Consider the following 143,383-nt stretch of genomic DNA (forward strand, 5'->3'; position numbering starts at 1 on the left):
GCTTGACAAATTCACTTCAGTGTCCCTTTAAATGCGCTTGTGCGCAAGGCGGCACATTTCAACGAAATGAACACTGAGACAAAGCCTGGGCAACGTTGGCCGGCTGACTGAGGCATAACGAGGTTTGCGTCCTCCGAAAAAGCACAAGACGAACAAAAGTTACAGTGCATACATTTACCTGTTCCTGGCTCCGTTTGTTTCAGGAAAGCATGCGTGCCCTACTGCTTCCACGCCGCTTCGCATTCTGGTACCGCGGTATGCTTTACCAGGGCCCTGGTACCATATTGGTAATAAAGAACGCATCATGTGCATTCTGCCTCTATCGTGAACTAAAGCGGAGCTCCTATGCTGTCGGCAATTAAGCGTGCTGTTCCTATAGATACCGAAGAAAAAAATCTAATGCGCCTTTCTGGAAGAAACATGGTTGAAACGTGAAACATTCTCCGGTAAAAATGCAAAGTCCGCAATACTATCAACCAAAGTGCAAATGCAATGCAAAAGTGCAAATGAAAAAGTGCAAATGCAAAGTGCAACAACGTTGAGCTAAGCGAATGTGATGTTGCGAATGTGCTGATTTGGTTAGCTCAGAGCTCAGCGTTGTCGTTTATTTGGATTTTGGTTTATTGGATTGTGAACTTTGCATTTGTACTGGAGACAGCTTCGAGTTTCATCATCATCATCATCATCATCCCATTGCGTAAAGTTGACTTTCCCACTTCACGTTTTATCGTTATCACCACGTGGCCTCCAATTGTGTGCAGTTGGCTTTCCTGTTTATAATTTCACAATCATCATAATCATCATCATGTTCCCACATTGTGTAAAGAGTGTCATCCCGCAGTGCGTTTGGACGCAACACCATCAGCGAGACATAGAAAGTTTCGCTTTAAAAAGATGCCAAACATTCCGTGGCGCGCACATTAGTAATGCCTGTGCTACACGGTACCTTTCGATTGGCAGTTGAATCCTCAGTTACAAGTTCGCCCTACGTATTTCCAATGGGGCACTCGATAGACAATTGGTTCAACGGCCTTCGGAAGGCCTTTGAAACGGTCGTGTAGCAAAGGCATAAGACATTCAGCGCACTAATTATAAGGATCGTACCGCAATCGCAACTCCCGTTTACACATGTGGATTCAATAGAAGAGGGCAACTTAAAGGCCACGCACCCACATATGGGGTTGCACTTAGAAATCATTTATTTAACTAGATAGCACGTTGTAACAACAGGCAGCGTCAGCTAGTAAATGTCTGGATGAAAATCATTAAATACGAAACCGCCCACGGATGACACGCAAAGCATCGCTACTGTTGACGCCCTCCAATCCCAAAGTCAAGCGTAACCGTTCATCGCGGACCCACGGCGACACGAAAATGCCTTGGAAAAGGGTTCGAAATGTTTCGCAGCAGTGAGACACTGTTCAGATACCTTCGTCATCAAAGGACCGATATAGCAACTAACATGGCAGAAGGTGAAGAAAAACACTTGCTCAGGGCTATAGCTCTCCATCCCTTCGAGTGGCAGGTCAGATGACACATTTCTAAACCGGACGTAAGTTTCGTAAGCAACGACGAGAGCAGGCAACTGCGGGCACAGCCAGTCCTTGTAACCAACGACGGTACACCACGAACCGTTCCAAAATGCTTCGGTCTCCGACGCATCAAACGGCTCCGTCACGGCACCACCGTGAAAAAGATCGGTCATTGATTCGAGCGCATCGAATATCGCTTTCGCGTACGCATAACCCAGTCCGCCGTACGTCATGGCACTTGTGCCTTTACTGTAGAAATACGGGGGTGCCAACGCGGCAACTGCTACCGACATGACGTTCAGAGCAGGGTTGTATGAAAACAGCTGACTCGGGTGCAGTTCATATATCTGAGCGACATAAACCTGGCGATCTTCATGGACAAGGGTGTGTTGCAACTGCAGCCGGCTCGAATGCCACTGGCCGAAGAAATCGCCAGTTCCATTGTAAGGTGGGCCATAGTAGCGCTCGAAGCCACCGGGGCTACCAAAGTCGTCTTCAGGCCAAACGACAGTCTTCATTTCTTCAACTAAATCGGCCAACTCATTAATAAGCGGGCTGTTAAGCTTGGAATACGAGCGCAGCTTCTCCGAGGCGACCGTGCGGACATTTTCCAGGAGTGCTAAGATGGAAATCTGCTCTTGCCTCGTGTATTGCGCCTTGTTAATTGAGGCGAGAAGAACGTTGTACGTCATTTCCACCTGTTCGAAGCAAGTGAACCGGATGAAGATCTTGCCCGCTTCGTAGCCCTGCAACGCAGATGACAGATGGCTGCTCACCAGGCCTCCGAGAGCCTGCACGAACGCCCATATTGTGTGGAAGTAGAGCTGCTCAGGTGTGTAGCAGTCAGTAAGGGCGTCCAAGGCCGTTAGAAGATCTGCGTTCGTTGCCAGCAGTATATCCTGCGCCGTGATGGGCGAAGCCGCTGCGTAGATTGACTGGAGAGGGTTTACCCAATCCTCAACAGCTAGCTTTCGCACCAGGGCAGGTAAGCTTCGAAGTTCCGCAAGCCTCGGTTGAATGCGCAAAGCGTTGGCGTGTGAGCTGAAGTTCCCGAATACGTCCTTCTGTACGGTGGTGCTTCCTTCAAGGAACGACTTGTAACGCGTGGAGGGGCGCCGGTATTTGAAAAAGCTTGAGTATAATTCCAGGTAAGATGAGTACGCGTCATCGTATTGCGTAATATGTGCGTGTAGTTCATTCCAGACGACCGGTATAGCGGATGGGCTAATGACGACGGCGCGGTTCCGACGCGCGCTCCTGTTCACCGGTAGCAGCTTGACGCGGAACCAGAGGGGCAGAGCCCAGAGGACGGCCAGCTCGAGGATCACCCTCAGTGGCCGGGAATAGTTGAGCATCCCCAGCTCGGCTTCGCCTTCGGCGGGCCACGCGAAGTCTGTGCTGTTCACAAAATCGACGAGGCTTTCGACGGCGTCGTCTTCACCCCCGCTCCTGTTGAGGCACGCCCGCATCATGCTGAGGGGTCTGTTGAGAAGGACTCCTTCGTCGTGGCCTCTCAGTGAGCTCATCTTCGCCAGGTCCCCGATCCAGTTCATCAGGGACTCTCCCGCAATGGTCGGGACCACGCGGGAGTTCTTGCCCTCCCACACTGAGCAGACAAAGAGGCTGAGGTCCTCGCAGGCCGACGGACGGTGGCTACTGTTGATGTTGAGGATTCGGACGTGGCCGATGCAGTCGGCTGTCCTGCACACGTTCTCGTCCCCGTGGTCGTCGTTGGTTGGCAAGATAAGAAAGACGATCAGCAGCAGCGCAGCCAGCAGCAGGCCCGCAGCCGCCCTCGCCTCCCAGCCGAGGAGCGAAGCCGGTCTCTTTGCAGGCCTACGTAGAGGCGACGGGGTCAGGAGCCGTTGAAGGCGAGCCTGGGAAAAGTCATAATGGCAGGCCTTAGCTTGTGCTTTCGGTGTGTCGTGGCAGCGCAACAAACAAACGCAATGTGAACGGGAGTGTTTTTTGGTATCGGTGCCTAGTGCAACTACGTTGCCAAATTCTGATGTGTCGATATCGAGCGATGTGCACTCACTTTTGGAGTGTTTCGTACCACTTTTGCCTCACAGAAATGTGGTTGGCCGTTGACGCGAACTAAAACTTCTTCGTCCTGAGGCGAGTGTGCAGTCTGACGGGTGTAGTCGACCTTGAGAGTTGTTTGCACTAAGCGCCTCCTGACAAGATGACCTACCGAACAAGTGTCATGGTTCAGGGGGAAATCCCCGAAGGGGTTTGTGATAATGAGGTGTGCAGAAACGGAGGGCGATGAAGAAGAGGAAGAAATATTAATTCGGCGCTAAGCAGCAGGCCACGATCCTTTCAGATTCTAAAAATAACGATGATAAATTCTTTTATTAGGAAGGGGAGGACCGATTGTCGCTGGAGGGGGAATAGGGGGAATAGGGAGGGATAAAGCAGCGCTTTATAAGTGCATGGCAAGTAATCGGGCGGGTGGCCCCAAGCAGTTAGTACATTCATCCGAGTCTTGACTACGGTTGAGGACGCCCAGTTTCTTGAGCGCTCCGCTAAAAGACTGGCGGTTCGCTTTTCTTTTCGTTGTAGCAAACAGCTCTTTTAAAGGCGTATTTATCGAATTATGTACCCTGCGTCTTCCGCGACTTGTGCAGATGCTTCTGAAAATTTCGGGAAACCTGGGATTGTTTGCTTTGCTTAGGATTTTGCGTTAGGTGTTTGGTTTTTGTTTAGTTGAAGTGTGGTTTGCTTTGGAAGTTTCTTTGTGTGTGATAAATGTACGTTTTCTTCAATCCACCAATCTCTCACTTGCATCTTGAGTAAATAGAGGCATCGCTGCGCAATGAGTTTTTACTTTAGATTAGCCGACATGTGACTATTAGGTGCGTGACGAGCTGGCCTGCACGTGAAACAAACTGAGTTACGGAAGCATGCCCTCCGCGCAAGTGTTCTGTAAAAACAAAAACAAAAACAAGAAAACAAATAGAACGTTTTCACTTCCTGCGAATTAAATGTGACTAGTGAAAGCTTACTGGACGTGATCCGGGTAAGTTACGATCAAACGGATAATTTGATGGTTGGTGTAGGAGCGGTAGTACGTCTCAATAGCGGTATTCTTAGCAAAATTTTCTGCGGCAGCCCGGCTACGAAGCATAGTTCTACTGCCTACGACGTTGCTGATATTGACGCTCCTTTAAAGGATATCTAAAGCGCCTACGAAGAAAATATGCTCGCAGAGCTATGCGTATTGGGAATCACGACTCGCAAAGCACGATGCGTGACACGCAGTGGTTATATTTCGCGCTCGGAAGGGCCCTATACTACAAGTTACAGCTTCGCTTTAACACGCCAGATCTAATGTAGGTTTCCGGACTCGGTTGTATTCGACGAGCAGCTATGACGTATACAAAATTTTTCCGCCGGGAAACGTACGGAGAGCTCTGGCAGGTGATAATGATGATGATGACGATGATGACTGCTAGTCGTTTCTTCTTTGTAACCGGGTGATGACGTATCATCTTACCAAAATAAGACTAATATCATCATCATAACCATCAGCCTATCTACGCCCACTGCAGGGCACAGGCCTCTCCCATTATTCTCAAATTACCTCGGTACTGTGCCAACTGTGACCAATTTATCCCCGCAAACTTCTTAATCTCATCTGCCCATCTAACTTTCTGCCGCCCCCTGAAACGCTTGCCTTCTCTATGGATCCAATATACTTTGAAAGACTAATATACCCTTCGTTTAATACCAGCGCTGCTCTTACAGGGCAGGCACAAAATACTCCTTTTTTTTTCCGTTGCAGGTGGTCTGTCCTAGGTAATATTCCCCTCTCTGCTTTTCGTCCACCACCATTCTAATGTTATTTTCGTCGCAGGGGTGAGCTCCCATTGCGCCCCCTGGAGAACGAATGACCCGGGCAGCCGAACACGCGTTGCATGGCGAGTACTTGATGGAATTGACGGGAAAATTAGATGGACGCGTACTGCATATTCCGTGGTAAAGCAACAAGAATACACCGTTCATAATAGCAGCGCGGTGAATTCGTACGCATAGTCAAGCGCCTCCCGTGCAGTTACGATATAATCCGTCGTGTTCACGAAGGGACCAAACCGTCAGTACTTCGCGTGCTTATGGGTGTAACGCTTGTGGATAGCAGGCGTGCGTCAAGCACTGATACGAAAATTTTGTTACACCTTTATTGCTTTTATCGATGCTTAATGGCCTGGCTGACTTGAAACAGCACTCCAAATACTTCAACGCGCGATCGTTAATTACGTTGAACGGCCTGAAAATCATTTGTTTCAAATTCCCGCGCTTTCATCCCGAACGGCGCATATGACAGGACTCCCTGCCTGACCTCACCGCTTTGTGCGGACGTCACCGGCGCCCGCTTGAGAGGGTGTTGCGCCCGCTCGCCGCTCGTGGGGCCGCGCGCATGAAGTGACGTCACGAGTTTTCGACAAGCGCTGCCGCGTCACTTCTTTTGGCTCTCCCTGGATGATGTCACGCTGATGTCCATTTGCTGAGTGCCGCTCCGCGCGCTGCTCCGTCGGCGCGATAAATGAGATACAATTGGACTATGTTCTTCGCGTCGCAGGCCGCTCATATTTCACCCAGGGTATTCTGTTGAGTGAAGGAAGCGAACTGTGCAATAATATTAACGCCGAAAATTGGTGTCAGTGCTCCTTTAAACTCGCGTATAAGACATTTTAGTTCAAATTAGTAGATATACATGCGGTCCAAAGGAGCCAGGATAAGTTGAGTAACAGTAACGCCGAGGGACGGGGGAACGAGGTTGGCAGCCAAAAAGGTGGATTAAGCAGCTAAGCTCGGGGCCACAAATGGCTTCCAATGGCAAGAGATGGAGCGATATGATGTGTCTCCCGCAGAGAAATGTGGATCTTTCATGAGAGGCACCGGACACCTGAGTTTCAACCAAGTGATGCGCCCTCTGCCATGACAGGCCTGCAGTAGGTACACAGCCCCCTATCTGAAAATGTAGATGTGCGGGGCAATGGTCTAATTAGTGTCGCATGATGGCGGCGATGGGAGCAGTCCCAGTTAATTTTACACAACCGGCCGAACCGCTTCCGCTCACTGACTAGCCAGAGTCACTGGTAATTATTGCTGTGCGGCTGCATGAAATATATCCCTGACACTTGGGGCCCTAATCCCGACTGCACAAAATCACAGTGAACTGTAAATCTGCCGGAAGTCTTTTCTGATTGGCTTTAAATTTTGGTCTCGTGCTTCCGGTTGACAAAGCTGTTGCGTATGCTTTCGTCATTCTGACGTTGCATGACGTTTACCGACACCAGCTCTAAAGTTTGCCTTATTTCTCTTTACTAAAGGCGCATAATTCTTGGCCGGCAATGAAAAACTAGACTAAATGCAGCGGACACGACAACGTACGCCTGTCTTTGCTATTCAGCAACAATACTGCTCGTATGTCACGTACTCTCTCTGATTGGCTGAGAAGGCGTGACGTAATTTAAACAACTGGCCGAAACGATAACGTCAAACATCGGCAACTCCAGCTTGCATAAGAGTGACGTAATGTTACGTAACAGATTGAAAATGGCGGCTGCTGTCGCCGTAAATAGGGCAAAAAAATTCACCGATTGTTTGTGGTCTTTTGTAGTGGACACCTTGTTAGCGTTACCAGTACCTCTGCCGTTAAGAACAGCTGAGGCGACAACGCGGGCGTGGCCTCTACTGCGGTATGTGCCTCGGGGTGGTTAAAGTCGTGGGTTGGTATTCGTCACGAATACCAACCCCCGAATACCATTACCATGGTAATGGTATTCGTGGCGGCACACTGTGATGGCTTCTTCCACAAATTTAAGTACACCCGCCGAATTTTGAAATAATATCGCGGAATCGTCGATGGGCGGGTGGGTCAGCGCCTATTGTCACGGGAGAAAGCGGCGAAACGGGCGAAAGTAGATCCCACAGTTCGCATGGGCGCAACCGCCGTCTGCTAGGGTGTTCCCGCTTGTGCGGGAACACCCTAGTGCGGGAACACCTTGGTGCGGGAACCCCCCTTCCCGCTGGTAATCAGCCGCCTATAACCATGGCCGTGAACGGAGCGCAGGAGAAATCGCTGTCACCACCCGGCAATGAAGATGGACGGCTGATTAGCGGCGAGGAGGGGTGTTCCCGCACTAGGGTGTTCCCGCACTAGCGGGAACACCCTGACGGCGGTTGCGCTAGCGGGACCGTTTTGCTCATGCGAACTGCGGGATCTACTTTCGCTCGTTTCGCCACTTTCTACCGAGACAATAGGCGCTGACACACCCGCCGCTCGACGCTTCTGCGATATTTTTCAAAAATTCGGTGGCTCTACCTTCTCAGGCAAGACGAAATCCAAGTTCGATCGGTACCGCGTCGTTGGTTACCTGGAATCGTTGCAGCAGGCGAGTCCTACACAGGCCCTATCTTTCCTCCACGGCGAGTTATCAGCCAGAAACAAATTTACTAACCTTTAGCTCCGAGGGAGTGGTTGGGCCAAACCGCTTGCTAAATGTCGAGGTGGCGGTTGGTGGCAAAACACGGTCCTCCTCACTGGTCGTGAAGGGCCGGGAGCGTTGGTGACTGCGGGAGCGACTCCTCTCCATCACTGCACGCACGCGAAGATCGAAAAATGCGATGCAGAACACAAACTCTTGTCACAGTATCCACTAGACACTTATAGTGCTTTTACTAACTGCCATAGTAAAAAGCTACGCGCGACAATATGGATCTGCTAAGCGCGCAACACAACAGGGAGACACATTCAAAACGCACATATCACACTTGGACAAGAAATTGAGCAAGTAAGCCAACGAAATGCACGATGAGAGCAAGTATAAGTTACCTCAGAAAGGCATCTGCTCTTCTTGCTTTTATACCCAGCAGCGGAAAGTCCTCTGATAGAGTCGGCGAGCTTGTCGCAAAAATAAGATATTTTGGCGATAATCTTAGAATTATGCATTTTAATGTGACCATATGCAAGTCGACATGTGGATTTGGAAGAACTTTTTAATCACTATTTGGAGTGGGAAAAGTGCTGCGGTTATTATGTTCAATAGTTAATATAATTCTGTTTCTCTCAAGGAATGTTAGTATCAGACAAGTAGTTACTAAGTGCACTGTCCAGACTATTAACGATAGCATTTAGGTTTCATACTTAGTGGGAGGACCTACGTACCGTACTGGGGGTAGTAAAGTTCGTAAGGAGTTCGCAAATGCAACCCGTTACTACCTTTTTACTATAGAATTTTTAAAGAGTGATGGCCTGCAACAGCGGGAGTGCAAGGTGGATTTTCACTGAGAAAATGATAGTAAAACCTTCCTACGAAGTCTGCACGAAGGTCCAAAGCGTGCACGTTGCCTCAGCTACGCGGATCAGCCTGCCTTGATCCAAACGATGCCGGTGTGTGGGAACGGCTGGCAACATTGTTTCCTCTGAGGAAGAGGGACTCCTCTATAGTGTCCAGACGGAATGCCTATTCGGTCAACGTCCAGGATGCCTTGGCTCCTGGCGGCGTCTCCGCTTTTCTGGACGGCCCTGTGCTGGACCTCAGGGCCCTCGCTATGCAGCACGGTCTGCACTGCTTTTTGCTGGTGATAATAAATTTTGCTTTCGGATTGCTGAAGTCTGTTCCTTGCACAGTAGGGCCTTTCCAGAGAATGTGTGCCAAACTCGAGCTGAACAACACCACAGGAATTCAGTGCTTAACGTCTGAAGCGCGACCCCGGGTACCTTTATTCGCTTCACCCTTATCGGACATGAGTGGAAATGTCGTATGGCCACTGTTACGCTTCAGCGCGCCGCTACCCTGTGCGCGCGTGCTGCAAGTTTGGTGTCGTGCGGGGAAGCTTCCTGTGTTTGGCGGTAAAGCCGGCCTCCTGACACGCAGGAGCGCGTCCGTCGCGCGGGCACTTGCTGGGAACGGTTCATGCGTGCGGCAGTTGCGAAATCCGGAACAAACTGGTTCTGTCAGGGACGTGTTAAAACGTGACTGTGGGAGCGAACGCGGCCTACGGAGATCTCTCCTGTCCCCATTCGCTCAAACTCAACGTGCGCCGGCTATCACGGGACCGGGAAAGGGTGTTCTTGTGCGTCTGTACATAGCTCGGGCCGTGTGCAAAGCCCTGGAAGCAGCGGAACCGTTTCCGCTTCTCTGTATAAATTCCACCGTCTTGGGTTCGTATCCGTCGACTTTGGGGACTGAACTAAGAGCGCCGCTCTGCCCGTCGACTTCGTCACTGTGCATCCATGCGGTAAACCAGTTAAGTTTGCTCTTGGCTCTTTGTCGTGAACACCAAGGCAGCACTTTGATCGCCGCTCATCCACCATGCTACCACTACATGACGGAGGCAACAAAGCTCGGTACGGTTAGGCCTTCAACAATGTAACACCACTAACCTGGCACATTTTCGGCGACAGGGCCTGTTGAGGAGGATTCCGGCCCAGCCTCTGCAGTCGGCTTCTTAGGGGAAGGGCTGACCCTGGTGGTAGCCGGGTTGAGCACGCCTTCGGCTGGAATCTCCTGACTGACTGCCGCTTCCTGCAGATGAGCAGACCCGACAGCCTGCCGCCCCGAAGCCTTTCTACCGCTACGTACGGTAGCCGTAGAAGGCACCGCCGAGCCAGAAGCCGTTGCCGGTGTATAATGGGCACTGGTTGCGGCCAGCGATGACAATTCGGGATCATACCCGGCGGGGGAGACCCTCGGAGCCCCCTTGGTCGGCGCGCGAAGCAGCTTACCCTGAGGTCGCGACGTCTGGTATGCGTCGTCGACGGGTGCGTCGGTCGTAGCGGTGGCTTCCGGCGATTTGTCGTTGGCCTTCGACGAAGATCTCGACTTTGACGAGGAGCAGCTTGAGGAGACCTCGCTTCCGCGGCGTAGACGACGCGTTTTGGTCATTTCAGATGGGGCTTCAGCGTCGTTCGTTCCGGAACCGACTGCAGTTTTATCGGCGGGAGGGGCGATGTTTTCTCCTGTCTTCACCGTATCGGCTGTTGCCCGCCTAGATGTTGAGCGTCCAGAGCTGGTAGCCTTGATAGGCTTCCGTCCAGGGGTTGCACCGGACATGGCGTTGGTGGATTACTAGTAGAAGGCGCGCTGAGAATGCTTCTTCGCGGTGCACCGTGGCTCGTCCCACGCGACAGTACCGCTCGTGGTTGGTGACGGTGATGATGACGACGACGATCCCAACGCCGGGCAATCCTTTCTACCCTTTCCTTATTCATTAGTGTTGATTTTATAATCGGCGTGTCCTCTCTGATGCCGTACCTCATTTTCTGGCAGTCTACTTATTACATTTTTTTATTGCCGTTTATATACACTTCTTTTTCCCTAAACGAGTACTTCAAGTGCATTCATTATATTTCTTCTAATCTTAGCCCATTATTTTTTCTCTCAGTTAGCACCCCATTTCCTGGCCAATCACTCTGAGTGGGTATGAGCCTTCTGTTGGCGCCAACCAAACAACCAACCTTCACGAACCCTACCCTTTAAAATTCGAGATTCATCATCATCATCATAATCATCATCATGAGCCTGTTTGTGTCTACTACAGGACGAAAGCCTCTCCCAAAGATTTCCAGCCACCTCTATGGAGTGCTAGATGAGTCCACGTTTTTCCCCCAAATTTTCGTAGCTCATCATCGCCAACAAGTTCTCGCGACCAACCCCTATAGTGCGTTTGCGGTCTATCGGCAGCCAGTCTGTCAAACGGATGGTCCACCTGTTGTTCCTCATTCGCATTACGTGACCAGCCATGCCCATTTCCTTCGCTTCATTTCGAGATTGTCGTCCACCAAACACAAAACACCAAAACAAACACACAAAACGCCAAAAACAATGAACACACAGCATTCGAGATTAGTGAGTCACAAATCGTGGAACGTAGGAGGAGGAGAAACTTTATCGTGAGCTTGGTGATGTGGGAGTGGCTCCTCGAGTCGCAGACGGGGGGGAAAGGGACGAACTCCCGAGTACCTTTCGCGCACCGCTCACGCCGACGCCGGCGGGGCCTAGTCCCGAAGACGTCGTGAACGTGGGTGGGATGTGGAGGCTCTGCGCATCCCGACCTCCCACTCCCTGCTGGCCATAAATAAAGTCTTTCTCTCTCTCTCTCTCTCTGGGAGTGGCTCCTCAGTCCACGAGACTGTGGGGCGACCGTGCTGTCTCAGCCCTGGACACCAGGAGTTGCTGCGCATCCAGCCGGCCCTGGTCGTCAGGTACTCCCGCAGCTCAGGGAGGGGAAGGGAAGTGGGTAAAGGTGGGAGGGCTGGGTTGTGTGCGCACCCCAATATCATGTGTATGAGGGTGCATGGGTTAGGGCAGAATTTACATGTGGCAGGGTACTGGGTGGGGTACATCCGATGTGGTCAAGCTGGGTGAGGAAAGGTGTTTGTTTGAAGCCTCCGGAGCATTACTTCTTCTGTTTTAGTAAGCTGCGGGTGAAAGGGGGGAAATGTCTTGATGTGCGGTATAATGTTGGGTGATGTCTTGAAATGTGAGCAGGGGAATGAGACGGTGTTTCCTCAGAGGCAGGGAGGAGGGTTCGCAGGCTTGTCTATGGGCAAAATTATTGGCCGTTATTGAGGAGTGTCCCGGGGTCCACACAATGTCGATCTTCCTGTTGGGGGCATGTTGAGCTAGGAGGTTCCACGTAGTTGAGGCCACGTAACCTGATAAAAAGCTACGGCAGACGGCTTGACAGTCCGTAATTAGAATCGTTGCGGGTGTTTGAGTGATGGCGAGGGCCACAGCAAATTCTTCCGCGGCCCAGATAGATGTGGTCTTGATTGGGGCGCAAGTGATGATCTTGTATTTAGTGGTTGCTATAGCTAAGTCATGGGACAGATTGGGGTAAGGGCTGGCATCTGTGCACAAAACATTAGGATTGTTTCCGTAGATTTGTTCTTGGGCTTGGCTACGGGCGTGTCGACGACTGGAGTGCAAAGTGAGATGCATATTTTAAAAATGATAGTCTTTCTTAGGCTACTTAAACCCAGAAATTTTGGTATATCTGTCTGTCTGTCTGTCTGTGACTCGATTCAGCCACCCGGCCAAAGTAAAACAACGCATGCGCAATAGTCTTATATAGTCACACCTAAATTACCCGTCTAAGTCCGATGAAATGTTTATACTTGTCAACATTGTTGAAGAAGAACGAGACATTACGCAAATATAAGACGACAAATCAATACAGAAGTGATATTTGCAGCGTTTCTTTATAAAAAAATCATGCATGCTTGATTTTTGCGAAATTAAATACTTCATCAACTGCAGAAAAAAAATTCATTCCGCCGTCGCCTGCTTTCGCCCGCACCACTATAGCTTCTGGCGCCATTTTCAGAAATCAACCGGCAACAGTTACGAAAGGTTCCACTATACGTTCCACGTTCTGCTTGGAACGCACGTGAATTAGGGTAACGCCGTTCTATAAACGCTGAAGTAGGGCGTCTCGATTCACGCGCGTCTCCGCCGTACGGCAGCGTTTGTATCGAGAAACCCGGGCTTGAGCAGTGGAACGCGGTAAATTTAAAAGGATTTAAGCAAACCTTTGGCGTCTTTACCTTGGGAGCAGCGCGACGCAAGAGGAACAACATTGAGATGTGAGCGGGAAAGCTAAGGGAGGTATTTATTTGGCAAAAGTCGATAAAGACGATCGTCTTTTGTCGACATTTGCAACGAGAGGAGCAGATACGCGGCCAATTTTTCGGGAAGAGGGCGGACACGAATGGATTGACGCCAATTATGGGGAAGAGGTTTTCTGTCCGTGGTCTGAGGAGTTGACATTTTGAGGTCCTGTAAAAGTACCAGTCCGGTTGGTGTTTAAGTTTAAGGCGATGGTGGTGTTTAAGGCGAAGGAAATGGATGAAAAGGGCGATACTTGCTTCCACATTTTTGGCATTTTAATGATTAATTAAACGATTGCTAGGTGAGAGAAGGGTGTTGATTCTCGGCACCGTAATCCAACTTGTTCTCACCCTTTAGTGTCACTTTAAAGGGTGCTCGCCATGGGTCAAGACACTTGCGCCCTTGGGTGTCTGCACTGAGAGTACTTTTCGGCGAAAACACTTCAAAGGGACAGAGAACCAATTCTTGTTGAGTTTATTGTCCTGTGCAGTGCATATGCAGAGTATATTGTACAGTGCATTGTCCTGTATAGATGGGAAAGCCCGTCTGCTTTCCCTCTCCTCCCTTCCCCACACCAGCAGTGGTTCCGGTGTCCACACTTAGGTGAGGCAAACTACGCCTGCCGGTGGACTGGCCCTTCTATGGTATACAACAATAAATTCATTCGTTAATTCAGCCATACGTGTCCCACCAAAAGGAATGATGGCAACCACATCAGTAAGCCGTGCTGCAACACACTTTTAACCATGGAAGGAAAAAAGTTTAGAGACGCCGCCACTGGAGATGCGTGAAGCCCAGTCATAAAAAGTGTAATCGAAGTCATCCCTAGGTGTCAATGTGCAGCCACGTAACCCCGCCGTGTGATAGCGCACGGGCTCCAACCGAACCATCGCCCGCATTAAGGTACAAGAAAAAAATGGCCGCGTATCTTCTCCTTTCGTTGCAAATGTCGTCAAAAGACGATAGTCTTTGTAGACATTTGCCAAGGAAATGCCCCTCTTTGCTTTCCCGCTCACCTCTCATGCTCTTCATGTACAGTCGCGCTCATCCCAAGGTAAACACGCTAAAGGTTTGCTCAAGGTGATTTTAATTTACCGCGTTCCACTGCTACAGGCCGGGTTCCTCGGTGCCAGCGCTGCAGTACGGCGGAGACGCGCGTGAATTGAGGCGGCCCACTTCAAGGTTTATAGAACCGCGTTGCCATGCTCCACGCGGCGTTCGAAGCAGAACGTGAAACCTAGCTAGTGGAACCTTTCTTTGCTGTTGCCGCGTGATTTCTTATATGCCGCCAGGAGGTGGCGGTTTTCTGCAGTAGATGTAGAATATCTTTTGCTATAGAAAAACCAAGCATCCGGGAATTTTTTAATAAAGGATCACTGTAAATATCCCTTGTGTACTAATTTCCTGTCTTATATTTGCGTGATGTCTTGTTCTTGTTCAACAAAGTTGACAAGTATGAACATATAAACCGGGCTTAGACGTTTACATGTGGCTGTGAGTATATAAGACTATAGCACAATATCTATTTTACTTTGGACGGGTGGCTGAATCGAGTCACAGACAGACAGACAGACAGACCAAAATTTCTGGGTTTAAGTAGCCCAAGAAAGACTATCGTCTTTAAAAAAATCATCATGGGATCACGTGCTAGGGCTGACTCCGGCGGCTTGGGAAATGGAAACAGCGAGGGAGCGGCGTCAACGGGCGGGTTAGAGAAGGGTGGCCGTATTACGTCATTTCCTGTCGTTTTCCTTTATGCTTTTAGTTAACCCCACGTGAGATTAAACGAGGTATTTAAAAAATTGTCTCAGACCAAAACAACCGTAATGTGCCACCTTTCCTATTTCTTTTTTCGGTTTTTTGAATCACGCGTTGAAACCGGCGTGGTTGTGTGGACACGTACGGTAGTGTCACGTTTAAACACTACATGGTGCCGCCTTTCAGAGCTCAGAAATTTTAGTGCAACATTAAAATTATTTCCGCCTGTTTATTTAGAAAGTCCTTGCTGTTACCGCAGTGTATAAAATGCTGGCTTTCATTTGAGCTAAAGGGCATGTACTCCACAAAAATCGGTTGTCGGTCCCTTTAAGGCCAAAGATTCAGATCTGTACGTTTTAAAGGAGTATTGACACGAAATTTTTGTGTTCCGTTTTTTTCGTGGCTGAAGGTGCCTACGAGCCCACTAACCAAAGAATAACACACTAGATTGTCGAACGCAGCAGAAATCATTACTTACGGCTCCGTTTATTAGGCAACCTCTTTGTTGAGCTTCGTTAGGTCCACGCATATTCGGTATCCGCCCGCTGCCTTCGGTACTGCGACAAGTCCGGAACACCATTGTGTCGGCTTCGTAATGCGCCTTATGACGCCTTGCTTTTCTACCTGGTCCAGCTCCTGCTTTACCGTGTTGTACAGAGGGATGGGAATTCTGCGAGGTACACTGAGAGCGAATGGTTTTGGATTTGGCTTGAGTCGAATCGTGTACTCCTCCCCTACTGTACCTAGCCCTTCAAAGATATCCTGGCCCGGGGCTGAGTCACTTGCATAGCAAGTGTTACGAATCGGCCAGCGCCGCCGTACTTTCCCGCAGCACTCCACGGCTGTGTGGCGAAGCCACCTCGTGCGCCTTTCTGCCGTCAGGCGTCACCATGTCGGTGACAAGTTGCGACAAGCCGCGTCAGACGCTTCGTTTTCGGCGCATTTCAAAACTTCGGCGGTTGCCGGCGAGGCTCGTCTCCACGCTCTTCAGGGACACAGAGGCCCCGCGAACTCAGTGGAGTCCTCCTCTCTCCCCTCTCCCGGTAACGTGCGCCGAGGCTATGAACGGCTTACGAACTCTGGAAAGAGCGTTGTGTGTGTCTGTGACGTTCGCGGCGTGTTGCCGCTTGTTGCGTTTTGGCCGTTACCGCTTTTGGGTATAAATAGACCCCCGCAAGCGTTGTAAACCATTCCTGTTTGAGCAGCGAATCGATGCTGTCGCTCTGCTCGAGTCCTGTATGGTAACCTCGCCCGTCGGGGCATTGTTCTTTGGCTTCGGCTCACCTCTCGCTATGAAGTAAACAGTTACGTTAGCCTACGGCTTCTGGACTTCTTCACTGCTGCAACAGCGGCGGGCCGCTCGCATCATACACGCTACCACTCGTATGTCGGAGGCCACGGCGCTCGGATCGGGTGCCCCCGCCCGGTCGCAACACAAGCTTGTTTTTCACCTCGCTTGGCGGCATCGACGAAATTAACGACACCCAATGCGAGGATAGCAGGGTAGCCCAGAAGAGTAGTAGTCTGTGAAGACATGACGTACACTGGCTGCAAGCAGCTGCGGCCCTTCCACTCCAATGTAGCTGTGAATTGGCCCGCTACCTCTTGTCCTCTGGGTACAGCCTTGGTAGCGGAAGGGATGGGCGCCTTGGTGGGTGCGGAGGATGTTGCGGATTTGTAATTTACCGCCAACACGGTGATATGAGGATAGAGGCGCCGAGAAAGAAGTGGCACGTTGGCAGGCACGGCCAATAAACACGCAGTAGAACGGAAAGCTGAGCTAGTTGGATCCGATTCCTGTTTAAAGCGCGGACAGACGATACACAAGAAAAAGAGAATAAACATGCACGCACGTTGACACGGCGCCAATAAACACTGAAGAACGGCTTTCCCGGGTTTCGGCACCAGTAATACGAAAACGGAAAGACTTCCTTCAGCGTTTATTGCCGCCGTGAAGAGAGCGACGTTAAGCCATTTACGGTAATGCAGCGTTCGAACAGATGCCCGCGTGCCTCCCGCAGTCCCAGTGCGTGCCAACGTGCCACTTATTTCTCGGCGCCTCTATCCTCATCACCATGTTAAAATCCGCAACAATTGGTGTTCTTGGTGGTAAACACTTTGTTTATAGAAAACTGTAGAAAGAGGCGCCGGTTGGGAGCACCAGCACACTGCAGTCCCCTAGTCGACGGCCAGGAGGTCGTGGGCCCTAGCGGCGAGTTCGGCCAGCCGGATCCCACACGCTTGCACTTGTGGGTTGGAGCTGAGCAGCGTAGCCTCCTTCCATTGCTCTAGCAATTGGGTCAGGGACAGAGTAGCCTATTGGCAGGGCGAGCGCCCACTATGTGATGGAGGGAATTAGTAGGGAGTAATTTGGCTCGCCGCTTGTGGGAGCGGGAGATTTCTGGCCGACAGCTGCGGGTGAAGAGGGTGTATTCAGGCACGCCGCCAATAGCAGCACCGACGGCGAATACAAGCTTCGCTTGGAAAACAATTCCCGCCCATGGGAGGAACGGTGGCCATATTTGAAAACTGACCATTTTGGAACAGCGGCGCCACCTGGAATATTACAAATAAAGCAAGCGGTGCGGTTGGTAGGCAATATTTCGCTCGTTAGTATCCCCCCCCCCCCCCCCCCAAAGTTACGGTGTGTGATCATTTTAAACGAGGAACGAGTTGGAAAGTGTAATTTATCGTCTCATTTGGCTGCGACCGTGAACTGGCGTCGTGCGTTCCATTTTGTATACGGTTATTCCTTGATATAACGAATTCCTAGATTTAGCGAAGTTTTAAGTGCGAATGCACTTTATAAGCGACCCCGAACCTTCCGCCGTCCGCATAGCAACAGCTGCGGGTGCGCGCGCTTTTCGTCTTCCTTAGCAACGGGGGGAGATGGGCGCGCGCTGCCTGGCCGCTGACATGGCACATAACCACGTGGGAGATTGGCCAGGAATAAGTGCGAATGCACTTCTTAAGCGAGCCTGAATCGTCCGCCGGGGAGGTGGGGGCAAGTGCGAATGCACTTTATAAGCGACCCCGAACCTTCCGCCGTCCGCATTGCTCCTCCTCCTCTCCCCTAGCAACGGCGCGAGGAGCGGAGAGGAGCGGACTGCGGATCCCGAACTCCGCTCGGGAGGCCGAAGGGAGACGTAAGCGGCGCATCGCCTGCGGTGATGAAGGCCGGCAGCGAGACGCCGAACGAAAGCGTGCGAAGCGAGCCGAGGACCCCGAAGGCGTTCTGGCCCGGGAGCGCGCGGCGCGTGAGCGTGTGCGGGCCCTCGAATTCGATCGGCCGGACGCGCGCTTCAAGCGAGACTTCCTGGACCGCAGCTTCGGCAACAGCTGCGCCGTGTGCGACCGGCTGTGGTTCGATAACAACCTAAGCTGCATTTCCGGCGTGAGGAACGAGACCAACAGGTTGAACGCGTTGCGGGTTCTCAAGGCGATGGTACAATTACTACGCCGTGTACTCTCGGCGCAAGAAATGCATTCGCACTTCCTCACGATTCCCTTCGGGGAGGTGGGGGCAATTTTTTTCGATTTTCCTTTGCCAGCCCCACTGAAACCCATGAGTTCGTGCCCTCTATGTAACGAAGGCGTTGCGACGGCTAACCTTGATATAACGAATTTGCTGCGCTGTTGAGCCATTGATTTTTTCACTTCTCCCGAAAAAATCGGAGGGAGAAAGGCACTAATTTAACAAATTTAGCCTTCCCCGCGGACTACCACGTGTTCCCACATTCTAGGCCTGTGCGCACGTGCTAGGCCTGCCTTTCGGCGCGTAGTCGCGCATCTCAACTGTTATTTGTGGTGTCGGTTCATCGGTGACAATTTTCTGCTGCCAGAAAAAGAGAAGTTTTTTTTTTCTTTCCAAGACAAGTTCCCAATTTTAAATGCCACCTCCGCCGGCAAGAAAGAAGAACGGCACCGCCCGCTGCAGTATCCCAGCTATACTCGGTGACAACTTAAGAACGGCACCGGAAGTTGCCGCTGTGCCTTATCACCGTAGCCGGATGTTTCTCCGCGCGGCGCAAGTAGGGCGTTACTGGGAATATTCTGAACATGGCGTGAGCCGTTCCCGTGATTTTTTGGACTTAATATGCTTATAAACGACTCCAGGGACGACAAACAAACTGCGTGAGACAAGGCAGACGATATCACGCATTCATAGCAAACCCCTTTCAAAACGCTCGCGCACTGGCGTCACGGGTCCGGCGCTTTGGCGGAGTGATACACTACATGAGGTGGTGCCGTTCTTGAGTTGCACCCGAGTATAGTACCCTTTCACCAATTTTCAGTTCGCAAACGAGCATCAAGTTCGGGAAAAGCCGTCCTTTCAGCACAAGTTTGGTCCTTGAAACGCGATAAGGCCCCTAAAAGTGTCGAAAGCGAAAATGATACTTAAGTTACGTTTGTGAATACGGTGGTAAGGGACCTCGCTTAATTCTTTGGAGTGGCTTGTAGTGACTAAGCTCATGGGAAAGCAGCAGACATAAATCACGCAGTTTGTCAATGTGAAATGAATACTAGAAAGGTGAGTTGCCCGTCTCCGATATCTAGCATTTTAATTTCGTTTCTGGTTCATTCACGCGATCCTTTGCTCGAAACCTGCATCTAACGAAAACCTGGATGTAACAAAAAATTGCGAATTTTCGTCAACTTCGTCATATCCACGTTTATCTGCCCCACAGGTGGCACGGACCGACATTCTAGGGTTCCCTCTTTAATCCTTCGATAAATGTTAATTCCATCAATCGATGTCGTTTTTCGCGTACGGCCGCCAATTCTTCCATGACCAAAAAGCGTTTTAATTCGATTTACAGATAAGCAATTAGGCGCCGTCGCCGTGCTTGGTGTTAAGCAGAACATTCCACTAAGTGCGATCTACCTGGAAAGCTTGAGCACAAACAAAGGAGTAATTTTCTAGGAAAAGTTTTAAAGACTCATTAATTGTTGCAACACCTTTCATAAAAATAGTTATATTTCCTTTCTTGTGCATCAACCAAAGCAGCTGACAAATACAGTTGAACCTCGTTATAACGAACACTGATATAGCGAATTATCGGCTATAGGGAACTAAATACAAACGTTGGTTGGCCTCGCTTTATTTCAGTGACACTTGTTCTGTTTACAACAAAAACGAACCCGCGAGAGGCGTGCCCTATCGCCTAAAACGAAGAAATATTTAAGGAACGCTGATAGACTACTCGGAAAACCCCCCTGATGTCCAAAAATGCTGAAGTAGAAAAGGCCCTTTTGTGCTTGGACTATGTGGAAAACTTCATACTACCCAAGCAACAACAGACATCCGTGGGACATCCGAAAAACATCCGAATGTCCAATGACAAGTCTGGATGGCCACTGTATGTCCGCGTTTGGATGTACATTTGTGTACGTACAGTGGACATCCAGCAACGGATACATTTTCGTATGTAAGTACAGTGGACATCCACAATGTATGTACAAAGGACATACATTTTTGTATGTCCGGAGAACATCCGCCTGTGGACGTGCAAGGGGAAAAGCTACTCAGCTTTTAAATTAAAAAGATATTGTACATCAACATCCTGACTTGTATTTAAGTTTTGTGTGTGTTAATAAAATTTAGCCTAATTCTTAAACTATTTTGAAGCACCTCACCATCTCCAATAATGATTTGTGTGTGTTAATAAAATTAAGCCTAATTCTTAAACTATTTTGAAGCACCTCACCATCTCCAATGATGACCTTTTTTGAGAAGAGTATATAATTGAGAACCGCTACCATTATGTGTGAAGCAAGTTTGCCGTGTTCCTGTATAGTTATCTGCCCAGTAGTGCATTGGTGTTGCACAGTGTAGCATTCATTGCAAGAACATATAATTCTGAATTTGTGATACGGTAAGTTTTTACTGATCGTCCGAAATACATCCAATTCGGGATGCCCACATGGAGGTGCAGAAGTTTTAAATTCGGATGTCCCATGAACGTACATGCCATGTACATCGGCTCTGAAACAGACATCCAGCGGACGTCCACTACAGCCGGAATGGACGTACGGTGGACGGCTGATGGACGTCTGGTGGTTGCCTGGGCATCACATGCCAGCCAGTGCACTCGTCCCGGCCCACACAACAGCCATCACCAAAAGTTTTCTCGTTGACCTTTTCACTTCCTTGACAATGCAGTAGTAGCCTAATTGTTCTTGCACTGACACGACCCGAGACTGAACCCTGTTGTAATAAAATAGCGTTCTGAAAATTTCCGTGGGCGCTACGCACCTACAGCTGCTGTGCTGAGCTGTCGCGCCCACTCACCAACCAGAAACGACAACAGTGGCAGCCAGAAGTGACTGCCCTGAGGCTCGAATCGGGTGCAGCAACAACTGGAGTGTGCATGGGAGGAGGCATGCCGGTAGGTTTGCTGACGATATTACACTGAATAAAGAAAATATAACTTCAGCCAGTGCATTGCCTGCTCAGTAGAGCTCGTTTTCTGCCAAATTACTGCTTGGCTTGCATGGTGTCTTGGAGACACGGTCATAACATTGGAGTGCTCTTCAATTGGAACTGATGTTTTGTTGCCAACATTGTGCCATTACCTATCTACAAAAATGTGGATAGAATGTATGCTATAGTGTCAAAAACCAAATTAAGGGCTACATTACGAACCGAAACTAAAATGCGCTTAACCGGAAATCATATCCAGCAAACAGAGTTTAATTACAAGAATTTGAAAACTAGTTTTTGAATCTCCCATGGCCCTATCGTTGCTGCAAGCTCTGTCAGCCCAGCCCACTCACAGAATATACATTTTGAAACCCTGAAACTGTCAACTTCTCGTGCAAACTCAGAAACAGTACGCAGCCATGCGGTCGTAGCTGCATGTCAAGCCACACAAGCATTAAAGACGTTTTTTTTTTTTTTTTTCATTTTCTTCATATGACAGATTCTCTCATTTGAAAATGGCATTATATCGTTCTTTTGTGAAAAATTCCGGTAAGAGCATGCAACCAAAATGTGCCAAGCTTAGTCTGATAGAAAAGTGACACAAAGCTTATCTCGACAACAAAACACACACAGAGACAAGCAGCCGCAATGCTTTGTAACATGGTTTAATGAGCGGTGTTCTTTCCCTGAAAACCAGCAGGTGTTGTTTTCTCAATAAGCATTTGTTTTCTCAACAGAAACAATTTTGACAAACTCTCTCAAGTACTTCCAAAAATCTCTCACTGCGTAATCAGTAGACAACTAAACAAACGTCACGAGTAGCCTACGTTTTCAAGCTTGACAAGCGTGCTCGGGTGGGCGTGGCAAAAGCAAGACAACGAAAAAAAAAAAAAAAATCTCATTAGCCTGTACACAGAGGGAAAGCCACACCAGGGCTGCTAATATTTTGACGGTGGTGTGCGTTGCGTTCTACATCTAGCTTCGTGTTCTTTCTGCAAAAGGCCTGTTAAAGAGCTAAATAAAAACCACCGAGACTTTGAAGAACCCTGCGCCGCCCGGCAAGCGATCCGTTGTAGTGAAGCGAGCGCCTCCTGTGAAAGACAAAGCGAAAAGTGGGAGTTAGTCTGCAGAAATGATAGACGTTTACTTCTTTACTCTGTAGCACGCATTGAAGTCCCACACTGCGTGCCTCTAAAGACAACAGAAATACAATAGAAAAAAAGAGACAAATTTTCTTAGGCTTTGGAAGGCATTGGACTTGGCTAGTTGGCACATGTTTGAATGGATGAAAAACCAGCGGTAAACTCCCTCTCTCTTGTCCTGTTGTTTTCTTCTGTGTCCTGTGTTTACCGCTGGTCTTTCATCCACTCAACCATGCTGCCGCTGCAAAAAGTGGCCAACTCTCTCTCTCTCTCTTGTCCCGTCGTTTTCTTCTAGCTGTGTCCTGTGTTTACCGCTGATCTTTCATCCACTCGGCCATTTTTATTTCTGCCGTTGCAAAAAGCGGCCAGCCACACCAATACTGTAGATAAAGCAAGGGAGAAGAAAAGATGTGGCCAAGTGGACGAACAGCCAGGCAGCAAAATCCACCACCATAGTCGTCAAATCTCCCAATACATAGCGGCATGAATGAGTGAGCAGTAGCACAACACATGCGAGATAGATCGATGCCATGAGGAAGCATAAGACGAAAGCGAATCACAAGGTAAATCACATCAAGTGGCAAGAGGACAAAGGCCTTTGAAAATGTGGGGTGGAGTCAAAGCATCTCCGGCATTCCATTGGACATTAACCCTTTGATGCCCAAAACTTCAATGTCTTTGCTTAAGATTGTGAAGACATTTTTATGATCTACAAGGACTTCGGACATCACAGATATGAAGTCAGAAAAAAATTTGGTTCATTAGGACGGACACTAGGACACTCTGGGCACTGGCTGCCCATATATCACTTGAACAAGAGCGCTACCTTGATCACCAAGATTTATGGTTCAAGTAAAGACAATAATGTAAAGTTCTTATTCCTATCATTTGTAATAACAAAACTGCACAATTTCGTTTACCTATCACCAGCACGTTGAGCCACCCGGGCTCGATGTGAGTTGACGCGCATAAAAAAAGACTTTCTTTTTAGCACACAGAAGTACGTGCTGCCCTCTCTTTATTTAATTTTTGAAGGTCCGGGAACCTTTGTCTGTCAACAGATGACTTGAGAAATGCTTAGTTGTCTTTGGACTTTCTTAAAACCAGATTAATTAGCATAGAACTGAGACTACCACTAAGAAGCAGTGCAAACATGCCACCACTCCCCAAAACTACCAGAGCCTGCCGCTTACAACTCGCAATTGTTGCTGCCACCAAAAAGCCACCAAGAGGAGTGCGGTTTCTTCACTCACTCGGTGGATCAAACGCAGAGTGCGCCCCTCCCACTGGGTGGGCCCCTGTGTGGTTGCTAGACGTCGAGCATGAGCACGGCGGGGTCCTCGACGGCGGCCTTGACCTTCTTGAGGAACGTCACCGCTTCCCTGCCGTCGATCAGCCGGTGGTCGTATGTCAGGCAGATGTACATCATCGGCCGGATCTCCACCTGCACCAACGGGCAAAGGAGTGGGGGGGAAGGGCAGGTATGCAAGCTATCCACGTATGGCATCATTCACACAGCCGTTTGTCACCCCGTGATGTCACCGTCTTCCAACACGGGCGACGATTTCTCAGGTGACTTTTTGCCACAAACAGTGCGACGGTAACGGGAAGGTGGGTTCTACGTTTTCGTTCCGCCGACGTGACGGGACCACGTGCCACGGTAAACCAGCCAATCAAAAAATCTCAATTTTTACGGCTAAATTTAGCGAAAAGTGGGCCCATGTAAAAATCTAAGTCACTATTTATTTTCGCATTGCAGCAATTATAGCCGCTTTGTATTGTATACATCACGACACTTTCTTTAAGATTAATAAGCACGCTCAATTCCAGGCTCAACTGATCACTAGGCAAACGACCCTGTACTCTGACGAACACTACTCCATTACGTCTTTGTCGCGGTTTTTCGCCGTGACGGTGCCGTAACGGAGATGGTGACGGCTGTGTGAATGAGGCCTATTTCCGTACACAGTCACACACGTGGGCATTCTCCTCCGACAGAAAGAACATCCTTTAGTACAGTGGAGAGATAACCAAAGCTGGCTACTTAGACAAGGCAGGGTTAAGCCTTGGTGACCATTGCACATGGAGTAAAAACAAAAAGATAGGGGAGAAACGTCACTTCCTAGAGTGGCCAGATGTTGCCGTGAGCGCTTGGACTAGGTTAAGCTAGCGGCACCTCTCGTGAGAGGAGAAATCGCGCAGCAGCTGCGATCAGCATTTCATTGCGCAACTGCTATTGCCTCCTTCGCCATCGTCAGCCACGTAGCTTTGTAGTCCGCATTAATTTTCATTGTGACATCATCTGCCTCCGATACAGTCAAAGCTCGATGTAACGAAGTCGGCAAAATCCGTAATTTACTTTGTTACATTGAAATTCGCGGTTAATATTATGGGTTCACAGCGTGAAGCAGATTCTGCAAGCGAAAACGTGGCGCACGTACACGACTGGTGCACTGGCGTCACTACGGATACCACCCTCGCGATGCAGCAGTCGTGAAGGGAAGCAGGAAGCTCAAACTACTTACTAATTGCCAGAATAAAACTCCTTGCTAAAAAAAAAAAAAAAAAAAAAAAAAAAACACCGTTACCATAGTTAAATTGTTTATGCTGGCATCAGTGTAAACTGCATGGGGCGTTTTCTGCATGCGAGGATGCGCTGAAACGCAACACAAGGGCCAAACAAAGTTGCTTATGTGGAAAAGAAGCTAATACGAGGGCGAAAACTGCCCTGTAAAACGTCATAAGCGCCGCTCAGGAAAAGCACCCATCAAAAGTCCGCTGCGGTGGCAAGCCAGCGCAGCCAGCCAACTGCCCCGAGCGCTTTGAAACTCCCGCCTTAGGACATGCACCTCCCCACTGGCAGAAGTCGTCAGACAACAGGAAGTTGCCACCGTACGTGATATTTAAGAGGAAAACTTTGCGGAAGACGAACTTCCCAGCTGGCATGCATGTACGAGCACAAGAAAAAGCCTGCATGTCAGCCAACCTAACGGCTGACTAAGCCAGCACTGTCTGGGGACGGCGACCCAGCGCTGTGCTTTTTCAGCCTCTCCTCGTGCTAGACAATTTTCGTAGCCACCTGGGAGGGAACGCACGCCGGGAACTGAAGGAGCTGTGCACCAAGACCGCCACCATTTCGGGTGGACTCGCTTTGGTGCTGCAGCCACTTGATGTTTGTCTGAACAAGCCGTTCAAAGACAGCGTGTCCCAACTGTACACTGACTGGATGGCTCAGGGAGGGTATGCCTTGACACTGACCGTGAAAATTGCAGCGAGGGCGACCACTTGTGGGAGCGCAATTCGGAAGCGGCCAGCAACCTGGACGACAGCTCTAGTGACTCGGACTAAGAGCGAAGCATCGACAAACGAAGACAAGTGTTGTGCGATCAGAACACTGCTTGATTGCCAATTGTGTACGCGCATATTTACTGCAAAAGGTAGGTTATCTAATGCATTTATTTTTTCGTTGCAGCCTTCTTTCATCATTCTATAAAAGTTTTCGAAAAATTACCCCACATAATAAACGCACCCCCAAACTTTGCTCTGGTTTTACAGGGAGAAAAAAAGGTGCATTAATTACGCAAGTAAATACGGTACGTGGTGTGCATACACTTCAACTTAAAAAATGCAACTTTTTTCTTGACCTGGACAGATGTTTGTTTATTCATTTATTTATTTACTTATTTATTTGTTTCAGGTGTCCACAACTGTATCAAAATTTGTAATAACGATAGCATTTCTTGGTTTACTTTGGTCTGTCTGTCTGACCCTCGAATGAACCACCCTACCAACCAAAATATGTAGAATTCCTATATGAAAAACTTATGTAAGCACTACCTTTCCAAAACGTTAATTATGATGCCATGGTTAAGGTTATTCAACATTCCGGGCTGTCTCCACTAACATGAAACCTGGGGAAGGGGCAAAGTATGCAGTGTATAAGTGTATTCCTGGTGCGTTGGCGTTTTTGCCAACAGAGATGAAACCATTGGGGGTAGAGGTACACAGATTGGCTGCAAAAGTCTCTTGTCTTTGAAGCACGAAGACCTCTAGCGCAAGGCGTAAACGAGTGTCCCAGTGTTTTTTTAGTATCCATTACGAAGCACTCCAGAGCAAGGCGCAAAGGAGTGTCCCAGTGTTTTAGTACCGTGGCTACATGAGACGACGATTATGACGACGACAGGAGACGCCAACAGCCGCAGCCCCTAAGAGGCTTTGCCCCTAAAACAATTACTTGGTTTGCTGCGAGGGGCTTTTGTTACATTGAAGTTCATTACATCGAGGTTTCACTGTACACATTCAGGCTCCATGTCCTTGCACGAGAAGGAGGCAGAGTTTCTAGATCGAATGAGGCCCTGCGGTACATCTTGCAGGTGCTAAAAACGTCGTCGCAATGCGCCCAAACGAGCGCGCGCAGTACCTTGCCGTTGATGGCCACGGGCCGCTCGAAGATGGCGTGCATGCCAAGGATGGCGGACTGTGGCGGGTTGATGATGGGCGTGCCGAACATGGAGCCGAAGACGCCGCCGTTGCTGATGGTGAACGTGCCCCCGTCCATGTCCTCGATGGCCAGGCTTCCCGTGCGCGCCTTCTCGCCCAGCTCAAAGATGGCCTTCTCGATGTCGGCGTAGTTCATGCGCTCGCAGTTGCGCACCACCGGAACCACCAGGCCCTGGGTTTTGACAAGGGCGGGAAATTTGAAAGGAGAAAAGCTTCGGGGTTTTTCGTCTGCAAGCATGCATACGCAGGGGATAACATCCGAAGGGCCTAGAAGACAAAATACAACCGTGTTTATTTGGTAGAACTAGTTTTCGGTAAATAACTCTACTCCATTCCAGCACCGAAACAAGTCTTTGAACCGAAAAAAGGTAGAAAATTCTGAAACGCTACGAAATTTTGTGCTATTCGATGCCACCAGTGAAGCATGGTGCAACAGTAATACAGTCGAACCCCACAATGGCGAAACTTCCGGGGAAGGCCAAAAAAATTCGCTTTTGCGAGACTTTCGCAGCTGCAAAGATGGAACAGAAATGACAGGAAAATTGCTCGCAAATCGAATATTTATTTCCAAAAGCCGCTTATATTACTTTCAGAGCTTTACCTTGCAGCAACTTCCCAGCAAAGCTCTCACACTACAAGAAGTGGTTCATGGTTAGTCATCGGCAAGCGCGCTTAAGAACTACCGAATCGTGTCAAACGTGTGTTTGCCCTCTCTGATCGTTATTCTCCTTGGTCTTGGCACTGAGCATGCCCAAGCCGGCAAGCAAAGGCAAACTTTTTCTGCTGACAAATTTCACCAGACAGTGGCACCTCGTTGTTCCAATGCCATTCACAAAACTAAGTGAGCACCACTTTGTCGAAGTCCAAAAAAGGCAGCAGCCGTTGCTGCTTTGTTTTGCGCACGTGCATTAGAGTGGCGGCCTTGCTTTTCAAAATGGCAGAGCGGGCTGCACGCGGTTAGTTCCCTGTAACGCGGTTCCAAACTCATCGGCGCTCTCTTCCCCTCCTTTACTTGGGCCGCTGACTTAAGCAATGATAGCTGCCTAATCTTGTAGAGACAAAAACTCCCACTTTTGGGCTCGCAGAGGCATCTTATCAAGACCAGACGTGCCGATCGCCACCCAAACAATGAAAGCACACGTGCTGCTCAGCAGTAGGGCGTTAGCCGGTAAGCCTAGCCCAAACCAAAGCTGCGCCATGGGACACCATATGTCGCCCCCTAGTGGTGTCACTGCAAGGCTGCCTTTACGGTCACCTGCTGCATGGTCTTTTCTGTGAACAAATATGGCAGCGGCCATGCAAGCGCACTGTGGCAGAAGTTTATGCACTTTGTGTCCGAATAAAATGCATTTGAGCACTTTTTGGACACTGTTAGTCTCAAATTGGTAGACGAAATGCTGACCGCACTTGCAGTGAATTTTGTTATTGCGGGATTGCTGTACAAGAACATTTCATTCTCAAGAGATATGAAATACATTGGCTTCTATGGACGTTCGGAGGGGATCCAAAATATTTCGTTGGCGCAGGAATTTCGTTATCGCGGGGTTTGACTGTAATATTGGTACAAAAAAAGCCTTAACTTCATGTTAGCATTTAAGTTTTGCTTTGGTATCTTTATTATTTGTTCGAGGTTTACTGGAACTTGGGGGTTTTCGGAGTGAGACAAACTTGTATTTTGTCTGCATGGCACCCTAAAAGGGAAGGAAACATACAACTTTAGACTGTCTTTGTAATCTGCTCAAACCAAAATAAATAAATAAATAAAGAAATAAATAAATAAAAAAGCTACTTTTCATGAAAAACATCCCTTTCAAAGGTGCAGACATTGGATGTTCACTATATCAAGTACTCAGTTTTGAGATGCGCTGGGACATTCAGTGATCAAATGCATGCCTGAAATGCAGAGTCTAGATGAGAAGGAAATAGAATATAGAAAAAAAAAAAAAAGATAGACAAAAAGAAGCACGACGAAGATGCGCACCTTTGGTGTAGAGACCGCCACGCTGATGTCGATGTAGTCCCGGTAGACAATTTCTTGCTCGTCAATGACTGCAAGAGAAGAACAGACTGCACTGTTACAATATGAGTCGGCAAACGTGCCCACAAAATTTATGGCCAAGCTACAATGGTAACTGCATTTTGCACGCAGTTGGGCTTTTAAAAATATGCACCGATCTGTACGCACTACAGCTAACATATAAGTTGAAGTTTCTGGCATATCCACTCCACTGTACTACAATGTACTAGAATAGTGAGAAACATGCAGCCTGCCACCCAAAAACGCGCTGTTGCAGTGATAAAATTTTCCATTTTGTTGTAAGCTGTGATTGCACATTGAAAGTGTCTCACACATGAAATCAATTTTTTTTAGCCATCGAAAGCAGCAACCTATGGAAGCTGAAGGAATTAGGTGCCTTTAGAAGATGTAAACGAATTCACACCGAGTCTCCAGAGTGAGCCACCAAATCACTAGCAAACAAGTAGAAGAAAAAAGATAATCACCCTTTGTTCACCCAACCACTCGGTAGCCAAAATGGTTGTGCATGCTTTGCGGCAAGACCAACTTGCTCTGGCCAGGTTATCAAATGCTGGGCAGTACTTTGGGCACTGAACGGCAGTCAACTGGGAATCACCTTTGATCCAAACAGTTTTTGCTTCTGAATGCCAAGGTGGGTTCGTGATCTCTTCAGCCACAAACTCAATTCAAATACGTGACCTGCTGCACTGGCTCAGTGGCTATGGCGTTAAGATGCTGAGCCTAAGGTCACGGGATCGATTCGCGGCCGCGACGGCCACTTTTCCAATAAAGGCGAAAAGTGAAAACGCCCGTATGTTCGAGATTTCGGCGCACGTTAAAGATCGCCAGGTGGTCAAAATTAATCTGGAGCACTCCACTAAGGTGTGCCACACTGCCTGTGTAGCGTCGGCACGTTAAAACTCACAATCAATCAATTCAGATGTGCTTTCAGTTTCAGCACAACTGTGGATAAGGCCTCCATTTAATTTGCCTAAGATTGTTAAAAAAAAAAATTTCAATACACCAAACTAACACCTGGTCTAGAAAACATGCTACGGCACACTAGCACAATTCGAATACAGTAGCCGGCCCATTTTTTGGACCTGGAGGTTTGGAACGAAAAATAGTCCGAATAATGGAGCAGTCCGAAAAATCCACGAGTCATTACTCTTATGGGACAACTGGCGGTTCCTCGAGAAAGTCCGGAATATCCAGCAAGACCGAATTTTTGCAGTCCAAAAAAAAAAAAAGAAAAGAGGTCAGCTACTGTAAATGCCAAACGCCGCAAAGCCTCAAAGCTTTTGTATTTTTTCCCACTCTGGCTAGCATGGAGTGCCCCTCAATTGGCAAAACTAAGTATTCAGTCAAAAATCCTTCTAATTAGCCAAACAGATAGATGTCTAAAACCACGACTACACGTCTACGGCTACGGCTGCAAGTCGATGGCTACAGCTGGATGACTGCATCCACGGCTACATGTCTACGGCTGTGGCTAGACGTCCACGGCTAGTGCTACGTGTCTACGGCTGCAAGTCGATGGGTACAGCTGGATGACTGCATCCACGGCTACATGTCTACGGCTGTGGCTAGACATCCACGGCTAGGGCTACATGTCTACGGCTGCAAGTCGATGGCTACAGCTGGATGACTGCATCCACGGCTACATGTCTATGGCTGTGGCTATGGCTACAGCCCTCAGCGTAACTCAGCGTGGCGCTCACCGGCATTGACCACAGGCTGGTCCTGGAGTGCGAACGCGGCAGCCTTGACAAAGGGGGACATGAAGCCCAGCTTGACCCCGTGCTTCTTGGCAAAGGCGTCCTTGTACTTGTTCCGCATCTGGATCACACTCCTGCAATCAGGGGGGGGGGTGACGGGAACGAGGCTTTGCGTCTCAGTGACCCAAGGTCTAAAAGAATGTGTATATGGGTATGACATGACTAAGAAATTCAGCAGGCGTCTTATCTATTTATTAACGTGTTTACGACCCTCCAAATCCTCCACTGTGTGTGTGTGTATTAGGTTAAACTATTGTATTATAATTAATTGCAAGGCTTCAAGTTTCGTTCCTTCGTAGACGACAGACAAGAAAGTTTCTGGCTGAAGTACTGCTAACAGCTTCACTGCAAAATCTACAGGGTCACTAAACATGTCTGCTGACAAGGCTGGGAGGAAAAGTCACCAGTGACAGAGGTACATGCAAAAAGGATAGCAAACTTCCAAATCTAATTAGATGTCCACAGCAGGGCACAGGCCGGTCGGTGCTGCACCAAAAGTTTGAACATGCTAAAACATGACAAAAGTGTTTGAACTTACAAAACAAAATTAAACAGTAAAGGACTACCGCCACCACAGGCTCACAGGTCTGCTTAGTGTGGCAGGACCACTTGAAATGTTCAACGCTCTGAAGCAGATGGTGACCTACAATCCCAGCACTCAAACCATCGTAGTGCCGCAATTACAGTTTCAGTTTACACAGCTTTCTCGGAAACCTTAGCAGCTTAAAAAAAAAAAAAAAAGCGATTTAAGATTTTTCTAATTTTTCTTTGCAAATCCTCAACAAGAACGATTTTTTTTATCTGAGCGCCGAAGTTTTCGAGAAAGGTGCATAGCTTTCTTTTGTAGCCATACAGCTGCTTTGCAGGTCAATGCAATTTTTAGTAGCAGCCACATTTAGAGCCCAAAAAGGTTTACAGCTTGAGCAAAGTGTGTGAGGTGCACGCACTCCAGCTGAGAAAACAAGAAACATGTCACAACAGGCTATGAACACTTTAAACCTATGTACCCCCTCCAAACAAGAACTGATGAGACAAACAACAACAACAACTGGGACTCACGTCATGTCCACCTCGTTGAAGGTCGTCAGCATGGCGTACGTGTTCTGTGCATCCTTCAGCCTCTGTGCGATCCTCTGTCGCATGCGGTTCATCTTCACCTGTAATGAAGAAGAAGAAAAAAAAAAAAAAATGGGACAGGAGTATAGCTGAGAATGGCCTGATGCTTGTGGAAGCCCTTAACCTTTGTGTGTAGCTGAAATGAAAGCAGACTACACAAAGGAATGACAAACTTTCCCTCACTCGGTGTTTTGCAAGCAACAACATAAAATCGGATCAACTGACCATGCAACTTCCACTCCGTCATGCTCACATATGCAACCACTCAAAGCTCAAAGCTACACAGACATACACGACCAACTCCATCAATGACTTGCTCCAACTCCAGACTCTAACATCAGCAGCCTCTAAGTTCATTTCTCGGTTGTTGATGATGTTTATTGTAGGGTTTAATACGCTGACGCAACGCAGGCGATGAGGTGTGCCGTAGTGGAGGGCTCCGGATTAATTTTGACCACCTGGGGATCTTTAACGTGCGCCGAAATCTCGTACACACGGGCGTTTTTGCTTTTCGCCTCCATCAGAAAAGCGGCTGCCGCGGCCGGGAATTGAACCCGCGACCTCGTGCTCAGCAGCGCAACGCCTTAGCCACTGAGCCACCGCGGCGGGTGTTCATTTCTCAGTACAGAAATGTATTTCAGAGATCTAACATTCCCTGTATCGTAACCTGGAAATAACAGCCTCATAAAATCAACAGGCAAAAAAGCCCACAGCCTTTGGCATGCATGAAAGCCCTGAGGAAATGTTCCCCATTTTAGGCCCACTGAGCTGCTAAAGAGTTCAGAAACGTAGACATGAACGTCACAAACTTTAAAAAAATAACAGATATACATCCAGCAGTTACATAGCAGGCCTGCCAATAAAACAAATGAACAGGACAGTGGCAACAAAAACACTGAAAGAAAAAATAAGAATGCTCCAACGCTAAGGCAAGAACAATGTTTTTGGTTATGAATGTGCTGCGGCAAGGTCTGCCTTTTATTGCTCCAAAGATCCACACTAGAACAGAAAGTGCTACAGCCCTAAATTTCTCTCTGTGGGTCAAACAGGGGTGTTTATTCAAACCACACAGCTAATTCAGTTATGCAGCAAGCTTAATCAGTGTGGCATTCTGTATGTTTAACTTTGCATTCAAAATGTGAACAGCTCGCTTATAACAATCAGATCCTGGGCATTTTTGGCTTCTCAAGTGCACCAAATATATGGCCTATGTGTCTAAAAAAAGGCACAAAAGCCTTTGACAGAGAACTACACCCCCGCTTTCATTGAAAGCCAGTTTATGCATAAGCAGGGTGCAAGCACTCACTCCCGATTCAAAGTGGTAGGCTGGACAAAGGGAAGGCTTAACGTAAAAGGGTCAGCCCGGAGACTATGTCGTCAACTGATAACCTACAGAGATGACTTTGAGACAAGCTTTTCATTAAGCGCTTCCAAGGGCACTAAACCCAGTGCTTTGCCCTGCCAACCATTGGAAGTGTTAGTGGTGCTTGAGAAAGAAGATGCAAAATTAGGCGTCCACATCAGCGAATGTGTTGTTCCACCGAGTTGACAAGAACCAGAAATGCCCTGTACACGCGACACGCACAGTCAAGAGCAAAAGCTTATGAACAACGAAAATGGCAAATCTAGGCTACCGTATTGTCATGCGTATAACCCGCACCCGGACGCCTGCAAGCTGTGGACAGGGGACAGACCCCCTCCCCCCTACCCTTCCCCTCCGACCAGTCTCCCACTCACCCTCTGCTCTGTCCTCGCACCAACAACGGGGGCGGCCTGAGCGGCGGCAGCGGCCGCCTGGGCAGCGGGTCCGGGCAGCTGGATGCTGGACACTGGTATGGACGCCATGGGTCCTGCACGCACACACACAGAGCCACAAAAAACAGTCGGTTGATCTCTTGTGATCCATTTACGAGCCGTTCTTCTCAGGTCCTTTCACCAAGGGGGGCCAAACTCAACCATCAACCATCGCTGCACGAACGCCAACCAGTGCAGGTGAGTCTTAAGAACACCGTGTAGCAAATCACAGCAGCATGTTTCCAAGTACACGCCCTTACATGTTACCCGCACATAATGACCACCACACCAACCAACCCCTTCTGCAAAGCTGACGCGTGCAGGTAGCTTTGTTGCGAGTAGCATTTGCATGTGACTGCAGGCTCTGCATACCCCTTTTGTGTGGGCTGCTTCACAAAAATGGTTGAGCACCAATGGCCATCTCTTAATTAAGGGTCAGATGGGTCTGTGGGGCTGAAATACGGTCAAAAAATTGTTTTCTGAAAAATGGCACTTTGTGCATCCAGAGCCATTTTTCTATCAGTCTGCGAATTTCCTCATCAAAAAGCACCATATTTTATTGTAAATAACATTTTCAAGTGCACTCTACAGCTCAGTTCGCGCAGAATTTGATGGTGAAACGGCACTTTTCTTGAAATGTAAAGCTAGCATTTCACCCTCGAACATCTCGGCCCCCAGAGCAGGTACAACTGCAATTTTCTTTGCTTCAGATACGCAAAATGTGTAGAGAATACAATGTTGGAAACGAATTTTTCAAATGGAGGCTTTGGAAAATTATTATTGTGTTTAATTGGCCCCCCTGTGAGCCCTGGCACAGCGCAGCAGCAGTGCAGTTACGTGTGTTGTAAAATGACCAAAAATAGCTAAATCCAGACCCCATTCACAGAGGCCGCCAGCCCCATTGATGTGCCAACAACACCGCAATCTGCCAGGTCTGTTTCTCTACGCAGAAAGTGCACAACAGTGTTTTACCTTTCGCGAGATCCAATTTACCACCCCTAGTGATGATGATGTTTAGAGTTTTTTGGCGCAAGGCCAGCTAGGGCAAAGAGCGCCAAACAAAAGTATCTAAAATAAAATAGTGGCTACTAAAGCCAAAACAACAATAAAATCAATTAACGGCAATGGTGATGGCTGGTGTATAGGGCCAGATTTGATTATGCGTGATAGGAAATGAGGTTTAAAAAATTCACATCTGACAAATACTCACACACACGTTTAACGGAAAACATGGCATCGTCACCCAGAAACTGAGAGGGATGTAGGGGAATATGTTGTCTGTAGAGTTCTCTGAAGTGTTTGTGTCGTGTTGTGTGAAGTGCCTTGCATGTTATTAGTATGTGCACTACGGATAGGGCCTCTCCGCACCTGCCGCACTGGGGTCTAGGAGATCCCGTCAGCAGATACGAGTGCGTCGCATGGGTGTGCCCTATCCGTAGCCTTGCCAAGGCGACTTCTGTGTGTCTGTTGTGTGAGTCAGTTGTGTACCGTCCCAAGTGTGGCTTTATTACATGTAGTTTGTTGTCTGTCTGTTCGTCCCAGTGTGTTTGCCATGTTCTGCGCAGGTGCTGTTTTATGTGAGGCTTGAGGTCTGTATATGGTACGCTTGTTATGTCGACAGTGTTCCTGAGTGCAGCACCACCGGCCCTCTCGTCCGCCAACTCGTTCCCAGCGATCCCAGCGTGTCCTGGGACCCAGCAGAGGAGCAGCCGATGCTTCTCCGCATACACCGACATGATAGTGTTGAATACAAGATTAATTATGTGGTTTTTGGGGGGTTTATGCGATGATAATGCGCGAACAACACTCAAAGAATCTGTGTAGATGATAGAATTGGGAATTTGATTTTCAAGGATATGTCGTACAATCAGTAAAATTCCGTACGCCTCTGCTGAAAAAATTGTTGTGTGCACGCTCATGGTTCTGGCTGCATTGAAATTTGGACCATGAGCAGCGCACGACACCATAGTGGAGGTTTTAGAAGCGTCACTGTAGAATTCAGCACGTGGATATTTGAACTGCAAAGAAAGAAAGTGCTGAAGTATTGCAGCTCGCGGTACCCGATTTTTGTCAAGCTTTATAAAAGAAAGGTCACAGGACACAGGGCGAACTTGCCAAGGCGGTAAAATGTTTAAAGAGGATGACCTGTACACGTCTAAAAACGAAGCACTCAGATCCGAGGCTCGCTCTCTCGCTCGAAGTGAAAAAGGCGGAGTAATGGACGGGCGATTTACAAACAGCACAGATGTGGATGTATCGTTAAGGACAGGATAAAAAGGGTGGTTATTCTGAGATGAAATTTTAAAAGCATAAAGCAAGTCCATGTACGTTCGCTGGTTCTCAAGGCTCCACTTATTACATTCAACATATAGACTCTCGACAGGGCTAGTGCGAAAAGCACCCGACGCAAGCCGTAGCCCCAAGTGTAGTACTGGGTCAAGCATTCGCAATGCTGTTTTACTCGCCGACCCATATACCACACTGCCATAGTCCAAACGAGACCCAACCAAAGCAGTATACAAGCGCAGCAGGAGTTCTTTATCGGAACCATAGGATTGGTGTGAGAGAACCTTAAGGATATTCATTGTTTTAAGACATTTTTGTTTTAGTTGTTTCAGATGAGAAATAAAGGAAAGTTTTTCATCAAGAATTATACCGAGGAACTTGTGTTCTTTTTTGACCGGAATCGAGACACCATTCAGTTTGATGTCTGGATCTGGCCTGATCCCACGCCTTTTGGAAAACACAACACAAGTGCTCTTGACTGGGTTCAGCTTAAAACCGTTCTGATCTGCCCAGCCTGCTAGTTTGTTGACACCAAGCTGGACTTGGCGTTCGCAGATTGACATATTGCATGATTTAAAAGAAATTTGCACATCATCTACATATATTGTACAGGAAATGGTTCGTGGCAACGCCTTTCGAAGTGAGTTCATCTTGACAATGAACAATGTGCAGCTCAAAACGCCGCCTTGAGGCACGCCGTTTTCCTGCAGGAAAACATTTGAAAGGGCAGTGCCAACTCTCACACGAAAGGTTCGCTCCGCCAGGTAGCTACGAAGTGTATTAAACATATTTCCCGAGACACCGAAGGCTTTTAGGTCGTAAAGTATCCCGTATCGCCAAGCGGTATCGTAGGCTTTCTCGAGATCAAAAAAGACCGTAGCACAAAACTGTTTGTGGACAAAGGCATCCTTTATATACGACTCAAGGGCGACGAGTTGGTCGTTTGTGGATCGCCCCACCCTGAAGCCGGCCTGGCAGCTCTCGAGAAGACCATTATATTCTAAGAAGTACACGAGTCTCCTGTTAATCATCTTCTCGAGAAGCTTGCACAGGCAGCTTGTGAGGGCGATGGGTCGGTAACTGGCGGGAGAAGACGGGTCCTTACCCTCCTTCAAGAACGCCACTACAATAGCCTCCCTCCAAGATTTCGGAATGTGCCCCGAAAGCCATATGTTGTTGTATAAGTGTAGGAGTGTTTCAAGAGTATCTGGGTGTAGGTGTTGTATCATTGTGTATGTAATCTGATCTGCGCCTGGAGCTGAAGGTTTACATGTGCTCAGGGCAGCCTTCAGCTCATAAAGAGTAAATTCAGAGTTGTAACCAGATTTTGACCTGTTATTATCATGTAAGGACTTCTTTTCACAAGTGGTTTTATGTCTCAGGAAAGTGTTTGTGTAGTGTGCAGAGCTGGAAACGTGTTGAAAGTGTTGTGCAAGTGTGTTAGCCTGGTCTTCCAGTGTGTCCCCTGTTGTACTAACCAGGGGCAGGCTGTGTGTCTGTTGTCCTTTTAGTTTTCGTATTCGTGTCCAGACTTTGTGTGTGTCTGTGTACGAGTTAATAGATGTAAGGAAGGTGCGCCAACTCTCTCGTTTTGCCTCACGGCGCACACGTTTTCCTAACGCCTTGGCCCGTTTGAACAAAATAAGGTTGCCCGACGTGGGGTACCGTCGAAGGATACCCCACGCCTTGTTCTGGGCCTCTCGCGCCCGCCTACAGTCCTCATTCCACCACGGCCTCCTCTGATTGCGCGGAGCACCAGAGGCGTGGGGAATGGACTTCTCAGCGGCGTCGAGGATGTGCGCCGTGAGGAGTTGGGTAGCTTCTTCAACGTGTAGGTGTTCAATGGATGTGTGGTGTAGTTTAGATGTTTCTGTAAATGTACTCCAGTTCGCTCTATCTTCATTGAACCTGTAATGGGAAGATGGACTGCTCGGGCCTTTACCTAAGTATGTTAATGTGGTTGGGAAGTGGTCACTGCCATATGGGTTAGTGCCAACGTCCCATTCTAGAGATGGAAAGAGTACTGCAGAGCCAATCGCCAAATCGAGGTGTGAATAACTATTGTGTCCTATATTATGGTATGTAGGCTTGTTTGTATTGAATAGACATGCTCCCGAAGATGTTAGATATTTTTCGATAAGGCGACCTCGGGCATCTGTGCGAGCAGAGCCCCAAAGAGAGTTATGTGCGTTGAGGTCGCCTAAAAGAATGAAAGGTGTGGGTAGCTGATCCATAAGGCCCTCGAAATCCGAGCTCGAGAGCTGGAAATCAGGAGGGATGTAAACTGAGCATAGAGTTATTAGCCTATTGAAAATTATGGTACGAATGGCAACAGCCTCAAGGACGGTCTGTAACAGGATAGAATGACACGCCAAGGACTTTCGGGCAATGATGGCCACACCCCCGGAAGATGTACCACCACCAACCCTGTCCTTCCTAAATACCTGGTAACTATTCAAAAAGTTTGTATGTCTGGAATTTAAGTGTGTTTCTTGTACACACATGACACTTGGCTGATTGGAATGCAGTAACTCATAAACATCATCAAGATTTTTAAGAAGGCCTCTGCAGTTCCATTGTATGATATTTTCTCTTCCCATTATTGAAGTTTAGATCTACTGGAGTATGTGTGTGTTTACGTGTCGGCTTTCGGGGCTTGTACTCTTGGAAGGGGCTTTTTCATTTTGTCTACTGACCTGGACGCCGGAGCCCGTTCCTTCCGCTGTGGTGCATGCCGGAACGGCTCGACGTCTAGGTCGTCATCTGAGGGCAAGGGGGTGCCCAGCGGACTGGGCCCCCTAGACTTGGACTGGGCACCCTTTGCGGTGCCCTTCGTTTTGGCCGCGACCGCCGAGGGCGTCAGGAGCGCCCCGGGTGGCAGAGGCGGTGCGGCGGAGGTGGGAACTGCTGCGGTTTCCTCCAGCTCCATCTCCTCCGGGCCCTCGCAGGCGCTTCGGGCCGGTGGAGAGGAGGAAACAGTGGGTGCAGCAGCATCCCCACGAGACGTGGTTGCCACCACAGCCGCTGCTGGCTCAGCGAGCGGTGCGGAGGCGGGTTGGGCTGCCTGAGGCAACCCAGAGGGGGGCGGGGGCGGGACCAAGTCCGACTCGCGGTACTGGGTCCCCGCCGAAACAAGACGCCGCTCCGCCCCCCGGCGAGCTGCGTCGGCGTACCTCCCCAGGGGGAAAGAGGCGAACCTCTTTCGCGCCTCGGGGAAGGAGATGTTCTCGGTTACTTTTACGTGAATTATCTTCTTCTCCTGGTGAAACTTCTCACAGCTGCGGGACCATGCCGCGTGCGGCCCCTGACAGTTTGCGCAGGTGAAGGTGGTGGAGTCACAATTTTCAGTGGGGTGGTCGTGTGCGGCGCATTTTGCGCAGGTCTGTTTGCCGCGGCAAGAAGTCGTAGCGTGCCCGAACCGCTGGCACTTGTAGCAGCGGCGCGGGTTAGGTATGTACGGACGTACACCACACCTAATGAAACCAGCATTGATGTGCTCAGGAAGTTTTGAACTGCTGAATGTTAAGACTACGTGCTTTGTTGGTATTTCTACATTGTCGCGACGGATGGTGATTCTCCTGACAGCTGTTACGCCCTGATCCTTCAGGCCTTCCAGAAGGTCGGCCTCTGTTTCACTTAGCAGATCTGGCTGAGATATCACCCCCTGCGAGCTGTTGAGGCTGCGGTGGGGTGTGACAGTGATGTCCAGATCTGCCATGCGGGTTTGGGTCAGGAGATTTGTGGCTTGCTGCTGCGTCTTGACTTCAACCAACACTTCGCCTGTTCGTAGTTTTTTCGCTTCGAAAGATTTGCCAATGATTCCTTCAAGGAACTTGGAGACGAGGAATACAGATTGGGAGGAGACGGGTTTGGATTTGTCTATTGATTCGAGGACCAAAAAACGGGGATAGTTGTCATGTTTTGGAACGTTGATAGTTGGTAGGGGTGGAAAGGAAACTTCGGTGCGGCCCCTTTTCGGGGGCCGATCACGTCTGGGGGGGGGTTTCGAAAATGCCATATGATACATTGAAAAGCAGGGAGACTGGGGTACTTTCTTCTTTGACCTTACCCTGGTAGCCAAAGAGGTCCCGGAGCTCCCTGCCTGGTAGACAGACAGGGAGCCCATCCGCCGGAGCTTGACCTGGGCTCCGACGGCCACCGTTCGTGGTTTCTAACCCTCCACCTATAAACACATTGCCACGGTTGGATCCAGCGTATGTTTGGGGGCTCGGGGTCCGCGGTATCGCCAGTACCGTCACCAAGATTACTCAAGGTGCCCCGTGCGGGGTTACCACCCCTAGTCAGCACAGTAACCATCTATTTACTACTGAAGCAAAACATGAATCCAACCTGTACAGCTAAGCCACCAGTACCGTGAGCTACAGATTTCAGTAACCAAATCAGAACACAGGTCATAGCAATCATCCGAGTGTTACTTTTTCTGTCTCCCAGTTGTGTGTTTGTATAATGTGTCGATATACAGACAGTCCTGCCCTGTACCTTGAAAAAGTGCAAAAAATGCGGACCCTGTTCCTCAACAAAGGTTCGTATTTTTGCGACTTTTTAAGATGGGAGTAAACCAACACACTCAGCGCTCTATTTTGATAAATCCATTTCCTTGTTCAGACACTGATACTACAACAATGTATTGCAGTGACGCTGTTGGACAACAAAGCCCTTGCTGCCGCACGCTTCTTAAAACTGAAGAAGACACAGCACCAAAGCCATCCACAGACAGCATTTTTACGTAAAGCATCCCCCACCTGGGCGATGACTGACAGCATTACCCTCTCACCTGTGGGCACTGCTGGCGTGGGAGGCGGCGTGGTTGGTATTGGTCCCGACGATGCAGACGGCGGGGGTGGGGCTGCCACAGGAGTGGGTGCAGGTGCGGCCGGCCGGCTGGCAGCAGCTGGAGCAGCGCCACCTGCCAGTGCCCGCGGTAAACACCAAGGCAAGAGTTATCCACAAGCACCACGTAAATGACCTGCTTGGCGACAGGTTACTCAGAGATGTAGAGAAGACTGGGCAAGAAGATGAATTTCTGATATGAACATCTAAGAAGAAATGTTCAAGGAACAAAATGCGGACATTAGTAAAAAGAATCGGTCACACTGCCCATCCGTCGGACACACAGGAAGCTTTTCCTTCCCTCAAAACGAAAGGTTACCAAATGCTTGTGTTCCAGGAATTGATGCAGCTAATAATCACAGTCTGCCGGTGCAAATTCCAGCCCCCCTGCAAGTATACCTGGGCACAATAAGGGGTGTGCCTGTTCTACTTGCGTGCCTGCCACATTTACCTGTCACGCGATATGGTATTAAGTCCACACACTTCCAGGCTAACTCTTATTTCGTTGCTAACAACATGCTCACATACCTGGTGGTAACATGCACTCAGCTCCTACTCTAAAACCCAGGGGTGGTATTCTCGTGTTTTGTCCGTTTTGATGTGTCCGTTTCAAAAGTGTCTGTTTTGAGCAAGCCCTGATTGCCTGAAAGCGAACACCCGGATTGGACGCCATGAGGTGCGGCTTCTCGGAGCAGACGAATTTTCGTCGCCTTCTTGTTGGTTCACTGCCGGAACAGTAAACACATAAAAGGCAGTTTAAAATAGGGTTAAATTGTTTAAAATGTGTTTACAAGAACAGCTGTGCAAAAGTCAACCCAAAGCCCGCCTGCAATTGGAAGTATGTCACAATAAAATGCACGCAAAACGGATGTTTCCAAAACGGACAAACACGAGAATACCGCCCCAGGTTTGATTGCCGTATGAACTCCAATGTGCCCAACCTCCTTTTCAAACCAACTGATTAGAAAGTAACATGCACTTTGGCACAAAATCCCAACACCTTTGCAAGTGTTTTTTTAAGCCACTCTTTAGAGCGGCGGCCATTTCCTGACAGCAACGCTGCTTTCGCACAATGGGGCACTTAAAGCTTTCCCCTTAAGAGCAAGCAGGTAACCAGCCACGGTTGACCTCTGACCTCACCTGCTCCTCCTCCGACCTGGATCCGCAACAGGTCCTTCCCAGGCTGCACAGTCGTCCCGTCAGCCGCAAGGATCTCCAGGATGACCCCGCCCACCGGGGCGTGGATGGGCACTGACGTCTGCAAGAGTTTGTTGACTGTGGTTCAACGCTGGCACGAGTTTAACCAGCTCCTTGCATTATTGGTTCCACAATACAAGAAAGGCACTACTTGGAAACTTCAGATGAGGTGTTCCTGAAGAGGTACGGGGTTGGTTAGTGATGGTTATTAGAGAGACAAGGACTTAAGGCTTGTGCCAAAGCAAACGTAAGAAATGTGATTTCAATCTCTCTCCAGTATAACTTTGGTATTAAGAAGGGTGCACACAACTCTCTAGCAGAAAACCGCAAAATGAAGCCACAGTGTCATTGGCAGATCCAAAGGAGGGGTCCAGATGTCCTGACCCCCGACACCCCCATCCTCCTGTTAATTTTTTATTAATATCCCCAAAAAGATGACCCCTCAGGTCGCGGGAAAAGTCCAGTTGATTTTTTTCTATTTCTTGTATTTTTAGTTTTACGAAATTTTAGTGAATAAAAAAAGGCGACTATCCTCATCCTCTTCATTATCCCCAGCATTATCATCATCACCATTCCCACAGAATGATAACAACTGCGAGGGGTATAGCACCACTGAACAAACAGCACGGCATGTAATGCGAAGGCAAGATAGCTGTTGGTCATTAAGGGTAGCAGAGTAGATCCCATGAGAAGGCAAGCGTGGCCGGGGGTGGCAGAAAGTTGGTGGGCCGATGAGATCAAGAAGTTTGCGGGGATAAATTGGTCGCAGTTAGCAATGGATAATTGGAGATCTATGGGAGAGGCCTCTGCCCCTGCAGTGGGCTCAGACAGGCCGATGATGGTGCTGATGAACAAACAAGCTGAAAATTCAGAGGTTGCTGGTGGTAATGAGAGTGAAAATGTTGATGTTCAGGCAATTACAGTGATTTGTTCAAACAGAGATTACTAGGCTCTCGACCTCTGCACATGTGCCCTCAGCTCTGCCCGCTCAAGTCGAGTTTTGGATGGTATGAAACGTTCGTTAACAAGTCCACCTCCTTGGGATACCTTAAACATCACTTTAATGGAAAAATCACTTCCTGTGTGGAGTGGTGCACGATGCCACTACATCCACCACAGCACCAAGGCCTCTTCTACAAACTCCCCACCACTACAAAGTACTTTCTGGACACAGACCCTCAAATGTCTCTGCCACCTCCGACCAAGATAAGGAGAATGCAATGCAGCCCTTCCTGGTAGCTGGAAGTTGGTTTGCCACTTAAGGTGGGCCACTGGTCTTGAGGACCAAAAATTTGCCCCCCCCCCCCCCCCCCTCCAAAAAAAAAATCAATTTTTCGTATTAATTTTATTTGCAGTCTACAGGTCCCGAATAATGTACCTGCAAAATATTATAGCTGTACCGTAAGTATCTACAAAGCTGTTGCCCTTTAAAGTTGTCTGAATGAACATTTTCACCTATGTTTCCAAACTTCATGCCTTGTTTCCTCATGACCACTTTTTTTCCCACGACGCCTACTGTTGAATACAATATCTCAGGATGTACCGGTCAGATTTGTATACTTTCTGCAGCATTGCAGAGCTTAGGAACTGAACAGTGCAATAAAAGCACAAAAATATAGAATTAAATGTTGCTAGCACAACTTTTCATGCAGTTTGCTTTACGAAAGCATTGCAAATTGATGATTTGACCTTTCATAAGTTTACCGAAATTGCAGAAACAATGTTAAAATTGCTGCTGTGGTATAGTTGCACTACCGGGCCCTTCTAGAGGACAAAGGAGTAAGAGGTATTAGACATTGCATAGGTCGATAATGAAAAAAATTGCCCGAAATGGAATGGCATAACATGTTGCACAACTCTGAACTTACACTACCTAGGCGAAAACAGACTACATATTTGTGCTCAGGCTGTTAAAATACACATGATGTATAAGTCTCAAGCACATAGGTTAAAAAATACCAAAAATGTTCTTAAGACCAGATTCCCCTTTTAAAAGGTACAGGCATCTGCCATATAGGTAGGCAAATCCAATTCTAACTTGCACTGTGATCCTTCCAGGGATCCCTTTTACACTCCACCATTTTATGAGGTCAGATCTTGCATCTGTTCATCCAGTTTACATCGCCAAGTGTCTTGAAGCTGATGACTGCAGCAGGTGTTTGGGAATATTTATACGACACATCCGCTGTGTTAGTCAGTATGGCTGTAAAGTGACAACCTTGGCTAACAGCCCCGTTAGCAGTTCTTCCAAGATAGATTACCAGGTACCCAGCACACAGCAACCTAAGTACCTCTCTGTCCCCCGAACATAAGACATGGTAGTTTATTTAATATGAGATTTCTGACAGTTCTGCCTGAAGACAGAGCAGTCTATGTACGCCATTATAAGAAATAGTGCCAATAACAGACTTATGCGTTTTCTAGAACTGCAGTGAATTCACACAAGAATAACGCTCAGTAAGGGGTTACAATTCCCAGAATTTCTTACCCTAAATTCCCCCTAATAATCCCTACCCTGCTGAGCAAGCACTCATTTAGATTTTACCTTACTTTGAAATTCCGATGTTTGTAATCAAATTGCATTCGAACCCTGCTCAAGAAGCAAATTCAGAAGCTTGTTTGCTTCATGCAAATATTGAATGCAAAAATTCTTTTTCACTGCCCTGCCTGGGGCAGTTAATTTGCTTTTAATTAGGTAATTAGAGATGACAATTTGCTTGCCAAGATAACCCCCTTTCTCTCATTTTTTTCACTACTTATTTCCAGTTCGTTACACGGTGTGCAGGTAAATGTAGTAGACTTACTGGGTAAAAGTAATCCTCCGACAAATACTAGACTGCTGTTACTGCTTCTTAATCGAATGATTAAAGACAGGGGTCTGTGGCTTACCTTGTCGGTTTCCACTTCACAGACCACTTCGTCCTCTGCCACTGTGTCACCAACGGCTGAAGAAAGGAGCAAACACAAACACGCGCACAAAAAATGAAAATCTCGAAACATTCTCTGTTTCACTAAATACAAATATAATTCCAGCTACATTTTTTTCCCGCCATTCAGCTTTAATTTAACTGAGTCGCTCATTCATCAAAAAAGCATATATCTTCGTCACGTTACGTTTCACCGACTCCAGACACTTTTTATAAACCTCAAAACTGCTTCCTCATTTCAAACAGTTTACTCTGAAGGGTACAAGTGTTGAAGAGGTTTAACCCTTTCACTGTCGGGTGTTTCTGGCCGTGACGCATCCGCAGTGTCGGATTGGTTTTCGAAATACCAGGGAAGAAGCAGAGTGAGTTATTTGACTACGATAGCGTCCGGAATGTAACGTGTGTTGTCCAAAGGAAAGAGCGTGGGTGAGACATCGCCTTTCTTCCAGATATTTTAAGTTTGCCGAGCACGCTTCCGGGACAACGACCCCACCGTTTCAACATCAGAATCTGACGCTGTGGAACTCGCACCCCTTCCTCGGATGAGAAACTATCAGCATGCGAATCTAAGCTCATCTTGCATTCGGATTGGAATCAGAAGAACCATCGCTCCTGTCCGCAGTCTAAGGCCCTGCGCGGTCAAGCTATCCGAAAGTAACCATGCGCGTGGAGGGAGCACTTTCAGCAGCCCGCACAATGCGCAGAAATGATGCGTCGCGAAATCATGATGGCAGATAGAGATAAAAAGGGGACACAACATTGATAATGGTAGGCTGCTATTCATTGTAGGCTGCTATTCATGGGCTCCTACCATTGTCGCTGAAAAAGAAAGTGTATGACAGCTGCATCTTACCGGTAAGATCACCTACGGGGCAGAAACTTGGAGGCTCACTAAGAGGGTTGAACTTAAATTGAGGACGACTCAGTGAGCAATGGAACGGAAGATGATAGGTGTAACATTAAGGGACAAGAAGAGAGGGGAGTGGGTCAGGGAGCAAACGTGTGTTAAGGACATATTAGTAGAGATTAAAGGGACAGACAACCGATTTTTGTCGAGTATATGTTCTCTCGCTCATATGAAAGCCAGCGTTTTATATAGCCCAGTAACCACAAGCAATTTCTAAACAAATCGGTGGAAATAATTATAATTTGGCAGCAAACTTCCTGAAATCGGAAGGGTGGCGGTTCGTAGTGTCGAAACTTGGCACTACAATATGTGTCCCTGTCACGTGACCTGCAAACCTAGCAGCTAGTGTAACTGCTGAAACGTTTATTTACCTATTGAAAACCTTTAAACACAACTATTTATACAAGGTTAAATTGTATATGTATTTTTAAACATTATTTTGAAAATTCTAAAGACACGCCGCCCGCCGCCGGGGGGTTGCTCTCAGTGTGGCTAACTGAGCCACCATGCCCAGAACCAACGCCAGCGTTCAGTAAACAGACCCAGTGAAGGAGCTTTGACGATTCTCCCTGAGTCAGAGGCGTTTGTTCTGCCAAAATATTCGATTTCAGTTTCCAAATACGCCAACAACAGCCTTAAAAAAAAAAAAAAAAAAAAAAAAAAAAAAAAAAAAAAAAAAACCGCTCCCCGGGAGAATCGAACTTCCCACCTCCGCAACGTGAAGCCAGCTTCTAAAAACCTAGTATATCCCAACAGATGGCGCATTCGTGCACAACAGACCATTGCATTGAAAAAACTCATAAAGGAACAGGAAAGATTGCGATTCAAACTTTTTTTTTGCAGGGGACAAGTTTTTAAATATCGTTTTTCATTTCGCATACAGACAAAAGTATGTTGCCGAGCTACTCTATGTCATGGTTGCCAGCATCACTTTTGGGAGGGACACATACGGTTTGCAGATCTAAAAATTTCGATTTAAAAAGTTCTAGGGCGTTATCAGCAAAACCATTCCCCGTCAAGGTGCTTTAAGTGATGCCCTTTCATTTGGGATAGAGAATATATACTTGACAAAAATCGGTTGTCTGTCCCTTTAAGAAGAAAAAATGGGCGTGGGCAAGGAATGTCATGCGAGGCAAGATAACCGTTGGTCATTAAGGGTAACAGAGTGGATCCCTAGAGAAGGCAAGCGTGGCAGGGGGCAGCAGAAAGTCAGATGGGCAGATGAGATCAAGAAGTTTGCAGGGATAAATTTGTCGCAGTTGGCACAGGACCGGGGTAATTGGAGAATAATGGGAGAGGCCTTTGCCCTGCAGTGGGCGTAGATAGGCTGGTGTTGGTGATGATGATGATGATGATGATGACGACATTGATGCAACTGGTTTGCTGCTGACAGCGGCAAGTGAGAGCGTGGCGAGCAAACGAAAACCGCGATTGAGTCATGCCTTGGTCTATTGGAGAGGCAACGGTGCGCTGGGCTAACCTGGTGCGCCATAGCAGACGCAAGAACCGAATAAGAAACAACAACATAGAAACCCGTTGCAGATGGCACAACAACCTTTGCACCCGTGAACGCCCCCGTGCCGCATGGTCACTCATCCTGACAGAGTACAGTGCGCGGAACAACAGAGTCCCCCGGCAACACAGGGTGGGCACGGTCGCTCCGTACTCTTCAATATGCCGGTGCAAAGAGCTCGCAAGTGAAAATACGAGCTACTAGAACAATTCGACCGATGGCACAAATTTTTGAACGACAATGGAAAACGTACCGGTACATCAGTGACACGGCGAAGCGGAAATGCGAAAACAGACCGCTATGTCAGTGACAGCGAAAGGGTTGAAGGTACCAATTTGTCCCCAGGTGATATAAGAAAACCTTGTCAATAACTGAGCTTGCATTTATGGCCAGCTGAAGATTAGGGATGACCAAGCGATGAGAACAAATCCGCTCGGAGTTGAAAACGAAACGCGCCAATAGATGCTTCTTGACGTTACTGTCCCCACTTATCTGTAAGAACTTTAACTTGCAGTTTATTATTCTCTTCCAAGTCGCTATTGTAGCCCTGCTTGCAGGAATGCGCTAGAATCATGCCCAGCAAGCTTTTTCAGGTAGCCGCCGCCCGACGAAAAATGTTCTGCACTACGAGCCTCCTGCATTGCAGTAGAGCCAACCTAACATTTTTAAAAAGAAGCAATGCAAAACCTGTTGGAGAAGTCAGAACAGTAACAAGAAACACCAGACCTCCAGAAATACCTACATAAGGAAACGAAACTGGGCGGAGAACAGTTGGCGACGTGGAAGGCCGATTTGAAGCGCTGTCCTTGTCTGAACTGATATCCGGCAACTCGGTGTTATATTTCAACTTTCAGTTGGAGTTCTTATCGCAAAAATAAGGCATGCATGCTTTTTTCAAGGAACAGTGTGCCATGGCAAATAGGCCTGAAGTTGGGTAACTGCGTAGTAGCGCCCAATATGAATTTCACGTTGCAAAACAGGAACCAAAACTGCTAGAAACTGACTGGAAATGTCAGGTTCGCATGATTGATTGTAGGGTTTAACCCGCCGACGCAATGCAGGCGATGAGGCGCGCCGTAGTGAAGGGCTCTCCGGGTTAATTTTTACCACCTGGGGATCTTTAACGTGCGCCGAAATCTTGTACACAGAGGTGTTTTTGCTTTTCCCCTCCATCAGAAAAGTGGCCGCCGTGGCCGGGAATCGAACCCGCATCTCAGCAGCGCAACGCCTTAGCCACTGAGCTACCGCGGCGGGTTGCCAGGTCCACTTGTTAGACATGCTAGGGACCTTCAGAAACAAGCTTTGGCCGAATAAAGCTACCTGTTGCCCGAACCAAAGCTCGCTATTGAAGAGATGGTGTCATCTTAAAGGAGCCTCGAAGACAAAATACAAGTTTGTTTTATTCGAAATATTTTGTGTTTTCTAGTGTCCCCAGCGCTTGCGCGGCAGCAAATGATGCCGAAGTTTACGTTAGAAGTGGTGTCAGTATGATTCCAATGAGGCAATCTTTTGAATGAACCAAACTTGTGTTTTGTCTTCATGGCTCCTTTAAAGCAATTATCACCTCTCAATGCTGTCAGATTTCAAAGCTGATAGCATAATTTGGTATCTAACTTGCTGGGAGCCTTCTGATCAAGAAAATTTGGTGGTTATGGAGCACAACCACGAGCAGCATACCTTTTTGTCAAGCGCACCAGCCACGCCCCCTTTCGCAACAACACACACACACCTCAGCGCATAAAAAAGGCAGTCAAAATATCAATGTCGCCGGAGCGGGAAACATTAAACTTATTGTAAAAGTGCAGTGCCTACATTAACCACTAGGGTGCGTTAGGCACACGAAAAATGACTACAACATGTTGAAATCACAAATGTAAAGCATCAATCACCAGTGATCAATTTCAATAGGGGTGGCAATGAAAGAGTTAAGCACAAGCTTGTGACGTGGCACTAACCCATGCCACCCTGCAGTCCCATTTTTTAGTTCCATTACCTCCGTCGCCTCCACCCCAACTTTCCCAAGTTCCAACCCTGGTCGACCGACCGACCAACTGACAAATCGAAGGAAAGACAGATAGAGAGGGATGCAAGACAGACCTTTGCTCCAGCGGATGTCTCCCTCGCTGAGCGACTCGGCAAGCTGAGGACACTTGACGGTCCGCACTTCGCCAGCCCCCGAGGACGCTGCGGCGGGCGGTGCAGACGCGGGCGGCGCTGGCGCCGATGGCTGCGGAGCAGACGCAGCCGGCACTCCGCCACCTCCACCTTCAAGAGACAGGAGGGGTAAGAAAGGAAGAGATGAAATTGAAGCAGTTCCACTCAACATGAACGCTGTCGAGTGTGGAGGAGCGACTAGCTGGAGGGACTGCGGCACTCTCTCTTGACTAGTTTCACTATCAGCCTGGCATTGATACCGAAAGCAGTCAAGATAGGCTGCCACAGCTCCTGAAAGGGCCTATACGCCTCCAGCATCGCAATGGCTGTGCTGCCTGCTTTCCTTTTCTTTTCTTTACTTCTCTTCTCTTTGCTTCTATGTTTTGCTTCTTTTTTGCTTCCTGTTGCCTTTCCGTGCAGTAAACAACTTGTTATGGTGATATCCATCAGCACATAGTACGTTTAGGGCAAAAAACAGCCGCGTCCTGGTAGAGTGCTCGAACGCAAATAAGAACTAGCCGAGGACACGGTACTGCGTGCTTCTTCGCCACCACTGTTACCTCCGAACACGTCAGGCACAAGTGAATTCTATTGTCACCTCGTTTAGACCTCATACTGGCACAGTGAGGGGTTGGTTTTGTCTTGCAGCGCGAACAACAAACGCGGCTTGATTTAGAATATATACGTTGTAGAAAAATCTGTCTCGGGATTGGGATTATCCCAATACCTCAGCGAAAGAACCAGCGAAAAAGGACGCAGGACATGAGAAGGAGCACAAACGCACTGCACAAACACGCCAGCGGTGCGTTTATGCTCCTCCTCCTCAGATCCTGCGTCCTTTTTCGCTGGTTCTTTCGCTCACTATAAACCAACTTGCCAAGCATTTTCCACTCTCGAACCGATTTCTGACAACCACTTGTGCCTTTTAAGAGAATATTTTCCAATGCAAAATGTTAAGCATAGTGCAAGGCTCATGCGTTGTTAAATATGTGCACAATCCCGCCTTATAGCAAGAACCAAGGAGAGTTAGTGAAACCACGGAATAGTAAATGGTCTGCGATTCGGGAAGAAACAATAGCTCGTACGGGAATGAAAAAACCCCAGTGCAGCTTAGGAAATGCTACAGATGTTTGTCTGAACTTAAGGTAGAACTCACCAGACCCAACTAGATGTGAAATGCTCTAGTTTTTTGTAGGACGAGGGGGGGGGCTTAACTATCTTTGTGCCCAAATGAGGAACAAAATAAGGAACTAATGCCTTAGCCACACACACACAAGCTGCACGTTCCATTTCCTTTTGTTCTTCAACTTCAACAAACAGCTGATCCCTCGGCAGACACATTTTTTGAACTACAGGGCAGGCAGTTCACAAACGATAAAAGGTGTCATTGGAAGAGTGTGGTATCTGATAAGGCCATCTGATTTCAATTTGTGCTGGTTTCTGCAGGCTCCTTGCATCATATGGTGATGTTTAGTGGTGGACGCAGCTTGCTCCATGAGCCCGTGCACTTGCACACTGGTACGGTTTACATTCTACATACCATTTTGGGCAACTGTTTGGTTATATTTTGGTACCATTTCCATCCTGCTGGCACACTTTCCTCTGTTGGCTTCACAGGCATATGCAAGGGCTCCTTATTTTTAATAATGTGGCCTTGATGGCATTACATTTCTCCTTTGCGTGCCACAAACCCTTAGCATCTGCCGACCCAAAAGTAGGAAGGCGTCTTGCCACGATATGAGAGTCGGCTATGCTTCGGTGCAGTGTCTTTCAATGGCAAACGGTTAGTGCTTCAGGTGCGTTTATTAGTGTCTTAATGGTCAAAGGGTACTACATATAGCTTATCTTAAGGTGCACACTGTAGAATGTAAATTGCAAAAGCTTTTTGAGACCTTTAAAACCCACCATAGCAGAACTGGGGGGGAAAGGGGGGGGGAGTGCCCAAAAATGTTAACAATTTCATTATGAAATAGCACTTAATCCTGAAACTAATGAAATAGCTCTTATTCCAGAAACTAAAGACACATTGGTCATGAATCAGATTACAGTAGCTGACAGATTTTTCGGCCCTGGAGGGGAACGAGAAATAATCCGAATAAAAGAGCAGTCCGAAAAATCCGTGAGCCATTACTTCCTTATTGGACAACTGGCGGTTCCTCGGGAAAGTCCGAAATATCCAGCAAGTCCGAATTTTCGGAGTCTGAAAGAACGGTTGGCTACTGTAGTAATAAAACAGGGTATAGTTTGTTACAAGATGTGTTCACTAGAACGAGACTCCCCTGTGGCTTCACAAAGTGTCCTCCAAGAAATCTGGAGGGGGTTTCGCCGATACCTGCCTCCCGCATAAAAGCCTCAACAAAGGTAGTAAAACCTACCAGTACATACAAAGTAACACTACAGTCGTCCCGTCAAACTCCTACCTCCCAACCCAAGCACTAAAAGACAACTTGCCTGCCCCGACTTTGAGCCTCATGATGTCCTTGCCAGGTTGGATCGTCGCTCCATCTTCGACGAGGAGTTCGGCCACTACGCCAGCGGCCGGCGCGTGGATCGGCACGGATGTCTGCAAGGTGCGATGCAGCTGTCTCACAGCAATGACAGGGTTCCCACTGCAGCCAGCCTTGTCTTAAAATGGCTTTACTGTAGTGTTCGAAGCATTTGAAGCAAGTGCGTGTGTGTGTGCGCGCATGCTGTTTACCCCTTTCTTAATGTGAGATGAGGAAATGACCTGCACTAGAACCATGGGTTGGACAATCTCATTGAAGAAAAAATGTGCACAAGGTGGAACTCAAACGCAACGCTTTACCTTGTCTGTTTCAACCTCGCAGATGACTTCATCTTCCGCCACGCTGTCCCCAACAGCTGAAAGACAACAAAACAACGACGTTAACCATAATGTACACCATACATGAGATAGGAGTGACAGCACAGTTTGGAGTCAAAGTGAACCAATAGGGAAAAAAGTAAAGCCGTTCCACTCAACGTGAAAGCTGTCAGAAGCGCAGAGCAGTGATTCGCCATAATGGGCTGTAGCACCGCTATCCGCTCACTGCTGCCACCTAATGCAATTCAAATTTCCCGCCTTTGCAGTGCTCGCGTGCCCCCTGCCTGAAACTGCGCCAGAGGGAGTTCTGTTCTCTTTGTGCTTCCTTCTCCTTCCGCATGTGCCGGCGTTGCACTGCCACTTTTTTTTGCTTACTATTATCAAAACCAAACCCAACGAGCGTTCCTCACTAAATGAACGCAGGCGTTGCCGGATAACTACGTATATTTTGCCTCAAATGCTCAACAACGGGGAGATGTATAACAAGCGCCAGCGGTTCACAAGTTTCAAATGCTTGCGGCTATATAAACCGCCTGGCTTTCGAAGACTCTGGGTCACGCCGCGACGACAGCCACCATGACAGAACGTTGTGTGGCTCTACTTGGGTCCAGCGAGCGAACTACGATAACAAGGTGAGCCCATAAAGTGCTCCACACTTAAAACGACAAAGTGCAAGGATGCAACTGCCAATGCCACAGGTTTCCCCATTAGGGGAACTTCTAGGGAAACTCTTCCCTAGGAGTCTCTCAACAGCTCCGGCAAGAGTCCCCCACCTTTGTTCCACCTGATGTCGCCTTCGCTCAGGGATTCGGCCAGTTGCGGGCACTTGATGACCCGCATCTCGTCGGCTGAAACAGGCAAACACAAGGTTTGTTACACAGGAACGTTAAGACATACAATGCCACACTGCATCACTGAGAGACGAGTGTGGGCATCGTTGGCATCCTACTCACAGAGGGCTGACGTCGTCGAAATATGTCGTAGGTAGTGCGCACTCCAGCATCTCGTATTTGGTAGACATCTGGAACAAATGCCGCAGGACACGTTTCACACAGTGAGTAACAGAAGAAAGAAACGGATGTGTGAACATCCAGCAAGCTTTCATGAAACAGCACACTGCCAATTTGAGCAAAAAGGCTAAAACTGTGTTCTCATTCAATTTTGGGCCTCCCCGAAAAAGCAGTCACGATGATTAATGAAAACTATGCTTTGTCCATTATGTGTTCAGTCGTGAAACAGAATCAAGACACTGAAAAAAAAAAAAAAAATTGCACACATGTGTATGAACCCACTAAAACGAACATTTTCACTGTAGCCAATACCAAATTGTGCAACAACAGCAGTAAAAACAAGCAGCGTTTCTAAATACACTTTTCTTGCGAACAGATCTGTGATGCTACCAAAAAAAAACCTTGTTGTGAACAAGCTGCATAAAATTTACAAGAGTTTAGAAACAACCTTAAGCTTTGCTTACAAATCCCAAACCTGAGCCTGATAAAGTAGCAATACGATAATGTCCAGAAGTCCCTTAAGTAAAAAGGGCCATACATTTTAAACGGGGCACAATCTACGGTACCAATTCAGCATGCAGCCAGTGAAAATCAAACTTGCTACCATTAAAAAAAAAAAAGAATGTTAGAAGAACCCCCACCCACACACACACACACACAGCACAGACAAAAACGGGAAAAATTCACGGCGAAATTCTCACCCAGATTGTCTTTGGAACAGAAAGCATGTTCGGAAGACTAACAGGCCTACTGAAACAGGGCTCATTAACTAACAATTAACCCACACCTCACATGCCTCCTAGGTACCTATATCATGAGATAAGTACAACTGAAGCTCTATTTCATTGTTTCTCAACAACCGTACACTGACTTCTATTTTGCTCATGCTTTCCCATTGCTTCCCAATAGTACTCTTTCTCTCCAATGCGATCCTTCAAAGTACAGAAAATTAAAAAACAAAACAAAAAGAGGTGGACTTTAAATTCAGAGGAAGGCTCGAAAATCTGTACAATAGTTGGATAAATTTCACAGGTGAACTATGCATGTAAGATGATAATGCCAGGAGAGATGAAGATTTCTTGCACTCCACCTCCATTTTTCTTATTTTCCCTTTGCTGCTGTAAAGGGTGTTCCACCCAATGCACTCGCGTCGTGTGGCAAAGCCTACTCCTTGGGCAAAGTATAGAATGGGCAGATGCGTGTGCTACGCCCTAGATGTACATTTATTTTAACCCCGCATCAAGTTTCCAAAAACAGCACCACAGCCACACAAATATCGGTTCTGCAGGTAGGTTTTCTAGGATAAGGGGGACATTATAGAAAACGTAACTTTCGGGTTATCAGTTACCCAAAACTCGTAAACTAACTTCTCAATTACTCATTTTAGCATAAATAACATTAGGAAAAGGGAGGCCCCTCCCACTGCAAAAATATTCTGAACCTGGCTCGGGGTTAAAGATATGCACATCAAAGTTAAACTGGACTCCCTAGGGATCTTTAACATGTGCCAAAATTGTGACACACAGGCATTTTTGCTCTTCGCCTTCACCTGACGCCTGAGAGTTCGACCACACTAACATTCCAGATCAAGATCACACTGCCTGCCTTTGATAAGCTGTAAAACTGCTTCTATAACCAAAAACCAGATTAGAACATTTTTTAAACTCGTACGTAGTCTTGGTCAATATACTTGCCTCAATTTTTCGAAAATAAACATGCACTTATAAACTAGAAATAAAAGGCCTACTCCTAAATCTTTGTACTAATTAACCATTTGGAAGTTATGTATTGTATTGCGAGTAATGTCTGCTTAGCCTTAAAAATCTCCCAGCAAAAATTTATTGTGGTAAACTTCTGTGGCAGTGTTAGGTTGGGAGTTAAACCCTGATTTAACGTGCATAAAATAAAGCCCCCTGTATAGTATTGTACCGAAAGGATCATGACTCAAAGATGAGCTTCCATTGACAACGGGATTTGATGCTTTGTTGAGGGAGTATCAGGGAATTACTCCCAGTCGTACAGCTTTAGATGTGCTTGTATGAGATGTTCTTCCACACGGCACTTTACAATGAGTCTTCTTTTTCGCCACAAGTGCTTTCTTAGAACCTGCTTTTAATTTGCATTCTGCCAGTCTCCAGTGAAGGCACGTGCACTGGAGTTCTGTATGAGCGTAACACCTCCGCCAATTCCTCTCACGAAAGTTCCCACTCAAGGCTGGCGATGCAAGCTTGGTTGTATTGCCAGCAATACAGCAGCTCACACAAGCAATACAATCGCACAACTCTGACCATAGAAAAATAATGCTGTCCATCCCTCTTGTCAACAAGGATGACACCAATGGTTGTCTCTGGATAAAAATGAAACCAGCTTTTAATCCAAACACAGTGTACCTTATAGTTGCTCCTGTGTAAAAATCCATGTTCAATGAAGGGCAACGATAGTAACGATACTAAAAACACTGTGCTTTACCCCATCCCCAGAGACGTGAATGAGGCAATTTTCAAGCTGTAGCAGCTGTGTCAGGGTTCAAAACGTCCAAGTTGCCCGAAAGACAGTGCAAGGCAGTGCAAGGCAGTGCAATACTCACTGTGCCGTGTGCCTGTGCACATGACGCCGTGGGGCTCTTGCACCTGTGAAGAAGAAAAAAAAAAAAAAATGTTTCAACACATGGCTGCATACAACATGATGATGATGATAGTTGGTGTTTAATGGCGCAAGGCCGACGAGGGCAAGGCCGACGAGGACAACAGCTGATGCAATTACAATTACCGTAATTACCTAATTTTAACGCGCACCTTTTTTCCGGAAAAATAGGCCGAAAAATCGCATGCGCGTTAGAATCGGATACGAAACCGAAACTGCCGAAACAGTGGAAATTTCGTCCCACCCATCACCATCGCCATCTCAAGATGGCGCCAAAGCCTTTAGACACAATTTTTCGAACGCAGGAAGCATAGGCGCCTAGGCTTTTCTATCGGCGTTCACACACATCGTCAAGTTGTTCCACTTGCGCGCTTGATAACAGCAATGGCCGCAGCGGCTCTCACGCGTTCAAAACGAGCGGTCGGCTGAAGCGTGCGCCTCTGGAGAAGCTCGCGGGATGGGTGTGCGAGGCGTGGGCCACGATCCCATCGACCATGGTTGAACGTTTGTTCAGAAGTGTGGCATCGCGAACGCTCCTGACGGCACTGAGGACGAGATAATGTAGTCAGCGGAAAGCGACGAGGAGTGAGATGAGTGAGATTACTTCAGGAAATAAATCACCCATTTCTCTCGCATTTGTTTGTCTGGGTCCCAAAGTTCCGTGCGCGTTACAATTGAAGGTGCAAGTTTTTTTGTTTTTTTTTGCCAGGAAAATCGGGTGCGCGTTAGAATCGGGTAAGTATGGTATGCACAGCGCCTGAGCAGACAAATGAGTTGTTCACATTGTAAGTGATCAGAGCATTGCCCTGAAATGGTTGCACTCCCCTTCAACAACAAAATACAAGAAGAGAAAAAGCGGTACAGTAAAACCTCAATATTATGAAGCCAGAGGCTGTACAGCTGTTCTGTTGCGGCCACACTTCTATGCGACAAATCTGTATGGTTTAACAACTGGAAGATAGCGTCCCCGACCAATGCCATTCCAACAACAAAAGGACCCAATGTAGTAATTGTTACGTTACATCGCTAACATTAACTGTGGCTGAATGTAAGAGTACAAAACACACACAGAAAGAAAGGGCCTTGGCAGTACAGAAATATTTCTGGGGGGTGACGGTGACTCAGTAGCAAAATGCGATTGGAGGGGACGGTCCCAAGAAGTTTTCAGTGCAAGCCACGTGCCAACGTACTCGTTAACCCTGGAAGCCACAGAGCTGCGATGCAGTTGGAAGAGAAGATGCATCACTGCACCCCCCGTTGAAGAAGACTGGAGGAAAGCGTCAAACGATGATGGATGTGCAGAAGCTGATGCCAAGCAAGATAAAGGAATAAGAAAAAAAAAAAAAAAATCTGACGTATACAGCTGGGAGGATTGACATGCCATTTTGCTTAAAGGTGGGAAAGGGGAGACTCATTAGCCAACGAAAAGGGGAGCTCATTAACCCGCCCTAAACCACATCTCATATCTACCGGGCAACTAGGGTAACTATACATGATTGGAAACTACACTACGTATTTCATTTACCTTACCTATGCTTTCTTAATGCCTCCCGATACCCACTCTCTTCAATGTGGTCGTCTATCATTACAGGAGAAGATAAGAGATCGACTTGACTCGGAGGAAGACTCAAAAAAGCTGTTCTCCAAAGGGCAAGTTTCACAGGTTATTGCATCAGCGTTGGGGGGAACATTTCTGACAGAAATGAAACTGGGATTCAGAGTGGTACACACTGCATTTTTTTTTTGCCTCCCCCGTGTTAGTATGCGCATGTGGGTGTCGATATGCAGGGGTGAAGGTTCAGTTGGTTGCATCAACCCTGTGTGGCTTCTACAGTTAATGAGCACGTCGGAGGGTGCCTTGAAATGCAGAAGGTTCAGAACTTCCCCCCTTTGATGGCAGTGATTACTGGATTGCGCTATCCCCCCCACTTCAGAAATATTGCTCTTCTCTATGAACCTTTCACATTATATATACGAAAACTGACTTTCTATTTGCGAACTCTAATATTTTGCGAATTCAACTAAGAGTACAGAGCCGGAAATTTTTGCGGGTGCTCAACTTTGTGAGACTAACTAAGGCCGCGAGAAATGAAAAGTGCCCCAGAAATCTAGGAGTCTTTTTTTTTTTAAGGCCGTCCAGCACACCAGTAACAAATTTCCCTTGAACGCCTGTCTCAGCGTCTACAGGGCGCACTGGCCGCGAAAGAAGAATAAAAGTTACAGCTTTTGTTACATTCCGCAAGCGCCCAGTGTGCAACTGCTGGCACTTTGGGGAGGATTGACGTAATTGTTCGAGGTGTTACCGCCAGACCCGTGATAACCTGGTGATAAGAATGGCACGAGTCTTTTGGCTCTTATCTCCGCAATCACTACCCACGGCAACGGCAGCCGAGCCACTCTGCAAAGACTGCATGCTCTCAGGCAGGCTCCTTCTCTGCTTACGCTTCATACATATAACAAGTTACGCTTCATACATAAAATTAAGCACACAACTTCTGCGCACATTCATGTCATCTTTGCAGTTTTCCCATGGCTGCGACTGCTTTGCCTAAGTTCTGCTACGAGCTTCTCATTGTTACACAATACCTCACTTCTGAACAATGCTTCTTTATGCTCAACCCAGAGACCTGTGACAATGTCTTGGCATAAGGCAGAGTCAACTGTAATATATATATATATATAATGTGCAAATAATAGACAAGCATATGCTTTCCAACAGTCATAACGAAAGCTTGCACTGGGCTCTTATAATTTTTAATAACATTTGAAAGTACAGAGTTTTTGCATGCCCATAAAACAAAAGTGCACCTCAAACCAGAACTAAAACAGTTTAATTGCACTTGACTACACTTTTCTTAGACGTTTTCACCAGACTTTCAAACAATAGCTCTAGTTTTGCAGTTATGTGGTAACAGGTTATGTTGGAGACTAATGTGGCAACGTAGGTCATACATATGGACTTGCAACATTTTTTTTCAAAACAGCATTGGCTCGACGTTTAAGTTGGAATCATAAGCAGCACTGCCAAGGAGTGTCTTTTGGTACAAGCCAAGAACCACGCACATTAAAAGGCATGTTGTAGCGGCGATCCTGCATTTATTTCAACTGTGGTAAGTTTAAATAACATCTCGACCAGACAGGTTTTTTTTTGCATTTAGCCAATATCAAAATGCACCCACCAGCTTCAAGTCAAGCCTGTCAGATTATTCTCAGTCTCCAGGTGTGTGACCAGGTTTCATTATTTCAGTGATAATCATCAGAAACATATCAGTCTATCTTACAGAAAAAAACAAACAAACAATACAAGCACTGAACAAACCATTACAAAAAAGATAGGCTGAACAGATGCTTCTCTGAGTGAATTCCGCTCCGGATTTCAGCATTAAACATGCCGTGATGCGCACTGACAGGCTACAACACGTTGACAGTTGGTTATACCTATTTAACGCATTTTTCAAACTGCACTACCTTCCTTTTGACAATTCAGCGTCGAGTAAGTCTTACTAAAGGAGAACCACGAAGTGAGCAGTAATCCCGCAGTGAAAACGAAGAAACAGCCCAGCTTTCTATATATGTCCATAAGCGAGGGCTTTTATTTGCTCAGTACATTAACTAACATGAGAAGTTTTAGAGAAAGAGCCAAAGCACTCCCACAATCATCCCTGACGAAATAAACTTCACGTCTTCTCCACCAATGGAACCTTGTTTGCCTCAAGATAAAACGGCTCCGCGAAAGCTACCCGTTTATAAACTTGTGAATAGAATTTTGCAGTAGCCTCACCTGTGACTGATGTCAGATGTCGCAACTGATGAATCTGCCAAAAGAAGAAAAGAAGAAATCGCACTTTGAGCATAAAACAAAACACAAAAACGACTGACCCGGTTCAGCCCCGTGATTGTGCTATGTTTATGCAGTAAGATAGCTGCAAAGAAATACGCTGCATTTAGGACCTCTGCCACGTGTTCGCCGCGAGTTCGGTAGATGTTCAGCAGTGTGAGCACCATTTTCGTCTGTGTAACAAGTTTCTGCACTCTTCGCAGCATAGGCACACATCGCAAGTTATACTGACCGTAACGCCTTCAAGATCGTCCGGGAAAATGGTACATTTTACTTTTGCAAAACAAAACACAAACACCAATGCACTCTCTTTAAATTCAGGTGTGTTGCTTACAACTTTCTTGTTCACCACTCAGACGTCTCAGTTTGCTAAGAAGTCTGCATATAAGAAAAATGAATTAAAAGAATTTTCGCATTCAATAAAAAAAAATGCAGCACAAGAGACACATCGTATATTAGCCACCAGACTGCACCTAAACCGTTTCATACAGTGGCTTCTCACACAACTACCTTGGATAATCTTGGTACGACAGATCAATACGCAGTTTCTATCTGCTCCTACACACCAGAGCATCCTGTACTGTATACATCCTGTTTCCGGGCTTCTTTTTCTACTGTATTCAATAAATTCATGCATGGGAATGCGTCTGTATCCAAACAAACTTCAGAGAGTGGCATGTAACATCAAGGCTGCCTGACAAAAAGTAAATTTTTGTCTGAGACAGGCAGCAAAAGGAACTTTTGGTCACCTTCAGAGGAACACGCACACAGTATGTTCTTTTTGACTGTTCCTCGTTCAACGTTCAGACTGACCTTACTTGTGATCACAAACCAACTTGTCCGATTCTAAAATTATGTCGACACAAATAAACATTCCGAGCGAAAGAGGGTAACCAACTAGTCGTCGTCAGACAATTGGAAGGATTCTAGAATGTCTTCCTGCAACAGACACTGTATTAAAGGGGCCAAGAAGACAAAATACAAGTTTGGTTCCTTAAAAAGACTGATTTGTCCCTGCAACAATGATTCCACTTTCACTGCACGCTTCAAACAAATAATAGAGACACTAAGGAAGACGAATAAAGTAGTAGTGACTCCCCAGTCCCTTCTCTACAACGTCGACCTAAGCCACAGCCAAAACACCGCTGGGTGATTGTAGTAGGGTCTTTTGATCCATTTGATCTCATCACTTAAATGCTAATGTGTAGTTCAAACACTGATAATTAAATTTTGATAACTATTTTTTACGTGTTGGTTCCTATTGCATCCCCCCTGCCTATAGACCTTTTTATTTTCTTCATCCTGGGAGCTTCCATTTCGCCAGTGGGCTGTACTAGCGGTTGTACAATTGGCGTAGTCGACAGGAAGATGAAACTGCGCATGCGCAACACAGCCCAGAACATGCTCTGATCTTATCAAAGATTAACAGGTGAAAAGGTTTATATAATTACATCACTGTAGTGCGAAATTTAAAGATTTTCACTACTTCTTGCATTTCTTTTTTTTTTCCCCGTTTAAAAAACATCTTTAGTTGCTGGAATGGGGCTGAGTGAGGTACTGAAGCCTTGCTCTTTCAAAGTGAACAAAGTTGCATTTTGTTGCCACGGCACCTTTAAAAACTTCGAAATTAGCAACCAAAGTTCCGATTAACGTGGTTCTATCCCCTGCTACTGTTGCAGCACTGTCAAGCTGATGTGGTCTACACTGCCTTGCATCAAGAAATTCAGAACTGTAATGGAAAGTACAATACACCCGGCATTCTTTTCTTCGGGCATGAATGCGATACCTTCTCGTTTGACACTGCATTTTTCCAAAAACTTTTGTTTATCAAGACACTCCAGCATTCTCAAAAGCCTGTAATCTCCCTTTCAGATTTAGGTTTTGAAAAAAAGCATTAACACATCCTCTGCCGAACATGCAAGGAACACTGTGCTTAGCTGCACTAGTAGCACTTCCGAATCTGCCAGACAAGAGACTTTCGTTTCACTCAACCCCCCCCCCAAGTTTTCTTTTTCTAATTTATTTCCCGTTATTCTTTCGCAGCTCAAGTGAGCAATGAACAGAGCACAACTCTACTGAATGTCTTCCCCCAGGAAATGCTACCTATTTTGCGTAAAAAAGTACCAAGCACATTTTACATCACATAAAGCCACTTGTGAGTAGTGGAGAAATGGTTATGTGGAAGGCTTTCAACTGATCTAAACCAACTAAGACGGACTCAGCATGAGCGCATCAGTGGGTTGGTCTCCTGCCTGCCAAGGCGAATGCACCGCTACCAGGAATAAAATTGGTATTTAACGCACTAAAGACACACTTGGGCTATTTAACATTTCACTGCGTGGGGTTGACTGAGACCATCTGCAAGGCTCTTTACCTTCACTTGTAGCCACTGGCTGCATTTCAAGTGAATGTCGATTTTTTCTTTACAAGGTCCCGTGATGTGGGCCGAAGCCCATACATCTGGCCGTTTACGTTTTTCACCCCTACTTGAAGAACGACCCCCTAGGGCCGGTATCCCAATCGTGACCCCATGTTCAGCTGTGCGATGGCTTAGGCACTGAACCAGTGGAAGGTCGCCACTGAGAAATGACCTTGCGACCTTACTCTTAGAGGCAAAGTGCCTCCATATCCATGCCAGCTTTGCTGCAGTGTAATCAACTTTTGGATACGTAATCAGCGTAAACACACAATCACTCTGTTTCTGTTTCATTTGAACTGACTATATGCTTGGGCTTGCCTCACAAGTAAAACACGATTTGGTAGCAGAGTTTCGTAATCACTAGGCACCCAAAGTTGACGACACGTGCACTGAAATCTCAGCATGCGAGATTCCTTCGTTTTTAACTTTTCCAGTATGTGGCCTTCATTACAAAAACTGACACCTCAGCTCTATCAAGATGCCAGCGAGATGTTTGGGCATTTTTCTACACTGATACTGGATGGGCTGGTGTCCGTGAAATATTCGATGAATGAAAAAATTAATGTGAAAATAGATCGGTTGAGGTTATCGGCTGCGAAGTGTCCTTTGAAAACGCAGGGCTACTCCGCAAAAACGTGCGGCGCAACTGTAAGTCACTTTCACGGTAGCTCAATAGAGAAAAAAAATAGCTGCGGTTTTGTCACGTAACCGCAAACTTTTTAATGAAAGTATTCAGAAAAAGACGCCGTGAACAAGTTACAATAGTAATACCGTTTTTCTTTCGAATTTTTTCCCAGAGCTTGTGATTTGGAAAGTCCTGTGCAATTTGAAAACATTACTCCAGCGGTAGCAGTCGCTTTACGCATCGCCACAGGAAGGCGTATAAGAAACAAACCAGGATAAATTGACCACCTTCGGAAAGTTTTTTTTTCGAAAGACAGCGAATTAACGGTGGTCGCTCCATGTCAACAACAGACGACGTATTGATCCGGACTCCCAAAGGGTAAAAAGACGGCAGGATCACGGACAGGTAAGCGGAAGTTTTCTTCATATTGTGGGAGAAGTAAGACTTAGTTAACAGCCGAAATTACACTCAATACAACGTTAACGTTTGTGTTTTTAGCCTTGTACTAGAGCGTCGATCACCAAAGAGAAAGTTACCAGCAAGGACGTTTCTTCGCAAGGTCTCCTACTTCGTTGGGCGCTAAGACGCCCTAGTCACGGTCAAAAGGAGAGGAAAATCTTGCGCACAAAGCGTGTTACTTTAACGTACCACTAGGCAGTTCCGACTGGTAAAGCTCCATCACGAGCGAATTCGGGGCGCAAAGGTGTGTTCGTAAGGTCATTGCTCAAGGGGGAACATATGCCGCAACTGCCGACATCGGGAAAGTTTTCGGTTTCATAACGCGCGCGCAAACGAACGGTACCGGGGACATGTTTACATCGCTTACCTTTAATGCGTCGTGGCTTTCATTAACGGCTTTTAACTGGAAAATAGCACGGGGAGGACCCCGTTTCAGAAATGCAAAGAACGCCGCCATGTTGCTAAAGGACTCAGTTTGCGAGCAGCCGCACAGTCGTATACCCGGATATTTAAGTGGGCGATTGGACCAATGAACCGTTAAAAACTTGTGAATAATGCCGTTTATTTGATACAAGTTTTAACATTTCAACTTTTGCGGGTAAAAATTATTATAAGAATCTAGTTTCTAACCAATGTCGTCTGCTTTACGCACTTTTTCCCTTTCCCATCTTTCCTCCATGCTTTCCTGCAAGGTTTTGTTATGAGCATTGGTCGAAGTCGGATGTGAAAAGTTGTTTTTTTTTCAGTAAATGGTTGTCAGGTGTAGAGAAAGCACCTCTCTCGATATCTGGGCTGCAGAAATCCCAAACAGTTGCAAAGCTGTTCTTTCTTGACGGAGGTTCAGTGGTTCCGATGCAGTAAAAAAGAAGTTATTCATTCGCTCGGTTGATGGATGACACGTGCTAGATTTTAATGACGTGCGTCCTCTGCGTTGAAATTTTTGGTGTTTGAGTCATCTCGATCAAAAGTCGGCTTCACTTGATTATTTTATCAAGCATTCTAAGACCTTCAGTGAACGTGGTTTCATTGCAGCTGTTCTGGTGGCTTCAAGCCACCAGAACAGCGAGAACAATATAGTAGAAATTGATGTCTACAGTCTCGAGATTTGTGGCTAGTGATGCTACTGAACTGGCAACTGGTGCAGGTGACAGCAGAACCATTTCCATTTTTATATTAATGTTAGGCTACGATCAATTAAACCTCACTAAACAACTTATTCTTATGTCAAGGCGCATGTATAGCAGGAAGTTGATGTTTGTTGACATAAGTGGGCCTATGCATCCATTAAAGCAGAGAACACACATAACCGAATGTAGTATTAACTCTATGTAACCGACGTTAGCCTACGCCTCCAACGGGCACTTAAAATCAAATGCGTCATTGCATTGAGTGCCTCCCATAATGCCAAAGAGCTTATTTTTTTTCAGGGAAAGCCTTGTGCTTTCTGTGTGCATATGCTATAATTTTATCAAAAGTTCTGCAGGAAACTTTGACGGATCACAATCACCAACCCACAGGATGATTCGGAACAGACTATGGGACGGGGCGGTTGTTGCATGGCACCACCGTCGCTGCAGCCAACAGCGCCGCCCGTGGCGAACCGCTCGCCAGTGGAATGCCGGTGGCGGTCAGCGCAGTGTTGTTGTGCATGGCTTTCTGTCGTTCTGCTGCAGTGCGGCTTGTAAAAGCGTAAACTACAATGACTTTTTTTCAGATCGGTAAATCTTGAGCGTGGAGGTGACCTTTACAGGCATGCCATGTGTGTGATTTATGCCCACACTCAGTAATTACAGATAGCAGATGACGCTTAATGCGCTGAGCCATTCCTTCGTGCAAATTTTTCACGCCTGCATGCAGTTTGGCGTATCGAGGAATATATTGCAGTGAATGCTCCTACAAAGATTGTGTAAGCAGTCGATCCAGGAATGCTGTGGCGCTCGCCTTTGGCAGTTCATGACGAAACGGCGTCATGCATAAGCGAAAGACAAAGTTGGGGGTGTCTTCTAAGATTTACCTCAAAACAGAAATTGTGATGGACGACGTTTCCGTAACTTTGATAACTGTGGTAGAGACGTATTTAATTTCACAGAAATATGCTTACCACAGTAATCGGGAATCGTTTACAGAATAAAAACCGCATGACAGTGGAACGTTATTGCTTGTCGTGGAAAAGCATTGGTTTACAAGAATTGCAATGGTTGCTGGCTAGTTGGTTAATGGTTTTTCAAAAAACAATTCCTGCGTGGCTGAAGGATGAGAGACCAGAGGGTGCCGAAAACCTGTACTCAGTTTCGCAACTGAATGCTGCAGTTGTTTTACAAGCTGCCACCAACGCTTCAAAAATCATGCACTCCTTCGTCCAACGACGATGATGGTTTATCGCAAAGCTTTCTCATGTGGGTTACCTTGGTTGCCTTCTGGATTTAAACTGACTAGTTAAGCTTTGAATTTGACCATCACGCAGGTTGGTCTTTCGATCGCAGCATCTTTGTTTTTGACCATTTTCCATTCGGTTTCGTACGAAGAAAGCTTTGTGTTCAGCCATCGTCGTCGTTAAACAGAGGTCTGGATGATTTTGCTGTTTAATTTTGCACTTCCATGCACCCTTCTCGAAATCCTAACTGCATACAGCGTGTCAGAAATGCGTCTGTCCTGGAGGACTCTGGCTGATGCACCCCTATTTGAGGCAACTGGTCGCGTGTTTTTGGTTTCTTCACAAGTCATTACATGGTTTTATTAGGCATAAAGGATACTTAAGCATTACAAAACATAGACTGACGTTAACATTACCACATTTTTTAACTATCGGTGCCAGCTTTTATTCCACACAGGTGGTAAAATTGGGTGGGGAGGGGGGATGATTTGTTGCTTGGGCTGTTGGGTGGTTGAATAACTGTCTCTTGATAAAATGACCACTACAAACGTGGAAGTTCCGCTTCAGTTCCCAGGCTCCCGTGCTGTCAAAGTGTCGCTCACCAAAACCAAAGGCACAAAACCGACAGTTACAGAAAGAAAATGTAAACTGCCATGACGTCTCCATGGCCACACGTTAATTGATCTCGTACGTAAGTGCCCTTCTCTTCCAAGCTCACGTATCGAGGTACCCTACCGTTAAGGCTGGCGTGGAAACCGTAGTCATTGAAACCGGTGAAGGTAATTCAAAGTGGTAGAAATTAATACTAATATTAATAGTTTTATTCCAACTCAGATCACGCAGAGCCAAGCGCAAAGCGCTGTAAAAAGCTCTCATGTCAATGTTGCCCATTCCCAAACTCAGAAGCGCAAATGAGTTTACGTAGCCGTTAGTGCATTTAAGAAGAAATGAATACTAATAATAGTAGTTTTATTCGTACTCAGACAGGGTGGAGCCAAGCGTAGATCGCTGCAAAAAGTGCTCCTGTCATCGTAGCTTATACCCGACTTTCGTACCACCCGACAAGTTTACGTAGCCGTTATTGCATCTGACAATCCAACACATCTGTCTAGACTTTGTTTCACCGCGCATATCCGCTCAAAACACCACCAAAACATCCAAAGCAATGAAGCAAACACGGCAAAAACAACGGGAGGCTGCGTAGTCCAACGCACCGGCTCATTCCACTAATGAGGGGAGTGCCGCGTGGTGGCGCCATCCGTCCAGCTGCCCATTCCCTATGGCTGACCTGTGGGCAAGTCATGGCCAGGGCAAACCTTGTTCAACCCATGGCCATAGCAGCAGTACATTGCAAGATGTCCGGAACATTATTAATGCAGCTAGAGAAATCGCAGTTACCTCTTATCGATCAGTCATGGAAACAAGCTTTGGATGAGCCCCTGAAGCTCATTATGAGCCCGAAATCCCCACAGAAAAACTGAAAATGTATGGCCAGTTTTTCTTCCAATAAAATGTGTTTGTCCAAGGCACTTTTGACAATGTGGCCCATTACGCTACGTTTCAGAGGCTTCTCAACACGCAATGCTGTCCTCGAACCTTTGACAACAAACGTGCTTTCCTCACTGACTGCGCAACAACTATCTGCCTTGTACTGCACAACTCCCCTACTTTCCACATGCCAGCCAAAGGCATTCCCCAAGGTTCTGTAATTTCCCTCCTGCTATTTAATTTTGCCCTCTTGAAATTACTGAAATAACCTTCCACTATACCAGTCTTTACCACACCTTATACGCAGTAAACTTAATGGCTCACCCGGCTGCCAAGATGCCTTGCAACAAGCCGTCGACCTCCCTCTCCACTATCCTGAACCACAACTTAGCCCTCTCTGTTCTCTACAGTCAAACCCTTGGTCAGCACCTGTGCACCACACCAGATTTTAACTGGTCCTGTAAGCCCAAACCTTTTGCATCTTTACCGTGCCTTTTCACTAAGACAGGTCCGAAGCAGCCCTCTCCTCGAAATGCAGGGCACAATATTGCGACTTGTCCATCTCATCCGGCGAATCTGTACCCACTCAGCCTAATGGAATGATACACCTGCCACCTCATTCAAGCCGTACTCCTTAGCCACCTCATTTGTGGCACTTCCTATGTACAACTCAGACCTCAAGAACAGTCAAAGCTGGAGGCATTCATGTATTGGGTGTAGGAGATCGCACTGGGCCTGTCACCTGTCCACACATCTTTTACCACCTCAACTGGCACTACACAACACTCTGGCTGAGCTTGTCGAGGCACAATGCACCAGTCAACTGGGACGTCTGACACTTACCTCAACCACATGAATTGTCCTACAGGCAGTTTGTGACCCCACCCTCAACCCCAATAATGCGCTTTACCCTCTCCTTCCCCTCTTCTAGGCTAACATCAAGGTTGCACACATTGCATGCCACATGCATTCTGAGTACAACCCAGGACGGCAAAAAGGCCAAATACGACACCTCCAAAACATTACTCAAAAACATTTCATCATATTGTCACAAAGCCAAGGACGATCGCAGTTGTCTTGCAGGAGAAACAAGTTTATTGGAGCGAACTTTGCTCCCCTAACAACTCATAAAGAATACAGAGGCGACGAAGCAGCGGTCAACAAAGTGACTTGCGTAGCCGAGTGTCGTCGAACCGAATGCCGCGGCGTCTGCTCTGCAAGCTTTTTATCTTTCGGCGCGAGTGTTTCTGGAACCGTCGATTCACATCCAGAACATTTTAGATCACAGAAAATTATTCTGGGCTAGCGTCGTTAGGGTGAAACAGTCTGCTTATCTAAATGAGATAGCCTGTGTGCCATAAAAATAAAGAATGGAAAACGCGTTTCGCATGGGACACAGATAACAGAGCCGGGCGCGGCCGGGCTTTAAAAACAAACGATAAATAAACAAACCCGTACATGGTTCGTGGCAATATGTCGACAGCAGATGCAAGGAAGTTCAAGCATCGAACAACTGCTTTTGTGCGTATTCTTTAAGTCAAGCAAGCATAGCTGTCCTCTACAACTGCTCATTCATACGTCATTAGCAACAATTGATTTGCAATTAGGTAGTTGGAACATTTGATCTACTTTGAAGTCGAAAGCATTTTTTTTTGCAGCACCACTAAGACGATAAAAAAAAACTTCGCAATCCGATGGGCAAACCGAGTGCTATTAGACGGTAAAGTTTTGACCCAAATCTGTCTATTTGGAGGGATTAAGGAAAAAATCTGGGGATACCTGAGCACTTACGAGTTGTGAAGGAGGGGGAGGAAGTAACCTTATTGTGTCCAGAGGAGAGGCCTAGTTTGTACCGGTGTGCTTTAGACGATGGCCACGATTCCTTCACTCCTAACAGTGTCGTTGGCCCTCTGACGGCCCACTGCTGGATGTCAGGGTGTGCGCTAAGCAGCACGGTCTCCCACTGCTTTGTGCCGGGGATAATAAATGCATCTTTTTGGATTGCTCAAGTCTGTTCTTTCTGTAGTGGGACACTGCAAGATCGCATGTGCCAAACCAAGACATGTTTAATCAATACAGAGGCGAGAGACAGAAATACCCTGCAGCCAACTCCTCGCCTACCAAAAACCAAGAAATAGCACCGAGATGTCTCCAAGTTAACACATCCCCGAACCCGGGCCTCTACGGGCCACCTTTTGACCCAGAAATTCGTGATGGTAAATGCGAGCACTTTCCCCAGGTGGTGAGTCTGATACACGAATTGTGAACAAAAAAAAATTAATGTACACTTGAATACTGTAGGGCATTCTTAGTCAGAGTGCCTTCGCTCACTGGCGGCTCCCACGCTGCTGGGAAAGAAATAAAAACATCTGGAGTGTGCAGGTGTTCTGACATAACCCGCTGCGATGGCTCAGTGGCTAAGGCGTTGTGCTGCTGAGTCCAAGGACGCAGGTTGGATTCCCGGCCGCGGCGGCCACTTTTCTGATGGAGGTGAAAAGCAATAACGCCCGTGTGTACGAGATTTGGGCACACGTTAATGATCCCCAGGTGGTCAAAATTAATCCGGAGCCCTCCACTACGGCGTGCTTCATCGCTTGTGTAGCGTCAGCATGTTAAAACCCACAATCTGAAATCAAATAAGCTTACCTAGGGCACTTGTTATCTTTTCCGCGTGGTTCTTTGCATTCTCACACGCCCCTTTTGTTTGTGTTTTCAATCAGCATATCACTTTATCACTCTGTGCTTATTGCAAGGCCAAAGTGGGGCTCACAGTGCGGCTGGTAACATGTTGATCCCTTGAGTAGGTCCTTTTGATTGCATAGCTTCCCAGGAGCATCAGCACGGATACTCAATTGATGAGAGGATTCATCGAGTGGTTGCAGTGTGCGATTACAGAGAGTGCTCAAGTTCGTGCTGTCTTGAGGCAGGTGTTGCAACAGTCCTCGAACAGGCCTCCCCAAATGAAGATCAAACAGAATTGTCGTGAGAGCAAAGCTCTCTGCGTTTCATCCCGGAGGTTCGACTGTAAGGATGGGTGTTGCCCAGCAAAGATCCAAGTGTGGTCGCACGAGTGAGGGCATTGCTGCATCCACATGTGTAAGTGGCTCACTCCTTAGCAGCATAAGCTCTTGCCAGAGAGCATACTGTAAGTCACCTAAGGCTTCTCAGCTTTGCTTTATACAGCGGCCAACCTATAACTGATACACAGTTTGTAATGGGAGAGGGGTTGACTGCAACGCAAATGTTTTGTTGCATGTATATAACATTTATGACGTGTTCCCATTACGTGTTCCTTTAAAATAGTGAAACAGCTATGGCGTGTTTTCCTAGGGTATTGCCAAGTTAAAACTTCTTTATAGCAGCTGGCCTGGGCCTCTAGAATTGCAAATGAGAAATGCTCACACAGACCAACTCCTAAAAATGTGCCTTATTTCGCTGCTGCAATGCCAAAATATGTTTTACATAATTTCTATGCAAACAAATACTTCTATTGTCTTTTTGCTACACGTTACTTATTTTAACACTGCCTAAATTTTTACGAGCCATGCCAACTACGAAGCTAAAGTAACCTCTCCCTGCGACATGGACAACCTCAAGAGAGCTGCATTTGCATCAGCAACAAATTTCTTTCTAGTACGCGTAAAAACACTAAGCTTGCACCAGCTTGCATGTCTTGTTCCACAGTAAAGCCAGAAAAGTAGTGCTGTGACCAAATTTGTACAAAGGTGCTTGTGTAGGCTTGCGTTCCACTGAGTTACAACCGGGCATGTAAAGGCACGAACTATTGCAACTATGCACTCCCACTAATCCTTTTCACGCTCTTTTTACCAAAAGCACGATAAGCAGTCCAAGAGGAGTTTTACAGCAAGTAAACAACCAACAAAACTGAACCCAAGAGATGGGTCCTCGACTAAAAAAGTGTTTTTATTTAGGCAACGGCAAAATTTCTTCAGCGCCATTACATACAGTCTTTAAAATTACATACGAATTCATTATAACCAACTACGGTGGCAGATGAGGTTATAAAACATGCAAGACAGAGAAAAAGTAAATATCATAGTATGTTAAATTGTACAAACTCGTGCATTTTACTAAAGATATTCCGCAACCCACCACAGTGGCTAAGGTGTTGTGCTGCTGAGTCCAAGGACGCTGGTTCGATCCTGGCCGTGGTGGTAGCTTTTCAGATGGAGGTGAGGTAAGAAAGTCTCTGTGTCGAGGTTTTGGCACACCTTAAAGATCCCCAGGTGATTAAAATTAATCCGGAGCCCTCCACTACTGCGCGCCTCATGGTCCGAGGGTAGCTTCGGCACATTAAACACCATCTGCACACACACACAAAAAGAGAAGGGACAGAATGCAGCATTGGCAGAAAAATAAATGTGCTAATTGTTGCGGTGGTAGTTAAATGGTTTCCTTGTTCACCAGCATATTACATTTCCCAATGGCATTACTGTCAGTTTCAACCTGTAGGCTGAAACAATGCACAAGCTGTTATAACAACTAGGTACGGTGTACACTTATCCTTCATTCATGTACAGGGAAAGCTTTACAGCAGGCAGCAAAAGTGGAAGTCACGAGTGTGAACTTTGGATTGCACACAAAGTTTTCATCTCAGTTGGCTTGCTAGAGCAGCTACGACGATAGAACTTGTTTAGATGTGTGTCCCCTTGGTGGAAACGGGCCACAGATAAAAAAATAATTTCTTGAAAGGGGACAGACATTGGTTTAAATTAGTTAGCTAGCCGGGCACACAAAATCCTACACATGCGGCATCATCTGACAGTGAGGTTCTAAAGCTCAGCAGATGCACTGGCCTTCCACACATTTGAGAGGACGCCCTCCCATTAGATGGCATGTTTGAAAAAGCGCCAAATGCAAGGACGAAAGGCTGAGGCGCCCTGTTTGATTTTACTTCTACCTTTCGTCAGTGTCTTTTTGCGTCTTTTTAAACAACAACTTAAACCAACTCGCCCAGCTTTCTGTTTTGACGCATTAGATGGGATGTTTGCTTAGCGACGTGAAACTGTATATTTCTTCAGTTGCGCATTTCAACACCGCGGTGAACGAGAAGCAAAAAGCCGGCCAACCTTTAGAATCTGACAAAGTCCATTCTGCTAGCAGCACTAGATAGGACTAGCTCGTTGGTGCCGACAAAAGTCGCACATGCATGCTGTCACGCTAATGTGCATTTAAGGCGAGTGCAAAGTTAAGCGCAAGACTACGGTTGGTTCTCGGTTTTTTGCCCCTTCAAAAACAACTGAAACTTGCTAAAAAATAAAAAAAAAGATAAGTTGCATGTGATGCATCAAACAGAAATTCGCTCGGCGGTGAAGCAGCGGTAGGTGTGCAACATTCTACTGAGCAGGCATTCGATTTAGCAGTGGGCCCTATCCTAAAACACGCTGAGAAATCCCCGGACCACCAGGTAGCGCAGAGGCTGTGTCCTCCATTGTTCCTACTTGTAATCCCCCCGCACATAAGAAGCCACGCTGGTTGTATCTTGCCGCTCAGACCAGCTCAGGATATCCGAAGAGTGCCTGAAGTCAAGCACAAAAGCAAAAGACAGATCAAGCTGCCTTCAGCTGAGCGTTCTTCATGCAAAGACGGGCCAGCAGGCCGGCCATTTGAAGGAGCGAGTGCACCCCCTGCAGAGTCCTCATCTGGGTGTAGCCGATCTCCTTGACGAACTCGAGCTTCAGGTCGTCTCGCATGCTGTGGGTCTTGCAGACACGGAACGTGTTCACGATTATGTCCTCGGCTGCGTATCCGAGCTTCCACATGTGCAGCATTATCTTGTAGGCGTTGTCGAGCTGCCCGTCGACGCAGTGCTGGAGCATGTCTCTGATCTGCTCGGGGTGCGGTTCGTCGCACACCTTGAAGACGTTCTGACTGTTGACGTGGCTGAAACCAACGACGGTAGACTGGAGGTTGTTGATCGCCTGGCGCATGTCGCCCTGCGCCGTGAACACCAGGGCCTCCAGGCCGTCCTCAGCGTAGCTGGCGCCTTCCTTCTTGCAGATGTCCAGCAGCTTGGCGAGGATCTGGGCGTCCGTGAGGCGGCTGAAGCGCACGACGGCGCACCGCGACTGGATGGGCTCGATGATCTTGTCGGAAGTGTTGCAGGCGAGCGCGAACCGGGTCGTCTTCGAGTAGATCTCCATAGTGCGGCGCAGGGCCTGCTGCGCGCCCTCCGTCATGCTGTCGGCCTCGTCCAAGATGATGATCTTGTGCTTGCCGGGCGGTAGCGTCACCTTCTTCTGCGCGAACATCTTGATCTTGTTGCGGACCACGTCGATGCCCCGGTCGTTGGAGGCGTTTAGCTCCAGCACGGCCTCGCGAAACGCGGGCCCCAAAAGGATCCGCGCGAAGCAGAGGATGGTCGTCGTCTTGCCAACACCGGGAGGCCCCGAGAGGATGACGTTGGGCACGTTCCCTTCGCGCGAGAAGACGTCCAGCCGCGCTATGGTCTCCTCGTTGCCCACGATTTCGGAGAACTTCACCGGCCGGTACTTCTCTACCCAGGGCATACAGTCCTTTTTGTGGTTTTCTTCCGAGGCGATCTCCATGGGCTCGGCCATGATAGCACACTGGAGAGCGTTTTGCGTGAAAAGTAACTACCAAAGTACGGCACGGACGGATAGAAACAGCATGAACAGACAAAAACGTTGCGACGCTGTTGTACGGAAAATACCGCGCTTTTTTTTTGCCTGACGAGTGGGCCTCTAGTGTTTATAAGGACTGCCCAATACAAGTTTCTTTTCAACTTAAAGATGCAAGAAATAAAGTAAAAAAAATACTGTCAATTGAAAACTGCACCTAACTTTATGTGTGTGCAAATTAAAACAAAAACACTGTTAAAAAATTAACTGCATTTTGCCTTGTGGAGGCGCTACTAATCTTCAGCAGTGGTTTGGTTTCGGTTTTGTGAGCGAGCGTAGCAGGCGATGCTGGTATTCTACAGGATCGGTCGCATCTGGCCTAAATAAACGTATTGATTGATTGATTGCAGGGTTTAACGTACCGAAGCAACGCAGGCGATGAGGCGCGTCGGAGTGGAGGGCTCCGGATTAATTTTGACCACCTGGGGATCTTGAACGCGCGCCGAAATCTCGTACACACGGGCGCTTTTGAAATAAACGTATTGGTTCAAGTACTAGTGGTATTGGCTGCTATGCCAATACCAGCCCGCCTGGGCCTGACGCGCTCAGTAGTGGAGCAAAATTAACTGGGGAAGCGACACGCAACAGCGTTTCATTGTTTCCGAACTGATTTTGGCAGTTACGACGGCCCGAATCGGTACACAAAAAATAAATAGAAAGGAAAGAAAAAGCACTCGGAGCGTTCGTTGTAGCAGCCGCTGCATAAGTGTTGTCGAAGCGAACCGCCGATGTACATCAATGGTTAATTTTCGTGACTGCAGTAATTCCCTCAAACATAGGCAGGGTGGGCGGGAAATTATTATTAGTTCCGACTAGAAAAGTGATGCCAGCTGTTCGACATTTTTCAAGGCAATAGTCCTTCGTGGGCTATGTCACAGAGAAAAATTTGGTTTGTCCGTATGTGTGCTTGTCATTCGAATCAGCCATAAATGAAGCTGGGGAGCGTCGTGACCAAGTTACTGACCCACTGGGAATTAGTGGTAAGTGAATTAGGAATTAGGGGATTCCTAGGGAATTAGGATTAATTCCCTAAGTGAATTCCATGAGTGAATTCTCAAAGTTAATAAGATAATTAGGAAGAGGATGTGGAGTGTAGCTGGGGGAAGTGCAGGAGATGAAGGTGGAATGAAGAGAGCGAAGAGAATTGAGGATGGAGAAGAGAAGCGGCAGGGCTGGATGGAAAGGCGGGAGTCTCACTCTCTTGGAAGGCGAATGGAAGGTGAAGGTATGCCTCACTGGAAGATGAATTTGAATGAGCGCGCCGTCGAAACGAGTTATACGAAAACCCAAGGAAGGCCACAAGAGAACGAAAGCATGCCAAGACTGTATGAGAAATTAATAATGATTGTCAAAGTTATTAACCATTGTTTAGTGATTAACAGTAAAAATAATTAGGGTGGAAAAAAGTAGGGTTAAGGTAGGTTAAGATAGAAAGGATGGATCTCTCATTGTCTAGTAAGGTGGGATTAAGGTGGATTCAGATGAAAACAACTATAAGGCAAACTTGTGTCGGCTGAACGAGCCCTGGTACGATTAATGTAGGGAATAACACTCACGGACAAGAAACGAGATACCTGGATCAGAGAACAAACTATGGTTGACGATATCACAGTTCAAATAAAGAAAAAGAAATGGACTAGGGCTGGCCATGTAGTGAGACGAACAGACAACCGGTGGACGATTAGGGTAACAGAGTGGACACCAGGAGATGCTGCTAGTAGAAGGTGAAGGGAAATAAGGCGATGTGGGGATGAAATACGGAAATTCCGCTGCTGCTGATGATGAGGAGGACGATGATGATGATTACGATGAATTAATATTCATGAAAATGGAATGAGGTGGAATAAAATATATTAAAGTGTCATCCAATGGATTGAGGTGGGTTGGGTGGTGTAAGATGAATGAAGATGGACTAATGATGGCAAAATAGCGTGGCTGCTGTGTCGATGGGTGGGCCTCTATATGCGAGGTACGCGTCACAATAGTACGCCACGCTTTCTCCTATAAGCCACGTAGGCAGACTTAAGTGCCGACAGACATTATTCCGTCAAACATCTAATATAAGATATCATGTGGTCGTGATGAATGGTTGCAACACATTCGATAATGCATCGCCAGGAGACCAGGTGCCTCACCCGACACTAGCTTTATGAATGAGGAAAATTAAACTGCCTTACTAAGCCTTTTGCCCTACCGACCATACTGGTGTTTGTATTTGCTACAGATGGTGCTAGGCCCGGGTGGGCTTGTTTTCGCATAGCAAACAACATTTAACCCGTACATTTATTCTAACCAGCCGTGAACCCATCGAGAAAACAGACATAACACTGACCGAACCTGAATAGAAGCCAGCTTAACCTTGCTCGTGCGCTACGCTCCACCAGAGTAAAAGAAGTAAAGAAATTTTACAGCTGGCCTACGAATCATAAAGGGACCATTCTCGTGCAAATACCAAAGGTTAATGACGGGATTATACGCCCGTGCCGTTCCGAGACGGACTTTCTCAAAGTAACACACTATAAGCTCAATATACCGTACTTACCCGATTCTAATTAGCGCCCCCGATTCTAACGCGCACCCGATTTTCCTGGCAAAAAAACAAAAAAAAACTTGCACCCCCGATTGTAACGCGCACGGAACTTTATAACCCAGACAAACGAGTGCGGGAGAAATGGTCGATTTATTTCCCGAAGTAATCTCACTCATCTCACTCCTCGTCGCTTTCCGGCCGCTGACCGCAACATCTTGTCCTCGGTGCCGCCAAGCGCGTTTGCGATGCCACACTTCTGAACGAACGTTCAACCATGGTCGATTGGATCGTGGCCGGCCCACGCCTCGCACGCCCATCCCGCGAGCTTCTCCAGAGCCGCACGCTTCAGCCGACCGCTCGTTTTGAACGCGTGAGAGCCGCTGCTGCCATTGCTGTTATCAAGTGCGCAAGTGGAACGATTTGACGATTTGTGTGAACGCCGATAGAAAACCATAGGCGCTTATGCTTCCGCCGTTCAAAAAATTGTTGCTAAACATGGAGGAAGTCTTCCTCCATGTTGCTAAAGGCTTTGGCGCCATTTTGAGATGGCGATGGCGATGGGTGGGACGAAATTTCCGCTGTTTCGGCAGTTTCAGTTTCGTATCCGATTCTAACGCGCATGCGATTTTTCGGCCTATTTTTCCGGGAAAAAAGTGCGCGTTAGAATCGGGTAATTACGGTATCACCTGCTCTGACGCGCAGCCAAGCGTCAGTGCAACCACGTGACCTGCATCCATCATTCATCATATCGACTGTTCTCGCTGCCATCCGTTACGACGGAACGTACGCTAACACCAAAGCGAAGTGTCACCCCTCATGGCTTTCGTGAAGCTTCCTGAAAGAACAGGGCAATAATTACTGGCTCGATCTCAAAATGCCTTCGTGGAACTTTATAATGAGTACGCCGACAGATCACTTGTGTTTAATGGCTGGGATCCCAAAACGAGCAGGTTGTATCGAGACGCATCTGGTCTCCCACGCGGCAGTCGAAAGCTCGATGGAAAGCCTCTTCATTGGACAGCTGGGCGTTGACGCTGTCCCAGTGCGGGGGGTGAAACACCAAGGGTCGTGCGTGGTCGGGGCTTTCGCACATCGAGTGGGCGTACGTAAGGTAGAATGCCTGCGATGTTCGAATGGATTCGAGTCAGCAACCAATGACAGCGTGTACGGTCTATGGGTGTACAGATGCGCTACGGTATTGATATGACGTGTGGCTTTCGGGACACTTCACCTGCTCGAGTGGTGTGAAACTTATGGTTAGGCCACTGTTTCTACAATGAAACAAATCATTGCAAATTCAGTAAAACCTCGATACTTCGGAAGTTTTTTTGCCATGCACTAACCTCCCATAAGGGCTATGCATTTGCCCCCACTACCTCAGAAATGTTTTTCGGGACCAGGGACATGTTGAAATGTTGACAGAGAGGACACAGGCCAAAATCCGCAGCAGCTAGTTGCGAACATTAAGTCCCGCTACGCGCCGAAAGCGGTCGTGAACGGCAAATTTCAAATTCCCGCCGGCGGGGCTGTTTGCTGTCCAACTTGCCAAGTAACTGTGGGAGTGATAACGTGTACGTCACCATGGCGCCCATGGGTGGCGCCACTTGTACGTGGTTGATGGCGGGTTTTTTTATCGGTAAGTTGGACCACGGCGGGACCAAGCCCTTGCAAGTGCACGAAAGAGATTGTTACCAGCACTATAGCTCTTTTTTGCGTGACGCTGCCAGAGATATATGGCATTTCGCTTAACTCAAAACTCCGCTCATCTCAAAATTTTTAGCTGATTTTACATCTTCGAGTTAATGAGGTACTACCGTACTACTGCATAGTTTGAGCAGTTACAGGAAAGCCGGCCGCTCGCCATGGAGATCATCAGCGCACTTAATGGAGTGCCTTCCTCATCGAGGAGTAGCAAGTCAGTCGTAGCAATGGAGACTAAAATCTTACAGAGACCATCAACTTTGCACACCTGGTCCCATTCGACGGAGCTTCTAGCGGCTTCATCTGTCGTCAGGGCCGTGGGGTCCTTGCCGACGAGGTTCTCCACGTATGCGTGAAAGACGTTTCTGGCAGGACCCAAGGCGGCGTTGTCGACCATAGCCAGCGTTTCTTGCTCAGGGCCCCAGCCCGATCGGTTCGCCTTATTTTGCCGAGAGTGCTGCGCTCTCATGCATGCACGCAGGTGGTCGAGCTTGGTGTGCGCTGTGGGAGACCAGTGCACGTCTGCACGGACGTTCTGCTCTGTGGGCGACGGCAGCAACAGGCGAAGCATGCAACGGCAAAGCCGCGGGCCCAGCCGAGCAGTCTGCAGGGCCGGCCACAGCGGACTCTGCGGGTCGCGCAGTTCAACCGCCGATAGCCGCAAGAACAGCACCTGCGTTAGGAAGGAGATGAGACGTGTATACCACGACCTTTCACAAACTGTAACTTTGTGTGTGTTTGATATTTATCCTGCATACTGTACATTACAATCGTTAGTGTAACGTTACAATTAACACATAACACCATACTGATGGCGTCTGTACGACGGTGGATACGACAGACCATATATAGTGTCATACAAATAACTATGAAACTCTATGCGACAGACATCTGCGCAAAGATTGCAGGCGCGATGGTCTCACCTTTTTGTGCTTATCGTATGCGCAGTCGTGGTCGCCTTCGCCGTCGTAGGCAGCGCCTTGAAGCAAGCCTGTGTGAAACCGTGACTCACGGAGCCTCTGGTACATGGCCAAGGCCTCTGACGGCAGCGCCAACCTTCGGCTCGCCGGTTTCATTTTGCTACTGGTTTGGTAGCGTTCGAACAAAAAGAGGACCTGCGTATAAAAATGTGTCAGTCTAAGTACTATCGAAAGGTGCCACTGGCGTTCAGGGTACGAGTTCCAACTGTCGGTCTCTTCGGCCAATGTGAATAGGAACGAACACGTTACAATACAAACACCAGGGCTTGAATTATTGTGTTTTTGTATGCACATAAAATGAATTTGTGAGAGCGAAGGTTCCTAAAGCTCTTTCTTGAAATTCGACAGTTGTCAAAAGTGAAGGATGCAAGCGTGGTCTGAAGGGTCACTACGCCGGCGACGCCGCAGAGCCGCCGGGCGCGTTGGGATTGTCTGACACGACACTGGCCAGCTGGGATAAGCAGCACTGCCACTTACGTGACCCTTCCTGCAGAGTCATGCGCAATATTTCACGATACGATTACGATCACCGTAGTAATAAGCTAAAGTCCCGTCAGAAAAAAAAGCGTGTGTGGACAGTGACCCTTAAATGGTATCGTTCCGCATTCTGTGAAAGTAAACGATAACCAGGCTAATAAAAAAATGTTCTTGCCGTGGGTGGCAGCCTTAGTCAACACACTAAACTTTGTTTATAATTATAAGCCTGCCCTGGAGACGTTATTTTCCACGTCACGAAGCACACGGTATGGAGAGAGAACTATAATTTTGGCCGACATTGTTTAGTTTATCAGTGAAAAAAGCATCGTTTGCTGTTGGACGAGCGCTGAGGGCACTAGAGAACACCAAAGTATTCAAATAAAACGAACCTGGATTTTGAATTCATGGCCCCTTTAAGTGGGACATCATTCATTTTCATTTTTAACTTTATTTATTTAAACAAACCATGTCTCGAGAGGAGAGGCAAAAGGCAGATTAACTCTGCCTTTCAATGGTTCTTCTGTCACGAATACCTGCTTGATGAAGCTTATAACAGCCGCCCTGATGAGAACCTGATGAGGCTGTCTGTCTGCTCCGTTACAACACAACAAAGCAAAAGAAAACACGCACATCCACAGAGAGAGAGAGAGAGAGAGAGAGAGAGAGAGAGAGAGAGAGAGAGAGAGAGAGAGAGAGAGAGAGAGAGAGAGAGAGAGAGAGAGAGAGAGAGAGACGATAAACTATGGTGCATGCGGCACAAGAAATTTCTTCCCCCATGACGCGGCAGGTTCACCTTCATTTCCCTGAGATGATGTCGAACGCTCCTGCGAGTGCGGAGGTCCAACCAGCGCTGCTTGGAGAGCTTCGCCTCAAGGGCGTCCTTCACCTCCGCCACGACGGTGCGCAACGAGCTGATGTTCAGGTGGTCGCGGACCGCCGCGTACCGCACGTACTCAGCCTCGTCGTTCGTGAGAGCATCGTCGAGGATAAGGCGTGTGCACCCGTGCTCCCTGCGCAGAGAAAAAATCTAATCAGGAGACATTGCACTATGTGAAGGTGGATGGCCAGCGAAGCTGTATAAAATACACTTGACATCCATGATTGCTAAACATTTGCACACGGATTATGGCTTTGTGAGTACCTGATGAAAACTGGAGGGACTAGAGTTTTATCCTAGAAAACATGGGTCGGTCTGTTTCCTGTTCGCTGAAGCCAATATGTTGACAGAAGGCGGGAATTTCAACTTTGCAACTAGCTTAAGGGTGAACTATTAATAATGAAAAGTAAATGAATACGTGGCACTGAAACAGACATCTTTGAGGTCATTTGTCAGAGAATTTTTTTGTGGGGAAAGATTTTCTAAAAGAAATGTTAAATGTGTGCAAGCTTTTTTGAAAATTCACCCCGCCTTTTCCACGTTGAAACACATGTACAACGATATGAATGCCTCAGTTGGAAGGCGCATCTGTCGCCTGTAGCGGCAGTTCCAGATAAGACTGAATTCATCGGAGGTGGGCAGAAAATATTTTATCCACAATTCGGCGCTTTCATCAGACCATGGCCCGAGACCTGATTCTCACTTACACATAGTCCCCTACATCACTTCCTCGAGCTGCAGATGTTTGCATGCAGAACTTGCTACACTGCACAAAATTCTCCACGGAAATATTTCTTATGAAGACCTCCTTAGCTATCTACAGCTTAGTGTATCCAGAAGTCCTCAAGGGCGCATAACCGGTTCGGCAATCGTGAAAAACTGATTAAACCTCACACGTTTCGGATGCCATTAACTAAAGCTTGCAAATGAAGTTTTCTTTCGCTGTAGAAACTGATGCTCCCCGGACTTGCTCAGAGAGAAAACAGCAATGCTGTGGATGTTCACTGAAAAAAAAAGGGCTGCTAGATATACCAAATACGCCTCCCATTACTTCGCACTATAGGGGAATGAATGACACTAAAGCGAGGGATCTTAGATGATGCCAGCTATATGTATTCCTCGCGTACATAACTATGCTTCAGAGGGAACATTTCCTATTACTTAACTGGCCTAAGTCTAGTTAAGTTTAGGTTGCGTAATCAGTATACTTGCCTGGTAAGGTGAGACTCCGACCGCGCGTCATCAGCCGCCGCTGGCATGAAGAGGTCGACGTGGCGCACCAAACGGTAGCCGAGCATGTTGAGCACCGTCTGAGGCCAACTGTGGTGCACAAATTGCACGATCGGCATGACCAGCGGCTCTTGTTGAATGTCGACTGTACTAATGTTCGATCGAAGGCCAATCAGCACTGCTTCAAGGTACGACCGTGGCAGGACCTCTGTGCCGTTTCGCTCGGGAGACTTAGACGAAAGGCGGTGGTAGCTCAAAGTTTTCAGGTGGCGGTTGAAACCGGCAACATCTTCCGCAAGCTCACGGAGGCGCGATCCGTTAGGATGTAACGCCCGCATGGCGTCTAGGACGTCACCGGCGTCATCGGAAGCGTCGAGGTTTCCAGGGGCAAGCCGCGCTGTTCCATTGGAGAGGCCTTTCAGCTCGACAAGGGGAGCCAGTGCCATGAGTCGCTGGAGATTGCCCGCTACCTTCCAGACGTCCGGGAGAGAGACATCATCCTCGTAAGGCCAGGCGCCCAGACCCGTAAGATTGAGCAGTGCCTTCAATGGTGCCGCGTCCTTCCATCTGACGGTGTGCAGCTTTACGCAGGCGTGCCAGAGGTGCCTGGCGGAAACTACCAGAGGAACGTCCCCATCAGCGTTGTTGCTGTTGTCTTTGAGAAAATACATCACCCGAAGCGCAGCCTGCTGAGCCAGTTGCGCCTCCCCTGGGCCGTTTACTGAATTTGGTGCGCACACATGCCCGTAGAAGTTTCTGCAAGGATTCACGTTGGCGTCCACTGAACTAAACAGTTTCCCCGCATGTTTCCAGCACAACTGGCTCTGGCAGGAGGAGCGGTTCGCCGTCGTCGCTGCCTCAGGATTAGAATGTGGGTTGAAAAACCACGGATGCTCGCCGCTGTCTTCTTCGTTTTCTGTGATTTCCCATGGCTCATGATGCCAAGCACGAATGGCAACGCCAGCCGCAATTACAGCGGACAAGCATGCAATGATGACGACAAGTGGCAAAATGACGCGGCGCGCGAGACTGGTCTTGACGTGTTCTCTGCGCAACCTGTGTTCAGCGTCACAAATAATAGGGTCCATTGATCCGGCTTCCGTTGCTTGCTTTTCGATTTCCCCCTCATTTTGAAAACCAGGTTGGCCCGTAAAGGAGCAGCACGTGGATGAGTGCGGCGAGCTACGGCCGAAGGATATGCCTGGTGTAGTAACGTCATTCTGCTGCAGCCCGGTGGTACGGTTGGCGACAAATTCGGTGTCTGATTCAGTCTGGTAAAATAAGGTTGGCCGGGACAGCTCGGCCCCAGGGAAGTGTAAGTCGCTCAACGTTATTTGCACCGCAACCGGATCTGGCTGTTCAAAGGGCTCTGAACAGGAGCTCCCGCTAGACACTGAAGGTAAAAACGAAGACGGAACGCCCGCAGCTTTGGGAAAAATAACCTCCAGACTTGGCAGGGATTGTTGCTGTTTTGCCGCATCCAAGGAGGCTTGAAAAGAACGTGGTGACTCCGGATTTTTGTTGGTGTCATTTCGTACCCGCCGTGGTGATGCTTGTTGAGGAAAATCTGGCTCTGCGGCAGTAGTGTCTGCTGTTTTCGATGCGGAAAGGCCTTCAACAAAGTGTGGTGAGAGCGTGCCTTGAGACAGAAGAGGCCTCCAGGAACAGCTGTCGAGGAGGGTCGACTCGTTCAACATTGCCATCGCCTCAAAGTAGACAGGTGGTCTAATTGTGCTCTGCCCGAAAGAGGGTCTGGAGAACGACGCATAGGGATGATTCTCGAACCGGCGTCTGCGGACGATGGTGGTGGCCTGCCTTCTTGTAAGGGGCAATGGTTTTATTGTGTTAGGCGCCATCAAGTGGTGTTGGAAATCGCGTGTCGAATTGCTGTGCTTGCGCCATCGTTGCTGAGAAGGGGATCCAGGCCGTACCATGCAGCAGCTCCTGTCACGCGCATTAACGTTGCCAGTGTTACTTCTTTGCAATGGGCGCTGCTTCACCTCTGCGAAAACCGAACAGGAAGGATTCCTCTGCCACAGCGTCGGCCCCCTTTGGTTGGCCACAGTTTCAGGCTTCGAGGCGGTTGCCACGTTGGTCAGAAACTTGCGGGTGCTCTTAACGAAGGAAGGGCGTTTCCGTGAAACCAATCTTTCAAAGTTTCTCAAAGAGGTGTTGCTAGTGTAACAGCTGATTTGTGACCCTGGTATGCAGCGGTCCCTGTAGTGCCAGGCGCTTTCGCGGGAATTTCTGCTGTGGCGTCGGTTAACACGTGTCGTTGAGGGCGGTTCGCTGTAATGGGCAGGCTCGCCCTGTTTGGATCGAATAAGCTTCGGCCGCAGTTGGTGGCTTCGCGCTTGTAGTTCTGTACCATCTTTTAAGGGGTTTTCGGAGATGGGCGATGACAGCTCACTTAACAGAACCACTTCACCGTCTTTATCTATCTTCAGAAATGAAATCTTGCTACAGCAACTTTCGTGTTTTGGACGTCCTGCGTCTTTGGAAGTTTTCGAGATGGTGGAGGAAAATCTTTTCTTTGTTCTCTGCTGGTGCTGGCTGTCGTCCGATAGATTGACGTCGACGTCAACACTTAGGCCCCCGACGTCACAGGTACCCGAAGATGTCTTCAGGTGGACATCCTTGTATGCTGTAGCCCGCAATAACTTATTTGCACAAATTTTGGGCTCCACGTTGGGTTTTAATTGGCTGGAGGAAACCCGGTAGAGTGGAGTTCTCGTGCCACCGTAATCGTCCGTCTCCAACGGCTGTTCACGCGACCCTCGGCTAGCCCTATCCACATTCGCTAGGCCGTCCTGCACAAGACTAAGGACTCTGCCGGGTGCCGTTCGCATGTGCAATTTGCTACGAAGTCTCAGAACCGACTCCTTTGGCTGTCTTTCCGCGACGTATTCTTTATTGTTTTGGCGCACCGTTGAACTAGACGGCAGGTGCGTGCAAAGGCGTTGCATTTTACGTCTTGGCGATCTCATATTGTCGTGTCGTTCGCCAAGGGGGCTGTCTCTGTTTTCATTATTGTTCGTTTCAGCCAATTCGCGCGTCTTCCTCGAGACCGTATTGCGTTTGCCTAGAGGCACGAGTAAAACCTCTAGGCTTTTCTCCCCTTTGCCGCTGTTCACAGAACTAGGCCTTGACAGTAATTTCGACTCTTCTATTGCCACACCTACGATCTTCCATTTCTTCTTAATTGCTTTCACCTTGTTTGAAAGTTTCAACTTGTGCCTAAATATCTGGCCACTTCGCTTTCTGGTCGGTTTACCCCTGCGTTTGAGATTGTTCTCAGCGTCGTCGTCGTCGGTTCCTCTGCTCACATTTACGGAGGAGTTCACAACCCCAAGTTTAGAGTTAAGTCCGGAAAGTGATGTACGAAAGAGACGCGCTTCATTTGATAAGTTCGTAGTGACCAACTTCAATGCGGAGCATGCGGTTAACAGTCTTGCGAAGTCTTTCTGGTTTTCGCTGGTTTCATCTGGCGGGGATTGTTTGTCGCTTGTTTCATCTTTTGAAGATATAATGTTGCCGGCTTCATCTGACGAAGGTGGTCTCTGGAGCGTGGCGGAAGCCCATGGTCGCACAGCTGTCCGTTTTATTTCAGTCTGCGTGGGCGACACGCGGTCATGTTTTCCGCCGACGTTTAGCGGCGATGACTGAGTCATCTTTGGAGGCGCATTTTTTGGTAGTGGGGGCGCTCTAGGAGACGTGGGGCGGGGAGATAAACGAACTAATGGAGTCTTAGTAATACCTTGTGATCCAAACTCCCCCATTAGGGCATCAAGAGCGCCGTGTATAAGACCCATGTCCGGCGGTTTTGGCGTTTCAGTGTCCCGAGATCGATCTCCAGTGCTGCGTCCGCGTTTCCCGCCCTTTACAGACGTCAAACGTCTCCCTGTACTTTCGCGAAGGTTGTCGTTTTTATGTGCTGCGGGGTTGTTTTCAGTGTCGTCATTTGGTCTCACACGCCAGGTCACTTCGTACTTCGGTAAAACAGAGAATCCGCCTAGTCCGGCCATTTCACTCTTTGCATCGAAAGAACTTTCAGCCTTTTCGATAGCACCATCTCTTTTAGCGGTTTTAGACGGCTTGCCTTTTTTATCACCGCTTTTCTTGGGTGGGCTACGTCCGGACAAGTTTGCAGGTTCTTCGCGGGGCACACTGGTATGAAAATATGAGCTACCTGGAAATAAGGCTGAAGGCAGCCTTGCCTTCAAGGAGGAGCTTCCTAGAGATAAACAATGGTTGCTCGATTTAGCACGAACCACTGAGCATGATGGTTCATGTGTCATAACTGTATTATTCACGTTCGTATCTGACCTCTTTTCAGTTGTGGCCGACTTGATGTGAGCCCCGTGTCCAAAATAAGTAAGGCCAGGTTCCGGCTTACCTTGTTGAGTCGAAGTGGTCGGCGTTCTTCTATTGGAAGAGAACGTGCGACATTCGGTTGCCGCAGTGAAGGGAGTGGAATCGTCGACACGATGCACTTTGGCGTTTGAGGTAGACTGATCCGAACGGTCACGTTGGTCTGGGGAGCGGAAGTGTGTTCTACCGAAGGCCTCCACCGATGTGTCAATATGTAACGCTGGTAAACTCATCGTCTTTGCGGAGGATGGGCCGCGCGCTGTGTCCGAGACGTCCGATTGATGCGAAGGCTTTTGGGAAGAGAACAGATTGCCGCCCATTGCAGACGCCTTAGGGAGGTGCCGTACACAGAGGGGCAGTAGAGCTCTAGAGCTCCGTGGGATGATTCTGCCGAACCCTGGCTCGGGTCCGTGTATTGATGATGGTGATGCTCTTAAGAAATTGGGAACGTAGCCTTTAGGGGAGGGCTAAATCGTTGACCTCGGCCTTAGTAAGATTGGTGGTTTAAAATAGTTTAATTTATTTTTTGAAAAATAAATTGGGGCTTAGATTAAAAATACGTGGTCTGCGATAAAATACCTAAACATCCAATAATTATGGTTTCCCTACCGATTTAAGCGACCTGTCGCAGAAACGTCAGCTTGAATGAATTTATAAATCTTCCTTGATACGTTACCGAGATGTGCGGTCCCGGGGGCAGAATGAGTGGCTTAGAAACAATATACATTTCCAAGTTCGATAACCCCGAACTTCCCACGCGACGGAGAAGGTTATTCAAGCACACTTGGATGCCGCGCCTCGTCCCTAAAGAGATCTAAAGGAAATAAAAAAAATCATCCTTATGAGCTTAAAGAATGTATATAATTGAGCCAGGAGAACAGTTCACCAGAAATAGTAACCCCGTTAAAATTTGGCATTGTGGGGTTATATGTGTGGCACATATTTCGCTCCAAAACCCAGGATTATACCTCCAGGTTACCAAGCCTTTTTTTTTCTTTCTTTCTTTCTTTCTTTCTTTCTTTCTTTCTTTCTTTCTTTCTTTCTTTCTTTCTTTCTTTCTTTCTTTCGTTATTCGAAATCAGATGTGTTACAGATGTCCGGGCCACAGACACAGAGCCTCAAAGGATTGGGCTTGATGAGGGTATGTGCCCCTTCATCGGGTGTTTGTTTAAAGTCAAACAAGCAAGGGTGCTTGGTAGCAGGAGTAGCACAGAATTTTTAAATTATTATAAGAAAACATGTTATGAGAGCAAGGTTTTCGGGGCACCAACCAGGGTCTTGGAGGGAGGCCATCATAGTGGCTTTTCTGAAGGAGGGGAAGGACCCGTCATGTGCTAGTTTCGTCGCTTACGCCGGGGAAGCTGCCTGTGAAAGCTGCTCGAGAAGGTGATCAAAAGGAGACTTTTGTACTTTTTAGAGTACAATGGTCTTCTCAAGAGCTGCCAGGCAGGCTTCCGGGTGGGCCGATCCACTAATGATCAACGAGTTTCTTTAGAGGACTACATTAAGGATGCATACTTACATGACGGTATTTTTTGATATTGAAAAGGCAAGCATTACGGCATTCTTAGAGAATTAAAATATTTTGGTATTTCAGGTAACATTCTTAACACCCGTTCCAGTTACATGTCTACACGAACATTCAGTGTCGAAGTTGAGGCGTTCAACTATATTTCAAATCCTGTTACATGTCCATATGTGAACGTCAGGTCCCGCTTGGGGCAAACAAACTTTCTCTCTGGGCAGACGAAAACGGTTTCAAACTTAATCCTTCGAAATGTACCTGTGTTGTATTCTCAAAGAGGCGCGGCCTCCTGCCGGATGCTGAAAGAAAACTCAATGGTGAATCCATTCTTGTAGAAAAGGAACACAAGTTTTCGGGTGTGGTGTATGACGAAAAGCTCACATTAATCCCGCACATCAAACAACTCAAACAAAAATCCCTTAAAACAATGAATATTCCGAAAGTACTATCCCACCAATCATACGGTGCAGACAATTAACTCCTGTTTCGCCTTTATGCCGCGTTGGTAAGGTCTCGGTTGGACTGCGAAAGTGTTGCGTATAGGTCAGCCAAGAAAGCAGCGCTGAAAATGTCGACACAGTGCTGCACTTCGGGCTTCGCCTCTCGTGTGGTGCATTCCGTACTATTCCGGTCTATAGTCGTTATGCGGAGTGCGACAAATGGTGCTTCGCGCCAGCGCAATTATGTTGATCTTCTATACGACTGTAAAATCTCATCAATGGATAACCATCCCTTTAAACTGGCTTCAAATAATACATCCACAACCCAGCTCTTTTTAAACCGCACATCAATTTTTGTTCTCTTCTCGTAGAGAGTGAGGGACAGAGTGACTATTCTTGAGGTCTCTTTTTTGGACACACTCAAAATGTCTCATACTGATCGGATAGCATCATGGCACCTTCGCCCTTTATCATGTGACTTGTCTCTCTCGCAACTGAATAAATACAGGACCCCCAAAAAACTGGGATTTTGTAGCATTTCGTGTATCTGCAGAATAAAAACGGGGATGCAGAGTTTTTCGGGGACGCATCAAAAACTTTTATTGCGGTGTCTTGTGCTAGACGGACCCAAATTTTAAAGGAGGTACAGCCATGAATGTAAAGATAAGTATTTTTACGGCCGAAGTAAATGGAATTTTTCCTGTTGTAAGTCACGTAGTTAAACATCGTATTGCTAAGTGCATCATTTATGTAGATTCGCTGAGCGTTGTTCATACATTGTCATCCGTAAAGTCATGGTAAAACAATGCTGTTAAGCTTGTATTCAAATTAATTATGCTAGCCTATTCTTCAAACCTTGAGGTGACAGTGTGCTTGGTGGTAGACAAGTCTACCATTGGCGGAAATGAGCTGGCAGATGAAATGGCCGCCAGCGCTGCACTCCGAAACACAGTCAACATAACAGCACTAACTTCGACAGATCTCAATCCACACAACAGTCAACTCCGTAAAAATGGCAAGCAGAAGGGAGCGAACAGACAGACAAGAAACTACACAAAATAAAACCATAATGGGGACAATACAGTACTGACTCACACAGCAGACACATTAAAGTTACCTTAGCTAGGTTGCGGATAGGCCAAACTCACGTAACACACTCATACCTGCTCACTGGATATCCAAGACTCCTGTTTAGAGATGTGGGGTGGGTGCCTATATGTGAAACACATCCTTATTCAATGCAAAGCACTCGACATTACACCACGCCAACACTTCATAGACATCTACTACAGATAACGTATTTTACTACATCAGCCATACTTTTCAGGAGACGATGCAATGTTTTCTGTTTAGCGCACCATTTAGTTTCTTTCAAAGGTTCACGTCTTACGGCACATCTCATACCACCCGTAGTTTTACCCGTGGTCCTATACACCAGCCACCTTATTTATCTTTTAGCCACTCCTGGTCTTCATCCTGGCCCTGTACACCAGCCGTCCTCGTCTTCTTTTAAGGGGCCATTAAAACAAAATAGATGTTTGTTTTAGTCGAAAGAGTTCCTGTTCTATAGTGCCCCCATCGCTTGTCTGGAAGCAAACGATGCTTTATTGTTTGCGAAATTAATAAATTTAATGTAAAATTTTGATTATCGCGCCAAAACGTACGTTTGAACGACGTTTGCAATGATTTCACAAGAACAGGGCTAAACTTGGTGTGTAACGGTGGGAGCGGAAACTTGATTGCTGTTAGTGAACCTAGATGGCGCCACCACACCTAGGTAAAAATGTTCCCCAATTCTTTCCAAGAAACGTGCACAAAATGCGGAGAGATAGCCACGCTATTTCACGCAACCTGGGCGTGCCCGCGCATCTGGCCCCAGGAAAACAATAGTATACAGGTTAATCCTATCGAGACATGGGAGGCAGCTCTTACCAGCTCATCTCTCGAAGATCAGCTACGTCTGATCCAGAGAGCCAAGGTGGGAGCCGTTGCATCTGGAGCCCTGGACGTTGGGCCCCACCCATGAACTACTCCCTTTCAACTTTTCACCCCTGCCCCCTTCCTTTGTGCTCACAATAAAAGTTCTACAACAACAACAAAAGCCGTTTTCTGCCCTTGGTTCGACAAATGCGGTCACGTAAGGAACAGTCGCTTGCGCAATCGGCCATTGCCATTTCAGGCAACCCCACAACCCTGGATTGCTGCGCATCTAAACGAAGCATATTGCGCGCTGTACCAACAGCAGTACGCATCGGTACTTCTATGTTTACGTGTGCTTTCGAAACTTCCACCCTTTGTCCCACCATTCTTACTGATATAAAAAGAATGTTTCCTAAATTTAAGCACAAATAGCTTGTTCAACAAGCTTATCAGATTTGCGTAATTTGCGTTTGCTTTTTCCTGCCTCCGCAAATCGCAGAGCCTCCTGGTATGACATCATGGGCTCTGTTTCGGGAAATGAGCTAGCTGGTCGCATGGCCATTCCTCTTTCTTGTAATTATACAGAGTATTTAAGAGAAGTTTCCGTCAAAAGGGGTGTCAGCATGATTCTAACGAGCCAATCTTTTGAATGAACCAAACTTCCAGTTTGTATTCATGGCCCCTTTAATTGATTTTATTCGTGTTCACTCTAACGAATTTTAGTAGTCACCTATTCATCAAAACACTTTCTTGGCACTCCTTGTTCTAGTTGGCCCTGCGCCATTAAAGGGGCATTGACACAAAAATTTTGCATCTTGTTTTTTTTGTTGCGATAAGTAGCCAGTGACCTACTTATAACCTGTAGAAACCTCATTTGCTTCAGCGTGCGACGGTTGTTTATTTAGAGGCATTTTAAATGCGGCCAGTCGCAGTTTCGGTTTCAGCGAGTGCCGCGAAACGATGGATTTTGTGGATTTTGTGTGAGCAAAGCTAACGTGCACGTGACCGTCGGAGGGATATCACAGAGCAGAGCCGCCGTAGCACTGTCGAATCCGCATAGACGGCAGTTTCTGCGAATGCCCCCACGTACTGATCTCGTGAGGCGCGTAATTAAAAAGCGACCGTGGATGTGACGCAGGCGCTGCGAGTGCAGATGGTACCGCGGCTAAAGAACGACGCGCGACGCTCGAGACGGTGGGTGGCAAGACGCGCGCTGGGAGCAGCCGGCCGGTCTGCCTACAGGTCCGCCTACAGATGTGTTCGGCTTAGCACTGCGGCGGATATTCGAGTGCCGCTCTCGTAAGCGGTGCAGATGACAATTTTTAATGCAACCCGCCATCGCATCATTAACTCCTTTCTCATGTAAGCCACCATGGTCGGGACTTGGGGACAATTTCGTGCAGCGGTAACAAGCTATCACTCGAGCTACCTGCGCCGGCCTGGGCCACTTCGCGGCCGTGGCCGCCGCCTGCACAGCGACCGTGCGGCTATCTCAGTGGGCTTTCCGTGCCTCCGGCGCGTTTTCGCATCCAATGGTAATAAACAGTAATAGAAACAGAGTGCCTGGAATCGCTGTAGAACTTTGGCAGCGGCCAGCTGCCCCATGAGCTGACGAAATCACGGCGCCTCCGCCGCCAACGATCGGGTCGTTCGTTCTCGAGAGCAGAAGCTCCGCCCTCCGGCTTTCCGATTGGAGCGGCGAGCCGGGCGAGCCGGCGAAAAACGCCGGCAGTGCGGAAGCGGCAAACACAAACTCGTGACGTGTTTGGATGTTGTTTATTTACACGATACCCTCGGGATGTCGATTGCGCGTGGTCCTCTGCTGGCTGCTCGGTTGCGTTTCGCACACTTTAAAATTGATTTTAAATATGTTCTAGGCTGTATTCGCCGCTGATATTTTGCAGATGATGTATATGTGTTCCCACCAATCTATCTCCGAAGTTACCTCGCCTTCAAAATTTTGTGTCAGTGCCCTTAAGGTTCAAACATCAACATCATCATTACGACGTTATCAAGGCTGCTCTTAGTGTTCCAAAAAGCGCGCGCACGCGCACACACCCACCCCCGCACACACGCACATATCAATAAGTTTCATCATCACTATCATCATCCTCATTATCATCAGCCTGGCTGTGTCCAGAACAAGACGAACGCCTGTCCCAAATATCTCCAGCCACGTTTATGCAGTACTAGCTGAGTCCATGCCTTAGACATAAACTTACATAAATGAGCTATGCAAGTTTGGCCGACCTCTATTGCGTTTGCGGTCTATTGGCAGCCACTATGTTAAAGGGGTGGTCCACCTGTTGTCCATTATGCGCGTAATGTGGCCGGCCCATTCCCAGTTACCTTGGCTTAATTTGAACTGGATTGCCATCCATTTTAGTCTGTTTCCTAATCCACACGGCTGTTTTCAAATCCCTCAGCGGGACCCTACCATTCTTCTTTTCATATCACGTTGGGCCGATCGAAGTTTCGTTTCTAGACTGAATTCTAACCAAAAGCAGCCCACCTCATGCTTGATGATGGCTGGATGTTTATGGCGCAAGGCCAACTGGGGCAAAAAACGCCAAAACAATAGTCATACATGAGGGGCGAAACCTTAAAGCAGCACTGACACCAATTTTCGGCGTTAATATTATTACACAGTTCGCTTCCTTCACTCAACAGAATACCGTGGCTGAAATATGAGCGGCCTGCGACCCGAAGAACATAGTTCAACTGGATCGCATTTATCGCGCCGACGGAGCAGCGCGCGTAGCGGCACTCAGCAAATGGACATCAGCGTGACATCACTCCAGGAGAGGAAAAAGAAGTGACGCGCAGCGCTCGCCAAAAACTCGTGACGTCACTTCACGCGCGCGGCCCCACGAGCGGCGAGCGGGCGCAACACCCTCTCAAGCGGGCGCCGGTGACGTCCGCACAAAGCGGTGAGGTCAAACCGGGAGGCTGTCATATGCGCCGTTCGGGATGAAAGCGCGGGAATTTGAAACAAACGATTTTCAGGCCGTTCAATGTAATTAACTATCGCGCGCTGAAGTATTTGAAGTGCTGTTCCAGGTTCCCCAGACCATTAAGCATCGATAAAAGCAATAAAAGTGTAACAGAAAATTTTCGTGTCAGTGCTCCTTTAAACACTAAGTAAAGTCAGCAAAAACAAAAGTAAAATCACAAAACGAGAATGAGCATGGCTGGTGTATACGGCCAGTTTTGATTATGCGTGATAAGAAATGAGGTTTAAAAACTTAATGTCTGACAAATACTCAAAGACACGTTTCACAGAAACCATGGCATCGTCACCAAGAAACAGCGATGGATGTAGGGGGATATGTTGTGTGTAGAGTTCTTTGAAGTGTTTGTGTCGTGTTGTGTGAAGTGCCTTGCATGTTATTAGTATGTGCACTACGGATAGGGCCTCTCCGCACCTGCTGCACTCGGGCCTAGGAGATCCCGTCAGCAGATACGAGTGCGTAGCATGGGTGTGCCCTATCCGTAGCCTACCCAAGGCGACTTCCGTGTGTCTATTGTGTGAGTCAGCTGGGTACCGTCCCAAGTGTGGCTTTATTACATGTAGTTTGTTGTCTGTCTGTTCGTCCCAGTGTGTTTGCCATGTTCTGCGCAAGTGTTGTCTTATGTGTGGCTTGAGGTCTGTGTAGGGTATCGTTGTAATGTCTACAGTGTTCCTGAGTGCAGCAGCAGCGGCCCTCTCGTCTGCCAACTCGTTCCCAGCGATCCCTGCGTGTCCTGGGACCCAGCAGAGGATCAGCTCATACTTTTGTGCATACACGGACATGATACTGTTTAATACAAGATTAACTATGTGGTTTTTTGGGGGCTTGTGGGATGACAGTGCGCGAACACCACTAAAAGAATCTGTATAGATGATGGAATTGGAATTTGATTTTCAAGAATGTGTCGTACAATCAGTAAAATTCCATACGCTTCTGCTGAAAAAATTGTTGTGTGGACGCTCATGGTTCTGGCTGCATTGAAATTTGGACCATGAGCAGCACACGACACCATAGTGGAGGTTTTAGAAGCGTCACTATAAAATTCTGCACATGTGTATTTAAACTGCAAAGACAGAAAGTGCTGCAGTATTGCAGCTCGTGGTACACGATTTTTGTCAAGTCTTATAAAAGAAAGGTCGCACGACACAGGGCGAACTTGCCAAGGCGGTAAACTGTTAGAAAAGGACGACCTGTACACATCTAAAAACGAAGCACTGAGATCCGAGGCTCGCTCTGTCACTCTAAGTAAAAAGGGCAGAGGAACGGATGGGCGATTTACAAAGAGCAGAGGTGTTGATGTATCGTTAAAGACAGGATAAAAAGGATGATTATTCAGCGACGAAATTTTAAAAGCATAAAGTCCATGTACGTCCGTTGGTTGTCAAGGCTCCACTTATTACACTCGGCATACAGACTCTCGACAGGGCTAGTGCGAAAAGCACCCGACGCAAGCCGTAGCCCCAAGTGTAGCACTGGGTCAAGCATTCGCAACGCTGTTTTAGTCGCCGACCCATATACCACACTGCCATAGTCTAAACGAGACGCAACCAAAGCAGTATAGAGCCGTAGTAGAGTTCTTTGTAGGAACCATACGATTGGTGGGAGACCCACCTCATGCTTATGGGGTATGGGGCCAAGATGGGGTAGTTTTCGCATAGCAAGTAGCATTCTGTGAACCCATCGGGGAAACAGCATAATATTGACCGAGCCTCAATAGAAGCGGCTTTAACATTGGTCGTTTGCTACGTTCCACCAGGATAAAAGAAATGGAGAAATTCTACATATGGCAATGTATCATAAAGTGACCCTTTATGTGGAATTAGTAAACGTTAAAGGCCCATGCCATTCCGAGGCGGAGTTTCTGAAAGCAACACAGTATATGCTGAATATATCACTGGTTCTGAAAGGCGGAGAAGCCTCAGTGCAACCACGAGGTCTGCATGCATTAGTCATCATAGCGACAGTTCTCCCTGCCATCCGTTTCGACGGAACCAGTGCTAAAACCACTACGAATTGTGTCACTCCTCTTGGTTATCGGGAGGCTTTCTGCAACAAGAGCGCAATAATTACTCGTGTAATCTCAAAATGTCTTCGTGGAAATTTATAATAAATGCATAAACTAAGAACTTGTATTAGTGGCTCGGGTCCCAAAACGAGCAGGTCGTATGGGGACGCATCTGGTCTCCCACGCGGCAGTCGAAAGCTCGATGGAACGCCTCTTCATTGGACAGCTGGGCGTTGATGCGCTTCCATTGCGGGATGCGATGCAGCAAGCGCCGTCCGTTGTCGGGGCTTTCGCACATCGAGTGGGCGTACGAAAGGTAGAACGCCTGCGATATTCAAATGAATTCGCGTCAGCAACCAATGGGTGCGTATACGGTCCATGGGTACAGATGCCCTACGGTTCTGATATGGTTAAACCACTGTTTCCACAATGAAACAAATAATTCAAAATTCAGCAGACCCTCATCAACTTCGAAATATCGGTTAAGTGGAAATTTTTTCTCCATGCACTTACCTCCCGTAGGTGCTATCCATTTGCCCCCATTATCTCGAAACATTTTTTCGGCGACTACGGATATCTTGAAATTTTGACAGATAAGACACAAGCCAAAGTACGCAGAAGCAGCTGATAAGGTCTCATTGCAAACATTTAGCTTCCACTACGCGCCAAAGGCGGTCCTGAACGGCATATTTAAAATTCCCGCATCCGGGGCGGTTTTCTGTCCAACTTGCCAAGCAACTGTGGAAATGATAACGTGCTCTTCACCGTGTCACCCATGGGTGGCACAGCTTGTACGCGGGTGATCACGGGTGTTTTATCCGTTAGTCTAACCCCGGTTGGACCAAGCCCTTAAAAGTGCACGAATGTGTTAACAGCTCTAGAGGTTGTTTCCGTGACTTGGCCATAGATATATGGCATTTCGCTTAACTCGAAACTCCGTTATTTCGACATTTTTAACGAATTTCAGTCTTTGAGTTAACGAGGAATTAGTTTGAGCAGTTACCAGAAATCTGGCTGCTCGCCCTGGAGATCATCATCGTTTTTAACAGAGGGCCTTCCTCATAGAAGGGTGACAAGTCTGTCTTAGCCATGGAGGCTACAAGCTTAAGAGACCCTCAACCTTGCACACCTGGTCCCATTCGATGGAGGTTGTAGCGGCTTCGTCTGTCGACAGGACCGCGGGGCCCTTGCCGACCATGTTCTCCACATATGCGCGGAAGACGTCTCTGGCAGGACCCAAGGCGGCGTTGCCGACCATAGCCAGCGCTTCTAGCTCAGGGCCCCAGCCCGATTGGTTCGCCTTATGTCGCCGAGAGTGCTGCGCTCTCATGCATGTACGCAGGTGGTCGAGCTTGGGGAGCACCATGGGAGACCTGTGCACGTCTGCACGGACGTTATGAACTGTCGGCGGCGGCAGCAACAGGCGAAGCATGCAACGGCAAAGCCGCGGGCCCAGCCGAGCAGCCTGCAGGGCCGGCCACAGTGGACTCTGCGGGTCGCGCAGTTCAACCGTCGATAGCCGCAAGAACAGCACCTGGGTTAGGAAGGAGATGAGACTTGTATACCATGCACAGTGTTGTACGGAACGGCGTTCGTGGAACTAGTGCTTTTTTGGAGGAACAGAGGAACGCCACCGTTACATTAAGGGTCAGTGGAACTGTAACGGTAACTCGTTAGGTTTATGAAGAAACGGCAGGAACGGCGTTCTTTCTGCAAACGTTACATTGCTAGGACTTGGCTGTTTTTGATGCCAAGGCTCGAGGACAAAAATCCGCAAGTCGCTATTGTGTTCCTCTTCCAACAAGCTGACCAATTTGCTCACGCCCTTCAGCGGAACGTGCTTCCTCGCAGGTCAAAGGCAGAAGGGTGACCACAGCGCGCCGCACGCAGCTTGTGCTTGCTTTCATGCCGGTCGAGCTTTCCACGGGTGAATAGCGCAGCCGCGAGAATGCTTTTCACTTGTCATCGTTTGTCTGGAGAGGCCAGGATGCGCGTCTGGGAACGGTTGTCTAAGTCCGAGCGGCGCTACAGTTCCCTTATGAAACTACCGTATCTGTATATTGTCAGGGGTAATTACCGAATTAGAACGCGCGAGGTGCGGGTGCATTGCTATCAGGGGAGTTGCGCTCACTGTGAGGTCCTTCGAAGGGTCACGGGCTATCAATAGGGCTGGGCTGTACTGCTCGAAGTTACAGAGTACGCACGCAATATCTAACGGGAGTGGGCCGACGGAGTGCCAGGTCCTTTTGTATCGCACGCTTCATGTTGACAAAGCTAGCACAGGAATTTAGTCATTGTTGGGCACAGTTTCGTCGCGCCGTAAGGGCAACACCTGAGAGAGGCCGCCCAAACATGGACGGCAAGCGTTCCGAGTTGCTTTAATTGGTCTGTTTCAACCTGTGCTTTCATCTTTTGTAGTTTGATTGATTTTGACGCACGTGATTACGCTCCGTGTTATTTCCCGTGCTTTTCTCTTATGCGTATTTCTAACCACAGCAACCGATTTGTGCGTCGCGTCCACATATTTGGCTATCTTTGATTGTTTCCTTTATCTACTACCATGATTGTGTTCGGCATACTTTGTAATTCTTGCACGTAAATTTCATGTGTGACTACGCTATCCTCTTCCGACTTAAACCTGTATTTCGAACCTCGTAGCCAATATTTGTTCTGCTCTGTTTTGTTAATCGTAAATTTCTGTCGTATGATCCGCAAAGCTTCACTTTTGTAACCCCCTTACTCAATTCCCTGCAAAGGGCCTGTAAGGTATTTTAAATAAACTGCCATATTGAATAACCATTCATTAAATGACTATGTATTGTTACTTTCCGATGGCACAGTTTCTTATGGAAGAAATTTAATTATGTTCCTGCATGCGAGCAAATTTATATTTGCTCATCTGAAGTGCTGTAACTTTACGCTGCATTTGTAAGACCGAAGTGGAAAGTGCTATATGTGTTGGATTTGTAATAGACGAGCACCAAAATCGCAGTTAGACATGTCTTGAGTTTGTCCGGCGCTCCCTGAAAAACTCCGTCTAGGAGCGTTTCTTTGGATTCTTTTTATCTCCAGATAATCTGCTGCCGGCGGTGTTCCAATTCGTATAATATACGCAGTTCGGTGTGAGTTTTAAATTTGCCTCAGGAATATCCGACACCGTATGTTAATTAAAAAAAAGTGAAATGTAACGTTAATTTAACGACACGTTTCAATATTCGAAGTGGAACTGGAACGCGTTCCTTTCGCAATGAGGAACTTGTAACGGGAACTCGTTTCAAAATTGCGAAGGAACGAGGAACGAGCTTTCGTTCATATTTTAGAGGAACGTGTACAACACTGCGTCTCACCAACTGTAACACTTTGCGTGTGTTTGGTATATATCCTGCACACTGTATATTACAATCTGGTTATACGTTAGGGTTACGTCTTTTACCATTACCACAGACACCACCACACTGGTGGTGTCTGTACAACAGTGGATACTACAAACATCTGTATGCAGATTTCAGACGCGATGGTCTCACCTTCTTGTGGTCATCGTAGGCGCAGTCGTAATCGCTTTCGTCGTCGTAGGAAGTGCTTCGAAGCAAGCCAGTGCGAAACCGTGACTCACGGAACCGTTGGTACGTGGCCAAGGCCTCTGACTGTAGCGCTAGTCTTCGGTTCGCCGATTTCATGTTGCTACTGCTTTCGTAGCGTTCGAACAAGAAGAGGACCTGCATATAAAAATACGCCATTCCAAGTGCTATCCAAAGGAGCCACTGACGTTCAGGGTATCAGTTCCAACTGACGGTCTCTTCTGCCATTGTGATTATGAACGAACACGTCACAAACACCAGGGTTTGAATTACTGTGTTGTTGGTACGCATATAAAACGAATTTTCGAGAGCGAAAGTTGCTACAGCTCTTTCTTGAAACTCGAAAGTGAAGGATGCAAGCGTTCTCTCGAAAGATCACGGCGCGGCGCAACCTGCGGTGACCACGCACGGGCTAAGCATAAAGCAGCCTCTTTCCGCAGCGCCCAAAACGGTCTTCCGTCACCGCGTCCACGCCGCACTGTGTGCACCGGTGTGCACTGTGTGCACCGGTGTGCACTGTGTCTTCATACAATCTGCCCTGGCGCACGCGAATTTCACGTCGCGCCCAGGTTGGTTAGTGGGATCTGCAAAATTCGCCGGTGGCGTCATAAGTAACTCTAGGACGTCGCGTTGTGGTGGTGGTTCATGCTTGACATTAACTCTTCGCTCGATAATCACAAGCTTAAAGGGGCCATGAAGATAAAACGCGTTTGTTCATTCGAAAGATTGCGGGGGATAGCGTGGTTATAAAAACACTGACACGACGAAAGCCTAACTTAAATAAGTTGCACAATGAAGAAAACAGATTACACATGTGACGCACTAGCAACTTTTGCACTTACAACCTAGGAAGTGGTTTGGGGGAATTGGTGCGATTGGCTGCAGCCGATGAAATCCGAAGCAAATAAACAGGTTAATACGGATTATAAGCGCGCAAAGCGAGCTGTCGGTGCTTAAATGTAGTGATAATTCTTTCTATAGCAGTAATAATATTGGGCTAAGAAATAAAATTCACGAAAGAACCCGTAAACAGAAGCACTATACTGCGTACGGCACGCACTATGGCGGCCGACACAGCACAGCCTTCAGGCGCGTTGCGCTTGTCTGACACGGCACGGGCCAAGGGGCATAAGCGACACAGCCACTTACGTGACACTTCCTGCGGAGTCGTACGCAATATTTTACCACGCGATTACGATCACCGTGACAATAAGCGTGGAACAAATCCTGTTAATAAAACCGTGTCCATGTGCGAACAGTTGGCCTTGAGCGGTATCGTTCCGCCATCTAAGAAAGCAAATGGTAACCTGGCTAACAAGAATTTAAAGCCGTTCCACTCAGTGTGAAAGCTGTTGGAAGTGCAGAGCAGTGATTGTCCATAATGAGCTGTAGCGCAGTTATCCGCTCACTGCGGCCACCAATTACGCTCTTCCCAGCCCTGTTTCACTCCTCTCCTCATGAATAGAGCGAAGGTTTGTCCAATGCAATTCAAATTTCGCGCCTTCGGAGTGAGCGCGCGCCCCCTGCCTGAAACTGCGCCAGCGGGAGTTCTGTTCTTTTTGTACTTGATTTTCCTTCCGCACGTGCCGGCGTTGCACTGGCACTTTTTTATTTCTATAGCTATCGTAAAAACTACGCCCACCTTCCCCTCGCGGGAACCCTGGTGTGATGCGACGCTGAAGGGGGTTCCATTGTGCGTTTCCGTTGGGTCGATTACTCGAATTGCGTGAGCAATCGTCGGGTAATGCGAGAGAGAGAGAGAGAGAGAGAGAGAGAGAGAGAGAGAGAGAGAGAGAGAGAGAGAGAGAGAGAGAGAGCAAGCGCAGCGCGGACGACCGTCGACTGAGAGACCGGCCGGAGCGCGGCACTCCGCTTATATGCGCAGCGCGCCCGAAGGAGAGGAGACCGCGGAGAGAGAGGGCGCTGCACATGCGCACAGTGCGCTTGCTCCGCGCGCAGCGCAGCCCACCGGTGGAGTGAGAGTGCGCTGCGCCACGCGCCCGCAGATGTTGGGCGAGAGTGTGTGCTATCGGAGAGAGGAGAGGGGGTGAGCGGAGGAGAGACGCAGCTTTGCGGACGCGGACGACGACGACGGACGCAGGACAGGGCCGCCGGCAAGAAATGCTCCTCTCAGCGTCGCATTTAAAAAACCAACCTAACCAGCGTTCCTAACTAAATGAACGCGAGTGCTGCCGGTTATTTATGCATATTTTGCCTCAGATGTACCTGGAGTTTTCGTTGCGCTAAACAATGGTGATATAAATGGCCAGCATCAGCGGTACACGAGTTTCGAATGGTTATGACTATATAAACCGCTTGGCTTTCGAAGCCGCTGTGGGATGCCGCTACGACGGGTCTCCGCAACGACGGTACGCCGTGGCGCTATACGTGGGTCTAGCGAGCAAGATACCACGATAAGTCAAGCCCGAAAAGTGCTCTGCACTTATAAAGTGGCTCCAATCCACGCTGTGAAGGTGGTAGGAAAGAAAAGCTTTAAACGACGCCCACAACAATTACCCATGCGACGTCACTTGAATCCACACACGTGGCTCTACAAAGAGGGAAACGAGAGACTCTGCAAGCTGTAACTTGGAATCCTCGGGGGCGGCGTCCCGAACGCTGCCGCGTCGGTTACAGCCGGGCTAGAGCGGTCGACGCCACCGCCATAGCCCGGCCCTGCGTCGGCAGAAAGAAAATGGAGAAAAGCTTCTTTCGAAGGATGAGACACTGGAACCAAGCCATTCTCATGTGTTAGCTCGGGGCTTCACCATCGCGCGACACAAGCGCGGACACCGAACCAATTCGGCATGTGAGCTTAGTGATTTCCATTTATTCCGATTTAAACTAGTTAGTTTAGTAAGTTTGATAATTGCGAGAAAGCTAAGGGAACTTTTATAATCGCTGTTTAGTAGGACCAGTTGCTGCTTCCGCTTTTTTAATACCTCTTAAAACCCAAAAGAATCGGTATTCATCAATTTAGAAAACGCAGTCCCATTCGTGGCAAGCAGTGCGCAAAAGGTGACGTTTCTCTAGCGGCCAGATGTCTGTATGTGGTTTGTACAATTTGCTTTCCCGCTCTGCAAACTAATCCTTAACGTATGTTTGCCGTAGGACCACTTCATTCCGTTGTGTGCGGATTACCCTGGAGGTGCTGTCGAACCAGTCAATCAAGCCGTGATAAGGCACCTCAAAATAGACGTGAAGCTGCGCCAAAACAGGCTCAAAACAACCGTCGCTAAAGAAGACGACAAAGCCGCACTGCAGACGCGTCCGTAGGCGAGCAGGCACCTCCGTGCGGGAAACGCTGGGTAAATTCGCCGTGCCATCTACAGTTTGCCACGTGAGTGAAACCTTTCGCCACCTCCGCTTCCCTCTCCCCCCGCCCGCCACCTCCGCCGCGTTGCGAGTTTATTGTCCCGCACGCCGTGAAATAACCGTTGGCGGGTAGAGGTAGAAAGCTTTGCTTTATAATGTTTGTGCCATGGGTTGCAGCCTTAGTCAACATACTAAGGTTTCTTTTATAAACCGGCCCTAGAGAGGTTATTGTCGGCGTCACGAAATACGATGTTGTCAGAGAATTAAAATTTTGACCTACATTGTTTAATTTGTCAGTGATAAAAGCATCGGTTACTGCCGTACTAGCGATGAGGGCGCTATGGAAACCAAATCTTTCGAATAAAACAAACTCTGATTTCGCATTCATGGCCTCTTTAAGTGTGACATAATTCAATGGTTCGTCCCTCTCGAATACCGACCTTATGAAGCTTAAAGCGCGAGAGAATTGCACGGCTGGTGCATACGATTTCCATGCGACTGATCGTTACGACTGATCGTTAGGGCCGATTCTGGCGTCGGTCGCTGTTCGGAGGAGGCTCACGACGTGCGAATGGCAAGCCAGGTGCAGTAGTGCATTGCTGCGATCGCCGTGAGACCCCAGCCAATGAGAGCCCGCTAAGAAAGTTTCTTTCAAAGCCCCGGGGAGGCGCCTGTGGTTATTCCGAGTACTTCCTGAGGAGCAGCTCTGCGCCGCTGCCGCCGCCGCCGACCCGTTCGCTCTCCGCCTGGCAGACCCATGCTGTCAGCGGTACCTACAGCATGAACGAGCGGAATCACTGGTGCTAAATGTTCTCACACAGCTGTACTGAAGATATAAAAATTCAGTGTTTAATGTAAAAGCACTAATAATTTTCACTTCAAGTTGATTCACTTCAAGTTGTGCGGCTACATTTTTGTGCTGTGTATTTCCGTGTATTGTATGTGCTGTATTGCTTGGGCCCAAACCGGGCCTGCAGTATGTACTAAATAAATAAATAAATAAATAAATAAATGTTTTCTTTTTCTGCTCGGATTTCTCTTGCACATGTCTCTTGCGCCTAAAGAGGGAGGCTACCATGGAGCAAAAGCAGTGGGCGGAGCGGCGCCGACGATGCATCGCACGCGTGCATCGGACCATGTGTCTCAAATTCACGCGTACGACTAGCCGTGGCGACAGCCGTAACGATCAGGCGGATACCAATCGCATGCGTCTCGCGCTTATAAGAGCCGCCCTGATGAGTACCCGATGAGGCTGTCTATTTTTCCGTAACAAAAAACAAAACAAAACAAAAACGCACGCACGCACGCACACACGCGCGCACTCGCACTCGCACACGCACGCGCGCCCGCGCTCAAACACACGCACTCACACACAGACACACAAACACGTACGCACGCACACACACACGCACACGCGCGCACGCTCACACACACACACGCACACAGGCAAGCACGCGCACATGCGCACACACGCACACACGCGCACACACACACGCGCGCGCGCGCGCACACACACACACACACACACACACACACACACACACACACACACACACACACACACACACACACACACACACACACACACACACACACACACACACACACACACACACACACACACACACACACACAGAAATAGAGAGAGAGAGAGAGATACGATAAGTTTTTGTGAGTGCGGCACAAGGAATTTCTTCCTCCGTGACGCGGCAGGTTCACCTTCATTTCCCTGAGATGACGTCGAACGCTCCTGCGAGTGCGGAGGTCCAACCAGCGCTGCTTGGAGAGCTTCGCCTCTAGGGCGTCCTTTACCTTCGCCACGACGGCGCGCACCGAGCTGAAGCTCAGGAGGCCGCGGACCGCCGCGTACCGCACGTACTCAGCCTCGTCGTTCGTGAGGGCGTCGTCGAGGATAAGGCGTGTGCACCGGTGATCCCTGGGAAAAGAAAATAGAATTAGGAACCATTGCACTATGTAAAGGTGGATGGCCGGCGAAACTGTGTAAAATACGCATCACACCATAGATTGTTACAGAATGCACACGGATTATGGCTTTGCGATTCGTGAATGAAACTTGGAAAGATTAGAGTGTTATCATAGAAAACATGGAACTGTCTGTTTAGTATTCGTAAGAACCCATGGGTTGACAGCTCACACGAATTTCAACTTACCTACTTCAGGGTGAATTGCTATTAATGAAAAGTAAATAAACCTCGTCGCAATGACACACGTCTTCGCGGCCATTTGTCACGTAATTTTTTTGCGGAGAAACATTTTATAAAACAAGAGTTGTGGCAGGAGTTTTCTTTCATCACACCCTTCCTGTAAATGTCCATGTAAACTGACAGCAAGCGCCTATTCTGTAAACTCGGCAACTTTACTGTGAACCAATTACCTTTGAAAAGTCGTATTAACGGCGAAGTTTAATGTAATTATTATTGAAAAAGTTTTCATAAAACGAGTTACAGCCGTTTTCTGCTGAGAACTAATGCTGAAAGTTGGTCGAGTCGGTGGCTAACTAGGAAATTCACTGTGAAAGCGAATATTCCCAGACGGACTAAGCTTAAGAAGCGACGAAACACGCTCGAACGAAGGGCGGGCGAGATAAAACTAAGTTGACGTTCTGTGCTTTTACCATGCTTTTACCATGTCCCGCAAAATGTAACCAGTGCCATACCTGCATCCCACGCCCACCCAACTAATAAAACTAGAGGCAGATCTCCGTAAGTTCTACCGCATTGCCCTCGGCGTGCCCCTCTACGCTCCTACTAACATCTTATCAAGACAGGCACATATAACACTATTCAGATACACAAACAAGCCCAACTTCAGCCCCTTCAGACATCTCACCAGGGTCGGGCACTCTTGCAGACGATGACCTACCCTACTGCGTCGCTTCCTCCAATCCTCACAACACACCCTCCTTGGACAACGTTCCCTCGTATTTGCATACAATCCCTACCTAAGAATATGAACCCTTCCCGGCATGCATCCCGCCGCCTTCTACGCTGCAACGCCCTCACCAAGCATGGCTCCTTCCTAGAAAGAAAGGATCGGCGGTTTTACAGACCCCAATCATTTTTCCTTTACGCAAACAGGAACCGCAGCCTTTTTTACGCCACTCATCGCTGGTTTCCGCACAAACGTATTTTTTCTTCCCGCCAGATGCCACCTCCCTAGAGGATCACTCCATTACTCTTGCAATAGAGCATGCTGATGTCTCAACCTCCACCGAACACCCCACTAACATCATCACAGATTCGCAATCCGCCATCCGAAATTATCTACGCTATACCGGCAACCCATTTTCTTCTAACCTGGTGACTGACACTCTTAACAGCCATCCTTCTCACCTCGTTGTCCTGCTATGGGTACCTTGCCACGCTAACATGAACGGCAACGCAACAGTGAACGCGCTTTACCGAGATCTATCCCCGGGTCCGTCTATGCTCTGGGCAACCTCCTACCATCCTCCTTCCACTCGTCTTCACGATCACGCAACCCCTAAATTTACTTCACTCCCATATCGCATCAACCACCAAGCCTCCCTAATCCAGACCCACGCCTCATCGCCCCAAAACCGTTCTCCGCCAGCTCATACCCGCTCCCTCCTATATTACATTCTACATCACATACGTAAGTGCTCCGGTCCCCCAATCTTTCCTTATTGTGGCGCATTCACCTCCATTACCCACTGCTTCTGGGACTGCCACACACCCAACCTTCTGCGCCCCCTTTCCCGCATCACCTTATGGGACACTTGGCTGGCTCCCCCACCCGGAACAGACATTAAGGCCGCCTAGGAGGTTCTCTGCCTTCATGTCCAGAAGATCTCCAAGGACATTGTGGACGCTATGGAGACTTTGACGCCTCAGCCTCCATAGTTTAGCTGACCTGGACTTAGCTCTGTGACTGGGCCATAAAAGTTTTCACTCTCTCTCTCTCTCTCTCTCCAAATAAGAGCGTGAATTCATCGGAGATAGGTAGAAAAATTTTCTATCCACAATTCAGCACTTCCATCAGAACCATAGTTCGGTCACTGATTCTCAATTACTTCTAATGCCTTCCATCACTTCCTTGAGCTGCAGATATTTGCATAGAGACTTTAATTTACTGCACAAATTCTCTATGATAGGATTACTTATGCAGACCTTCTTAGCTACCAATAGCTTAATGAATCAGAGGAGCCCACAAGATCCCATAACCGGTTCGGTAAGCGTACAAAAGTGAGTAAGCCTCACACGTTTTGGATGCCGTTAACTACAGCTTGCAAACGGAGTTTTATCTCGTAGTTAAGACTGATGATCTCCGGACTTGCTGAGAGAGAAACAAACAATGCTCGGGACCTTTACTGAAATAAAGTGCTGCTAAATATACGAAGCCCTCAACTTATTCACGCTAGCGGAATGAATGACATATGAAAGTGAGGAATCTTAGATGATGCAAGATATGTGTATTCTACGCGCACATAACCATGCTTCAGAGGGAACATTCCTTAATACTAACTGGCCTAAGTGTAGTAAAGGAGCCATGAAGAGAAAATACAACTTCGTGTAATTTGAAAGAACTAGGATTCAGTATCTCACTCAGCTCCATTACAGCCCCAAAAGATGTTTTTAACGAAAAAAAAAAGCAAGAAGTATTTAAACACTTTCAAATTCTGCGCCACAGTGACGTGTTATGAGCAAGAATGACGTCATACGGGCCAACAATAAAACATAATTTTCAGTGTGTTAACTGCACGCTAGCATTCAAGTGTTACGGTCAAATGGAACTAGAGGCGACATTACAGACGTCCAGTCATGTGTCGTCGCGACAGGTCAGTTAGGCGGCCGCCAATCGCACAAACAAGGTTCCGTATAGTTATAGAAAAGTTGCGAGAAATTGGCTAGGGGGTCGCGACTGCTTCACACGTTTTATTTAATATCTCCGTTATTTGTTCGAAGATTGCGATGATATTGGTATCATTGTTATCGGGACTAAGCAGTATTTCTAATAAAACCAACTTGTATTTTGTCTTCATGGCTCCTTTAAGTTTAGGTTGCGTAATCAGTATACTTGCCTGGTAAGGAGAGACTCCGACCGCGTGTCATCAGCCGCCGCTGATATGAAGAGGTCGACGTGGCGCACCAAACGGTAGCCGAGCATATTGAGCACCGTCTGAGGACTACTGTCGTGCACAAATTGCACGAGCGGCATGATCAGCGGCTCTTGCTGAACCTTGACTGCACTAATGTTCCATCGAAGGCCAATCAGCACTGCTTCAAGGTAGGACCGTGGCAGGACCTCGGTGTCGTGTCGCTCGAGAGACTTAGACGAAAGGCGGTGGTAGCTCAAACTTTTCAGCTGCCGGTTGAATTCGGCGACATCTGCCGCAAGCTCACGGAAGCGCGATCCGTTAGGATGTAACACCCGCATGGCGTCTAGCACGTCGCCGGCGTCATCAGAAGCCGCGAGGTTTCCAGGGGCAAGCCGCGCAGTTCCATTGGAGAGGCCTTTCAGCTCGACAAGGGGAGCCAGCGCCATGAGTCGCTGGAGATTTCCCGCTACCTTCCACACGTCCGGGAGGGAGACATTACCGTCGTAAGGCCACGCGCCCAGGCCCGTAAGATTGAGAAGTGCCTTCAACGGTGCCTTGTCGTTCCGTCTGATGGTGCCCAGGTGTGCGCAGTCGTGCCATAGGCGCCTGGCGGCAATTACCATAGGAACCTCCCCTACTGAGTCGTTGTTGTCTCTGAGAAAAGACATCACTCGAAGCACAGCCTGCTGAGCCAGTTGGTCCTCCTCCGTGCCGTTTAATGAAGTTGGTGCGCATACGTGCCCGTAGAAGTTTCGGCAAGGATGCACGTTGGCGTCCACTGAACGGAATAGTTTCCCCGCATGTTTCCGGAACAGCTGGCTCTGGCAGGAGGAGCGATTCACAGTCTTTGCTGACCCGGGGTTAGAGTGGGGACTGTAAAGCCACGGAAGGTCTGTGCTGTCTTCATTTTCCGTGATTTCCCACACCTCCTGACGCCAAGCACGAATAACAGAGCCGGCCGCTGTTACAGCGGACAAGAATGCAAAGATGACGACAAGTGGTACAATGACGCCGTGGCCAGAAATGGTCTTGAAGTATTCTCTGCGCGACGTGTTTTCAGCGTTTGAAATTATAGTGTCCGTTGATGCTGCCACCGCTACATGCTTTTCGATTTCCCCCTCATTTAGAAAACCAGGTTGGCGCGTAAAGGAGCCGTACTTGGAAAAGTTCGAGCAGCCTCGGCCGAGGGGTATACCTGGCATAGTAACGTCATTCGGTTGCAGCGAGGTAGTGGGGTGGACGTCAACTTCAGTGACTGGTTCGGTTTGGTGAGATAAGGTCAGGCGGCACAGCTCAGCCCCTGGCAAGTGTAAGTCGGTCGACGTCATTTGCACCCCAACAGGTTCTGGCTGTTCGACGTGTTCTGAAGAGGAGTTCCCGTTTGACAGTGTCGGTAAAAATGAAGGAGGAACGGCGGCGGCTTCGGGAAAAATAACCTTCAGACTTGGGAGGGATTGTTGGTATTTTACTGCATCTAATGAGGCTTGAAAAGAACGTGATGACTCCGGCTTTTTGTTGGGGTCATTTTGTTCCCGCCGTGGTGATGCTTGTTGGGGAAAATCTGGCTCTGCTGCAGTAGCATCTGCTGTTTTCGAGGCGGAAAGGCCTTCAAAAAAGTGTGCTGGCAGGGAGCCTTGAGACAGAGAAGGCCGCCAGGAACAGCTCTTGAAAAGGGTCGGCTCGTTGAACATTGCCATCGCATCAAAGTAGACACGCGGCCTAATCGTGCCCTGCCCGAAAGGAGACTGTACCGGAAAAGGGGATCTGGAGAACGACGCATAGGCATGATTCTCGAACCGCTGTCTGCGTACGACGGTGGCGGCCTGCGTTCTTGTACGGGGCAGTGGTTTTGTGGTGTGAAGCTTCATCAAGTAGTGTTGGAAATCGCGAGTCGGATTGCTGTGCTGGCGCCATCGTTGCTGAGAAGGGGATCCAGGCCGTACGATGCGGCGGCTCGTGGCACGCACATTAACGTTGCCAGTGTTACTTCGTTCCGTTGGGCGCTGCTTCACCTCTACAAGAACCGATCGGGAAGGATTCCTCTGCCGTGGCGTTGAATCCCTTTGGTTGGTCACAGTGTGAGGCTTCGAGGCGGTTGCCATATTGGTCAGAAACTTGCCGGTGCTCTCAACGAAGCGAGTGCGTTTCCCTGAAAGCGACGTTCCAAAGTGTCTCAAAGAGGTGTTGCTAGTGTAACGCCTGATTTGTGACCCTGGTATGCAGCGGTCCCTGGAGTCCTCGTCGCTCACGGCGGAGTGTCTGCTCTGGCGTGGATAAACACGTGTCGTTGAGGGCGGTTCGCTGTAATCGGCAGGCTCGTCCGGTTGGGATGGAATACTCTTTGGCCGCAGTTGGTGGCTTCGGGCTTGTATTTCTCTACCATCTTTTAAGCGGTTTTCGGAGATGGACGATGACAGCTCACTTAACAAAACCGCTTCACCATCTTTGTCTTTCTTCACAAATGAAACCTTGCTAGAGCAGCTTTTAAGTTGTAGACGTTCTTCGTGTTTGGCAGTTTTCGGGATGTTGGGGTAAAATCTTTGCTTTGTTCTCCGCTCGTGCTGGCTGTCGTCCGATACACTAACGTCGACGTCAGCACTGAGGCCCCCGACATCAGAGGTAACAGACGTCTTCAGGTGGACATCCTTGTAGGCTGTAGGCCGCCATAACTTATTTTCACAAGTTCTGGGACCCACGTTGGATTCGAATTGGCTGGAGGAAACCCGGCAGAGGGGAGTTCTCGTGCCACCGTAATCGTCCGTCTCCAACGGCTGTTCACGCGACTCTCGGCTAGCACTATCTATATTCGCTGGTCCTTCCTGTACAAGACTACGCACTCGGCCGGGTGCCTTTCGCATGTGTAATTTGCTACGAAGTTTCAAAACCGGCTGCTTTGGCTGTTCTTCCTCTGTGCATTCGTTACTTATTTGGCACAACGTTGAACGAGACGGCTGGTGGGTATAAAGGTGTTGCGTTTTACGCCTTGCGATTCTCATAGTGTCGTGTCGCTCGCAAAGGGGGGTTTCACCGTCGTCATTATTGTTCGTTTCAGTCCGTTCGCGTGTCTTCCTCGAGATTGTAGTGTATTTGCCTAAGGGCACGAGCAAAAGCTGCACGCTTTCCGCTGCTTTGCCGCTGTTCCCAGTGCTCATCTTTGACCGTGATTGCGACTCGCCTATTGTCACACCTACGATTTTCCATTTCTTCTTCTTAGCTTTCACCTTGTTTGAACGTTTCAACTTGTGCCTAAATATGTGTCCACTTCCGTTTCTGGTCGGTTTACCCTTGCGTTTCAAATCGTTCTCAGCGTCGTCGTCTGTTCCTCCACTCACATTCACCGAGGAGTTCATCACACCCCCAAGTTTAGAATTAATGCCGGAAAGTGATTTACAGAAGCGACGCGCTTCATTTGAGAAGTTCGTCGTGACGGACTCCAAAACGGAACACGTGGTTAACAGGCTTGCGTAGTCTTTCTCTTTTCTGTTGGTGTTATCTGGAGAAGATTGCTTGTCGCTGGTTTCGTCTGTTGAAGACATACTGTTGCTGGCTTCATCTGACGAAGGTGGTCTCTGGAGTGTGGCGGAAGCCCATCGTCGCACAGCTGTCATTTTTATTTCAGTCTGCGTGGGCGACACGCGGTCATGTTTCCCGCCTACGTCTTGCGGCGATGACTGAGTCATCTTTGGAGGCGCATTTCTTGGTAGTGTGGGCGCTTTAGGAGACGTGGGGCGGGGAGAGAAATGAACTGATGGAGTCTTAGTAGTGCCTTGTGATCCAAACTCCCCCATTAGAGCATCAAGAGTGCCGTGTATAAGACCCATGTCCGGCGGGTTTGGCTTTTCAGTGTCCCGCGATCGATCTTCAGTGATGCGTCCACGCTTCCCACTCTTTCCAGATGTAAAACGCTTCCCTGTACTTTCGCGAAGTTTGTCGGGTTTATCTGCTGCGGGGTGTTCTTCAGTGTCGCCATTTGTGCCCACACGCCAGGCCACTTCGTACTTCGGTAAAACAGAGAATCCGCCTTGTCCGGCCATTTCACTTTTTTCATCGATAGAACTGTCACTCTTTTCGAAGATAACGTCAGCTTTTTTAGCGATTTTAGACTGCTTGATTTTTTCAACGCCGCTTTTCTTGGGCGGGCTACGTTCGGAAGAATTTGTAGTTTCTTCGCTGGGCACAGCGGATGGCAAATCTGAGTTAGGTGGAACCACGAGGGGCGGTGTCTTTGGCTGCAAGAAGGAGCTTCCTTGAGATAAAATATGGCTTCTCGATTTGGCACGAACCAGTGAGTATGATGATTTATGCGCCATAACTGTGTTCTTCACGTTCATATGTGGCCTGCTTTCACTTGTGGTAGACCTGACGCCAACCCCGAGTCCAAAAGGTGTAAGGCCGAGCTTCGGGTTACCTTGTTGACGCGAAGGCGATGACGTTCGTGCATTTGAAGACAAGCTTCTGGAGTCTGCCGCAGTGCTTGAGGGCGCGCAATCGTGTACAAGATGCACTGAGGCGGCTGAGGTAGGCTGATCCGAACGGGCACCTTTGTCTTGAGAGCGGAAGTTTGTGCGACCGAAGGCCTCTAGCGATGCGTCCGCATGTAGAGCTGGAAACCTTGACGTCTTTGCGGTGAACGGGCCGCGCGCTGCGCCTGAGACGTTCTATTGATGCTTAAGCTTGTGGGAAGACAACGTATTGCTGGCCATTGCAGACGCCTTCGGGACGTGGCGCACACAGACGGGTAGTAAAGCTCCGGGGGATGATTCCGAAAAACGGTCGCTCATGTCCGCGTGATGATGATTAGGGTGCGGGTAAAGCTGTTGACACACAGATGCACAAGGATTGGCCATAAATAAATCGTTGATTGCGCCCACTGTTAAAGGGGCACTGACACAAAAATTTTGCATCTTGTTTTTTTTTTGTTGCGATAAGTAGCTAGTGACCTACTTATAACCTGTAGAAACCTCATTTGCTTCAGCGTGCGACGGTTGTTTAATTAGAGGCATTCTCAATGCGGCCAGTCGCAGTTTCGGTTTGAGCGAGTGCCGCGAAACGATGGATTTTGTGGATTTTGTGTGAACAAAGCTGACCACGTGATCGTCGGAGGGATATCACAGAGCAGAGCCGCCGCAGCACTCTCGAATCCGCATCGACGGCAGTTTCTGCGAATGCCCCCACGTACTGATCTCGTGAGGCGCTTAATTAAGAAGCGACCATGGATGTGACGCAGGCGCTGCGAGTGCAAATGCTACCGCGGCTAAAGAATGACGCGCGACGCTCGAGACGGTGGGTGGCAAGACGCGCGCTGGGAGCAGCCGGCCAGTCTGCCTACAGGTTCGCCTATAGATGTGTTCGGCTCAGCACTGCGGCGGATATTCGAGTGCCGCTCTCGTAAGCGGTTCAGATGACAATTTTTAATGCAACCCGCCATCGCATCATTAACTCCTACCGCGGCTAAAGAACGACGCGCGACGCTCGAGACGGTGGGTGGCAAGACGCGCGCTGGGAGCAGCCGGCCGGTCTGCCTACAGGTTCGCCTATAGATGTGTTCGGCTCAGCACTGCGGCGGATATTCGAGTGCCGCTCTCGTAAGCGGTGCAGATGACAATTTTTAATGCAACCCGCCATCGCATCATTAACTCCTTTCTCATGTAAGCTACCATGGTCGGGACTTGGGGACAATTTCGTGCAGCGGTAACAAGCTATCACTCGAGCTACCTGCGCCGGCCTGGGCCACTTCGCGGCCGTGGCCGCCGCCTGCACAGCGACCGTGCGGCTAGCTCAGTGAGCTTTTCGTGCCTCCGGCGCGTTTTCGCATCCAATGGTAATAAACAGTAATAGAAACAGAGTGCCTGGAATCGCTGTAGAACTTTGGTCGCGGCCAGCTGCCCGATTAGCTGACGAAATCACGGCGCCTTCGCCGCCAACGGTCGGGTCGTTCGTTCTCGAGAGCAAAAGCTCCGCCCTCCGGCCCTCCGATTGGAGCGGCGAGCCGGGCGAGCCGGCGAAAAACGCCGGTAGTGCGGAAGCGGCAAACACAAACTCGTGACGTGTTTGGATGTTGTTTATTTACAATTGCGCGTGGTCCTCTGCTGGTTGCTCGGTTGCGTTTCGCACACTTCAAAATTGATTTTAAATATGTTCTAGGCTGTATTCGCCGCTGATATTTTGCAGATGATGTAAATGTGTTCCCACCAATCTACCTCCGAAGTTATCTCGGCTTCAAAATTTTGTGTCAGTGCCCCTTTAAGAATATACGTTTAACATAGGTTTAACCTATTCTTCGGAGGTGAAAATGCCGGCGTTTGAACGAAATAACGTGAACTGCGATAAAATGCCTAAATACCCAATTATTATGGCCTCCTTGTCAATCCGAGGGGCCTGTCTAGTAAAGGTAAGATCGAATGCATTTAGGAATCTCCCTTTTTACAGGGAGAGAGAAACAGAAAAAAAACAGCTTTTTTTTAGAGGAAAGCCGGAAGGTCTCGCCGAAAGCGGGTAGGTGTGACGAGGATTATGCGTGTATTTTAATGGCGCAAGGCCGAATGAGGGCAAAGAGGCCAAAAGAAAGTAATTTTTCTACATGCTAGTCTTAGGGGAACGGAAGATTGACGATGATGATGGTTTGAGTTTAATGGCGCAAGGCCAACAAAGGGAAAAGAGCGCTAAAGAAAAAGTTATTTAATGAGGAAAAATGTGCAATTAAATACTAAATTGTCATAGTATACAGTATTGAAGCGAATGCATGAAGATGGCTGGTGTATAGGGCCAGGATGATTATGCATGATATGATGGTGATGGTGGTGTTTATGTTTATTGACGGGTGGACCTAGCCTTGCGTGGTACGCCGGCAATTGCTCACCCGAGCAGCACGTTTTTACTGCTATGCGCGGGAATTCACCATGATTCGCTGAGGCTTGTGAACCTTCAAAATTGCAGGATCAAACGAAAAAAAGAAACTGTAAAAACGTGACGTCCTATAAAAACTGAAAAACACGCTTGTTAGAACACATTGGGTTGTCGGCCAAGAAGTGTGATTGGTGTAGCGGAATGTGTTGTCCGTACAGCTCAGGAAAAGGTTTTGCGTCGTGTGGTGTCGAGTGCCTTGCATTGAATGAATACGTGAACTACGGATAGGGCCTCTCCACACCTGCTGCGCTGGGGTCTTGAAGATCCCGTGAGCAGATACGAATGCGTTGCATGCTTGTGCCCTACTCGTAGCCTAGCCAAGGCGACTTCCGTGTGTCTGTTGTGCGAGTCGGCTGTGTACCGTCCCCAGTGTGGCTTTATTACATGTAGTTTGTTGTCTGTTTGTTCATTACAGTGTGTTTGCCATGTTCTACGAAAGTGTTGTCTTATGTGTAGCTTGAGGTCTGTATAGGGTACCGTTGTAATGTCTACAGTGTTCCTGAGCGCAGCAGCAGCGGCCCTCTCATCTGCCAATTCGTTCCCAGCGATCCCAGCGTGTCCTGGGGCCCAGCAGAGGAAGGGGGATCGGAAGAAGGGAATAAAGAAGAGAAAGAAAAGAAAGAAGAAAATAAAAGTGAAAAAAGTTAGAAATGGGAGGTAGCGTGTGTGTTTGAAATCGTGAGTGTGTCACGTTAAAAGAAATGAAGGAAGCTCACGCTCATGCGGAATACTTGAAGGTCACGAATCTGCTGATGATAATTTGTGCGTATTGGCACAAGGCCAGCCAGGGCAAACAGCGCCAAAGACATGGTTATTTGTGATACACTTGTAAGTGTAAATACTAAATTATTACAGTAAAACCAAAGCAACAGTGAAGCGAAATAAAACCCAATGAAGATGCTTGGTGTATAGGGCCAATTGGGGATTAAACATGATACGATGATGATGAATGAGCTTTTATTGAGCCCAAAATAAATCGGTGGTGCACGCAGGCACCAGAAGGGGTGGTCCCCTAGTTACGGGAACCATGTGTCCAGCAGCTCCGGGCCATCCGTCAGTGTGAGCTGAGTCGGCAATGTGGGGCCGGGTAACAAGGTCTCCCATCGCTGAGAGGTTTGGGGATTGGGGGTGTTGGGGGGAAGGCAAGGGGGGGGGGTCTTGAGTTCTGTGCACTCTGCCAAGATATATGGCAAGGTCCCTTTTGTCTTTTGAAAAACGGACAGAGCGTATTGCGTTCCGCAGGGTACATGCGGTTCATCAGTACGGGACGCGCAAGCGATCCCGCCTGCGCTCTACGCAGGATCTTCTGTTTCTGCCTGGTCAGTTTGGGGTGCGGTTCTGGCAGTCTGCACCTGTCCTCTCGGTACATCCGGGTAATGTCCCGAAAGCTGGTAACCGGCTGAAGTAGCTCTTGCGTCTCGTGCTCGGCCCGATTTGACTTTTCTCGGGCATGGAAATCGGCGATGGTGTTGCCTACTACCTGCGAGTGAGCCGGGACCCACACGAGCTCTATGGCTCTTCCCGGAGGCTTCCTCTTGGATAGAATGGCTCGGGATGATGACCCCCCTGCGTATACTGTCTCTAAGTCGGTGACTACAGGGTCGCCGCTCGGCTTTGCGAGCACGAGGCCGCTTCTTCGGCAACTGCTGGGTCTGCTGTTTTCAGGGGCGCGCTGACGATCAGCCTGTCTTTGTACGTAACCACCACCGCTGCTTGGTCACTGTGTTTTCAGAGCGAGGCGTCTGCGTAGATGACCCTGGGGTTCTTTTCCAGCTTCTGGGCAATGTCTTTGGCCATCCGGTGCGCCTGTCGTAGTCTTTGCCCTGCGTCATGTTTCGGGGAGGGGGTTTGGTATGAATGGTCGTCTTCCAGGCTTCTGGAAGGGCCGCCTTGATGGGTACTGGCTCGATCTGCCATCCTATTTTGCTTAGGACGGCTCGTCCGTGCTCCGTGTGACTGAGTCGGGTTATGTGAGTATAAAGGTGGGCTTCGATGAGCTTCTCCACTGTCCAGAGCTTGCTTCGTTGCCTTGGGAAGCATCCTGTTTAGGGTGTCCCTATTAGCCTTCATCAGCTGGAGGTACGGGGCTGAGTAGGAAACATGCGACACGACAAACGCGCGTACCAGGCGCATGGCATCCTCTTTCATGCCTCAGTTTCGCTTAGATACCCTGCGACTCATAACTAAGAATCTGTTCGGATGTAGTCTTGTTTTTTCTGATGGCGGCGTCTGCCTTCCCGTCGCTCTGAAGCAGTAATCCGACAATCATAAACTGCCGTGTTGGCTTGATGGCCGTTCCGTCGATAGTAAATGACACGTACGGCGGCAGCTCCTTCTTGGGATTCTTCGGTTGGATCACGAGCAGCTCCGATTTCTGGGGAGCGCAGCTCAGTCCGCACGACTTGGCGTACTCGTGCACGGTCTTTGCCGCCCGCTGCAAGGCTTCCTCCACCCATGCATCGGACCCGGCTCGGGCCATCCACATCCTGATTTCGTCGGCATAGAACGCGTGGTCCACGCTTTCGATTTGCTTGAGTAAATCGGGCAGGGGCGGGAGGGTCAGATTTAAGAGCAGGGGCGACAAGACCGACCCTTGAGGGGTGCCCCTATCGCTAAGTCGACAGGGTGCGACTTCTCTTCCCCTATCCTGATGGTCACCGTTTGGTTTGACAGAAAATCTTTTATGTAGCCGAATGTCCTGCGGCCACACCTGGTCTTGTTCACACTGCACAGCGTTCGCATGTGACACGTTGTCAAACGCTCCTTTCAGGTCGAGGACGAGTATCCTGCGCGGCGCGTACCTCATTGCCTGCTTGACAACCAGGTCGTGCAGTTGGATAATCACGTCCTGGGTGCTGAGGTGGTGCCTGAAGACGTACATCATCTCCAGTATCTGATCCGTTTCTTCGAGGTGCTTCTGCAGCGGGCGAAGGACCATGCCCTTCATCACCTTCCCCAAGCAGGAGGCCGCGGGCCGCTGCGCCGCACATGTTACCGAGTAGTTTGTAAGTTATGGCATCCCTGCCGGGTGCACTTCTCTTGTTACTTTCATCCATTGCTGTCCACCGGTCCGTCATGATAAAATGACGGTCCAGCTCGTCGTTGTCGGGTCCTTCGTACGTCTAGGGCACCGGGTACTCACCCTTCTCTGTCTTTACGTACTTCGCCTTCAGGTCTGCTAGGAGTCTGCGATCGTCGCCCTTGTGCGTATTCATTTCTTGGGTAAGGTTACGATTCTTCGAAGTTTTGCTACTCAGTGGGTCGATCAGATGCCTCAAAAGACACCACGTCTTCCACACCGAGAGCTGGCCCTGCAGGCCATCGCAGGTCTTCAGCCAATTTTCCCTGCATAGCTTGGCCGCGTGCTCGGTGATCTGTTTGTTCAGGGCTGCTATGTGCTCGGCCAGCTTTCTTTTGTGTGTCTGACACTTCCACCGCTGCATTAACGAGTACCGGGCTGCCCACATGTGGGTCAGTCTGGCGTCCACGTACGGTGTGTGCGACGTCGTTGCGATTTATTGGTTAAGTTTTGAAGGGCCTTTTTATGGTCCCTCACCTATTCGATGTAGGACTGTTTTCTTTCGGCATGGTCCGACTCTTCCTCGGACGCCTCTTCTTGTTCTTAGGTAAACTTTCTCATCTTGTCCCAATCCGTTATCTGCGCCGTCCCCAGCACCGCCCAATATCGGGAGCCTCGGATTGTGATGCCAATCATGCTGTGATCAGGCCATAGATCTGCTTCTTCGCTTCTCCAGGTGACGTCTAGCGTGCCCGACCACCAAGAGAGGTCTGGCGTAGTATCCCTCGCGGCGCTATTGCCTGTTCTGGTGGTTACGTCCGGCTCGTTCAGGAAGGCCATCTCGTGATCCTCCATTGCCTTGGACAACGCTTTTCCTCTCTAGGACTGGAACTTACAGCCCCACGTTGTGAGAGGGGCGTCAAAATCGGCGAGGATCAGGAGCAGCATGGTCCCCGCCAACCCTTTCGCGTGGCTCACGATGCGGTCAAATTTGCACTGCCGGGGTGAGGGACGGCAGTACGCGCTCGTTACGAATATATTGCCCCAGCAGCCAATTTCTCTTGCACGAATTTCAACCAGCGTGTGCTCCCACCCGCCCGGTGCCGTGACATGTTGAGTTGCCGCCAGGTTGCTGCGGGCGAGCACCGCCGTTCCGTTCTCCGTGGGGCCCGTGTAGGTGACCTACCCCGGGAGTTTTGGTTTGCCGTTGGTTTCTTGTAGAGCAATTACATCGGGCTTGATTTCTTGCCCGTCAACGTGTGACAGTAGTTCCGCTTTGTTGAGGATCCCGCGGCAGTTCCATTAGTAAATTACGGTAGTGTCCCCCATAGTATTCTTGTGCTTCTTACTTGGCTTCTGCATCATCCTCTTCGGTCGTCTCGAGGCGACTGTGCCTTTTCGCGATCGCGTCTTTGATTCTTGCGGCCCGCTCCTTTTTCAGGGATGCGGAGCGGCTCCTCACTGACGTTATGGCTACTTTTAGTGCTAGGCACTCGTGCGTCACCGATAACGTGTGAAGCTGACATTCGACAGCTTGGAGTCGGGCGTCCATTTTGCCTAGCCTTTCGTTATTTTGGGTAATTGCGGCCAAATTGACCGTGAGCTCTCCTCCTTGTGGGTTCTGTGTCGTTGCTATGGTCGCGGTAGCCACCGCTTCCTCTCCGCTCGCGGGGCTCTCTTAGGCGTTTATCGCCTCTTGATTGTTTGATGCACGTTGCGTGCCCCAGCCGCTCCCACAGTCCGCTCGAGGTGGAGGAGAGGGGTCCCTCCGCGGCACCTTGCGCAAGCCTCCGGCTTTGTTTGGCGCCGCGTTGTTATTTTTGGGTCTTGCATTTACTGAGCTGCCGTTAGTCGCGAGCGTTTCGATCTTTATTCGTAAGCCCCCGTATTTGGGCGTTCTGCTCCTGGATCTGAGCGTTTTGGCGCTCCATGATTCTCTTAATTCTCTTAAGCTCTGTCACTTCTCTACTGTCCTTCTGCGGTGAAGCTGAAGGCTTGCGTGTGGTCAGAGTAGCCTTCAGCTCATAAATTGGAAAAGGAAAATTCTAGGAAGTGCGCGACTTGTTGCTATCACGCAGGGCGTTTTTTTCGCAAGATATTTTGTGTTTCATAAAAGTGTTCGTGTTGTGTGCTGAACTGGACGCGTGTTGGAAGTGTTGTGCGAGTGCGTTAGCTAGGTCTTCCAGTGTGTCCCCTGTTGTGGTAACCAGGGGCAGGCTGCGTGTCTGTTGTCCTTTGAGTTTACGCATATGTGTCAGACTGTGTGTGTCCGTGTATGAGTTTATGGATCTCAAGAAGGTGCCCCAACTATCTCATTTTGCCTCCCGGCGCACACGTTTTCCAAATGCCTTTGGCGTTTTGAACAACAGGAGGTTACCCGAAGTGGGGTACCGACGAAGCATACCCAACGCCTTTTTCTGTGTCTCTCGCGCCCGCTTACAGTCAGTCCTCTTTCCACCACGGCCTCGTTTAGTTGAGCGAGGCACCATAGGCGTAGGGAAAGGACCTTTCGGCGGCGTGGAGGAGTAGCGCCGTGAGCAGTTGGGTTACCTCTTCGGCGTGTAGGTGTCTTGTGAGTGGGTAGTGCAGTTTAAATGTCTCTGTAAATGTATTCCAGTTTGCTCTTGCTTCATTGAACCTGTTCTGGGAAGATGGACTGTCTGGGCCGTTTCCTATATATGTTAGTAAGGTGGAAAAGGGGTCACTACCACATGGGTCCATGAACTCACCTGCACTGATGAAATGGAAAGACAATTTCAGAACCAATATCCAAGTCAAGGGGTGAATAAGTGTTTTTTACCTGTATTATAGAATGTATGCTTATTTTTATTGTAAAGGCACGTTCCCGAGGATGTTAAGAATTTTTCAATGAGACGACCTCGGGCATCCGTGCGGGAGGAGACCCAAAGAGAGTTATGTGCATTCAAGTCGCCTATAAGGATGAACGGTTCCGGAATATGATCTAGCAGCGCCTCGAAGTCAGACCTGAATAGCTGGAAATCAGGAGGAGGTACAGAGAGGTTGCCGTAGTTAACCTATTAAATATTATTGTACGAATGGCATCAGCCTCAGGAAAGGTGCGTAATAGGATAATGTGGCGCGCCAAGAATTGTTGGTCAATGATGGCGACACCTCGTGGACATGTTTCACCACCATTCCTGTTCTTTTTAAATACCATGTAACTATGCAAGAAATTTGTGTGTTTGGAATTTAAATGAGTTTCTTGTAGAATTGGCTGATTGGAATGTAATAAGTCATAGACATCATCAAGATTTTTAAGAAGGCCTCTGCAGTTCCATCGCACGCTATTTTCTCAACAAAATGTTTAACTTTAGAGCATCAATAACAATAAAACTAATCATGAAGGGAAGATGAGTCTTCTCGGCAGCATCAGCAGCTCTTTTCGAATTCTTCCGTGGGATAATTTTCTTGGGCGTGCTTGAAGACAATCACAAAGTAAGCAAGATCTTCATTGCCTTGACATGAATTTCCAAAACGCTTCACAAGAAGGCTGCGCAGATCTTACCCTTGATGAAGTGGCTCGTACCTAGAAAGAGGGGGATTTGCCAGCGCTTGTGAGCGACGGCTCTTTAGTTAAGCAGTAAATGGGAAATATGGGAGTAAAATAAATATAACCTGAGGTATACCGTAGGGACGGGGGAAACGAGATGAAATGATTATTAATTTTTTCTCCTTTCTGCTCAACAGAAAGCCGGACAAACGCTCCACCTTGTTCGCCACATGTCGCAGAAGTCTGGTGGGGCTTGTTGGACGATTGCCCGTCTCGTAGTGCGCTCCGTTGTACATCCAAGGCTCTTGTACCACGAAAAATTCCAGCGCATGACGCAAGCGGACTGGGATCGGCTGGAGACTATTTACAGTGCCGCCATGCGCACAATTACTGGCGTAGCTCCCGCCTAACGCCAATAACAGAGGTCCAAGCAGAAGCCCAGATAAACACGCTAGATGAAATCATTCATTAGCGTCGTTCCGCACGCTTGCTGAAACGTGCAGTGGTTCCAGATGCAGCAGCTCTCGCAGTGTACGTAGGCAAGCCTCCTGATACGATACCAGCCTTTTCCGTACGAGGCCGCCCTGGCTGTAGCATTAGGTGACGGGCAAAAAGCCTCTTTCACGGCTACATGTCCGTAACTCTTGACCTTCACGAGCCCCCAGGCGCCGTCCATCAAGTACCGGACTTGGAGCCTGTGACGACGCAACCGTTGGTTGTCCGGGCTTTTCTGGATGCCGGGGGATATGATTGCTTCGTCACCACGCCCTTGACGGGTCCATTTTGATGATGGTTGGATGTTTATGGCGCAAGGCCAACTGGGGCAAAGAGCGCCAAAACAATAGTCATATATGAGGGCTGAAACCTTAAACACTAAGTAAAGTCAGTGAAAACAAAAGTAAAATCACAAAACGACCATGAGAATGGCTGGTGTATAGGGCCAGATTTCATTATGCGTGATAGGAAATGAGGTTTAAAAGACGGGTCCATTTTACCCTATCCTTAACGAAACCTGCGTGGTCGAGACATTCAGTGCGCTCCTTAACCTTTTTAGCAGAACTTACTTCAATTCCAGATGTTCTGCAGGCGCTTGCCGCGATATTCATTTATTTGTTTATATACATACCCTAAGTGCCCGTGGGCATTACATAGGGGGGGGGGGGGGGCTAAATTATACAGAGATAAAAGAAGTTCTTTGCAACATAGTTCAAAAAATCAACCACATGAACAATAGGAACTACAACACTCAGAAGAAAAAAAAACATTTTAGGCACAAGAAGCGTCGAACAGCGGAAATGCAGATATGAAACCGTAAAAAAACCACATCATAAATATTCTTTTTCAAGGAAGGCTAAGAGTGCAGATTGAAACGATGGTCAAGGTGGCTATGTGGGATGGCGAAAAAGGGCCCATCTCCCCGCGAGGGGGACTCGAGTAAATGCGTTGCATAGGGGGTGGGTGTATTGCGTTAACGTTTAGTGTTTGGGGAGTTGGTGGTAGTGAATGCGTTGTATCAGCAGCTTCTTGACGTAGTTTGAATGAGTCAAGGATATAAGGCGCGTTCGTAGCCTTTCATTCTGTGTCGGTTTTGTGGCGCAGTGGGAAGAGCACCATGTACCTCGCGTTCCGCCCACAGGCAGTGAATGCGTTGTATCAGCAGCTTCTTGACGTAGTTTGAATGAGTCAAGGATATAAGGCGCCTTCGTAGCCTTTTATTATGTGTCGGCTTTGTGGCGCAGTGGGTAGAGCACCATGTACCTTGCGTTCCGCCTGCAGGGTCGTGGGATCAAAACCAGGTGCCGGTAAGTATTATTTTTTTATATAGTGTAGGGGGAGGGGTGCGGACCTGTTGTTGAGAGCGAGGAGGGTAGCGTGATGCGGGAGAGGAGGAGTGGGGGAGAGGGCGCACCTGGAACGGCTGTTGCGGACGCCGAGGCACGCCAACGCCGACAACGCCGGGTGACATCGTGAGGTAAAGAAATGCTCTGCATTTAAAAATTCCGTTCGGCGATGCTGAGTAGAAGCGGGGAATTTTGATAAGCGTTTGTTCTGGCGAATTTAGGGTTGACTTTATGTGCATGATCAAGGCGAGATGAAACGTGCGGGGCTGGACGAATGTGAGTGCGTGCAAACGGGTGGGTGCTGGGATACAGAGATAGGAAGTATGACAGCCAGGAAAATTTTCTGCGCGTGGCAAGGGGTGGAAGGGCAAGGGATTTTTTCAAGGAAGATGCACTTTTTCAAGGAAGACACAAGATACACTTTTTTCAAGGAAGATACAAGACTAATGGGGAGAAGCTGGAACATTATACTGACTTTGCAGCAGCGATTCAGGATTTGCTTCGCGTATGCGTTGTAAAAGTCTGGCTGCATGCATTCACGCGATTACGGATCCTTATCCATGACCCGTCCGCCTTTTGGGGATTCGCCGGGACGTGCTGCCTGCCCACACATCAGCGGATAGCGCTTGCCACAGAGGAGACTTCCCTTGGCCTTTAACACATCTTCCAGTATCTACTGTAGAACAACTTTTGGTGGAAAAGGACAACCTCCGATGCGCCACGGGTGCTTTGCTTCCACTACGTGGAACTTGCCTCCCCAGTGGGCTCGCTCGCTAGGAGGACGTCCTGCTGCGGAGGCTTCGATTTGGGGAGGCGTTATCCTCAGAACTTACCCAGGCTAAGCCAGACCGCTATCCTGCGACGCTTGCGGACACCTGCCTTTTGCGTGAGCCTCCTGATGATGATGATGATGGTTGGTGTTACATGGCGCAAGGCCAACGAGGGCAAAGAGTGCCAGAAAAGAAGTTATATAATGAAGCGAAGTGATTACCACAAAAAGGTAGGTATAAAAACATGTAAATCTAACATAGTAAAATCAATTAAAGGTAATGGTGATGGCTGGTGTATAGGGCCAGATTTGATTATGCGTGATATGAGATAAGGTTTAAAAACTGAACATCTGACAAATAATGAAACACCCGTTTCATAGAAACACTGTCATCGTCACCTAGAAACAGCAATGGATGTAGTGGGATATGTTGTCTGTAGAGTTCTCTGAAGTGTTTGTGTCGTGTTGTGTGAAGTGCCTTGCATGTTATTAGTATGTGGACTACGGATAGGCCCTCCCCGCACCTGCTACACAGGGGTCTTGGAGATCCCGTGAGCAGGTGGGAGTGTGTTGCATGCGTGTGGCCTATCCGTAATCGAGCCAGGGTAGCTTCGTTGTGTCTGTTGTGAGTATCAGTGGCGTATGCTCCCAAGAGTGGCTTTATAATGTGTAGTTTGTTGTCAGTCTGTTGATTCCAGTGTGCTTGCCATGTTGTGCGCAGGTGTTGTCTGATGTGTGATTTGAGGTCGGTGTAGGGTATTGTTGTTATGTCAACAGTAGTTGTAAGGGCAGCAGCGGCCGCCATTCGGTCTGCGGTCTCATTACCTGGAATTCCAGAGTGCCCTGGCACCCAGCACACGGTCACCTCAAGGTTTAACGCATGCACAGACATAAAAGTACTAATGAGAGCACTGACCACATGGTTTTTAGACTTCTGTGAGTATAATGTATGCACAACACTTAAAGAATCAGTATAAATTACAGATTTCGGAATTCGACTTAGAACAATATGTTGAACTACAAGAAGTATGCCATAGGCCTCTGCCGTAAAGATACTTGTATTTCTATTCATAGTTCTACAGACATTAAAGGTGCCACCATGCGCAGCACAAGAAACAGTTGTAGCAGTTTTTGAAGCATCCGTATAAAATTCAGCACACTTATATTTGTGCTGCAGGGACAAGAAATGTTGCACAATCGCGCTTCTAGGCACTCTGTTTTTCTCCACACTTATAAAAGATACATCACATGATATCGGGCGAAGCTGCCACGGTACTAGAAGTTCAGTAGCGGAGGTTTTGATGGTGTCTGAGAACATGACATCAAGTTGCGACGCTTCTTCTCTAACTCTGAAGGCGAAGGGAGCAGAGACTGATGGACGATTAGTAAGAAGTTGAGATATGGATGTATCATAAAAAACTGATATAAAAGGATGGTGAGGCATTGATGAGATTTTAAAAGCATAAAGCAGGTCTGTGTAGGCTCGCTGACGTTCTAGGCTCCATTTGTTGCACTCTACATACAGAATTTCGACTGGACTAGTCCGAAATGCACCACATGACAAGCGGAGCCCTAGATGAAGCACAGGGTCCAGCATTCTGAGGGATGTTTTAGTGGCTGGCCCATAGACAACGCTACCATAGTCCAGTCGTGAGCCTATCAAGCTGGTAAAAACACGTAAAAGAAGTTGTTTGTCAGCACCAAAAGAAATGTGCGACAGAACCTTCAGGATAGTCATTGTTTTTAAGCATTTATGTTTTAGTTGTTTTATGTGTGGGATAAATGTGAGCTTTTCGTCAAAGATTATACCTAAAAACTTATGTTCTTTCTTGACAGGAACAGAGACACCATTGAGATGAATGTCTGGATCCGGCCGGATGCCACGCCTCTTGGAAAACAAGACACAAGTGCACTTCCCCGGATTAAATTTAAAACCGTTGCTGTCTGCCCAACCAGCTAGCTTGTTAACACCAAGCTGGATTTGGCGCTCGCAGACAGACAGGTTACAAGACTTAAAGGATAATTGAACGTCGTCTACATAAATGGAGGAGGAAATCGGTGGTGGTAGCGCCTTACGAAGAGAATTCATTTTTACAATAAAAAGGGTGCAACTTAAAACTCCACCTTGCGGCACGCCGTTTTCCTGCACATGAACCCTAGAAAGTGCAGTTCCAACTCGCACGCGAAACGTTCTTTCAGACAGGTAACTGGCAAGCGTGTTCATCATGTTACCCGACATGCCAAAGGACTTCAAGTCGCTAAGGATGCCGTACCGCCAAGCAGTATCGTACGCCTTTTCAAGATCAAAGAAGACCGCCATGCAGTACTGCTTGTGGAGGAAAGCATCTTTGATATAAGACTCTAACGCAACGAGTTGATCGTTGGTAGATCGCCCCGCCCTGAAGCCCGCCTGGCAGCTCTCGAGAAGACCATTGTACTCTAAGAAGTACACAAGTCTCCTGTTTATCATCTTCTCGAAGAGCTTACACAGGCAGCTTGTCAGGGCAATGGGGCGATAACTGGCAGGAGAGGAAGGGTCCTTCCCTTCCTTTAGGACAGCCACTACTATGGCCTCCCTCCAAGAGCGAGGAATGTGCCCCGAAAGCGATATTTTATTGTATAGATGTAGGAGTGTTTCAAGAGTGTCTTAGTGTAGGTGTTGTATTATGGTGTATGTGATTTTGTCTGTACCTGGAGCTGACGTCTTACATGTGCTCAGAGCAACCTTCAGCTCATGAATTGAAAAACAAGAATTGTAAGAAGTGCGCGACTTGTTGTTATCACGCAGGGACTTCTTTTCTACAGATGTTTTGTGTTTCATGAAAGTGTTTGTGTAGTGTGCTGAACTGGACACGTGTTCGAAGTGTTGTGCAAGTGTGTTAGCCTGGTCTTCCAGTGTGTGCCCTGTTGTACTAACCAGGGGCAGGCTGTGTGTCTGTTGTCCTTTTAGTTTTCGTATTCGTGTCCAGACTTTGTGTGTATCAGTGTATGAATTGATGGAAGTGAGGAAGGTGCGCCAACTCTCCCTTTTCGCCTCACGACGCACTCGCTTCCCAAAAGCCTTTGCCCGTTTAAAAGAAATGAGGTTGTCTGACGTGGGGTACCGGCGAAGGACACCCCACGCCTTGTTCTGGGCCTCTCGCGCCCGCCTGCAGTCCTCGTTCCACCAGGGCCTCCTTGGGCAGCGGGACCCACTGGAGGCCTGGGGAATGGACTTTTCGGCGGCGTCGAGGATGTGCGCTGTGACGAGTTGGGCGGCTTCCTCCACGTGTAGGTGTTTTATGGATGTGTGGTGTAGTTGAGATGTTTGTGTGAATGTGCTCCAGTTTGCTTGTGATTCATTAAACCTTTTATGGGAAGATGGACTGCTCGGGCCTATACCTATTACGTTAATGAAGTGGGGAAATGGTCACTACCATATGGGTCTGTGCCCACACCCCAATCAAGACATGGTAAGAGAACTGCGGAACCAATAGCCAAGTCAAGATGCGAGTATGTATTGTGTCCTAAGTTATGGTATGTAGGCTGTTTTTTGTTGAAAAGGCATGCTCCGGAGGATGTAAGGAACTTCTCTATCAGGCGACCTCGGGCATCCGTTCTGGTGGAGCCCCAAAGAGAGTTGTGCGCATTAAGGTCGCCTGTTAGTATGTATGGTTCGGGCAGCTGGTCAACCAGTGTCTCGAAATCAGAGCTCAGAAGTGCAAAATCAGGAGAGATGTAAATGGAGCATACCGTTATCAACCTATTAAATATTATGGTACGGATCGCTACAGCCTCGAGGACAGTGTTTAAAGTGACAGGGTGGCATGCTAATGATTTCCGGGCGATAATGGGCACACCTCCTGAAAAGTGGGTGCAGCCAACCCTGTCCTTTCTGAATACCATGTACCTATTTAAGAAATTTGTTTGTTTAGAGTTGAGGTGGGTTTCCTGGAGACACATAATACTTGGCTGACTGTCATGCAGAATCTCATACACATCGTCAAGATTTTTAAGGAGGCCTCTGCTGTTCCACTGGATGATATTTCTGTTCCCATTATTTAAATTTAAGAACGACTGGAATGTGTGTGTTCGTGTGTGTTCATGTGTCGTCTTTCGGGGCTGTTACTCTTGGATTGGGCTTTTTGGGCCTTTCTGCAGGCTTGGAAGTCGGTGGCCGCTCCTTGCGCTGCGTTGCAGGCAGGAACGGCCCAACATCCATCTCGTCGTCGGATGTCCGAGGGGTGCCCGACGGACCGGGCCCCCCGGACTTGGCCCCCCTTCGGGAGCCCTTCGTTTGAGCCGCCACCGTCGGGGGCGCCAGAGGTGGCACAGGCGGTGCGGTGGCGGTGGGAGCCGGTGCGGGGCCCGTGGTGTCCATCACCTCGGTACCCTCCAACGCACTGGAGGACGGGGAGACAGAGGCGGGAGCGGCACCGGTCCCGACAGGAGTGGTTTGCGCCACAACCGCTGCTGCCTCAGCAAGCGGCGTGGTGCCGGGTTGGGCTGCGTGAGGCAACCCAGCGGGGGGCGGGGGCGGGACCAGGTCAGACTCGCTGAACTGGGTCCCTGTGGACACCAGACGCCGCTCCGCCCCCCGGCGAGCCGCGTCAGCGTACCTCCCCAGAGGGAAAGAGGCGAACCTCTTTCTCGCCTCCGGGAAGGTGATGTTCTCGGTTACCTTGATGTTGATTATCTTTTTTTCGAGATGGAACTTTTCGCACTTGCGGGAGTACGCTGCATGCGGTCCCCCGCAGTTTACACAAGTGAGGGTATCGGATTGGCAGTTGTCACTAGGATGATCGTGCGCCGCGCATTTCGCACACGTCGTTCGGCCACGGCAAGAGTTCGCACCGTGCCCGAACCGCTGGCACTTAAAACAGCGTCGCGGGTTCGGGATGTACGGACGTATTGAGCACCGGATAAAGCCTGCATATATATGTTGTGGGAGAACTGCGCAGTCAAAGGTCAAGATGATGTGCTTGGTGGGAATCTCCTTGTCGTCTCTACGGATAGTGATGCGTCTCACGGCAGTGACGCCCTGATTTTTCAAGCCGGCAAGGAGATCCGCATCGGTTTCGTTCAGGAGGTCTGTCTCGGATATCACACCCTGCGAGCTGTTGAGGCTCCGATGGGGTGTGACCCAGATGTCAAGATCAGCCAGTCTAGTCTGAGCTAGAAGCTTTGCAGACTGCTGCTTGTCATTTATTTCAATAAGAAGTTCACCAGACCTTTGTTTTTTGCATTTATACGATTTTCCTACTATGGCTTCAAGATACTTGGCGATCAAGAAGACTGACTGAGATGCAAGAGGGTGGGTTGGATTGAGGGATTCCATCACAAGAAATCGAGAAAAATGGTTCGGTTCAGGAAAGGTTAACGACGGCAACGGAGGAAAGGAAACTTCGGTGCGGCCCCTTTTCGGGGGCCGATCACGTTTTGGGGGGGGCGGGGGTTTGGAAAATGCCATGTGATACATTGAAAAGCAGGGAGACGGGGGTACTTTCTCCTTTGACCTTACCCTGGTAGTCAAAGAGGTCCCGGAGCTCCCTGCCTGGTAGACAGGCAGGGAGCCCATCGGCCGGAGCTTGACCAAGGCTCCGACGGCCACTATTTACGGCTTCTACCCTTCACCTTTAAACACCTCGCCACGGTTGGACATGGCTTATGTTGGGAGCTAGCGTTGGGAGCCTGCATCAGGAGCTGACGTTCAACAGCTGCTGTGGAGTTACCCAGGTCATACAGACGCGCGAAGACAACACCTCCGAGGCACAGGGTTCCATCCCGGGATACCCCCAGATCATAAGCGCTGGATATGGGAGCCCCAGAACCATTTTTTTTCGTGGATATTTGCGCCGAACGGGTGCAGCGTTGTACCTGTAAAAAATGTAGTATGCCGTAGGGCAGTCTCTCGCAAAAAAGAAAAAAAAAACTTCTCTCAGTTTAATGAATACACAAGGTGGTAGGTTGTGAGAGGGTTGTCACATTGTGGGCGGCAGTTGTGAGAGTCTGCGCTGACCAGTTCGGCGCCGGGGCATCAACTAGCACTGGTGCGACAAGCCCTGGAATCGGCGCAGGCCTGTGGCCTCCTGGACATAGGAGGCTGACCACATCCCTTTCCCATTCCTTTGATTGCTCAATAAAGATGTTTTACCGCCACAACCACCTGTTTCATTTCGTCCAATTCACCTCCTCAACTTTCTGGTTGTGACAGGACTAGTGCATCGCTTGTAGCCGTCGAGCCTTGGACGAAATTAACGTGACATAGACTGTTCCCCCTCACCTCCTCCTTCCCTCTCTTTGTCTTCCTATCCTTTGAACCCCCACTCCCCTTCCCTGGACTGGGTTGCGTCAGGGTGAACTTTCCGTTGAGTTCAACAATATCCTCAGTTCTTTTCTATTCCCTGCTTTCTTAGTAAATGACCACCACCATCACCATCTTCCGTTCACTTTGTCGGAAACGTCTGAGCGGAGGTCTTTCTGCGATCTCATAACTGCTGTCTGCATTCATGATAAGCTAGCCCGAAAATAAAAACTAAAATACTGAAAACACCCACAAAACAATCCGAACAGTCAAGCCAAAAGCAAACTGCTATGTGGCCTATGGATTTGGCTTGTTTTAACCCGTGAACCAGCGTAATCGCTCATTTTACATACGAACTTGCGTCTTCGTACACGCTTGCAGGGCGTTATAGAACTTATTTTCTTGCCACCTTTTTTTAGGTTAAAGTTGTCGAGTTTTTCTTGTCATGCTGCAGTTTTACCTGATGTAGTTTCAGTTTGTGATCTCGATCAAATAAAAAAAATCTCATTAGCTTTGCAGAGCAGCACCATGTATTGGTAGTCGCTGCTCCATCGACTTCCAGCAAGCTACCCAATAATTTGTGCCTCCGCGGAGATACGATTAGGGAATCTCTTGACCTCAGGCGCCCAAGATAGGTTTTCATCCATGATGATCCCTCTAGTGTCGCCTCGGCGACTGCCCCGAAGAGCGAAGAGAACAGACGTGCACTCGGATTGAAGAGTCAAACCAAAGAGTCCTTTATTCAGAATGACGTCACATATATACCCTCGGGTAAGCCCACTGGTAGTAGAACCACCGAAATCAAAACCGCAACCGCTGATACCACATTGTTCTCCCCTTGAAACCAAAAATTTTTTTTTACAGTTCACTGTATGGAGCACTTCGCCACACAGTCACAACCGCAAACACGTACACTGGTTCCGAGTAGCGCTTATTATACTTCACTTTCACCGCACACAACCTGCACCCAGACGCACCTTTTTCAGCCTTTTCGTTTTAGGTGCGTAGTACCTTAGGTCCGCACAATGTCCGTCCGTGTCCCTGCGCATAGCATTTACAATCGCAAAAATCACACAGGCACCGGCAGGATTCGAGCCTGTGTCTGGTAGACCCCGCAGAGTTAGTGTCAGTCTTCTTACTCATTCGGCTACGACCGTGAATCAGTACCGAAAGTCAAACGGCTTACTTCGTCGCCTGTAACGGTGCGCAGTACCTTAGGACCACCCAATGTCCGTCCACGTCCATCCGTGCACACACTACCATCAAGCTAAAATCAAGCGAAATTCCATCTGTGCCGTGAGTTGCACCTTGATTCCTAAATTAAACAAACTCACGGCTCAAATTGAATTACGGTCGGTGCGCAAATCGGATGTCACTCGGGGCGCAATTTGGATGCCGTTTTGAGTTCCTGTACTTCGAACCCTCGCCATCATACACGGAGTGGAGATGTTGCCAATTTTTCTTCTTTGTCGATGGGTTCTTCGTCGTACTCGACGTCCTCGATCCTGGGCTTGACCTCTTCGTAGTATGCTTCTTCGGCCTTCTCGGCGTCTTCCTCGGGCTTGTAAGCTTCTTTCTTCCCTTCCTTTTTCCATCTGACTTCATTAACTAAGGATAAGGTATTTTCAAAGGGTCTACGAAAGGATTCAACTTCAGATGTTAGAGTTAGGGCCTCCGATTGTGTCTTTTCCGCCAGCAGACTGTTGTCGTCAATATCCCTTTCTATTATCTTGCCCTGTTCTACAAGAGTGCTGTAGTCGTGCTCCTCTTCATTTTGTTATGGTTCAGAGGTGCTGCAGCTTTTTCACAGCATCGGGTATCTTCTGCGTCTTCTGTGAGTGTCAGACGGAGAGCATAATGACATCTATGCTCTGGCTAACTTCATTTTACGTTTTTTGTTTTTCAATGGTTTCCCTTTTTTGTCTATATTCAGCCTTAGCGTGGATCTAACCATGCTATAATCGCTGCTCCGAATGTTACTTAGCTCCTCCACGTCTTGCACAATACCTGGGTTGCACCTCAAAATGAAGTCAATTTAGTTTGTTGTATCATGGGGATTTTTTCATGCCCATTTCCTACTCTCATTAGTAGAAGAATGCGTTCATTAACCTCAGGTTATTTCTCTCTGAAAGTTTCACCAGTGTATCCCTTAATGCAGCCATGGGATGCGCTGGAGTTCAACCTGATCTCCAAGTTTTCTTATATGTTCACTTCATGCACTGCAGGCCATTTAGGAAGGATGTTTGCTTTATGAAAATTTAAATCATGCGAGCGCCTATGCAGCAGGAGGAAATTGTGTCTTGTTTTTTCACTGCGCTGCAGCAATATACGCACAGCTTCAGCAAAGAATAAATACTCCAGAGGCGGTTTCTACTGAACAAGAATTTAGTCATCGTCAATGCATGCTTTCGCTAAACGTGGTGGTCGTAAAAGAACGATCGTTATTGTCGCGATACAGAGGGCATGGCAGGCGTCCGGTTGGATCAGGCATTGGTTGTCCGGCGCCGCAGCTTTTTGGTATGGTTGAGCTCGCCTTTCGTCACTCGCTGGTATTTCTGAGGGCGTGAGTGTCGTTTTGGTCGGGCGGCGGTAAGCTCGAGGCAATCGTAAAGCGTCGGCGGAAGGGGCTAAAAGGCCGTATTGGAGAGCCGTCCGCATGAACTGCGGCCAAGAAGCACTGGACAACGAAGGCACGGAGATCTCGGGAAGCTACGCGAGGGAACGAGGTGTCCGTCCGCAGTTGATCCTTGCATGGTGCAGGGGCAACAGGAGGCGCCGGCCGCAACAAGCAGACGCCGCCTCCGCCTACCCAGGGCGTCCACGGGCACGGTAGAGCGGGCCTGCGTATAAATAACGAGTGAAATTGGTGTCAACATTGATGGTCCCGATGGGCACGTAGTAATAAACTGGAGCTTATTAATAAACTGGGGCTACGAAAGTTGGATGTATCAATGACATCTCCAATCATAATTTCTTATTCTTTTTCTGTATGCTTAGCCCTTTCTTCCCCTAAAGACACTGCCCTTCTGCGGATGTTTAGGTCCCTCCTACCACCTCACTTCACTGAATTGAACCTTCTTTGGGTTCCTGGTCATGCGGGGATCACATTCAACGAGACTGCCGACTCTCTAGCAAGGATATCACTTTCTGGGCCTGTAGTAGACGTCGTAGAGCCGACACCTTTAATAACAGCAGCTAGGTACCGTAGGATGCTGAAACTCCGAGAACAGCAAGAATCGGTTTAATTGTAATTCACCGATTTCAGTCATCTTAAATTCTCATGGAATCCTGAATGGTGCCATTCACGCAACTTAGAGGTGGTTATTACAGCCTTACGTTGTCGAGTACCTCAGTTAAATAGGTACTTACACAGGTCTCGTCTGGCGCCAACAGCTCTGTGCAGCTATTGCAACGAAGACGAATCTGTCGAACACTATCTTTTGACATGCCGACGTTTTTTCCGACTGAGACGTCTGTCCCTGGAGGTGCCGCTTTACAGTTTGGGGATATCCCTAACAGTGCCGACTATACTATCGTTCGGGGCATCCGAAACGGGGTTCTGCCGCCGGGATGTATGCTCTGCCCTCCTGCGCTACATTGAAAAGAAACGGGGTTCTGCCACCGGGATGTATTCTCTGCCCTCCTGCGCTACATTGAAAATTCCAAACGATTATCTTTATGTTTGCGATTGGTCACCCTCGCTTTGATTTTCCAGTTTTTCAAAACTCTTTCCAACCGGTCTAAATTATCTTTCCTAAGCGTCTAGTGATTAGATAAGAATTCCATTAATTTTAACCATCCTCTGTTGATTTGCCGATCCCCTGATTGGGTATGAGCCATATCTAAAGGAACAACATAACAACAACAACAACAACAACAACAACAACAACAACACCAACAAAGCTGTGAAGAGAAGGGCGTGTACATTGCTCTCAGCCGGTGCACCGAGGTCAAGAACCTTTACCTCACTAATGCTGACGGAGACTACCGATTCTACCACAGAGACGACAACATGGACTAGAACATTATTTACGAGTTTCGGCGCCTCGAGAACCACCACCTACTCACTGTCAGACAACAGTACTTGCGTGCCTTTGCCACCGGTGTAGACCCGGACGCGGAATTCCCTCTGGCGCTACTAAACACCAGATCACTCAACATAATGGCAACACAATGGAACCACACGGAATCCCCATGATCCTTTCAGTCCTCATCAGGGTTCCCCACGGGAAGATGGGGTAATTTTTTGTGCTTTCTTTTCCTCCCGCACGTTGGCAGCATTGCACTGCCACTTTTTTCACTTGCTATCGCAAAAACCAACCCAACTAGCGTTCCGAAATAAATGAACGCGGGCGCTGCCGGTTAACTAAGTATACTTTGCCTTATATGTACCTACAGTTTTCTTTGTGCTAAACAACAAGGAGATGCATGACAAGCACCAGCGGTTCACAAGTTTCGAACGCTTATGACTATACATGTTGCTTGGCTTTCGAATCGAAGCCTCTGGGTTACGCCGTGAGTCCGCGACAACGGAACGCCGTGTCGGGTCCAGCGAGTGAGCTACGAAGACAAGGCGAGCCCCGAAAGTGCTCTGCACTCTGAATGACACCGGAGGGTCAGAGGTGAAGCAGAACTCACTCCTTGGGCGGAGACTCGCAGGATGTATCGTGCAGCAGGCTGCTGGCAGCCGTGAGGGTGATGTTGGCATCGGGGGTGAGGAGGTCCTTGAGGAGGGTGGATGCCCGAACGTGGCTTTCGGACAGCACCCGGATGTGGCCCATGTCGACCTCCAGCCACCCCTTCAGCTGTGGACAGCACGTCGGGAACTCAAGGGTATGCTTAAATGAGTGCACAACGCACGCCAGGCCGTACCCTTGCAAAAGAGGGAGTGCTCTCGGGGACAATATTCCGTTCCAAAATGGGCACAAGAACAACATTTCGGGTGCAATGCAAAGCGAAAAATTATGCATGTCGATATGCCGCCCCTGCCGTTTAGCTTAACCTAAACTTTAACCATTCTTATTTAAGAAGGAAATGCGCAGAATTGAGCCAAGAGAACAGTTTTCAATGAAGATATCACATTCTTGAAAAAAAAAAAAAAATACAGGCGATGCTCGAGCTCAAACACAGGCTGTTAGTTCCGAAACCCTTGATTCTACCTTTAGGCTACCAAGGCAGTACAGAGGAGTTTTCTTTAGCAGTTGCATAAAGGAATAGAAGGTGTGCTCCAAGCAAAGCAAAAGATGGCACAGTATACGCACAGAAAATGCGGGGCTTGTATACCAGAGGGAAATGTACCCGGCAGGCACGTTCCACTTGTCCTTGGCATGGTCATGAACAGGCTGAAAAGGTGGCCTTGGCTGCAAAAAAGCGACAATATTACCGTAGATGGTCCATGAAATTTGTTATTATAAAATTGAACCTACAAAAATATTAATTTATCAGGAGTTGTTTAGAAGCTTCGTACGATGAACAAGAAAAAAATGTTACCATTGATAATTGATTTTGGATTCGAGACAAAAAAGAAGCCTTATGTCTAGCTATGCCAAGTAGGCGAACGTCGCTAGCGGCAATTGCACCGCCCACAGCAGCCCACAACTGCAGCGACAGATGTCCCTCTGGTATTTATTAGTATGAAACTATGGCTTGTAGCCGCAGGGGAATGGAATCTCGCCTCTCAGACATGAAATAAGGAGCAACCAAGACAGGGGAGACGGCAAGTAAAACATGCAACGCACACTATGCTCAACCTGGTTGTGCAGCCACACACTAGCAACAGCTCTGGGTTTTCCAACAGACTGGCTCTGCGCAAGAGCACTGGGTCCCCAATTTGCTCAATTTCTAAAGTAGCTAATGAACATGAAACAACATATACAGGAACTGGACGCTCCGCTGCCACTCTTGCCACTCAAATCAGGAGCAGCAAGTAATACGCGCATCTGCAGAAGTGTCGCCACCTAATCCATCACCCTCAACCATTTAGAAGGAAAAATGTGGCCATCTCAAGAGTTTGAAGACACATTGGGCTGCATTGAAATATTGATGGCATTAGAATAGACCCCTCAGCAAAGAAATGAAAAGAACGGTGCTTCCAGACGAGGCAGCAGGAGTGGCTCGCAGCAGGCGAACAACAAACACTCGTCCCAACATGGTAGAAGCTAGGTTGTGCCGACGCATCAAGGAAATGGTCAGGACAAGTCAGGGCTGTTTTGGTTGCCAGAAAGGTCAAGTGCCGCCAAAATGTGGATGTACGAGACTAGTTTTGGCATGTTACAAGGCATTAAATTTCTAGTAGTGTGACAGAAAGAACATCAGCCATCTTGCAGAACATTTTGAAGGCATTTAAAGAGGAGGCAAGATAGATTTTTTTGTCAGGACCTACTGAATGGCATGAAAATTTGGAGTTCTGCACAAGTCAAAGCATGCACCAGAGAAAACTATGTCGGTATAGTCCACTGTGATGCAGGTTGTTTTTCAAACATGGAGGTGTTAATCTGACCAGGTGGAGAAGGACGAGGCTGTTGGGTGCGGACAAGCACAACGTGCATTTACGGGACAAATAACTGACAAAATAGATAAATCAGCATTAACCTAATCAAGTCAAGAGAGTTAAGTCCTGCGCAACAAAGTTCGCGTCCCAAAATAGTTCGCGCTCACGTGTGGAAGTCGCTGACGTCTGTGAGCATGGGTAGGTGCACTTGGCTCGGTGCGCTGGTCAGTATGCATGAGCGGTGTACTGGCGCGGGGCCCTAGTCGGTAGCGCTGCTGCTGGTCGATGAAAAGAGCTGCTTGCTTGAAGGATTCCAGAGCCTTTCTGACCCCGCTACTCTAAGTGGCTCGAAGAGACCTGGCGTAGCTCGGCGCGGAGGTCTCCTGGGCGTTCACACCCAGCAGAGAGTTTCCAGGAGCAAGGCACGGCTCGGAGCGGAGGTTCCCCGAATGTTAGCGTCCGGCAGGTCTCTCCCCGAACCTCGTTCTTCCTGCTGCTCATGTGGCCGCTCAGGAGAGTTCCCCCTCTTATCCTCCACTGGTGCCTGGGGTAAGGCCGTTGCGGTCCCCCTCTCCCTCCCCAGCGATGCGTATTCATCAGCACAAGAAGGACCGACGCACACGTCTAAAAGCCCTAACTCCAGCTGGCTACCTCAGCCGCCTACCTCCTATTCCCCGCTCAGGCGAAATTTTTATTAACAAATATATTGCAAATTCAGCATACACACCTGAAACACTTCGCAAGTGGTATACCCCTCACCTGCCCCCTCGATGTCCTTACTGCCGTACCACCACTCCATCAGACCTCACACACCTAGTTTGGTGGTGCCCAGCTTTCGCCACGCACCGTACATTTAAATCTCCCCAACCCCATCCCGATCCACAACAAACTGATGCACAACTATTATATGAAATAGCGGTTTATTCATTTAAAAGCGGTCTGGCACGGGTTGTTTGAGCGGGTCCTCCCCCGAACGAACTGGTGTATGTGCTCTAACCCTATTGCGATCATCATGAACTGGCCCATGAATTGCAGGTTCTAAGAACTGGCCCAGTTATTGAGTCTACTGAGAACGACCAGCATTTATTTGTTTTTTTTTCTCTTACCCTCCCTCCCCATTCCTTTCCCCCATCGTGACCAGTGGTCATCCTTTTCTATTAAAGGCTGTCTCTCTCTCTCTGTCCGTGCCAAGACCGTCTTCTTCCTTCTCCCTTCTTTTCACTCCGCCATTCCCGCCAACCACCGCACGCGCCCTTCTTTTTCACTTCTGTCCCGTAAGCAGCGCCTCTTCACATCCACCTAAAAGGACTGAAAGATAGAAAATACGACCCCTAAAATACGTGCATACATGGCACAAACGTCCAGCAAGGATCGACGCTTTTGAAACCGAACTTTTGAACAAAGCGGCCATTACGGCCAGACAGAAGTGACGCAGGTCTTGAAAAGGAATGGAAGATCAGCTGTAGATCAAGCAGGAAGGTCCTCAACCTAAAAACAGATGGCAGCGTGAAGAGGGCGAAAATCGCTGAGCTGTCAGAGTCAACCGACATTCAGGTGACCAGTAGGGAAATAAATGTAAGCCTATTTGCCATCCGCCGGGTTGAACTAACTAACTAACTGCATGACACACGAACCCAGACCCAAAATAGCTCGATTCCGGAGGAGAGCTAACAGGGTGCATTAAGCCATAAGCCTCCCACGTTTAAATCACCTACCACAACAATGGGCATGTCATCGGAAGTGGCATTAAACCCTGCGGTGCATGCATGCCCGCTCCGCCAGGCCAAACCTGTGCATGCCTCACCGGAATTCGGGGATGTTCGTCTCATTAGCCGTGAAATACACCGGCGAAGGGAGAGAGAAACTATATGCGGGCAGACTAAGATCGATCATTCTTGTGCCAGAAGAACTATAATTACGCAATGGCTGGGAGCAGAAACGCGGTCCTGTTATCCAGCGTGAGAGGAGGCCGGGGTGTCAACGTTGCCTGTAACTACGTCGCTCGACGGTACACACCCTGTGTCTCATCAGTTTATCAAATATAATGGGCATGGGCCGGAGGCAATTGCACACCTCTAACCCATACGGGGGCCGAAAAAGTGTTGGTCTATTTCGCTGGGGGTGCTGGCATGCCCCTGTAACCCTGCTTCTGGGGAGCGCGAGTGTCGACTTATGGAGGGTGGTAGAACTGGCCTTTCGCGGTGGCCCCAACCTCCACGAGGTTCCCGCTAGGAAACGGCGGAACTTCCGAAAGAGGGAGAAGCTAGGCTAATAGGGGTCACCCACTGGCTGCGCGGCATTTGGACAGCAGTCGCAGGGGTGAAAAATCCGAGTGCCATTACTTGAGGAGACCGGGCAATTTCCCGCGGATCTCCACACACCTCTACCGGGGGAGGCGGGTGGTTTTGCTTTCCGTCACACCTAGAGAGGAGACAGGTTGGACCTCTGCGAGTGGGTTGGAGGGTTAGCCATCGGCGCCCTCGATGGAGCACGAAGGCGTCGGTGCTGCCCCACCCCAGCGATCCACGGGCGAACCTTGCAAGGCGGTTTGGGTTCCCGCGGACAAATCACATCCCCTGGGATCTTATCACCCGACGGACCGATCAACCTGTGGGAACTTCTTGATCAGGCCTGCTTGTTCAAACCCGTGCGACTGATGGGTTAGCAAACGGTAACCTGCAGGTGCGGACTTAGGGATGCCCGGAGGGATCTATCACTCTTCGGGTGGTCCAGTGCCCTGTGTCTCTCCCTTCTAGAAAGTCTCTTGGTTTCCCACCAGAGGCCGGCGGATGTGCAGGCCGCCCGTTCTCGATGACAAAACGTGCTTCGGACCGATGAGTCGGATCTTTCACGGTCTTGGTACGTCTGGCGTGGCAACCTCTGACTATTAGCCAGAGGCCCCGCCAGACGCTGCTTGTCCGGTCACCCACAGGCAGCAAAGCCGTTCACCTGCTGGACAACGAGGGCCGCTGACGCGATAGTGTCGCTGGGAATGGCTCTAAAGCCAAACAAGAATGATGTGCTCACGCCGGCGTTCCAACCGGGCCAGTCGCTTTCAACTGGCAGACACCCGCAGATAGTTGGCGAGGCGAAAGTTGAAGTGGCAAAGGCCGTGGCTACATTCGCGGCGGCGGCTATCAAGCGTTTTTAAATCCATTTGCGTTGCTGTTGATTTTCCGTAATGATCTCATAACGGCGCTACGGCTGCTGTCAGCCCACTGCGGAACTTGTGAATGAGGCATCAGTGGTGGCGAGGGGAATAACCGTTCTGATAACCGTTGTAAAATAGGGGTCAGCGGTGGAGAGGACGAGCGCCAGAGCGGCGCCGAGTAAATCTGCTTCACCGGAATGAAAACTGAAAAAAAGGGGGTGAGACATACTGCTTCGCCGTAAAAGCAATTTGAGTACGTTGCGCGGCGAAGTAAATGCTGAGCCGCGAAACTAAAAATAAAAAAACCTGTACCGAGAATCATGCCACACGCTTTACTTAGTGCCAGGAGGCCATTGTGTATGACAGTACACTTTGTCTTGGTCGCTGGTATATTGGGAAACCGGAAGATGCGTGACCGAACGGCTGCATCAACATGCGAACACTCAAGGCACGCGCGGGGAGTTCATTGCATGGTTCATTGCACATCGTGCGGTTACTTGCCTTGTTTAGAAGTAGTACAGGGATGGCGGCTTGCGGGAGATACGCGAAGCGTTTCAGATTGCTGTAAAGGACGACAACGGCGTCAGTAAGCCGTCGGTGGCCTTAACAGTGAGATGAAGCGCTTGAAAGGGTGAACATGCGTAAGTGCAGAAACGACGGGACGTGATTGCGTCTATCTTACATTTCTGAAATCCTGTTTTTGTTCTAGTTTGTGTGGGACAGACGTATTTATTTGCAAGCCGCAATAAATATGCTCAGCTTTTGTTCAGTGTTAGTAAGGGCTTCCTCTACTCTTGGTGTTTTTCTCGCGCTGTGGTTTTTTGATGTTCCGAAACAAAAACTGAAACAGGAGAGGCAATTTGTTCTATTATTGAACGCGAAGCTGAACTGTTACATTACCTGGACGGGTTGAGGTATGTGCACGGTCTGCTAGCGTCCACATCAGGAGCACAAGCGTTGCGTCAGGAAACGCGCCCCCAAGACAATTGAAGCTCCATACACACACAGGGCCTCCTCGATTTACCAGTCCTGAACGGTCCGCGGCAGTCCCGCAGTCCGAGGACTGCCTTCGGACCGGAAGTATTATAGGAATACATGGGAAAATCGAGCGCTTGATCGCGTCCCGGGCAGTCCGCGGACGATCCGGGACTGATAATTGAGGAAGCCCACAGTTTCCGCTGGCGGTGATGCGTTCTGCAGCGGGTGCGTCAGTAAAAGTCTACAAGCGGGACAAACATCAGACGTCTGGCCCGCAGTGTCAATTAGCATTCAACTTTTGGGGAGGCAGTGTAGTATAAGCGCTGATAGGTATTGCGGAACTAGCCGTCGCAAAGTGTTTGCCATTCTGTCGGTAATTGAACCCTAGCATGGCGCGCTGATGTTCCGTCGTGCTGAGGACCCGGAAGCCGTGCAGTGCCCGGCTGGAGCTTCCTCCCTGCAGCCAGGCCTCAACGGAGTGAACATCAGCTTTGGTCATTGGCAGTGTATTGTATATTGTATTGTATAGTGTATTGTATTGTATAGTGTATCGTGTATTGTATTGTATTGTATAGTGTATAGTGTAGTGTATAGTGTAGTGTATAGTGTAGTGTATAGTGTAGTGTATACTGTTTCTCTATTAAAAAATAGCCGCACAGAGTACTGTTGATAAAACGCGTACGTCATGCGAGCTACCGCGTGCACGGATTGCTCGTGGCAACGCGTAAAGCCAGCACCTGTAGGGGAGGCTTTGTGTGGGATTTACAAGAGTGCTTGCAATGAAGCTGAGCCCTTTTAAGCGCTGCTAAGTGTACGCTTGCATTGAAATCAGACAAAATGCAGCCACACGGTAGTCTAATAAATGGCTTGCGTGCCAAGACTGGTTACTCTACCACCATTGAATCGAATGCTGTAACCGTAGCGGACGCATTTCTGGATAGCCGCCAATATTACTTCGCATGGGCAACATTCCTGAACACTTGAATATATTCCTTCAGCGTTTTTGCCTTGCTTAACAAAGCTTGTTAAGAGGTTCATAATTTTGCGTTTCTGAACGAATAAGCCCAGGGTTTATGACAATACATTAGGAACCCACTTAGCAGAAACTTCCAGTTTTTTGAGGATGTTAGTTTTTTTGTTTGAAATGAGTTCATGAAGGCAGCGAACAATAAAACGTTAAAGCGGCTGGTGTCAAGCCTTTTGTAAATGAGGTTGAAAAGATTGACGCAGCTTGCACGTACGGTGCACGGCTGTAGAAACGGCAGAACCGGGGGCGAGCTAGCTTCTGGTTTGGCTAAGTCTCGTTTGGCCTTGCGATGTCATTGTTCGGCTAGACTAGGTGTTGGGGGGTGAGGCGCACTGGCCGTTCATGCCACCAATAAATTTGAGGACTTGCTGTTGGAAGTTCTCCGTTACTTGAAGCCCGGGGTCGTTTTGACGGTGATTCAGCTTACTCCACATCACGAGCGCGTTACTCGAGATCTCTTCCTCGCCTTCTTTACGCGCGATACTCGGGGTTGGGGGTGCAGAGGTGTAGGTGGTCAAAAAGCAGGGTGAGGAATAAACGTTCTCGTAAAGCAGTAATTCCAGGGGAAGTGGCCTCATTCCAGGACCCCTGGAGTCCGTGAAGTTTGTTGGGGTATTTACCATCGAAAGTTCGTCACCGGGGTACCACCTGGACTTTGCGATCTGCCAGTGCTCAAAGAAGGTTAAAAGCAGGGGGCGGGTGGGGCGGGTTCTTGCTCTACCACCACAATACGGTACACGGTGGCCTGAGCCTTGAAGAAGCGGCATTGCGATGATGGATCATAGCTATCTGATACGTTCTCGAGCAGTGAGACGACGGTGTTCGCGCTGCGGTTCTTCCCCGGGAGTTAAACTTCTTCGGCCGGCGCATGTTTTTCGGGAGAGTAAGCGATGTGCTCTGCGTCGGGTCACGAGGTGTGTTTCGCCGACGCAGTGATCTGAACTTACCGCGTTGGCGCAGTGACGTCATGGCTGGGCAAGGCTTGGCTCCGCCTATGCAGCTGCGCAAAGATCGCGCCGGGTGCCTTGCACCTGAGGAAGTTTTGTATTTTTGTGCTAACACCCGCGGACCAAGCTCAAGCTAAAACAGCTGCGCTGTTAAAATAATGGTAAAATGGTAAACAGGCGATTACCCAGCTGATTGTCCACCGCGGGTATGATAGATGCCACGACGTGTATTCCTGTGTCTTGGTGGCACCGGGGTCTCATACAAGTAAAACACGTACAAGCGACTTGTGGGGCTGGCGATAAGTCCCTGTGCGATACGAAGACGCTTCATAAGTTCAGCAGGCTTGCACTGGAAATCGCGCTTATGAATGAGAAGGCTAAGCCTAACTTTTTTTGCTAAACTTACAGGCAATTTTGAGGCCCCACATTAGGAGGTGATGAGGGGCGCTTGATGAGAATTGCCCCCTTTTATGGGGGACCCTGGCCACGCCTATCCTCGCTGCGTGATTTTTCGCTTAAGGAGCATTACATTTCGCTCAGAGCAGTGCCTTAACGTCACTTATCGACGCACTGTGCGAATTGCGGCTGCGCTCCGGCCGTCACCGACATAACAATCTTCTTTTGACGCGGTGCAGATGCCGCCTGGAGAAATGGCAGAAGGCTACTGCGTACAGAAACATGCCGATTTGTGTGGTAGTGCGCCATCCATGTCGCTTCTTAAAGCAAAATGACTGTTTCTTCAGTGTGCTTTGCGAGACAGAGCGCCTGCGTAGACGCTTTATTGGGTGTCAGTTTGCATTCTCCTTAGGAGCAAGCCTACTATGTTTCACACTGCTCCAGTGAAATTTCTACGGTGGAGCGCTGGCCCTGTCGCTTCTTTGCGTTGGCGTTACCCGTACTGCGCTGCAAAGGTGAATATGTGCAAACTCTTTCCATTTTCATCGTAAGTACAGTCCATTTGCAGATGCCTCCTAGCGCGTTCACCTGTATTGCATCTCGATGGAAGCATTCACGGTGGTCTTGAACCGAGGCCTGAGAGGTAAGATGGGACATCACACGTTATCACCAAGGTGATGCCTTTGCGAAACATGCGTGAGCTTGAAAGGTCAAAGACAACTGCTTCCAACCTCAACTGCGTCAACTATTAACAAGGTGTATACGAGCCGTAGGCCATGTTATCAAAATGCCGTAAGAGACATTTACTAAAGTCGTTTTTTTTTCACTCCAGAAATTCATTTATTCAACCATTCATTTATACTGTAACCTCAGTGTGGGTTACTAAAGGAGTGGGCTTTTTCTTTTAGTTTGGGCTTTTAAAAGGAAAATTGCTAGGATGCGTCCAATAGCAGCGCTTTGCTGTTTTAGGGTAGAGCAGGTTGCTTCAGAACAAAGAGGCTTGTGCGGAAGTATACGCGAAAGGGTGGGATGTGCGTGTCGTGCTGAAAGGAAACAAAATACGCGGCACACAGCGTTGGAATGTGAGTATCCATCCAAATATATACGACGAAAATATTCCGCCACACAAACTTCGGATTTAACGGTAGCACACGGGGAGTTAA

The 143,383-nt window shown here is 48.4% G+C and overlaps 4 protein-coding genes and 1 pseudogene across 5 annotated transcripts in view; all 5 read right to left on the minus strand.

Moving 5' to 3' along the window:
- Nucleotides 1–1,041: 1,041 nt before the first annotated feature.
- LOC144148575 (uncharacterized) lies at nucleotides 1,042–10,429 on the minus strand. The gene is made up of 4 exons (XM_077680090.1): nucleotides 10,127–10,429; nucleotides 9,928–10,069; nucleotides 8,000–8,136; nucleotides 1,042–3,409 (listed from the first exon to the last, which is right to left on the minus strand). The coding sequence occupies exons 1-4, from the start codon at nucleotides 10,427–10,429 to the stop codon at nucleotides 1,334–1,336; spliced, it is 2,658 nt and encodes an 885-aa protein (XP_077536216.1). The 3' UTR covers nucleotides 1,042–1,333.
- Nucleotides 10,430–21,985: 11,556 nt separating this feature from the next.
- LOC144149953 (dihydrolipoyllysine-residue succinyltransferase component of 2-oxoglutarate dehydrogenase complex, mitochondrial-like) lies at nucleotides 21,986–63,810 on the minus strand. Its single transcript, XM_077681706.1, has 18 exons — nucleotides 63,706–63,810; nucleotides 59,779–59,812; nucleotides 55,942–55,984; nucleotides 53,298–53,365; nucleotides 53,118–53,192; nucleotides 52,327–52,382; nucleotides 51,972–52,083; nucleotides 49,464–49,631; nucleotides 44,909–44,964; nucleotides 41,963–42,080; nucleotides 40,767–40,898; nucleotides 33,629–33,741; nucleotides 31,835–31,932; nucleotides 30,719–30,849; nucleotides 28,962–29,029; nucleotides 26,901–27,152; nucleotides 23,734–23,924; nucleotides 21,986–22,429 (listed from the first exon to the last, which is right to left on the minus strand). Exons 1-17 carry the CDS (start codon nucleotides 63,793–63,795, stop codon nucleotides 23,790–23,792), a joined length of 1,749 nt encoding a protein of 582 aa, XP_077537832.1. The 5' UTR covers nucleotides 63,796–63,810; the 3' UTR covers nucleotides 21,986–22,429; nucleotides 23,734–23,789.
- Nucleotides 63,811–71,108: 7,298 nt separating this feature from the next.
- LOC144148655 (replication factor C subunit 2 pseudogene) lies at nucleotides 71,109–73,904 on the minus strand (annotated as a pseudogene).
- A 3,410-nt stretch (nucleotides 73,905–77,314) lies between these two features.
- LOC144148576 (phosphate-regulating neutral endopeptidase PHEX-like) lies at nucleotides 77,315–79,199 on the minus strand. Its single transcript, XM_077680091.1, has 3 exons — nucleotides 79,017–79,199; nucleotides 78,362–78,766; nucleotides 77,315–77,512 (listed from the first exon to the last, which is right to left on the minus strand). The coding sequence occupies exons 1-3, from the start codon at nucleotides 79,167–79,169 to the stop codon at nucleotides 77,315–77,317; spliced, it is 756 nt and encodes a 251-aa protein (XP_077536217.1). The 5' UTR covers nucleotides 79,170–79,199.
- A 51,469-nt stretch (nucleotides 79,200–130,668) lies between these two features.
- Nucleotides 130,669–143,383, minus strand: part of LOC144149276 (uncharacterized) — a 24,981-nt gene continuing 12,266 nt past the window's right edge. The window contains exons 2-3 of one of the 2 annotated variants that reach the window (XM_077680830.1): nucleotides 133,870–134,036; nucleotides 130,669–132,071 (exon numbers count right to left, since the gene is read on the minus strand). In XM_077680830.1, coding sequence (XP_077536956.1) covers nucleotides 131,771–132,071; nucleotides 133,870–134,036 — 468 coding nt within the window. In that variant the 3' untranslated portion in view covers nucleotides 130,669–131,770. Of the gene's footprint in view, nucleotides 132,072–133,869; nucleotides 136,171–143,383 lie in introns of those variants that run through there. The other variant, XM_077680828.1, reaches the window with a different exon arrangement.

This window comes from Haemaphysalis longicornis, unplaced genomic scaffold (assembly GCF_048455015.1).
Source record: "Haemaphysalis longicornis isolate Haplotype H1 unplaced genomic scaffold, Haemaphysalis longicornis Haplotype H1 scaffold_8, whole genome shotgun sequence".
In the NCBI taxonomy this organism is placed as follows: Eukaryota; Metazoa; Arthropoda; class Arachnida; order Ixodida; family Ixodidae; genus Haemaphysalis; species Haemaphysalis longicornis.

Bases quoted from the DNA above. Each gene is read 5' to 3' on its own strand.
- LOC144148575 (XM_077680090.1), bottom strand. From the start codon at position 10,429: ATGACCAAAACGCGTCGTCTACGCCGCGGAAGCGAGGTCTCCTCAAGC. The intron at 10,070-10,126 runs GTACGTAGCGGT...GCTCATCTGCAG, and splicing joins CGGTGCCTTCTACGGCTACC to GAAGCGGCAGTCAGTCAGGA. The intron at 8,137-9,927 runs GTTAGTGGTGTT...GCGTGCGTGCAG, and splicing joins TGTCGCCGAAAATGTGCCAG to TGATGGAGAGGAGTCGCTCC.
- LOC144149953 (XM_077681706.1), bottom strand. From the start codon at position 63,795: ATGGCGGCGTTCTTTGCATTTCTGAAACGGGGTCCTCCCCGTGCTATT. The intron at 49,632-51,971 runs GCAAGTTGTCTT...TGTCTCTTGAAG, and splicing joins GAGGCTCAAAGTCGGGGCAG to GTGGAGGTGGCGGAGTGCCG. The intron at 27,153-28,961 runs GTGCGCATCTTC...GTCAAAACCCAG, and splicing joins TGGCGGTCTCTACACCAAAG to GGCCTGGTGGTTCCGGTGGT.
- LOC144148576 (XM_077680091.1), bottom strand. From the start codon at position 79,169: ATGAAACCGGCGAGCCGAAGGTTGGCGCTGCCGTCAGAGGCCTTGGCC. The intron at 78,767-79,016 runs GTGAGACCATCG...TTCCTAACGCAG, and splicing joins CATACGATAAGCACAAAAAG to GTGCTGTTCTTGCGGCTATC. The intron at 77,513-78,361 runs GTGTGCAAAGTT...CGAACATCGCAG, and splicing joins GCTCCGTCGAATGGGACCAG to GCATTCTACCTTACGTACGC.